The sequence below is a fragment of the Scatophagus argus genome, chromosome 7 (assembly GCF_020382885.2).
Source record: "Scatophagus argus isolate fScaArg1 chromosome 7, fScaArg1.pri, whole genome shotgun sequence".
NCBI lineage: Eukaryota > Metazoa > Chordata > Actinopteri > Scatophagidae > Scatophagus > Scatophagus argus.
The window spans coordinates 18,234,355-18,376,164 of NC_058499.1; the positions used below are offsets into that span (position 1 = coordinate 18,234,355).

The 141,810-nt window shown below is 40.6% G+C and overlaps 11 protein-coding genes and 1 non-coding gene across 20 annotated transcripts in view; 6 read left to right on the forward strand and 6 right to left on the reverse strand.

Moving 5' to 3' along the window:
* Nucleotides 1–1,630, forward strand: part of si:ch73-62b13.1 (Carbohydrate sulfotransferase 1-like) — an 8,376-nt gene extending 6,746 nt beyond the window's left edge. For all 4 annotated transcript variants that reach the window (XM_046395227.1, XM_046395225.1, XM_046395226.1 and 1 more), the window contains one exon: nucleotides 1–1,630. This exon is cut by the window's left edge and continues 267 nt beyond it. In XM_046395227.1, coding sequence (XP_046251183.1) covers nucleotides 1–860 — 860 coding nt within the window. In that variant the 3' untranslated portion in view covers nucleotides 861–1,630.
* A 22,690-nt stretch (nucleotides 1,631–24,320) lies between these two features.
* Nucleotides 24,321–26,283, forward strand: etfbkmt (electron transfer flavoprotein subunit beta lysine methyltransferase). Its single transcript, XM_046394289.1, has 3 exons — nucleotides 24,321–24,883; nucleotides 24,981–25,111; nucleotides 25,659–26,283. Exons 1-3 carry the CDS (start codon nucleotides 24,591–24,593, stop codon nucleotides 26,006–26,008), a joined length of 774 nt encoding a protein of 257 aa, XP_046250245.1. The 5' UTR covers nucleotides 24,321–24,590; the 3' UTR covers nucleotides 26,009–26,283.
* Nucleotides 26,284–26,801: 518 nt separating this feature from the next.
* On the reverse strand, nucleotides 26,802–38,893 carry si:ch211-106e7.2. The gene is made up of 4 exons (XM_046394288.1): nucleotides 38,014–38,893; nucleotides 29,378–33,393; nucleotides 27,798–27,860; nucleotides 26,802–27,691 (listed from the first exon to the last, which is right to left on the reverse strand). The coding sequence occupies exons 2-4, from the start codon at nucleotides 33,345–33,347 to the stop codon at nucleotides 27,576–27,578; spliced, it is 4,149 nt and encodes a 1,382-aa protein (XP_046250244.1). The 5' UTR covers nucleotides 33,348–33,393; nucleotides 38,014–38,893; the 3' UTR covers nucleotides 26,802–27,575.
* Nucleotides 38,894–39,813: 920 nt separating this feature from the next.
* Nucleotides 39,814–39,886, reverse strand: trnar-ucg. The gene has a single exon. It is a non-coding gene; the product is annotated as a tRNA-Arg (tRNA).
* An 8,087-nt stretch (nucleotides 39,887–47,973) lies between these two features.
* Nucleotides 47,974–55,861, reverse strand: slc41a2a (solute carrier family 41 member 2a). Its single transcript, XM_046394201.1, has 10 exons — nucleotides 55,425–55,861; nucleotides 54,948–55,055; nucleotides 52,567–52,638; nucleotides 52,315–52,459; nucleotides 51,840–51,986; nucleotides 51,505–51,652; nucleotides 50,753–50,832; nucleotides 48,984–49,115; nucleotides 48,737–48,885; nucleotides 47,974–48,659 (listed from the first exon to the last, which is right to left on the reverse strand). The coding sequence occupies exons 1-10, from the start codon at nucleotides 55,800–55,802 to the stop codon at nucleotides 48,483–48,485; spliced, it is 1,536 nt and encodes a 511-aa protein (XP_046250157.1). The 5' UTR covers nucleotides 55,803–55,861; the 3' UTR covers nucleotides 47,974–48,482.
* Nucleotides 55,862–57,222: 1,361 nt separating this feature from the next.
* On the forward strand, nucleotides 57,223–70,663 carry washc4 (WASH complex subunit 4). Its single transcript, XM_046393761.1, has 33 exons — nucleotides 57,223–57,380; nucleotides 58,098–58,237; nucleotides 58,345–58,398; nucleotides 58,479–58,544; nucleotides 59,074–59,119; nucleotides 59,222–59,289; nucleotides 59,374–59,456; nucleotides 59,682–59,724; nucleotides 59,808–59,911; nucleotides 60,075–60,195; nucleotides 60,366–60,489; nucleotides 60,587–60,714; nucleotides 60,830–60,990; nucleotides 61,087–61,213; nucleotides 61,453–61,578; nucleotides 61,664–61,771; nucleotides 62,759–62,905; nucleotides 63,002–63,081; nucleotides 63,870–63,975; nucleotides 64,277–64,393; nucleotides 64,567–64,735; nucleotides 65,039–65,193; nucleotides 65,574–65,648; nucleotides 65,735–65,839; nucleotides 65,955–66,089; nucleotides 66,403–66,511; nucleotides 66,622–66,688; nucleotides 66,931–67,017; nucleotides 67,637–67,784; nucleotides 67,967–68,063; nucleotides 68,158–68,354; nucleotides 69,192–69,288; nucleotides 69,485–70,663. The coding sequence occupies exons 1-33, from the start codon at nucleotides 57,320–57,322 to the stop codon at nucleotides 69,547–69,549; spliced, it is 3,516 nt and encodes a 1,171-aa protein (XP_046249717.1). The 5' UTR covers nucleotides 57,223–57,319; the 3' UTR covers nucleotides 69,550–70,663.
* A 279-nt stretch (nucleotides 70,664–70,942) lies between these two features.
* On the reverse strand, nucleotides 70,943–78,764 carry cnot2 (CCR4-NOT transcription complex, subunit 2). Of its 5 annotated transcripts, none has more exons than XM_046393762.1 (15): nucleotides 78,636–78,764; nucleotides 77,506–77,634; nucleotides 77,340–77,436; nucleotides 76,959–77,106; nucleotides 76,640–76,822; nucleotides 76,443–76,522; nucleotides 75,689–75,814; nucleotides 75,360–75,484; nucleotides 75,086–75,203; nucleotides 74,590–74,746; nucleotides 73,992–74,053; nucleotides 73,474–73,523; nucleotides 73,273–73,373; nucleotides 72,900–73,044; nucleotides 70,943–72,436 (listed from the first exon to the last, which is right to left on the reverse strand). In XM_046393762.1, exons 2-15 carry the CDS (start codon nucleotides 77,620–77,622, stop codon nucleotides 72,350–72,352), a joined length of 1,596 nt encoding a protein of 531 aa, XP_046249718.1. In that variant the 5' UTR covers nucleotides 77,623–77,634; nucleotides 78,636–78,764; the 3' UTR covers nucleotides 70,943–72,349. The 5 variants fall into 5 exon arrangements, with proteins under 5 accessions (XP_046249718.1, XP_046249722.1, XP_046249720.1 ...); XM_046393766.1 differs by having other exon boundaries at nucleotides 77,340–77,412; nucleotides 78,636–78,763; XM_046393764.1 differs by lacking the exon at nucleotides 78,636–78,764 and adding an exon at nucleotides 78,349–78,586.
* A 1,380-nt stretch (nucleotides 78,765–80,144) lies between these two features.
* On the forward strand, nucleotides 80,145–83,188 carry lrrc10 (leucine rich repeat containing 10). Its single transcript, XM_046393768.1, has 2 exons — nucleotides 80,145–80,416; nucleotides 80,622–83,188. Exon 2 carries the CDS (start codon nucleotides 80,657–80,659, stop codon nucleotides 81,545–81,547), a length of 891 nt encoding a protein of 296 aa, XP_046249724.1. The 5' UTR covers nucleotides 80,145–80,416; nucleotides 80,622–80,656; the 3' UTR covers nucleotides 81,548–83,188.
* Nucleotides 83,189–83,461: 273 nt separating this feature from the next.
* Nucleotides 83,462–86,158, reverse strand: bscl2 (BSCL2 lipid droplet biogenesis associated, seipin). Its single transcript, XM_046393266.1, has one exon. The coding sequence runs from the start codon at nucleotides 86,148–86,150 to the stop codon at nucleotides 84,882–84,884; it is 1,269 nt and encodes a 422-aa protein (XP_046249222.1). The 5' UTR covers nucleotides 86,151–86,158; the 3' UTR covers nucleotides 83,462–84,881.
* Nucleotides 86,159–86,554: 396 nt separating this feature from the next.
* Nucleotides 86,555–94,250, forward strand: fnbp4 (formin binding protein 4). Of its 2 annotated transcripts, XM_046393262.1 has the most exons (18): nucleotides 86,555–86,688; nucleotides 87,210–87,287; nucleotides 87,378–87,508; nucleotides 88,158–88,332; nucleotides 88,501–88,648; nucleotides 88,837–88,939; nucleotides 89,041–89,388; nucleotides 89,529–89,721; nucleotides 89,856–89,995; nucleotides 90,164–90,268; nucleotides 90,609–90,742; nucleotides 91,741–91,910; nucleotides 92,103–92,398; nucleotides 92,530–92,647; nucleotides 92,751–92,813; nucleotides 92,949–93,142; nucleotides 93,342–93,499; nucleotides 93,629–94,250. In XM_046393262.1, the coding sequence occupies exons 1-18, from the start codon at nucleotides 86,565–86,567 to the stop codon at nucleotides 93,717–93,719; spliced, it is 2,769 nt and encodes a 922-aa protein (XP_046249218.1). In that variant the 5' UTR covers nucleotides 86,555–86,564; the 3' UTR covers nucleotides 93,720–94,250. The 2 variants fall into 2 exon arrangements, with proteins under 2 accessions (XP_046249218.1, XP_046249219.1); XM_046393263.1 differs by lacking the exon at nucleotides 92,751–92,813.
* A 1,917-nt stretch (nucleotides 94,251–96,167) lies between these two features.
* Nucleotides 96,168–100,861, forward strand: LOC124061450 (protein mono-ADP-ribosyltransferase PARP12-like). The gene is made up of 11 exons (XM_046393264.1): nucleotides 96,168–96,386; nucleotides 97,020–97,155; nucleotides 97,273–97,525; nucleotides 97,611–97,757; nucleotides 97,851–98,028; nucleotides 98,180–98,354; nucleotides 98,513–98,748; nucleotides 98,856–98,943; nucleotides 99,063–99,193; nucleotides 99,635–99,786; nucleotides 100,056–100,861. The coding sequence occupies exons 1-11, from the start codon at nucleotides 96,235–96,237 to the stop codon at nucleotides 100,310–100,312; spliced, it is 1,905 nt and encodes a 634-aa protein (XP_046249220.1). The 5' UTR covers nucleotides 96,168–96,234; the 3' UTR covers nucleotides 100,313–100,861.
* Nucleotides 100,360–107,909, reverse strand: tbxas1 (thromboxane A synthase 1 (platelet)). Its single transcript, XM_046393265.1, has 14 exons — nucleotides 107,797–107,909; nucleotides 107,143–107,287; nucleotides 106,602–106,695; nucleotides 105,544–105,596; nucleotides 105,349–105,445; nucleotides 105,125–105,241; nucleotides 104,430–104,518; nucleotides 104,190–104,338; nucleotides 103,730–103,860; nucleotides 103,286–103,639; nucleotides 103,051–103,139; nucleotides 102,701–102,838; nucleotides 102,303–102,465; nucleotides 100,360–101,883 (listed from the first exon to the last, which is right to left on the reverse strand). Exons 2-14 carry the CDS (start codon nucleotides 107,241–107,243, stop codon nucleotides 101,770–101,772), a joined length of 1,689 nt encoding a protein of 562 aa, XP_046249221.1. The 5' UTR covers nucleotides 107,244–107,287; nucleotides 107,797–107,909; the 3' UTR covers nucleotides 100,360–101,769.
* Nucleotides 107,910–141,810: the final 33,901 nt, after the last annotated feature.

Below are 141,810 nucleotides of genomic sequence, written 5' to 3' on the forward strand. Positions count from 1 at the left end.
ACCTTCACTTCATGGAGAATTACATCCGTCCAGAGCCTCAGGACCATGTCACAAGCTCCTTCTTTCGACGAAGCTCCAGCCACGCTCTCTGTTCTCCTCCCGTGTGCTTGGAAGGAGGTGAAGGAGTCGCCCCTGACCCACCTGATGAAACCTGGTGTCCTAAGAAGTGTGGCGCCTTGAACCTCACCCTAGCCTCAATGTCGTGTCTGTCAAGGGGACACATAGCCATAAAGACTGTGCGGGTCCCTGAGGTGGGGGACCTGCGCACCCTGACGGAAGATCCTCGTCTGGACCTGAAGATCATCCACCTGGTGAGAGACCCCAGAGCCATCCTCACCTCACGCATGATGGCGTTTTCAGATCAGTTCCGGGCTTGGAAAATATGGAATGCGACAGGACGGCAGCCTCGATATGTGGACTTGTCGCAGATAACTAGCACCTGTAAGGACATGGCAGCCTCTGCAGGAACAGGCCTGAAAAGACCAACCTGGCTGCGGGGCCGCTACCTGCTGGTGAGGTATGAGGATCTGGCATTCAACCCGAAGGAAAAGGCCAGTGAGATCTACACGTTTGTGGGGCTGGAGATGGTCGACAGGGTGCGGATGTGGATCGCAAAGAACACCAACAGTAACGTGTCGTCTCCATCTGAGTGGAACTACAGGTACTCCACCACCAGGGATTCCAGAGTGACAGCAGAGAGCTGGAGGCTTCGTCTCAGCTTTGACATCGTGAGGACTGTGCAGAATCTGTGCAATGACACATTGGCTTTGCTGGGATACAAGCAGGTACACTCTGCAGCTGAACTCAGAAACTTGTCTCATAGTTTAGTGGAACACAGGACCTTTGAACCAGTCACATAGAAGATTTGATTAAAGGCTCAGATAAACTTACTGTTATTTATATATTTCTGCTGACTTTCCTCTCTGTCATGATGCTGATAAAATGAATGTAGTCCATCATATTTTTGAACAATGCCTAAGATAATTTAATGTCAGTTCTATTTTAAATTTTTATGGTTCTGTTAAAGATATTATAAGTGCCAAAATTCATGTGTGTGTGGTGCTGGAAAATTTACTAATCTGTGCTACTGTATGAGTCGACTGACGTTTTAGGTAAAACACAGAATCCTGATGCGACTGAGTTTTTATGACCCATTTGGTTTTGTTTAGTTTTGTTTTCATGACTTGATTTCTCATCATTTCAGTGTTTACAGATTTTAAATGGGAGAAAAACAAACTAACACAACAGTTAAACCTTAAGTCACACAAAAGTATTGTTCCTGAAGGTGAAATGCACAGGAAGCAAGGGAAGGAGAAAAAAAAAAAAGAAATTATAGGGCTTACCCTCCAAGTGTCTCTAATGCATTTTGGAAAGGGATTAAAATGTCACCAGAGCAATTTTCTGCAGCACACAGCAGCTCCTCTATGTGAAACTGTTGTGAATATAAGAATATATTAGTTTTTTTTTTTTATTAACTATAAAGACTTAAAAAACTGTAAATATTGATTAACTGTTGCAGTGCAAGTGTGCCAATGTTATGTACTGAGTGTGTTTGGACATTTTTGTCAGTGTAATACTGTTTGTATTTTTTAAACTTTTTAAAATAAATTATTCATATGTAAGTAATACATAATACGACCACATTGCTGAAAACTTCTTGCAGCTATAATTGTTTAATATGTTTTTTAGTGTTTCTTCAATCCTGAGGCAGGTAGATAAGTGCTTGAATTTTGTGCTGCAGAGCATGGTAGAAATTCATCATCTTTTATTTTGTAATCCCACTTTCAAACTGACTGACGTGTCTGTAGTTACAGATGTCTTTGACTCAAGAGAACACATGCTGCTCACACTGTGTTAAACTATAAGTTAACTTTGAACCTTAAAGAAAAATACCAGGATCATTCAGTGGTACCAGCTGCCTGCAGCTGCAGTACAGTTAGAGATTAGACAGCTGCAAGTCCCTGCCAGCTTCACCATTTGAAATGGTCTTTGTGTCTAAACAGAAGGGAAGCGTGCCATTTCCAGACACCAGCCAATTTATTTCCATGTTGGCCTGCTCTCTCGAGATAAATGCTGAAAGTAGTTTCTGAAGAATAACTCACTGCATGAATCATAGTCAAGCCACAGATTGACTGTGATTTTCTTGCCTTTGTAATGTGAGCATTGCATCTTCCCAGGTTGCAATTGTAACTCACAGGGCTTTAATGCTTATGCCGTGGATGAAAGCCTCTCCAGAGTGAAGGAAAGTATGCAGTTTGAATGGAACGGTCCTGCTGCTCTGTGAGCACTATTAAATCTGAGGTGAAATTGTCCCTTTAATAATGTATTTTTAGACACCAAGTCCTCTCCATCCTTCCTGTAGCTGCCTTATAGCTGCTGACACCAGGGATATCTCAGCACAGCCCAAAGAATTGATCTACAGATCCAACAAAGGAGAAACAGGATTTAAGATGCATGGAGAAAAGACCGGCCGTCTTTCTTTGAACTTAATCTGCACGGGTACACAAACTGGCCATAAAGCAAAGCTTTATGACACCCGTGGAGATGCTCTTCATTGGTTTTTCCACCACCACCCTGACACACAAAGCTGCAACTGGCCTGTGTCAGCCGTCAGCTAATTACCCATTTCTTTGCACTCAATACTGACAACCCCTTTCTGTCTCCTTAACTGCACTGACAAATTAAAGTCTTATAGTATAGTAACAAATGTATTATGTATTCCATATATACAAATGTACTATGTATTCCAACCAATACTTTCAGCTAACTATCTCAGCTTTTTATCCATTACATTAAGCTAACTATTTATTCATTTCTGTCATCTATTTTAAAACTTTATCCAGTTCTTTTAACTAGCTATTTCAAATGATCATCTGCTTAAGCTTTTCCACAGTTTTTGTTTATTTTAACATTTTGTTCAAGACATCAAAGGTCCAGACTGTAGGATTTAGTGGCATCTAGTGGTGAGGTTGTAGATTGCAACCAACTGGATAATCCTTGTCTCACCCTCAATTACAGTGAGAGTGAGAACCCGCTCCCATTGTAGATATAAAAGGCTTATTCTAAGATAATGAAAACACACCGATCTTTAGTTTCAGGTGATAATACTATAATGAAACTATAAAAATTTGAAAATAGTACCAAATACTTTAACTAACTCTTTACATTGCTCTGCTTTCTTGTGCAAGTTTTCACATTTTGAGCCTGCTCGCTGACTCAAAATGGAGATACAGTTTTTTATTAAATGGCAGTTTCTACTGTAGGCGGTTAGTTGTGCTAATTCAAAATCGTTCTACACACTCCCTTGAAACTACAGAAGTAGGCTACACTCTAAGAAACCCCTTTTCGGGAATCAATGACAAGTTGCACTTGCTGGACATACAGAACAAAGGTGCAGAGGTCAGACTGGATGCAGGACGCAAGTGCAAACCTAAAAACATGCTCAGGTCAAAATGCTAAAAGGTGAGGAGTAACCATTTTTAGCCTGCAAACGGTTTACGGTCATGCGGAGGGGGCATGTTGACAGGGGTCATACTCACACCTAATGGGAGGCAGGGCGGCACTTTGATTATTGAATCAGGAAACAACTTGGAAGTCGTTGTCAGAAGTTCAGCTGTTGTCGCACTTTAATGTGTTTTCCCATTTTAAGTGCAAGCTCTTCTTGTATCAGTCAGTTTGCATGTGTGTTGATAACAGAAAAAATGGAGAGATGACTCTGGAATGTTAAGATATTTTCTTCTTTTTCAGCCAGAATGATAAAATTAAAAAAAAGGGTGTTTAACTAAATATTCAGTGAAGATGGAGGCTTGCTAGCAGGATGAGGAGGAAGATCACCCTCAAGCTGAGAGGTTTAAGGTTTAAAGAAGGCAAGAAACTCCCACTGCTGCGCTCTCATCTACAGTGTGAACAGCAACAAGAAAAACTAGTTTTCCTGCAGGGATCAATAAAGAATCACATTAATATACAGTGGCAACTAACATTATGTTTATTAGACTCAAACAGGCACATAATTTTTCCTTATTATTTCCTTTTCTCCACCATAAAATAGCTGTAAAAGAACGTTTCCCACGAAGCAAACATCCTGTGCTATTAAGATTCAAGACATAAAAATATCTCTGCTTCATTGCTTAGCTTACCAACTTCAGGTCAAAGGCATCAAGGAGCACAGACACGGTATGGACCAGCTTCCAACAAAGCACCTTCTTGACCTTACGGCACCACTGTTGTGTCAGTGTGAGCCGAATGAGCTCTATCCTGTAAATCCCCCTCTGCTCTATCCCAACACCTGTCTGTAATCATCAGTCTTAACCATTCGCCGGTCGTAATGAGATGTGGGAGCGAAGGAGGTCGTGAGACGTCCTTGGAGTTGCTCCTCCAGCTGGAGGTGTCATCCAGGTTCATTATCCCACGATCGATTCTTTATGGTCTTTATCTGGGCTAGTGGCCAAAAAGTCTGCAAGTTATGAGATCTCTCTCTCTTTCTCTCTCTCTGTCTCTCTCTGTCTCTCTCTCTCTGTCTCTCTCTCTCTCTCTCTCTCTCTCTCTCTCTCTCTCTCTGTCTGTCACATATAACCACATGCTTTGATCAAAAACACTGTCATCCTGCGTGCATGTGAGCATACATAAACACCCTTAGACCTGTATGTTCAAGCAGTTTAGATATGGCAATGACAAAGGTGACTCCAAGCAGGACAGATGCAGAGAGGAATTTCTGCCCTTCTGTGAGCTCCACAAATTGCCGTCTTTATAGAAAAGCATTGATTTAAAAAAAAAAAAAGGTCAAAGCCTGCTGAGAGCAGAACACACAGCATATTGACAATCCAGTTAAATTGACTTGTGAAAAATGCTGCTGATGACCAGAGAAACATCAACAGGAAAAAGGTATTCTTATTGTGTATGTGACTTACAGCAGCACTTATGTTGCTTTTCACAGCACATAATATTTATAATTTTTTTCTGCCTCTTAAGTGCTGAGAGCTACTGTATGCTGTAATTTCCACAAGCTAAGTACATGCAGTGTATCGTATCTGAATGTTTTATGTCATTTTATTTTTTTTAATGATGAGAAAATACATAAAGTCCTCTTGACATTTAAGCTCAAGAGCTTTTTCACTATTGACACAGTCAATAGCACTGGCAAAATTAGTCAACATTTTTCTCTCTCCTTACTGGGAGCCAAAGATGCCATTTATGGAGAGGTTAAGGAGCATTTAAGAAAGAATGAAACACTTTGAGCCACAGTGTCTTTATTACTGAAGCCACACAGGCCCTGAGCAGAGATCAGCCTCTGTCACACGCATCATTCAAATACTATTATATCCCCCCATGCGCTCAGTAGAGAAACACACAAACATACACAAGCCCTTCGTATACACCCCTGCCCTTCATCGGTTTTCTCTACCTCTCTGTCTCTGCTGCTCTCTCAGCATCTGAATGTTTTTACCTTTTTTATATTTTAAAAAAGAGATTGTGTGATATCTATTGTAGTGAAAGTTGCATTTTTATGACATCTCTCTGCGGCATTTGTTTCCAGTTCGCTCACAGATTATTTATTTTGTTTTCCACTGATCTTACTGTGGGGCTTTCATTTCAAACATCAAAAGGCCGGCTGGCAGAGCTGCATCTTGGGTAAAACTCCTCAAGGTAAATGCAAGCAGGCCCCAGTCAAACTTATAGCACCGTCAGCAGTATCATGCACAGTGCAGTTTAAAAAGACACCAGTGAATCTCAACAACAAGTACTTTCACACATCAGCAAAGAAGCTTCAATAACAGCAATACAGTTAAGGCACTATATGCATGTCTCTTCGCTGTCAGCAGGATCTAAATCATTGGTTTACATCGTTACAATAATAAAATGCTCAGTTGATCTCATCCTTCGTTGCTCTGTTGGGTGGAAAACACACTCCATGAGGGCATATGGTGATTGTTTTAATGTTGTGATGGGTAATTACGCATTAGAAATTTTTCATTTTAAGAAGCATCCATATCTTCTGAAATGCTGGGGTTCTTATGAGCTTTTTATGATGCATAATGAAGCAGTCATAGGAGCTCTGGCAAGGAAAAAGCTTTATCTACAGAGAGAGATAAAGAAGGAAAGAGAGAGAGAGAGAGAATGTGAAATGACAACAAGCACAAGGAGAGTAACAACACGGTACATCTGAGATTCCTCAGTGGGTAAATAATCGAATACTCAGAGCCAGCCTGCTTGTTTACCCTAACGGAAGGGGTGTCGAAGAAATATTGAAATCCTTTGCACACCTAAAAGTGCCAATACCACAAAGAAAAATTTAATTTCAAAAAAATTACATTTCATTACAAGCAGAGAAGTTAGCTGTTTAAAATAAAGGACAATAGTGTTATCACCAAAATGTACACCAAGTTTTAAATGTAAAAATACTTTATATTTGTTATATATGATATTATTAGATAGTTAATGCTGATACATCAGTGTTTAAATAGAAAACAATATACAATATATATATATTTGTTAATTACATTTGATTTATTCACAGATTTGATTAATGTTTATGTATATTTCATCTCTGTGACTTTTAATATAGTTGCTTAAAATGTGTTTTATTTTTTCTGTTAAGGTTGGCATGCACAGTAAACGAGAATGTCACGTGCTGTTCGTTTTATTGTTTCCTGTTTAAGCTCAACATTTACTATAAAACAAAGTCATCTTCACTTTTTGAACTTTTCCTTAATCCTGTTTTTGTTTCTTGGAAAATATTGAATAATTTCATGTCTTTGGGCCTGGATCAGTTACTTAGGCCGAGAGGATGTCTCTTTGGTGGAACTGCTAACAACTCATACAATTCTGAAATATGTCAGAGGGCCTCCAGCTGACACTGCTTTGTAGTGAGGGATCACAAGCTGAAAACATTGGGAAACACTAGTTTAATCCTTGTCAATTCAAATTCATCATAAAATAACCACACCCATGAAATAAATGTAACAGGAGTAGAAATCTGTAGAGGAGCAAAAGTTTGAAGTAGCATAGAATGGAAACACTGAAGCAGAGCACAAGTATGTAAACATTATACTTTAGTGCAGTACGTGAGTAAATATACTATGTTACTTATCAGTACTGATGTGAAAGTCGCTCAGGCGTGTATTTGGATAAAAACACTTAGCCCGGGAAATAGATGATGGATTCAACAGAAAGATTGAGAGAGTGAAATTATTGCTGGTGCTTAAGCTCGGCTTTGCTTCTCCTGCTCCTCAGGGTGCTCTCAGTAGAATACAGTAGATCAGTCTATCTACTGGCGCTCAATCACACACCCTGCTGACGCCTCTCACCAGCCAGAGCTCCTCTAAAGGATTTCACCCAGAGGAGAGTCTTTCTTCTGAGAGGTTTTGAAAAACCCATACAACTCTTTTTCAACTGAACAACACTCAGATATTACAGAAGCGGGTATTGGTCTGCTGCCCCACCTCTCTCTCCCTCTCTCTCTCTTCCCTACATCCCTCCATTCTCCCCCTTCCTCCCCTGTTTGGCGTCTCTTTCTTCCTTTCATTCCCAGCTCTGCTTTCAAAAAACAGTAGGTGTGAAAATGTCTGTGTGATTTTTATTTCTATTTTACTTTCGATTCTCGCTCATGGAAGTCCTTTATACAAGGAGGTCTGAAGCACAGCATGAGACGTGGGCTGCAGTATCAGAGAGGCAGTAGGAGGAAGGTGTGATCTCAACCATGCAGGCTCATATGAGATCACACGTCATGCTTTTCAGCCTTGGTCTGTGAGTTTGGTTTTTCCAGCCCACTCATCCCAGCTTGCAGCAGCTAAAGGTTTTGGGACAAACTTGAAACACATGCAGTTTCTGCTTTTCTTGCTCTGGCTTTTCCTAACATGCTTAACATTGAACTGCTGTCCATCCTCGTTTTCAGCTACCTCCTCCCACCCACAGATCCCACGGTCTAGATAAAAGGATACCAACACTGTCAGCAGTTCCTCAATAAATTCCCAACAAGCTTTAATTTTCAGACTCATCCATAATTCACCAACAGAGGGCACCGAACAGAGCAGCATCTGGATGGATTAAAGCCCCAAGTACTGTATCTTTTCCTTTCGATTTAATTTGAATAGATTTCATATTCATTGAGATGGCATATGAGACATCCAATTTCAATATGTAGAAAAGGAAAAGAAAAAGACTAGATGGAGTAGGGACGGAAGGGAGATGGACCCTGACTACAAAAACATCATCATGGATGTCTCTGATTTTTTCTTTATTGATTTTGTATTTAGAAGAGATGCATCATCTTGTAAAACAGTTCCTCATAAAGCGATACACTTCAGTGGTGTATCTGCATAAAGTTGCAGGATTTTCAGGCAACAGCTTATAAAAACAATGGTCAGAATGGATGCATCAGAGGTTGTTATCTCCCGACTTTAGCTTCACAAATGCCATATCATACATTTTCCATAACACAGTCCAGTAAAATATTTCATTAGTTCTTACGGGCCTGTTAAATAACACAGTCTTTCAATTTCAGTTCAGCAAATTTACAATGCAGGTTTGAAGGGGGAGAAATATTTTAAGTCTCAAGGCTAACCCATGATAATGTCTGAGAAAGCTCTTCCACATCCGAGCAAAATAATACACAGATATTTTCACAGTTTTCTATAGGCTTCACCTTTCCCTTAAAAAAGGTGTTCCTTTAATTTATCTACATTTTTTTTTTAATTCTTAGAAGCTCTACAGTTGAAACTCAGAACCAACCAATCATGGTTTTTGATTAAGATTTTTTTTTATATGGCCAAAGCTTAAACAACACTATTTCATGATTTTTTTTCCCTCTGGATAATATGTCTGTCCATCCATCCACTCACCTATCATTCTCACTATCTCACTACCTTTCTATACTGTTTATCTGAAAGGGTCAGCATGCAACAGGCTTGAGCAACAACCTGGAGTCGCTGAGCTTGCTTGTTTGCATCAGTGCCTGTGTTACTCCTCCCCTGAAACCACCAATTGTCATTTTTTACATTTCTGATATTGTGAATGATGAATTATAACTAAAACAAAGAAAATAACACTTTACATTGAACTTCAAACAGGGTCAGTCTAGTTTTTTCCTCCAGCCTGACACATGACAATGGCAGAAAACTCTGGGAAAGAATGGAAACACTGAAGCATTCCTTTCAAGTGCAGGCTCTTCAGAGCGACACTATGTTGTGAACATCGATCCCTGGATCTCCTCTTCCACTCCTCAGTGTTTTTCTCCCTCTCTGTCTTTCCCTCCCTTCGTTTGTTTCAAGTCACACAGTCTCTGTCCCATCAGTACCTCAGGGCTGACATGTCTGTTGATGCTAACAAATGACGAGTGTCCCCTCTGACAGCAAGTCCATCTGTCTGTGTCAGAGTAATTGAATTTCATAAATGTAATAAAAGGGGTCTGTTATGGAGGGACCTGTAGTGTGGTCTGGTCATGGCTGCATATTATTCCACACACAACAGACACTGTCTGCAAACACACTGCAAGCACGATTACTGCAAAACACAGATAGACATTAGTTTAGTTCCTAACAAGTAATGAACTGAGAATTTGCTGCACCATTTGTCTCGAAATCTAATAAGAAAAGGAAGGTGCTAGGCAAGCTAGTTTGATTGATTTGGTAATGGAGGGACAACTGATGCTCCACTTCAGCATCACGGTTATTTGTTCTGCATTGAAAAGGGATTGTGCTTAAAAACTCCACTAGACAATTTGACGTTACTCAAGTGGATGAATATACTGCAGGCAATTTGTCACTGCTGATCAAAACAGAAATAAAACAGACGGGACCCAAAGCACTGCCACAGTGTCCCAAGTGGCGAACATGTGCAAATTCAGCGCTGACTGTATGTTCTGCTGAAACAGAAGCATCAGAAGAACCATATGCTCAATAGAAAGCATCTAATTAGCTGTTAAATGAGCCAAGCTTTGACCCGAGAAGCTCCCTCAGAAGGCTACTTAATCCCTGTTGAAACAGTTTGAGGAATTATTGATCCAAAGGTCCATCAAGATTTGCTCCATGAGGATGCTATCGACTAAAGTACCTAGAGGCTCCTTCTACTCAAACTATGAACTCAGAATGCAAAGGATAAGAAAAAAAATCCACATGTAGAAGATCACAAAAAGGATGAACTGACAGAGCCTTCAGGGCCTCTCAAAGATGCTGATCTAATTAGTGGCAATAAAGTCCTCAAAAACTCCTCTGATGATGGCGCTCTTGACAGAGATTATCTCTCTCCCAGAGTGGAGAGTACAGGCCAAGATAAGGACTCTGTTGACACCACCGCAAGCAGAATGTGAGCCACAACATTATGTCAAATTACTCCATTCAGACAAAAATTAAAAACTTGTGAGGATCCATCTGAATATTTTGCTCCATCTGCTCCATCTGAAGCTATCATGGCTTCAATTAACATCAAAAGGAACAACATTCTCTGAAACACCATTAACTTTTGAATATTTTCATTTGGAACAATATTGTAAGACAAAGATCAAAGCAAGAAATGAAAGGATAGATGACCATGTGTCTTTGGCAAGCATTCGGACGAGACACTGTGATTTCTGCCAAGCCGAAAAAACAGTCTGGATGAGGACTGAAGCAGCCATTGGCTGATTCATTCAATCTCTCATGTTCAAGTCCTGATAGATTTCATTTCCCAGACAACTGATAGTTTGTCTCATCTGCTATGCTGTGGGACATGCAGCCTGGGATGTGAGAAAAGAGCCAACATATGGCAGATTTAATTAATGTGAGCCATCTTGTCCCTGCAGTCCCCTGCAGACAGTTTAGGCCTGGTAGACCCCATCCTCCCTCCTGTGTTGTAGGGATTCACAGGCATTTTCAAACCAATTCACTCTGTTGGGTTCACCTTACTGAATTAATTAGCATGCTCTCTGCACACCTGAGCCTGGCCTTCACCTGCTCCCCCTCAAAACTTCTGGCATGGGCTTCAGTTGCAGTAAAAAAAAAAAAAAAAAACATTTGAATTTTGTTTAAAAGTTGCCTGTGTGATACATTTTCAATGATCTGTAGAAAAATTATTTCAAATTTTGATTTGTATTTTTTGAGATTCAGTCACTGACATTCAGCAGTGGTGCAAAGCTTGTTTCTCAGATTCCCCAGATCAATGAGCATCTTTCAAAAGCGCTGTTTGTACTATGCACATACTTTGTCATTTTTCCCCCTGTTCCGCCAAGGGGAGTGCTCCTTTAATGGATTTGAACACTAAACTGATGAAGGAGCACTTATTGGCTCATCGGGACAAATCTCATTTTTGAACAGGCTCTTAGAATCAGAGCGCCTCTCTGTAATGGGATAAACAAAATGACCTCGTCTCAGATGGGAGAGTGTGTGAATCCACTGTTGCCAATAGAATATAGATACTCCAAAAGAGATATCAGGAAGCGTTGGCTCCTGCGCATGGTTTTGTGAAAATTTGATTAAAATGATTGAACCTTGTGCCTGCTGGCAAACTGAATCCCTCGCTGGATGTTAACCCTTTACTTACATACATCAAAGAAATAAACTGTGCTCTGTGCGTCAAAACATTTTGTGCAATAAAGTGCATCAATTTTGAAATGCAATGTTTTTTTTTAGATGAAAAATGTAATCTTGTTTGTGAACATGAAATTAAAATAGCCAAATAATGCATGACCACGATCATAATCTGAACCAACACATCCACAGCATAAAGCTTTAACACTACTCTTTGGTGTGAACTGATCTGAATATATGAAGAACCCAAAATAGAAAAGCAATAAAATATTGAAATTTAATATCATTTTGTTCCTACCTCTGGTGCTCCAGTGTTTTATCTGTGCACTAAATCACTCTACAAAAGAGGGGAGTCGATGTAGTGAGAAGAAAAACACAAATATCATCACTCACCCTCGACAACATGACAACTATATTTAACAACACAATCTAATATGCAACATCTTTGAGTAATCAAATCTGCTCGCCCCAAGGAGATGTAAGAAAAACACCATTGATTGGAGAGACCAACACAGTGCTCCATCATTATCGACTGACCCTGGCTGTCAGGAAACAACCTGACAAGCTATTCACTCTGGAAACACAAAGAGCAAAATTCAATAATCCAGCCATCAAAAAGGTGGCAGTTGAGATCATTCATGGGTGATTTTCAAACAGATTATAATAATGCAGTTCAAATAGATAAAATTCATTCAATTGACATATTCATATTCATTTACAACCCAGCTGAAAAAAGAGGAAAAATAATAAGAATATGATAATAGTATGTATTTATTTCCTTCATCTTTTGTTCAGTATTATATTCATCCTCTGCTTTTTCAATAAGGAAATAATGAATTCGTGCACATCAGATAAACAGAATCCAGGATGGTTAGGCAAGCACTGATCATTTCCATAATTTCATAATATTTTAGAAAGATGGATATAACCATGAAAATCTCTTGTTCATTTGGCCTGAAAGATGAATACTAACTGTGCCAGTCATGCAGCACATGAAGTACTTATGATTTTGATAAACACCAAAGACCAACCATAAATTGAATTAAAGGAAGGCTCATGTTGACTGTTGAGAGTGGGGCACTAAGTTACACAGCCATGTTGTGAAATCTTATATAAAATTTTCTATTCTTTACGCATGGGTGTAGCCTGGTTCTGCTTTATGAAACTGAGAGGGCAGCATCTGTAGGAAGAAAGATCCAGAGAGCGTACAGAAACTGCATTCTTTGTGGTTTTGTCACCACAAAGAATCTCTTTCACATACATGTAGCCTGTTGATATGTTTCCCCTTCTTGCCTTAAATTGTTTTGGGCTTGTTATTTGTTTAGCCATGGACAAACAGTATGCTTAGTGTTTGTTCACAGAAATGAATAGCATGTGTGTATGCGACCGACCACCAAGGAGGCTGTGACTTTGCTGGAAGGGGAATCCTGCTGCCTCCCCAAATTAGAGCCACCCAGTTCATCCGGCTACCTGCTGGTCCAGAGAAACCTCATGTTTTTAGCAGCTTGCTACTAATCCAGTCTACTGAAGAGAGGACAGAAACACGTCGTTCTGTAGCTCGCATGACGAAGTCTGCTGCAGCAGACAATAACGGCAATGTTCTCTCTCTGTCCCCTCCTTTTGGCAAGTTCCTATAGCTTGGCTGTAAGTTCATATAAGATGCATGGTGACATACATGTTCTATCCAAGCACTTCCTGTCTGAGCAGCTGCTTACAGTCATGGAATAAATAATAAATATAATTCTAAAGATACCTGTTTTCCATTCCTCTATTGAACTGTTGCTATGTTACCACTTTATGCTGAGAAGCCCTCGTTTTCATTGATGTCAGGGTTTGATGACATGGCTAATGGGATCTCTATAATATGATCACCCAAAAGCTGGATACCATTCACAATCAGGAAGCATTAGTAACCAAACATTCTTTACATTAGAAGAGCAGAAGCTTTTTCATGAAAGATATAATACAAGAGACATGTCAGGTGTGAAATATCTGTCTGAAGGGTTAGAGGATTTGAAGTAGATGATTACATAGATGGTACACTATATGGACGAAAATATTGAGACACTCTTCTTTATTATTAAATTCAGGAGTGGTATGGGTGTGTTTTCAGGGGATGTTGAAGCATTAAGAGTTTCAGGGGAGCTCTTAATGCTTCAGCATACAAAGACATTTTGGACAATGCTATGCTTCCAACTTTGTGGCAACAGTTTGGGGAAGGCCCTTTTCTATTCCAGCATGACTGTGCCCCAGTGCACAAAGCAAAGTCCATAAAGACATGGCTGGATGAGCTTGGTGTGGAAGAACTTGACTGGCTCACGAAGGCAAGTCAAGGAGAGAGAAAAGGGAGCAAAAGAACAAGTGTGGCTCCATCAATCTCTGTCTGTCTCCGAACCTTGGGCAGATGGCTCTTTCTTCAACCAGTTTATACACAGATGGAGTGCAGAAATAACATACATGGTCAAGGTTAAAGAGGTCCATTCTCTGCAACATTTTATCAGTTACTGATGTCACTCATGGTACGTTCTTGTCTGACACCTGCTCCCTCACTTCAGGCTGGGGAGCATATATCCTTGGATCCTTCACCTTTAAAATCCCCACCAATCGTTTGTACAACAACCTTGTTGTGCACATTTTTAGTTCACATCATTATTAAATATGTGACCTACTTTTTCCCGCAGAAAGACTGAACAAATACTGTCTGTGTCCTTGGTGTTGTAAAGACATCCAGTGTGAATTATCATGGTACTTGTGGAAAGGGAATTTATTTATAATAAAATCAGTTTTTACTACTCCTGCACTGTGTAATGTGAGTTATTTATTAAGACTCATGTCAACTAAATGTGTAAGAATTACATCGATGAGAATTAAACAATGCAGCAATGTCCCAAAGTTTCGGCAAGGTTCATCTGAAGGACTGCATCCAAACTGGCACAAAATTAACATCAATAAATGACATGAGACACAGTGAGTATTGACAGACATAAACAAGAGGTAGACTGTGGTAATGTAATAATGAATGAGGTGGTAATGTTGTGTAAGGATGAATACAGCAATAATCAAACTGACGTACATACAGGAATCATGTAATGGAAGACATGAATCAGCAAGCAAACAAGCTATGAAAGTACAAATACCAGAGAGCACCGACTTACAAACACCATCAAATCACACCATTGTTGCAGATATAATTTACAAAACAAAGAGAGCTGCAATAAAGCAAATGAAGTATTGTGTGCACTGAACACAACGCACAAATGATGTTCAGTGAACAATTTAGATGAAGTGTGAAGGTGAATCCTGAGATGGGTGACGACACAAGACACACTCTTTATACGTCCAAAGAATAAGCCCTTATATACTGTGTAGTTATTTCATTAACTGTAAAGACATGCTGCTTTTGAGTTTTTCAAATGTAATTGTTCAGTGCCTTCAGCACCACCACTGAAATTCTGCTGGAGTGGCAGCAAAAATCTTCAAGGTAAATATTCCAAAAGCTTGGCCCATTTGTATTTACCACAGTGGAAGTTTGCACCTTATTTACGCTTGCCTGTATTTTTATGGTATGTATTGTTATTCTGCCTGTTATGTAACGCATGCCATGGGTGGCGCTGCACTTAGTTAGGTTGTGTGACTGAAAAAGAATAAAGAATAAAAAGACAAAATGAAACCAGATCCTAAATAATTTGACAACATCAGGGTTTAGAATTGATCATTGCTTCCATTTATCTTTGCAACCATGTCATTTTGATTCGATGAAAGTGCTGGTGGTGATTGGGTAGTGGGCTGGAGCTCAGTCAATGGAGGTATAAGACAGGTGTAAAATGCCTGTAGCTACACTTCAAGTCAGACTTTTCTACAACACGTTCTCTCCTGTTATGAAATGACATGTTTGTGTCCACTGAAATGCTAGAGGGCTTTTAATTTGAAATAGATACGGGAAGTGTTGATTTGTATGTGCAGAGTGCATTCATGGGGTGTATTGCACTACTTTTAAAAGAGAAAAATGTGTGCTTCATACCTAAGTGGCATGTACCTGCTGTACATGCCACTTAGGTATGAAGCATAATCTGTACTAACGCCTCTTTAGTGGACGTTGGTTGGAGTAGTATAGCTGCACTGTGTGTACAGATTTTAACTCTAGTACATCGCAACATATTACAAGGAAGCACCACCATGTGGTCTGACCAGTTCAGTCAGTTTGCATGAAATGAAACCAGTTTAAGCTGGTACACTAGGCTGTAGAAGCAAAACTGAAAACCTACCCAGCCCTAGTGCAGTGTGTAAGGTTCCTCTCTTTGTTGCACACAATGGTTCCATCATGCTGTATCCTGAACCTTGTTGTACTTTGGGGTGCTGTGGGGTCACAACCTGGTCAGATTATTTCTTGTATAATTACTGTACTGCATACACATGTACTGGGAAGAGGGTAATAGTACAAACTTATCACTTATAAATGACCTTGTTATGCCTTCTCAGCAATGTAAGCAATAATTGATAGAGTCTGTTATTTATTCAGAGGTAAATGTTTCAGATGTAGTACCTGGAGATTAGTATGATTGATGTCTTCCTGGATTTTGTAGACTAGTACGACTTGTTTCCTGGGGCCCCTCAGTAAATATGACTCCAGCTCCAAAGGCATATGGGAAAGAGGAAGATGGTCTTTCTCCCTCTCTTGGAGTTTTGGAAAGGTCATTGGTCAGTTTCCAGATGTATCCTTCTCTTCTATTCATGTAAACAATTAACCTATATAAACAAGGGATTGGAGATGTTTCAGCATTGTGATGAAACATCATCCCCCATGAAAGCACTCTGTGGTGACAAAATAGCGAAAATTGTAACATTATTCATTTGATCTCTCAGGTCTGGATGGAAGTTTAAAGCTTCTATCGGGTGCTAGTGCTTCTGCTTCCACATCCGCCCAGTAAAGGAGGATCTTTGTATGACAGCTTGCCGGAAGTAATAAGCGAGGAGTTCTTACTTAAGCAAAGAAAACATCATCCCCTGCCAGCCTGGAGAGCCATGGAGATAAGCGATGACAGACGATGTAGATAAGCGTACTGATAGCTGAGAGCTTAGACTTTTTGAAATACACAATGAATTCTTCCTCTGTTGCAATTAGATAGTGATGATGGTCCTTTAGCACCTCAGAGGAATTGAAAACTTAGTTTAAAACCTAAATAAAGGCCTGTGTGTACTGTGTTTAATGACATATTTAAAGGTGTCACTGGGAAGCATCATCCCCCACTGACAGTAAGAAAGCTTATTAAAATCACAAAGCAAAATGACTGGAAGAGATTTCCCTCATGACTTTCTAATTACAGTGTCAACACATCAAACTTTCACAGCAGCTCACATTTCTTGTCACGGCACAATAGATGGCTGCTCTCTCTGTAGTCTCCGCATGTCGTCTGCACGAGCCCTTGTGCTGAGAGTTTCTGCTTTCACCTTGAACTACCTGGAAATCCTCCCCACTGTGCTCCGTCTATTTTCTCTCTCAGTACAAGCAATTGTTTCAGATCAAGCGGCGCACCGCGCAGTGACCTGCTCTCCAAACGCTCTCCAGGGATGGTAAACATGGTCGCCTGCTGGTGATTCAAACTGGCTGACATGGAGAGTATTTAGAGAGATGAGTCTGCTGCTTGCATGCGCACTCCGTCTCCCCCCCCCACACCATCTTCTGTTAAGTGTTATCCACCAGGGAGTCCTGCTGCCTCCTCCTGCTTCACATCTTACAACTGCCTTTGAAACACAAGTCTTTTCAGGGGAAATGGCCTATTTTGTTCTGCTTTGTGGTGACATTTTTATGTGTGCAAGTCTCTGGGGAGTAGCAGCTTCAGTTCAGTGTATTGTGCCAAAGACTTTCAGATAGAGGTATGCTTTCATACCACAGATGAGAACTACAGACACTCCTTTTCTCCCCCTCTCTCTCTCTCTGTGTGTGTGTGTGTGTGTGTGTATGTTTCTCTCTGTAACTGTTGAAAACCCTTTCTTTCTGTCCCTGACGCTCTACACTCTGACCATGTCTCTTTAGTCTTATTTCTCTCCATTTCCCCTCCAAGCCGTGTGTCACCATGGCTGGTGTTAAATACACACACACACACACGCACACACACCCTAACCTCAACCTAACCTAAGCAAGTCTGCACGCTAATATTTAATGATTTACATTGTGAGGACTTTCATTTTGTCCCCATAAGTAAGGCAGGTAAGTAAGCAAGCTTACCTTCTGTAAAAAGTATGCCTGATGCTTTCAGTGAAAACCTGTAAAAACATTTCATCGATTTATTTGGTGGTAATCTGCAAAACCTTGGACATGAGGAGCAGCTAATTTTTATGACAGCACAGAGAAAGCTAATTGCACAGATAATGGGTTTTTATCAGTGACATTCTCCTTCCAGCTGAGCGTTTTCTGTCTTTTTTTATCAACCAGGACATGGATGAGAAGGACTGTCTCTCTTCTGAAGACTGAAGACTTCTGTATTTCTGTTTGAAAGCAGCTCCATTGTCAGCCTCTTCTTTAAGCTTATTTGATGTGATTTCCACCCTGTCCATTATAATGCTCAGTGCTGTGATCTGCCTCTCAGTTAGTCTGGTAAATGCATATGCAGCTGCTCTGACACAAACTCAAACAAGCACATCATGCAGCACACATGCAGCTACACGTGTGAGTTTGTGTGCATCGCTCATCTTGTGCTGTTCCCATGGTTCCCCTCTTTAAAAATAATCTACTGATTCACAGATATGTTGACACTTGACATGGACTTAATTTATTTCTTGGTATAGGTGCCCTGATAGAGCTCTCACAATTGAAACAAAGGGACAGAGTACAACAAGTGCAGCCATTTTTTTTTAAGTTAAATGAATCTATAGATGATGAATCTATAAAATATAGATGTTTATAGTTTAGAGCAGACTGTATGCTCATTTCACCATATGCCATGCACGGACTGTCTATCTGTCGATCTGTCTGTAGACAGGCAGATAGATTGCACCTTATGTGTCAGTTCACCCACATATGTGTTTCGTCATCTATCTTTCATAAGCGTGTTACCAAGCCATCTGCTGTTCACATGCTGACATTTCAGTCCGACAAAGCATTTCACATTTTCACAATTTCAGCAAATTACTTAAATTCACTCTGCTCTGATTCCACTCAGCAAACAGCAGAAGTCATTTCAAAGACACACAAAAAGCGAAGGAACAAACAGAGAAAAAATCAGGAAACAACAGAAGTAATTGTTTCATGTTGCCATGAATCTTTGTCTACAAAATGACTGAGAGAAAACGTTTAGAGTTCCTCTCCCCTACTTCTCTCTTATGTGACAACAGTATCACTCGTTCTTCTGTGGATCTTGTTGTGCTCACTCTTGCAAAAAGCTTTATTGCCCAGAAGCATATTAATTGGGATATTTGCATAAATGGAGAAATGAGTCGCTAGTAATACAAGAATAGCTAAGAGATATCATTGTGTGTTTATTTATTAGTTTTATTTGACAGCGAAACACATCATTCTCTTAACATATCAGTCCTGGGGCAACAGCCCGCAGATGCAAGTTCCAACTCAAGTGTGATTATTTTACTCTTCCTCCAATCACAGTAATAATTAAAAGGAGGGAGATCAATTCAGTGCAGCTCATTGTTTTGAGCTGCATTAATCAAAGAGTAAGCTCTCTAAATAAATGATGCTTGCTGAATTTGCTGGCCAGTGTTTCTGCTGGTGTCCTACTCTGCATATTTGTCAGCTGAGCCGTGTTTGGCCCGTGTTTGAGCCAAACACGCTTAGAGAGCGACTGAAGCTGCTTTTCTCAAAACAAGTGGGAAAATAGTTTGATTAAACATGACTTATTAAGTGGTTTGCAGTATATTTTATGTATTGCTGTATCTATTATTTAAGCTGCAGCCTGCTTGTTTTAAAGTCAGCAGAAACCTGGCAGGTGGTCTTGCTGAATCAAAACTGCAACATTATCATCATTATCCACGTCTGATGATGAAGACAAGATCCAGGTATTTTTTTCTGAATATCTGAGTTACGTTACATTATACTTGAAAAAAAAATATACATTCTGTAAGGCTGATTCCAAAAATTTTAAACTCCTTATTTTTAAACTGTGTACACTAAAATGTGACTAATTTAACCAAAATTCAACTCCTGGCAGTAAGCGAGTATTGAAGCAATATTCAGATTTTCATGTTTTAAGTAAAACAAGGGCACTCAATAATTTCCCAATAATGTTGCTTTTGAAATTTAGTTTAATTTTGTTGATGTTTCCTGGAAAAAATACAATATTGTGGATATTGTGGACTGTGGATAATTTGACTTAGTTGGTAATTAAATGAATAATATATTAGAAATTCAGATAATAAAACATGTTTAGACCTTTTTGGGTGTTGAAGTGAGGGACTGCTTCATGACCTTCTGACTCCAGCCCTGCTGTCAATTGCACACACATATATCTAACTGGGATTCACGTGACCTATAATTTCATTGACAATAACTGATATTGAATAAATTCACAATTACCAGGAAGTAACTAATTTGGTGCTAATCATAGGGAAATGCAAAATTAGGTCACCAGAAAATCCATCATATATACAGTGCTCATATTTACACATATGCTGGGAAGAAATATACAAAGATCATTTACTTAAAAACTATATACTGACAAGCTGAAGGCCTTGTACAGTACTTAGTAGCTTAATCAGGACAACCTAAATATTATATTACTAGAACATCAATAATGAATTAATGTCTATATTTACTTGCATTTAAATTAAGCATTTATTTTCTTCTAAATTATGAATTAATCATTAAGCAAACTCCAGTAACTGTGTGTGAGGTATGCTTTATTAAGAAATTATATCGTTGTAAAACAAACCTTTACTTTCCAACTCCAATGTCTTCCAGAATATGGAATTATTCCTTTAGGGACTGAAATTCGTCATACTGTGAGTTTACCTGTGAGGCCAGGGTCACATGTTAGAAAATATAAATTATTGTTTGTTGGTCTCCAGGGTCTGACTGATAGCTATCGTGTGCGAAGTTAGAGCTACATCAACAGTGACGGCCCTGAGCTCACATCCACATTCTTCAATATGTCATATCTATAATAAAGATCAGCCTGTCCACAGATGACTGGAAACCTAGCACTGTGATCCTGAACCCTTCAGGAAATCTGAAGCTTATTTAAATGCGTTCATGTCAGAAATGATCATGAGTGCTGTGTGAAAGTGAGAGTGCTGGCCTTACAATTACACAAACTTGGGCTTGAGGTCACATGACAAAGAATATTCTCTAGTGAAGTGAGGATGTGGAAGGATGACTATAGAATCTTTCTCAAAAAGAATACTCCAAATAAACAGACAGTAAAACGCCTGCTGGCTTTGAGGGAATGCATGCGGTCAGTGAGGTTGATTTTCATTATCATAATGATCATAATGGAGCAGAGGTCAGACAAACAAGTCTTCATTCACCGACAAGCCTGAAGGAAACAGCCATCCTTCCAACTTAGAATAAACAAATCAATTAGCCAAACACCGGAGCTTGATGATAAAGCCAACAAGAGAGCGTGTTTATTTAACCCACATTTAGAGGTCTCGCTCCTGTCTGTTTTGAAATGCAGCTGGGAGGACAAATGCCATTTGATTTTCAACAGCAGTCCAGAGTAATTTAGAACATTTTCTAGATTACTCTATTATGTTTCTATTTCACTACAGTTAAAAGGAAAATATTGCATTTTTTTTTATTTTTAAGTACTTCCTATACTATACTACATTTATCTGACAGCTATAGTTATTTTACAAATTAAGATTTCATAAACCAAAAGCTCACGAGATGTGACTTAGTTAATGGACATAATGTTAGGAGAGACTAAGATGCAGTAAGCAAAGACTGATGATCTTCCATTATCACGTCAGTAATTCATCTCTAAAGCTGCACGTCATACTTTTGTGAGAGTATCAACATGCGGAACAGAAAAAGAGAATTTTCCATTATGAAACTGAGAAGTGCCAGGATGATAAGAAGAAAAATTAATTAGATTTGTCTCTAGTCTCCAAAGATATCTGACTTTGCTCTGCTCATAACACACTCACCTACAGACACACACATACACAACACAATGGTCTGGTTTGAACAAAACACCAGGGTACATCTGTTTTCTCATATCTCGTTCTTTTAAAATAAGCTCCTGGCCAACAGGGGGAGCCAAAACATTTGTTTATTCATTTGTTTCTTCGACTGTTAAAGTGCATCAGGTTGGTCATTTCTATTCTCAAGTATAAATGATGTGGCCTCAGCATAGTCATCATATTTTTCATTTTATGTTTTATAATTTCACTGAGGCGATAACTGTCTTGGTGTATGGTCTAAGCGTGCATTGCAAGATGCAAGATAAGATGGGACGAAGAACCTGCAGTAACGTTACTTCACACACTTGGGGTGAAGCAACCTGCCATTGAAGGATCTGCCCCGTGGTGTCAGAGTCTCATGCAGGGGGTGGGAGTCATTCTCCATCAGAGAAGATAGTTTGGCTCTCACCCCTCTCTCTCTCTCTCTCTCCCACCACCAGCACTGGGTCGAGGGGTCTCCCTGGGACGAAGCTGGCCTTCCTGATGATTTCATCTAGTCTCTTCCTGTCTGCAGTAGAGATGCTGCTGCCCCAGCAGACCACACCACAGATTAGGGCTGATGCAACCGCAGAGTTGCAAAAGGTCCTCATGAGCACCCACTGCACTCCACAGGACCTGCTGAGGCCCCCCACACACAAACAAGACGATGTCAGCGAAGATCTCGTCAACATCTTCACATCATCACTATCCAATATACAACATTAGAAAGAGCCACACATATTCTCTGAATTCTTAACCACCCTTGTGTATGTCGCAGAGGGCGGTCATGTGGGATTGATCATGAGATCTTCATGCCCTTGAGTCTCTTATCTTCTTGTCTCAGCAGACTGGCACTTTAGATTGCTTTTGAAGTGTCAGATTTCAGGCCTGTGGAATGAGTAAATCATATGTGACACTATAAAAAGATGCCCCACTCACAGTCTGGATAATAGGGGACAAACATCTATATGGTCTGCTTCATCTTCATAATATGAACACATTTGTTGCACTCATGCCACACCATAGACCAGGGGCTCAAGGTTGCAATTCCCAAACGAAATCAAGTTACTACACCCAATGGCCCTGATAGGCAGCCACCATCTGTAAACACAATCCTGAGCAGCTCTGCAGCTGTGCTGCTCCTGTCCATAGGGGTCAACCTCAGGTATCTCAGTGACAAAACGAAAGCTGTCCATAAGGACTCCTCCACCCCCTCCATCAAAAGGCAATCTTTTTTACACAAGATGAGAGCATAAGATGTGTTGTAATTACAGGCTTAGGCTCCAATTCCCATTGCCATGGGATAAAAACCACATAGAGCATGACTGTGACCCTGTGAACCATCTGTTCACACACACACACACACACACACACATACAGAGAGGGAGTTGGGTCATTTTCACATTTAAAAACCTATAGCAGACTCATTATTTATGTTCACTATCAGCTATCCTAATTATCCAGGGGCCCTATAAGCTTTAATTTTATACATAATAACCTGTTTGTTTGCTATTGATGCAAATATGCTATTCACAGTTTAATAAGCACATTTTTTATTTGTGTAGCCATGTCCCATGTTGGATTAAATCTGTGTATTATCTTGGATTTCTCTTTTGTTTTTTGAATATTTGAGCAAAAAGGTTACATGAAGGCCATTAATGACAGGGTTAGCTCAAATCAAATTTAAATCAGAATTATAATTGTCTTAAATTGACTGATTGGTAACTGTTTTTTCTTTCTTTTTGATTTTCTCTGCCCATGTCCTGGTTCTTATCGAGCAGTCCAGAAAGGAGGGCAGGGGAGCCCCATTGATTTTTTTCTGCTGTCCTTACTGTTCGCTGCAGTTGCTGTTCCTGTCATACTTTGCGACTGCTCCAAACCAGCCTGTGGTGGATGTGCGCTGGACAGATTAGTGGTTGTAAATTTAATGATTATGGAGGAACTATATATACAGTTAAAGAGTGTAAAATAAAATAATTTGTGTCATATTGATATTATTACAGGCGGCATGGTGGTGCAGTGGCTAGCACTCATAGCAAGAGGGTTCCAGGTTCGAATCCCGGTCTGGGCCCTTCTATGTGGAGTTTGCATGTTCTCCCTGTGCCTGCGTGGGTTTTCTCCGGGTACTCCTGCTTCCTCCCACAATACCAAAAACATGCACATTAGGTTAATTGGCTACTCTACATTGCCCCTAGGTGTGAGTGTGAGAGTGTGTGGTTGTCTGTCTTTGTGTGTTGGCTCTGCGATTGACTGGCGACCAGTCCAGGGTGAACCCCGCCTCTCGCCCGTAGTCAGTTGGGATAGGCTCCAGCTCCCCCTGGCAGATAAGCGGTATAGAAAATGGATGGATGGGAAACAGTGAGGAGGCTGCCCCTCTTTTCATTGTAAATCTAAAGTTTACATTATATAGCTGCATTATCCATAACCTAGCAGTTGTGTATAATATATACATATATATATATATATATATATATATATATATATATATATATATATATATAAGATGTCAATCAAACCTACCTGAAAAAAGAAAAATGCCCCAATTGAACAGTCTGAGGTTATATTCAGTATTACTCTCTATATTGTAAATATATAGGACCTGTTTTTCTAGCGATTCATATCATCAACAACTAGTCACACGATCAAAATCCAACACATATTGTGTAGGAACCTTTTTGAGCGGAACGTTAATTTTCTGTACCGTCTTCAGGTGCCGAGAAAAATTTGTCCGTCACTATTTTGTGTTCGTGTGGAAAACAACTATAGAGTCGGTGGGAGCTGTTTGGAGATTTAATGAGTCTGCGATTCTCTATCTGCCAGCATTACGACGTTTAGAGGTTTTACGATATATTGAGATTAACACACGGTTGTTAACCGCAGCAAGAAGCTTTAAAAGTGGCAACATGCAACAGCTGTGGGTGCTAATTTGACTAGCAAAAACGTTAGCTGTGTAAGCAAGAGTTTTCCAGTGATCCTTTGATCATGTTGGGACTTTTAACGCCCCACAGTTCTACTCGATATGTTCAAATATTTCTCAGATCATTCAAACAAACAAGCAGACGTAGATGTCTGTCAGTCAGTTGTCAGTCTCATGAGTACATCAGGAGATTTATCTCAGAGAACACAGAGATAGGTGGAGAGCAGAGCCTGACTCCAGAGATCAAACTGAGACTTTTCACCCCAAACTGTAGATTCTGGCGAGAAAGACCAGAGCTCTGGCCTTTCGATGACCCGTACTGGGCCATATATTGGCCAGGAGGACAGGCGCTCTCGAGGTATCTAGGAGTTTAGCATCAATGCGAACAACTGGCACTGTGTTTTATGTATGTGAGTTACTGATGGTAATTCTCATCTGGTGCCGTCTGTGTGTAGGTATCTCTTGGATAACCCTGGAGTGTGTAGGAGTAAGACAGTTCTGGATCTGGGAAGCGGCTGTGGAGCCTCAGCCATCGCTGCAAAACTATGTGGTGCTGCTCACGTAGTTGCGAATGACATTGACAATGGTATGCATCTGTGTTTGTTGTTACTGTTCTATGTTGAGTCGCCCACTGCCCCGGGTTTGCTGTGTGTGTGTGCACGTCACTTGGGTGGGTTAAATGCAGAGCACAAATTTCGTTGGAGTGAGTTTCCTCCAATGACAAAATATGTCACTTTCTTTTCTTACTTTCTTCTTTGATATTGTTTTGTCCTTTCTCTTATCTTTGGCAGAGGAAGCAGAGGGGTGACTCTGAACGTAAAATATGTTAAGGGTGAACAGTTTTACTACTGACTGAGGTACATGGAGTTGAAAGCTAGGTGTTCAGTACTAACAATGGGTTCTGAGAGGACTGCTGACAAAAACCTCAGCACTCAAGGTGCTGATTCTGTTCAATAGATCAACTTCAACACTTCTGATTGCTGATCTGTGTTGTTGGTCCTGATGCGCACCATGATGTATTTTGCAGATTAAGTGTGATTCTTTCTGTCTTGTCACAGACAATGGAGTGCATTTTAAAGCAAAGTATTAAATGAGTCGTAAGTAATGAATAAGCGCCCCTGTTTGTGTTACAGTTGCAGCCGTTGCAACCCACATGAACTGTGAGCTGAACAGCCTGGAGCCACTTCTTTGTCTCAGTAACAACATGATTGGTTCACAAGTTAAGGGCTTTGACATGATCCTACTGGGTGACATGTTCTATGATGAGTCCCTCGCCACCAGTCTTCACAGCTGGTTGGACCACTGCATCAAAGCCCACAGCACCCAAGTCCTGATTGGAGACCCTGGAAGAGCCCAGTTTGAGGAACATGGCATTCGAGGACATCTGCGGCAGCTGGCTCAGTTTGAGCTGCCAGAGTTCGTCAGAGAGGAGAACTATGGTCTGACTCGCAGCAGTGTTTGGTGCTACTGTCCTGAACTCTGAGGACAGGTTTATGTTTTGGTAGGGGTCCCAAACTCTACTAAGATATCGATTACACAGGATGAGGAGAGGGTCGTTTCTCCTCCTCTCTTGGATTCTTGGAAAACTGAGGTCATTGGATGAGTTCCAGATGTGTACCCCTCTTTTGTTGTAAACAAATACCCTACATAAGCATATGACTAGAGACCTTTCAGTAGTGCGATCTTCATTTGGCCTGGATACACTCACATGCATGTATTTGATGCTATGCTTTTTTGTAATAAACCGGTATCAGCGGAGATCTCCTTCAACATCTTCACATCATCGCTATCAATTATACAACAAGGAATACAGTACACCCCTCCGAACAGTGTCTGGCAGGCTGTGGTTGCTGCTGCACAGAAAGTTGATCATCAACAGATCAAGAAACTGACAGCTTCCATAAATGGAAGGCTTATGACTGTTATTGAAAAGAAGAATGGCTATATTGGTCACTTTTTTAAAAAAATGTCAGAAATTATTATTTGTAAATTTTGAGTTGTTTATTATTCTGACTTTAACAGAAAATAAACAAGAGAGATGGGAAAATTTTCATTCATTCATTTAGTTGCATAATAATTTTGCACACTAATAGTTGCCCAATAATTGTGCACACATAGACATTCTCCTAAGAAAGCCAAAACCTCACTTTTACATCTTTAAACATTCTGGTTTGAGGTTAATTAATAATTTTTGGATTGACCGTGAGCACTGTAGTTGTTCAATAATAAGATTAATCCTCAAAAATACACCTTGCCCAATAATTGTGCACAGAGTGACAGCTGTAGAAACATTAATTTATTTACACATCAGTTTAAAAAAAAAAAAAAGAAGTGAAATTACAAATGATGCCATTTTTGTCTCACTCACAGTTTGTTTCAGATAAACAAATATAGATTTAGTTAAGCCAGCACATTTCCCATCACGCTCCCTACTGCCATAGATACACGGTGAAAATTGTGAGACAATTTAGAAAGGATTTCTGTAATTTTTGTAAGAATATGATTGAAATATATTTTAAATGTATATCAAAACAATATCAAACTTTATTTCTCATAAAAATATATGGTTCATGTGCAAATATAGCATAATCATATCTTTAATGTAGGAAAATATAAAAACATAAATATGTAGCTAAAATATAAATTCAAGGAATGTTTAACATTTTTGTAAGACATGAGGAATTGTATTTTAAGAAAATGACTTTACATCTTATACAGTGGTAACTTGTGGTAACAAATATATCCAAAACCGGCACAATTTCAATTTATATCCAGTATGTCATAGGTGAGATGTCCAGGTCAGAGCCAGAATGTAAGTCTGGACCATACATGGCTATTTACATTTTATATTTAATATATTCTGGCATATTTTGTAGCAAGGAGTATATTTATGGAGAATTTACCACAAGTACAAGAACACAAAGAGATGAAATGAAAAAATGTAAAAAACATATGAAATGAAATTTTCTCAAATGCAGTATTTCCCAGAAAGAAGACAACATCTGAGTTAAAACTGTCTTCTGTTGCAAATGAACCTTCTGCCTGTCAAGTCATTCAGCCATGGATGGCTGTGTCTTCTCCCTGTGCTTTTTCTGAAACTCCTGGAAGAGGCTGGAGGTCTTATGCAGAGGAGAATACTTCTTCTCAGACTTTGGACACCATGCACCTACGGAGGAGTACATTCATACCAATAAGAAAAAAAACTGCAGTCAAAGCCTATATAATAACAGGGAAATGAAAAGAATCGATATATGTTTAGTTGTGTTTCTCACCTATTAACTTCTTGGCAGTTTTGTCAGGGTTCTTGTCTTTTCTTTCAACAAGGGCAGACTTATCTGGAAAAACAAAGAATGCTCAGCTCAAAATAGAATAGATCAGAATAGATAATATATATATAGATATATATCTATATATATAAAAAGAAAAGCCTCTTTTACATTTTCAACCTGCAAGTTTGTCTTTCAAACATATTGTCTTAACCAGACCACATATAATAATATAATCTAAACAGCTTCCTTCTGCTCATGACTGTCAAGATTCTCAGTCACATAATTTGTAATCTCACAATATTACTAAATGGAATTTTCCATATTTGAGGGTTACCAGAAGGATGACATGGGGTCAGGCAGAGAAGGCGGCAGTAAATCTGTAAGGAGGACAGGTGGCATCTCTGCTTGAGATTTATTCTAGCTGTTTGGGGCAGCAGGAGATACTTTGGTAGGGAGTGAGCCAACATTGCTGGGGCAGCCAAGGCCATAGGAGAAGACTGCCATCCTGGCTAGACACCACAGTTTAGGTGACACATTCTGAACGACACACAGTTCCTCAACCAGCGTACTGACAGTGGTCTATGAAGTGCCAAATAATCTTAGCAAACACAGGTGAATGCATTTCCTTGTTCAAAAACTGAAAGCCAATAGTCTAATTTTGTATATGTAAACACACAGAGTATTTTGAGGCGTATAGCATCTATGACATAATCTACAGTAGGTTTATAGAATGATCACAGGTGACCAGATCTTCAGAACAGATGTTCCCGTTCTCCTTGGTAACAAGGCTCAATAAATGTTGCAGCCTAAATCATCAGGCCCTAGGGCACTTTCTTCACTGATGGGTTGACCATTTTGCATTAGAAACCCCAGAAGAAATACAATAGCAGTTCTCACAGTCTGATATGAAGTAGATTTGCTGCAGGCATCCATGACTACAAAAAAACAAGCTAGTCCAGAGAGCAACTAATCCATAAGTGAAGAGAAATCTTTACCAGGACCAGACCGCTTCTGAAGTGTTCCTTCTACACAGTTTGTAGATACAAATAAACACAATCTTCAGAGATGAACTTACATTAGGTTTTACCAACCAAATGAGCACAATAAAACCTAGCTGCCCCAGCTGGAATCATTCCCATCACTACTCGTCCTCGGCTTTTGTTATCAAAACACCATTATTTTTATCACTGTCTATACTTCTGTTCTTTTGCTCTCTGAGAATTAATTTTGTCTTGCGTCTCTCAGTGACTGATTTCTTCCTGGGAGTTAGATCTCAAGAACATTCCGCAGTTCCAGACACCATTATATTCTGAAGCGCATCAAACATAACCAAAAATAAATAAAACATCATTAAAATGAATTATAGAGTATTAAACTTTACTCATTGGTATAATTGCAAGAATAAATGAGTAAATATTTCCTGCAAGACTTTGTCACACACCTGTACTTGCAATACAAGTCCTTTACTGCATCGATTTTGACTTTTCATTTTTTAAATCCATTTCTCACAAGGTCCCTAACCTTTTAGAAGTTTAATAATAAAGTCATTGTACTTTCCCTTGAATCTCAGTATCATGACTTACTTAGAGCAGGATCATTGGTTTCTTCTCCCTCGCTGGATCCATCTTTGAAACTGAAGCTCTTAGGTAACACGCTGAACCTCAGGCTATCGTTCTTGTGGAGAGGCATGTCAGCAAGGCTTCCATTTCCAGTGTTACTCCTCTTTTGATCAGCAGTCTCCTGGAGCGTGACCAAATTCTTCTTCATCTTCCTATCCCCTTGTTTGAGTCCATCAGAGAGGGACCTTCTCCTCTTCAGATTCTGATTTTGATAGTGCCTAGCATTTAGATTCCAATTCCAGATCCTCTTTTCATCATAAACAGGCAGTTTCTTGGTAGGACCAACTATTTCAGCTGTCTTGAGACTTGACCCAGATAAAGAGGCAAAAGTATGGTTCTGTGTCTTCAGTTTACTTCCAAGTCTGCTTTTATTTGGTAGAAATTTTCTGTGATAAATAAATGGTTTCACTGAATGTTCTTGCACCGAGTTAGTTTCACAAGGCTTTGACCTCAAAGGACCGAGATTCACAGAGAGAACTTCTGGAGGCCTTGTTAATCCATCAGACACAGCTCCTGGATCTGAAATATCTATCTTTCGGTGGCCAGTCAAAGTGCACTTGTCTTGTCGTGCTGAGCCATACAGCACCAGTTTTACATCTCCAAGGTTTGAGGCTAAAGGTTTGCTCCCTGTTGCATCAATTGAAACCTCCCTACACACTGAAGGCTGTAAATCCACATCAACAGGGGGTTTGCATTTGTTTGACTTCTTATTCACTGAAATAAATCTTTTATGACAACCTGGTCTCTTTCGCTTTCTTGCAACAGTTTTATGATTACCCGTGAGGCTCAAAGCTGTTTGGAGGGCATTTGTCGCACTAGTTTCAGTTTGTTCTACCTCAATTTCCAACGATGACTTTGCCACATCCGTAGATGTCAACTGAACCTCTCCACAATTCTCTTTGACGCCTGATATCTGACTGTCAATTTTTTTGTCACTACTGACTGAAATACACAGCTGTATTATTCCTGTAGGTCCCACTCCAGGTTCTGACCGAAGTTCGGTGTCACGGCCAGAGAGATCTTCATCCTCACTGTCACTTAAGAGGGTGTTTGGCTGGCTACTATTTAAGCTTATTTGGCAAAGGCTCTTTGGTTCTTTGTCAGGATATGAGTGACATTTGTGTTCATTTTCAGTGAAGGCAGTTGTTTGAATGAGTTCATTGCATAGCTCAGACCGACACTTAATTTGACTGTTGATGTTCTCTCCACTTTTCACTTGAGTCTCTTCTTCTGTGTGGACTTGAGACATGATTACACATAAGTTATCTTCCTTGTGTGTTGCCATCTCTTCCTTATTATATGTAGCGTCAGAGGAACTTTCACATCTTGGCTCCTTATTGCACTGGCATTTAGTCGAGGAAGGTGTGTTTGACTTACAAATCATTTCTATCCACCTTGAAATGCAGCAAACCTGTTGTATGGGACAGACAGACTTGTTCTCCAGTTTTGAGTCATTCAGTGTGGCATCTAAAGCCTCAGATACTTCTCCCTTCACAGAGCTAGTCATGACTCTTTCTGGCTGACTGTCTGTACCCATACTTTGTGACATCTGTCTATGTACCTCCCAAAAGATAGCTCTGGCCTCCTCTGGAGGCAAAACTTGGATTTTAAGTGAGTGAAATGGGTCATTGGAATTGACACTGTCTATTTCATTGGCAAAGACAGCTTGCGTTGAAGTGGCTTCAGTAGCGGAGGTTGAGGTTTGTTTTTCAGCCCTTGAGTCAACCAGTTCATTCGCTGTTTGTGAAAAGACCTCATTTGACATTTCACATGCATTTTGTGCAGGAATGTTGTTTAAAGACCTGACCTGATCTGGCTGGCTGTGATTCTCACGTGTGTGAGTATGATGCTTTAAAGAGCACGATAAGCCAAATTCTTTATCAATATCATCTAGCTGTTCATTGACATTCAGCCATGAGGATTTGTAGGGCAGTTCTGAATAAACTTCGTTATCTTTGAGGACATAGTAGCTTTTGTGTTGATTCTCAAAGCTGTGCTTTACTTGTGTCAATATGACAGAGTCTTGTCTTACATGTTCCCTGCAGAATTTTCTGATATTATTAATTAAGTCTACATACCAACCTCCACCGATCTTACATGACAATTTTTTAATGTTACCATCCCAAAACATCCTTAACAGTTTACTTGAAGAATTAAACATTGACACATCTCTGCTGATCTTATTTTGAGCTTTTTCATCATCTAGTATCAGATTAGTTAGTGTGTCAATTGTCCATGCTGTGGTTGGGACTGCAGAGAGCTCAAAAACTCTGGCCCCTGGATGAGGTGGATTCTCAGTTTTTCCCTCATCACCATTTTGACTCACTGGCACATTAGAAATGACTGATTGTTGAGCAGTTGATGCTACATGCTGGTCTACTTGCATGTTCGTAGCAAGTTCAGATCCTGCGTCATCCATACATAACTGTTTTTGTAAAACATCCTTATGCCCAGCTGAATCTGATGACACAAAAATATCACCACTGAATGCTGCCGAATGGCTGATTGCAGATTTGTTGGCCAAATGACTGATCGTGTCAGAAGAGGTAAACTTGCTGGCAACATGATAGCTTTCCTGTGACAATGGCTGGACAACAGCAACAGCTCTAGTGCCCGCACGACCAGGAGATGAGTGAATGGAAGTGTCATTTGCCTTGACCGATGAGAACATTTCAAGCATTTCATGACTGTCTGCTGCAGATAATTTGGTGAAATTATCTGTGGTGAAAATGCTCTCTGGCAATTTTATCAATTGAGATGCATCACTTAACAATCCAACCAGGTGCCCTTCTGAGACCCTGTTACATGAAGGAAAAAACACTTTGGTCGCCTTTCCTCCAATATCACTTGACTGCCTCATCTTTTTACTACCATTTTCTGTTGGTATGACATGAAACACATTTGGTATAGAGCTTTGGTGTGGTGCATTCACACTGTGCTGTGTTTTTGACATAATGATTTTAGGTGAAATTAGTCCAGAATTGGGTGGTAAGGATTGAAAGGCATTTGAATTATGACTTTGAGTCACAGTCGTTGTAAAAGGTGGCATTTTTTGATTAGACTCTGTAATTCTGACTCCATTGTGGGTATACACAGGGGGACAACTATCTGAAGCAGCAGTGAACGACTCACGTAGATCATCTGCAATTTTTGCGATCATCTGGCGCCTTAGTATTTGCTCTTGTGTATCAGCAGCAGGATTTAAGGCACAGTCATTCGTTTTTGACACAAAATAGCGAATGTTTCCTTCCCTGTCGAGATGTGTTGATTCTAGATGAATTGGGTCTTGTTTAGTTTTCTGATTCACAGTGAAAACATGCAAAATCTTCTCACTTGATGATGAGTTTGCAGTAATGCTTTTGTTTCTGACATACCGAGGGACAGCGGTATCATTACTTGGTGGAGGGATCGAAGGAGAGAGGCCATGTTGAGTCCTATTTTGTCTATAATTCTGGCTATGAGAAGTTTGTCTGTTGTGTGTAGCAGCGGACACTAATTCACTACTGCAAACCACACGTTCATGTGGAACTGAGGCAACTGTATTGTATGCTGAAACTAAATTATCAGATTGTCCATTCACATTTCGGAAACAGCTTTTCAGTTTGGAATTTGGGTGGGTCACAACATTAGCATCCTGTGTCCTGAATGACTGCTTCCCATGATCTAAGCCCTGTTTCCAATCTGCTGACATGTCTCGATGAAGATATATCTTGTTCGTGTTCATCATGTTGGGTGAACACTGGGTCGATGAATTGAAGAACCCATAGCCCGGATGAAAAGCTTGCTGAGTGGCAACCTTAAGTCCACTGGTGACAAGAGGGTTTCCACTTTGCATATTTGTAAATGTGTTTTGCAGATTGCCATGTGACGTAGCAGCTTGGAAGGGTGGTCCAACCTGTTGGTAGTGTCCATTTATCCCTGCACGAGAATACATGTTTGTCCTCCGTCAAGCCTTTGAGTCAAGTGAGTGGGCAACTTTCCTGGGGGAAAAAAAAGCAAAAATATTTAAGAGTCATAAAACTTTAATTTTCTCAATGATGAAATACGCATCTTTACATCAAAACAAATCAATTTGGAGGTATTTGGGCCTCAAGTATACATACAATCCTGATTTCTTGCATACATCCCTGTCTTTTTGGTGTTGTTAGTGTTTACTTGAAAGAGCACACTTATTCATTACATTTAATTATATCTGATCACATTCCTATCCTAATTTTAGTTCCTATTTTTTAGTTATAGTCATTCATCATTTTTAAATTGTATCCTGCGTCGGCATCATTTTCTCATCTTTGGAATGCGGACAGGCATGTTCTGTTTTGAAAATTTAATATGGCACGCTCGCACACAAGACATGGAGACCAAACTGTCTTTTGAGTTTTATTTCTTTAAAGAAACCGTCACAGTCTCACAGGTCGCAGAGCAGTCAGAAAGTGGAACAAGAACGTAGTGTACAGTACATATTTACACAATGTGCCGCATCCCTTAGCCTGTGAGCACGTTCTTGCTAGTCAAATTAGCACCCACAGCTGTTGCATGTTGCCACTTTTAAAGCTTCTTTCTGCAGTTAAGAAAATATATCATAAAACCTCTAAACATAGTAACGCTGATACTACGATAGGGAGTCGCAGACTTAAATCTCCATACAGCTCCCACAAACAGCCTTCTGGTGTCTGTTGAAGCAGTCTTGTATGGCTTCCCCGAGTTGGTTGATGTGAGAAAGAAGACACATTCAGTGAGAGAGTAAGTTTCAAAACAAATTTATTCATACAAAGATCTTTGGAGAACACAGCCTACAGAAATATCTGATCGCACGCTAAGCGCTCTGTGTTCTGAAGGTTGCACACAAAGTCCCTGAGTTATCTACTGTTGTAGCTTCCCTCCAGACTATGGGTAGCGTCCCTGCTTCTGATTAGCTGCCCATGTGGTGAGTCAAACCCTAGCCGGTTGAACCCTAGGGTTTGACTCATTTCAGCTGTCAAAAAATCATATCCTGTCATCATATCTGTGCAGGCTTCTTCACTGCACCCCTTGCCCTTTTGGCACTTTTCCTTTTTTTGTGTACTGACCCCTGCATGCAAACTTTCAGAACACAGTCCACCTTTCCAATTCCTTATTTCGGTTACACAAAGGTTATATGTAGCATTAGCACAGGTAAGGTTATACAACTTCTTCTTAATAAAAGTATGAAGCTTATGATCCCACATGTCAGACTCACACACACATACATCATTCTATACTGTGACGCTCAGACATTCAACTGTAGAAAAAAAACACATTTTGATTGAAGGGGGACTTCACAGCATGGATGGAACAGCAGACATTCATACCAATGGTTTCACAATGTCCTGCTGGCACGCACTAACATTGAACAGCCTCTTCTCAGGAGTGGCAGGAGTGTCAGAAGCTCAATCAGAACACACACCATTATTTTAATATCAGATAGTTTTTATATTATTTACTTGCAAATCAAATTTAGGAAAATGTTAGATGAGTGTAGGGTTTTAAAAAATCTGTGATTCTAAGGTACATCTAAGGTGACTCTTGAGTACACACATTAGAGCAAAGTGCCCCAACCAGTTTCCTACAACTTTCCTATAACCTGGCTGTGAGAGCAGTGCGTGTGCTAAGTGGGAGTTCTCACCTATTTTTTGAGTTGCATGCATGATTCTCGGCAACAGTAGACATGAAAAATGATGTGTGGATAAGCATGTGCTAATAGCCATGAGCAATTCCAATGTTCTCTTTCTCTCTGTTACAAAACACACCCAGGTTTTTGATAGATCAGAATAGAATAGAGAATAGTCTCTGTTGTCATTGTACATGCACAACTAAATCGGAACGCAATTGTGGTATAATTTTCTGACAAGACGTGATGTGCTGAAGGGAAAACTATATGCAATGCCTTATGATAGTCGTGTGCCATACCTTGTGATAGTCATGCCGTATTAGGTTTAAGCAAGTAAAATTAAGGAAGAACATCAGCATGATGAACTTGTGAACTATTCACATACTATTCACACCGCTTCACTTTTTCCACATTTTGTTATGTTACAGTCTCATTCCAGAATGGATTAAATTAAATTTCTCCCTCAAAATTCTACACAAAATACCTCATAATATCAAAGTGAAACAAGTTTGCTTGAACTTTTTGCAAATTTATTAAAAATGAAAAACCAAAATGTAACATGTACATAAGTATTCACAACCTTTACCATGACACTCAAAATTCAGCTCAGGTGCCTACTGTTTCCATTGATCATCCCTCAGAGGTTTCTACAACTTGAGTTGAGTCCACCTGTGGTAAATTCAATTGATTGGGCATGCTTTGGAAAGGCACATGTGTGTCTACATAAGCCCTCACAGTTGACAGAGCATGTCAGAGAACAAAACAAGCCATGAAGTCGAATGAATTGTCTATAGACCTCTGAGACAGGGTTATGTCGAGACACAGATCTGGGGAAGGGTATAGAAAGATTTATGCCGTATTAAAGGTCCCTAAGAGCACAGTGGCCTCCATAATCCACAAGTGGAAGAAGTTTGGCACCACCTTGACTCTTCCTAGAGCTTTCCAAACTGAGTGGTCAGGGTAGAAGGGCCTTAGCCAGGGAGTTGAACAACAAACCCAACGGTCACTGTGACAGAGCTCCAGTGTTGCTCTGTGGAGAGAGGAGAACCTTCAAGAAGGGCAAACATTTCTGCAGCACTCCACCAATCAGGCCTGTATGGTAGAGTGGCCAGATTGAAGCCACTCCTCAGTAAAATGCATATGAAAACCTGCCTGGAGTTTGCCAAAAGGCACCTGAAGGACTCTCAGGTCAGAAGAAACAAAATTCTCTGGTCTGATGAAACAAAGATTGAACTCTTTGGCATGAATGATAAGCGTCATGTCTGGAGGAAACCAGGCACTGCTCATCACCTGGTCAATACCATCCCTACTGTGAAGCATCATACTGTAGGGATGTTTTGCAGCAGCAGGAACCGGGAGGCTAGTACCGGTAATGGTCAAGGGAAAGATGACTGCAGCAATGAACAGAGACATCATTGCTGACAACCTGCACCAGAGTGTACTGGATCTCAGACTGGGCTGACAGTTTATGTTCCAACAGGACAACGACCCTAAGCATACAGCCAACATCACAAAGGAGGCTTCAGGACAACTCTGTGAAAGTCCCCGAGTGTCCCAGACAGAGTCCAGACTTGAATCCTACCATCTCTGGAGAGATCTGAAAATGGCTCTGCACCGACACTCCCCATCCAACCTGATGGAGCTTGAGAGGTTCAGCATTGAAGAGTGGGAGAAACTGCCCAAAAATTAGTGTGCCAAACTTATAGGATCATACGCAAAAAGACTTGAGGCTGCAATTGCTCCTAAAGGGGCTTCAACAAAGTATTGATCACAGCGTGTGAATACTTATGCACATGTTATATTTTTATTTTTAATAAATTTGCAAAAAATTCAAGCAAACTTGTTTCACCTTGTCATTATGGGGAAAAAAAATTAATCCATTTTGGAACAAGACTGTAACATAACAAAATGTGAAAAAAGTGAAGTGGTGAATACTTTCCGGATGCACTGTAAACGTAAAGAGCATTTCATTGCAACCTTGCATTAAATTATTATTTTTAAAAAATACCACAAGCAAATGCCAAGAAATAATGATGTCTGGGACTAGTAATAACTTAGGCAAAATTGGAAAACAGGCTTAAGGAAAAGAAATATTGGTGTAATTTGTCTGGAGAAGATTATTAAATAAAACGAGGACACCCCAAAAATGTCCTAGGAATTGAGGAGCATTTGAAACAGAAAGGTGTAACATGACAATCAATCATATATATCAATCAATCAATTACTAGTGCTCTTTTTGCAGTTAATACAACTGCATATCACTTCTTGAATATGGAGACATTCATACACAAACATGCACTGTAGTCTTGTAGACTAATTTTGTTTTGTTCTAAAGGATATATTAATTATAACCGTTACAGTGCATCAACCTCCTCACCTGTGAGACAGATCATCATGTTTAACTTGTCTCATGTCTGTTTGTCCACAAACCAGCTTGGGGAAAGGGCGCTGTCTCATTGCATGTCTCTGCACTTCATTTGTGTGTGAACGATGAAAGCGTTCTACGAGAACTTATTGTTTTTTTGCTTATTATTAAAATGACACCATTAGAAAAAATGGTCAGCAGCAGAGCCTCTGAAGCAGATAACATTGTCGTTGTTGAAACTAAAACCTTGATTTGCATCGAGTCAAGCATCTGCTTGTATTTTTCTGCACAAACTGCGGTTGAAGAAGCTGAGTTTCCCCTGCTTATTTGTCTGCGCAAACTGCGGTTGTGCGAGTCGAGTTTCCTGGCCAAGCGAAGATTGTATTGATGTGTTTCACCGTGATGTGCTATGCATTAGCTGGTGAAAGCGTACAGCAAGAGTCAATGACGATTTTCTCAGTAACAGGCAAAACGATTTAAGTCAAGACGTAGGCTAAAACCACTACAGCACATGTCGACATATCAGTATGTAGTGGTTGTCTACACCGCTTAAATAACAAATGTACTAATCACTCAAGCTGCGAACTTTGATTATCTTTGCTAACTTACTTTTAATCGGGGTCCAGACAAAGATCAAGGTGTAGAGGCGTCTGTGGAATCTGAAGTCGGAGTGGTAAGCAAATAAAGCTCCTCTAACTCTTAGACGTCCAGTCATCCATATTGCATCCGTTTTAGCGTAGCACCAGCCGGGTAATCCTGCATAGAGTTGCTGTTAAAGCCGACCAGTCCTTCTCATTCTGAACACAGCCAAGGTTTGCCCCACCGCTATCACTGCTACTTTCTGTTTGTCCTTTCCTTTCACGGCTGTTATAAGACGGTGTTCAATGTGTGACGCCATTCACAGGGAGGAGGACCTCGCGGGCGCGAAGAAGTATTTATGAACTTCTCATGAATAAAGAAAGCTCCCCAGTTACTCGCATTCCCAGGTATTGCAAAACGATTTTTTAAATGACGTATTCGTGTTCCTCTGAGCGCAGATTAAGATCCTCCGTGAAAGATCGCGACATCATCATCTTCAGCTCTTGGACACCACACAACACGTCGGTGTTTTGTTGTTTTGTGATTCCTGAGTGTTTGCGGACAGTTTCCACCACAATGTGCAAGTATGCCACATGACCAAAAGGATTTTCTATACACCCACTATAAAATAAATTGAGATAAATTTGATTATACTTCGATTAGCCTGGAGAACGATGGATGTATTAGGTTTTGTTGAGGCCAAAATTCTATTTAACTGCCTCACCCGCATTCGTTGATGTGAGAGTAAGCAGTCGGAGAGAAAAGAGTTTCATCAGATGAACAGCTTTATTCACGATCGGCCGAGCGTGGAGATCATCACAGTGCATACAATCGATGCCACCAGGAGATCTGACTCATTGTTGACTGTCATTAACTTTATACTGTCTGTGTCCAGGGTGTAGTCCCCTGCTGATTGGTTCTTTGTCTCTTGTGTAACTGTTTTGGGGAATGGTCGTCCTCTGACTGACCCTTGTTTTTCCACTAGTCTCTTGAATTCATGTCCCGGTCAGACTGATGTGTGTGTGTGTGTATGAGTTCCTCTTTCTATATGTTTGTGAAGAGTCAGACTTCCCTGTGGCCATGACATCTGACTTTCTGTTCTCTATATAATGTGGCTTCAAGGCCCATATAAAGAATTTCCCCTCAGGGATAAATAAAGGAATCAGGGGCAGATTAAGGGTTATGTGGGCCCTTGGGCAAAACGAAATCTGTCAAGAACTATCAAGAGATAATTAGCATGACTCCTAGGAGGGCTGGAGGCCCTGGTAGCCAGAGGGCCCTCTGAAAGCACCCCCAACAAGGGCCCTTACACAAATCCTGGTGTCTTTGTCTTAAACACATATAAAAACACTGATGAGAATGTACTTCCTACCAACTCCTTCAACAGTGCTTATTGTCACTTCCTGCTATCGGTCTTCCTGCAGGAGCAAAATAAAGATCTATATTTCTTCATTTTTCCACCACATTAGCCAAATGTCAGCAGGCCCTATAACAGGGTCAGGGGCCCTGGTAGTCAAAGGATCCAAGAGAATGGAGGCCCTCTGAAATGGACAGATGAAAAGAAGAAGAAGAATCAGCTTTATTGACAGTATATATATTTTTACATACACACACTGAATTTGCAAATTGCATGCAGTGAAACACACACAGGAGCAGTGGGCAGCATCAAGTGCCCAGGGAGCACATTGGGGCCAGCTAATGGAGGGGGGGGGGCATTTTTAGCATTAATCACTCCACCACACCCATATTTTTCCTGTCTGTCCGGTGGGGGATTACATCCGATCACAAGCCGCTTCTCCAACCTCTAGGCCACGGCTGCCCTCAAAATTACGACCACGGCAGGACTCGAACCTGCAATCTTCTGATCCGAAGTCAGACGCCTTATCCATTAGGCCACGCAGCCATTGGCAAAATGTATTGTTGATAGGCATAGCAAATTGTTGTGGACCCTGGCCTCGCTGGCCGAGGCCATAATCCATCCCTGAAAGGAATTCTGATTCTGATTCTGATACAAGGCCTGTATGCTTCAGTTTATAGTTTTTTTAGTTTGTCATGTATCAGTCCAGACAAGTTTGAGGGTTCTTGAAAGTTTGTCACACTTATATCACATGTTGCCATGTATTACAGCTTTTACCATTATGTATCTTGTTCAGGGTTTTATCATATATCCTATGCAATAACCATCATACCAGACTGCAAGCTGCAGCTGGAGGAATTCCAACTTATCCGAGCGGATCGTCACAATGAACTTTCTGGCAAAACTAAAGGTGACAATGTCTGTTTTTACATTAACAGTGGCTGGTGTACCAACGTGAGTGTGATTTCCCAGCACTGTTCTCCTGCTCTGGAGTACTTAATCACACACTGTAAGCCATTTTACTCTCTGCGTGAGTTTGCTTCATTCATATTGGTCACTTTTTACATTCCGCCGAGTGAAGATGTGCACGAGGTTCAGCGTGTACTCACGGATCAGGTACTGTGTGTGGAGCAAACACATCTGGACTCCTTAGTTATTGTTCTTGGCGACTTTAATAAAGGAAATATTAGCCAAGATCTACCCAAATACAATCAGCTAATAAATGCCCGACCAGAGAGGAGAACACACTGGATCACTGTTACACCACAGTAAGTGGAGCATATCGTGCAGTGCCCCGCACCGCTCTTGGACTATCTGACCACGTCATGGTCCACCTGATTCCCACATACAGACATAGGCTGAAGCTCGCCAAACCTGTGGTGAGTACATCTAAAAAGTGGACCAGCCAGGCTGTGGAGGAGCTACTGCGATGTGTTCAGGCCTGCTACAGATACAGATACAGTATTGTGCCAACACGCACCGGGATGAGTTATAACAATGACAAACCCTGGTTCACAGCTAAACTCAGACAGCTGAGGCTAGAGAAGGAGGCTGCATTCAGAAGTGGGGATAGAGACAGCTACAAAGAGATCAAGTACAGGTTTAGCAAGGAGGTGAGAAGTGCTAAATCACTGTACTCTGAGAAACTTCAACAGCAGTTCTCAGCTAACGACTCGGCCTCTGTGTGGAAGGGCCTCAGGCAAATCACCAACTACAAGCCCAAAGCCCCCCACTCCACTGACGACCTGCAACTAGCCCACAGTCTGAATGAGTTCTATTGTCGCTTTGATGGACTATCAGCCAGCCCTGACTCCTCCACACACCCCATCAACACAGACATTCACACCCCCCACACCCCAGAAGACACCCCACCTCGGACCCCTCCTCCTCCACCACAGCTAAGATAAGATAAGATAAGAACTTTATTGATCCCGCAGGAAATTGTTGTGCCAGGGTTGCAATACAAAGAAGCATAAAAGTAGCAAGTAATCTTTCATACATAATATATAAATAACAGAGTAATATAAAAAATAACAGAGTATATACATGAGGTATAGATAGATAACAGCAGATAAGGTGCAGAATGGCAACGGATAAGGTGCGGATACAATCTTGAATCCCTCTTACAGCCCTCATCCTGACCGGTGGCAGAGGATGATCCAAAATATTTTTGAAGTGCCCCTGAAATTGCAATTGAAACTGACATCAAAAGACCGTAGACTACAATATAACTCTTATACAAAACATCCATGAATTGCAAATTTAAATAAACATGCCCTTACATGCTAAATGTCTGTCATTACACGCTTTATTAATCTATCGCTTTATTCATCCTTTTTTTTTCCAGCAAGTTGTGGTAGCTCTGCCCTCTCTTCTCTTCTTCTTAGTTTTTTCTACTGTTTTTTAGTGTGTTTTACCTGTTTTGTTTAATGTGGTTGATTGCTGTTGCAAATGTGCACACAGGGACACCACTTTTATTAGTTTTGTTTTTGCTTTTTGCTGTTTTCTGACCTTTCTGGCACTTCTCTGGGGAATCCCTTCAGCTTCAGCCATGGCTCTATTGTTTACACCAGGGATCAGCTGTTAGCTCTATGCGGCCCTGCTCTTCTCTACGCGGAAAAACTAGAGATTCCTGCAGAAATACGGAGGAGAAGGAAAGGCTGCAGAGCGGGACGAAAGATCCAGGAGAGGAAACGGAGGTACAGACCATATATACCCTCTGTTATTATGGGAAATGTCCGTTCCTTCTCCAACAAGACTGACGAGCTTACGGCACTGATCCGGCTGCAGAAGGAGTACAGGGAGTGCAGCCTTATGTGTTTCACTAAGACCTGGCTGAATGGACTGATACCGGACTCTGTGGTTTCCCTGGATGGTTTTAAACTTGTGCGTGCTGATCGGGGAGTGGAGGACTGTGGTAAGCGGAAAGGCGGGGGGCTGGCGGTGTTTGTTAATGAGAGATGGTGCAACCCGGGGCACATCTCTGTTAAGGAACAAGTCTACACTAAAGACATGGAGTTACTTGCTGTTGGCATTCGGCCTTATTACATCCCAAGGGAGTTTTCACACGTTATTGTGTTTAATGTGTACATCCCTCCCTCGGCCGATGCAGCAGCCGCCTGTGAGTTGCTCCACAGTGCAGTGACCAGGATGCAGACACAGCACCCGCAGTCCCTCCTGCTTATCAGTGGAGACTTCAATAGAGCCTCTCTATCTTCCACTCTCCCCACATTCACACAGTATGTGAAGTGCCACACCAGGGACAACAAGACGCTGGACCTTTAGTATGCTAATGTCAAAGACGCATACACCTCCGCCCCCCTCCCCCCGCTGGGACGCTCTGATCACTGTCTCGTTCATCTGCTCCCTGAATACACACCCAGGGTGAGAAGAGAGCCTGCACAGAAGAAGTCTGTGAAAGTGTGGACTGATGAGGACAGTGAGAGACTGAGAGACTGTTTCCAAACTAAAGCTTGGGAGACACTTTACAGCTCTCATGGTGATGACATCAATGGCCTGACTGACTGCATCACAGACTACATCAACTTCTGTGTGGAGAACACCTTGCCAACCCAGAGAGTGCGGTGTTTCTCCAACAACAAGCCCTGGGTGACCCTTGAGCTAAAAGCCCTGTTGAACCAGAAGAAGGCCAAACATTGGGGTGGATGACCATAAACTGGACTGGTCACATAACACTGATGCCCTGTACAAGAAGGGCCAAAGTTGCCTCCACCTTCTGAGGAGACTGAGGTCCTTTGGAGTGTGCAGACCCCTCTTAAGGAGCCTCTGCTATTCAATACGCTGTGGTCTGTTGGGAACCGGGCAGCACGGACCGGGACAGGAAGAGACTAAATAAGCTGGTCAGGAGGGCCAACTCTGTCCTGGGCTGCCCTCTGGACTCCATGCAGGAGGTGGGTGAGAGGAGGATGTTGGCCAAGCTGACATCCATCATGGACAACACCTCTCACCCTCTGCATCAGACAGTGGAGGCTCTGAGCAGCTCCTTCAGCGGCAGACTGCTACACCTTCAGTGTAGGAAGGAGCTACAGCAGGTCCTTCATTCCCACTGCTGTTAGACTGTATAATTCTACGGTCTAGTCCTCTTTCCTCCCTTAAGAGGACTTGTATATAGCTGTATATTGTACTGTTTTTAACTGTACCTTGTAAATTGTTAATTTATTTTACCTCTACATTCTTTTGGAACTGTTTTGCACACTTTTTGCTTTTTGTACTCCTCTTCTGTCCTTGTGAGCTGCCACAACAAGTGAATTTCCCCACTGCGGGGTCAATAAAGTTCATCTTATCTTATCTTTCAGGAAGGAACAAGTAGCTCCTTGGTTACTGCCTTGGCACATTTTTAGTTATGACTTAAACTATGTTTTGTCGCAAAATAGAGTTGTAGCAAATGGCAAATGTTCATCTTTGAAACTACCCACAACATGATGAAAATAAATTATGACTGAACTTGTAATAGTTTTGTTGCAAAGCACAATCTTATGGTGAAATTAGATCTGGTGTTTGTTAAGACGAATTACTTGTACCTGTTGTATAAGCATACCAAGCATCATAGCAAGAAGGCCAACAAACATATACCACCAATTAACATTAGCCCTTCATTCGTGACATGGATATTGTAATCATACAGAGAGAACATAGCATACCTTTATCTTTTGATCATTTCACCTCTTGTGCTTTTCTTTTTTTCTAAATTGGGCACTTGATGGCTTTGACCTTTTTCTGTCTATCTCTCCATTTATTCAGCACTCGACAATCAAAAAATTTCCCATCCCTCAACAGCGTGGTGAAATGTCCCCCGCTCCCCTCCCCTTTGCCTTCCTCACAAACAGCTTCAGTGCACGGCACCTTCTCAGCAAGCAGGTGTGGGGGTCGCCAGTTTGCCAATTCCTCACACAGTGATATGACAGATAATAGAGATCCATGTAGCGGCGCAGATTTTTTTTTTTCCCAAGAGCTCGTGCCGCCCCCCTCACAAGGCTCCTGGGCCAGACGGTGTGTCCCCCTCCATCCTGAGACACTGTGCGGATAAGCTGACTCCGGGACCTCAAGTGGGAGGCAACCATCAGCTCCCTCATGAAAAGGACCCAGCAAAGGATGTTCTTCCTGCGGCAGCTGAGGAAACTCAAGGTGCCCGCCAAAATGATCATTCAGTTCTACACGGCCATCATTGAGTCCATTCTCACCTCCTCCATCACCGTGTGATATGCTGGGGCCACTGACAGGGAAAAGCACAGACTGCAGCGTGCTGTGCACTCTGCTGAGAAAGTGATCGGCTGCAGCCTTCCATCTCTCCGAGACCTGTACGTCTCCAGGACTCTGAGGCGTGCAGGTCGGATCACAGCTGACCCTTCTCACCCTGGACATGGACTCTTTGAGAAACTCATTCAGGCAGGAGGTTACTGTCCATTCAGACCAGAACCTCACACCACAAGAACAGTTTCTTCTCCTCTGCTGTTGGACCGTTGAACACCAACTGATTAACATACCGCTCTGCACTTTAGTTACTTCAGTACAGTCATTGTTCTATGCTCATGTCATCATCCACCTGCTGACCATTTGCACTGTTTACTTCACTTACTTGCACTACTCCCACTCTGTACTATATCACTCTTGTACTACCTCCAGAACCATATTTATTTGGTTGCTGAGACCCCCCATCCGAAGGAGCTCAGCAGTTACAGGCCAGTGTCAGTGACGTCTCACCTGATGAAGACTCTGGAGAGACTCACCCTCGCCCACCTGCACCCACTGGTGAGCTCATCGATGGACCCGATGCAGTTTTCCTATCAGCCAGGAATTGGAGTGGAGGATGCAATTATCTACCTCCTGCACACATCACTATCTCACCTGGAGAGCGCTGGGAGCACTGTGAGGATCATGTTTTTCGACTTCTCCAGTGCCTTCAACACCATCCAGCCCACCCTACTGGGAGACAAGCTGAAGTGTGCAGGAGTAGAGCACCACCTCAGTGCCTGGACCGTGGACTACCTGACAAACAGGCCACAGTATGTGAGGACGCAGAGCGGTGAGCCTGACATGCTTCTCTGTAGTACAGGTGCACCACAGGGAACAGTTCTGGCTCCCTTTCTGTTCACTCTCTACACCTCTGATTACAGGTACAACACCCCAACCTGCCACCTACAGAAGTTCTCAGATGACTCTGCGATCGTTGGCCTCAGTTGGGCCACCTCAGTCCTGGGCTGCTCCCTGGACTCAGTGGATGAGGTGGGTGACAGGAGGAGGTGTCGTCCATGCTGGAGACCCCCTCCCACACCATGCAGGGCACTCTGACAGCACTGGGCAGCTCCTTCAGTGACAGACTGCAATAATTCTTACTCATGTAACACTACTACTAGGATCAGTACATGCATACTTAGTCTTCCTGAAACAAATCTGTACAATAATCAATCCATCCACTAATCATAACTTGAGGGACTCTAGTGTGAATAGTCTTTTTCTTTTCTGTACTGTGTACAGCTGCAGGTACTTGTTTCCTGTGTATTTATTCTTTTTGAATGCTCTTCCTTCCCTTATCCTTGCATGCTTTGCACCCTCTATATACTCTTTGCTGCTGTAAAACTGTAAATTCCCAGTTATGGGACTAATAAAGGAATATCTTATCTTATCTTATCTTATTTTACTTTATTTTATTTTGTTTTACTTTATTCTGTTTTATCTTATTTTATTTTATTCTATTATTATATGTTATGTTTTTATGTTTTATTTATGCACCAATCACTAAGGCAAATGCCTAGTAATGTGAAACCTCTTCACTTACATGGCAATAAAGACAATTCTGATTCTGATTAATTTTCTGTATTTGTATCTAACACTATGTACCTCTATACTATGCATGTTAGCACAAATACAGTGTTGTATATTGGATAGTGATGATGTGAAGATGTTGAGAGAGATCTCTGCAGACACAGTCTTACTTGTATAAGAAGTTTATTACAAGAAGCTCAGCATCAAATTAAGCACATGCACGTGAGAGGATCCCAGCCAATATGGATCACTCTACTGCATCATCTCTAACCACTTGCTTATATACATTGGTTGTCAACGTAGACAAGAGATAAAACGTCTGTCAAACTGAATTACAGACACCACAATAGCTCACTCACAATTGTTTTTTTTTAAAAAAAATGTATTAGAACACAACCTGGAAATAATGGTGTAATTAGAGATTAGCCTGATGGTAAAAATAATGTCAAGTGTGATGGAAATTTTGTATGCTTTGTAGTAACAATGACATAATGTTCACTTTTACTTCATACTTAATGTAGTTAATCTGTAGCTTTAGTTGTGTAGTGTTATAGTGACCAAGTAATGACCTGGTGAACTGACTGTTATAGCCCCGTTATAAATAACATCCTGGGTAAAGCAGAGGGCAGAAAGAGATCTTCATCTCACAGGAGATAAACCTGAACTGGGGTACTTACAGTTACTGCATCCTGTCTGTTTTTCCTTCAACCTGTGAAGGAATGTCTTTGAAGCTCCAAACAAAGAACCAGAGACACATCAGAAAGTATAAAATGGGATGAAGTCTTCAACCAGTGGGGCACAACTCTGAACTGCTTACTGCCGTGTGGTTCTGTGTGTTGCCTCCTTTCTATAGAGATTAAAACAGTTTGGTACATGCTATCTTCCGGATTTGTTGTGTTTTCCTTTGCTTAATTCACTACAGGCAGAAATGAAATTGCCGTAACACAAGTTTGAGCTTAATGTAGAAATATGACACCAATAATTTCCGGGCTCCTACATATGAAGATCTAGACACCAATAAAATTAACTATGAGAGGAAACCTTTAAGGTAAAAATTTGTCACCATTAAAATCTGAGTTCTGGGAAACTACTTAACAGTACATTATTTACCAGAGTTATTGGGGTCACCAGAGGGTGGTACTTCAGAAAAGTATAAAAGAATGAGCACAAGCGCTGTAATTTCAGTCTTGAGGACCGTTATTAAGGCTCATTTGTTGTGTTTCACTTGCTGTGATCACAATAAATTCTCTGCACCAGTTCTGCTGACTCTGCTCATCATTTCAAAACCATAGAGACTTCAACTAAATTTATAGAAATTTAGTACCAAGTGCAAGATTGGGGTTAGCTACATTAGTATGGACCCAGTCCTTTAACTCTTGGACACAACAAGATCCATCGCATCTCTTTTATTTAAAATTCTATAATAACCAAAATTACATATTAATTTTGGGATGTAAAATTCTACTGTCATTTCTAACCTGTGTACAGTGTTGATGGATAAACGTTTAGTGTGCTACAATTGTTCATTTATATACATATGACCAGCATATGGCTCATACTTGTTTAATTATAGCACATACTTGTCTAGTCACAATTATGCAACATATGGCCTGACATGAGTGGTTGGGATATGGCCTGATATGACATGTGACACAATTATGTGACATGTATCCTGTTGTATGAATTTTATTATATTACATATACTATCTATCAACCAGTAACTCTATGTATTCATGCATAATGTGTAATCAATCAAATATAGTTCATTGACATTTGTTTTGTTTTGGTTTTTTTTAATGTCTTAGAGCACAACTGTAATATCAGAAAAGCCCAATGGTAAAGTCCAAACTCAGTGTATACAATTGATACCAATACATTTAAGAAAATGTGAAAATCTAGACACCAATAGAACCAACTAAAGGATAAGTTTAGAATGGATTGTTCAGATAAAAAAAATGTCAAATCTAATTTTTTCGAAGGACATATAGAAACTCAGTGCTAAGTGCAAAATAGGAGTTAGCTTCAAAATTCTTATTCTTATTTAAATAAGAATTAAGAATTTAAATTCTTATTTAAATTCTTAAACTTTTGGACACCACAGTGTTTAGAAAGTTGATAAACCTTGGTTCTACAAACAAGAAGGGTGCTTCAATTAAAGGCACTTAACTGTATGAGCCCTAAGTTCTGCAGTTGCTAAAACGGTAAATGTTTTGCTTTTGGTTAAATAATAACAAAGGTGAAACAGAAGGACTAAGCTGAAACAGAATAAATGGCTAATATATATATACTCTTTGTTCTTGGATCTGTTATTTTACTACTGTTCTATTTGTTACTCCTCAGACTTTTTCTTGCTTCCAACCTACACACTGCCTGAGTCACCAATGCACCACAGCATGAGAAAAGCAAGAGAGAGGAGAGCAGTCCCCAGTAAGTCTCCAAGGGCTGTGAGGTACGGTATTGAATAACTGTCTGGGTCTTTACCTCTCCGCCATAGACAGTGGACCATACAGTCTGCTATGCACAGGAGGGTGAAGACCTAGGAGACAGACACGAGTAATATTGTAAAATAATGAATGAATTGTGCAGGGGGAAATTACCACACATCTGACTCACCTGAATTACGGATGCAGACAAGAAAGTGACAGTCAAGAGAGGACTGGGCAAAGTGTGGCCTCCTTTCATCAGGTGAATAGCATGTAAGAAGACAAGCTGACCAGGGATGACCAAAAGAAGCAGAACCTGAGCAGATTGGTGGTTTGCGCCTGCCATGACAAAGATAAACATCAAATTTTGTATGTTTTAGATGCAGGCACAACAATAGGCTTATTTTATTTAAATCATTTGGGACTTTGATCGTTACCTGAACCAAAGAAGGTGTGACAAGGGGTGTAGCAGCTCTGACGGTCTTCAGGAACCTCTCCAGGTGAGTAATTCAAATGTAGATTAGTAGAAATACGACTAGACTGTATGGAGACAAGGTTTCCTCCAATACCTGAATAGAAAAGAAAAAAATATGGCAGGGTAAACAGAAGAGGGGTAAGCACGGAGGCATCTGGGCTAGACTAGTGACTAACCCTCACCGGCCTGTTATTCCTACCATCGTGCTGTCCACACTGAATGCCATTAAAAATTTAAGCTATACTAAAAGAAATAGAATAATTTGACAAAAGAGGTAAACAAAAAAGAGGTATGGTACATGTGCAATTTTTAATTAAGAATTAAGAATTGCTTTATTGGCAATGTATATATTTTTACATACACACACTGAATTTGTCCTCTGCATTTAACCTATCCTTAGTTAAGGACAAATTCAGTGTGTGCACAACTAAGGATTTGTCCTCATTGAATATCAAGGTGCCATATTGCAGCTACTGGATGTAAACAGTCAGTGTAGCATGTAGCATGCCCAGTGCTGTATGACAATATGAAGTAGTCCTGCAGTGCAATGCCTTTAAAATTCTGCACTTCGACATTGAAGTTTTTCTCTGCGCCTTCCACAGCAGTGATTCTTCAGAGATGCTCAGCATTGTCTCGCTGATAATCACAAAAGTAGCAACTCTTTTTGATATTTTTCCCCTCCGTCGGTCTTGTTCAGCAAACTGGAGTCAGGATGTCAATGCACCTGAACAGGACTTTCTCTGAACACAGTGACATTTGTGTGTGTGTGTGTGTGTGTATGGGATTGGAAAGTGGAAGTGGATCTGGACAGATCAGATATAATCAGAGTACACTCCAGTTACCTATTATAACCTATATTCTAGCCAGACAAGCAACTCTTTAGAAGGGACACCTATTTATGTTCATTTTTTTATTTATTCATGTTTCACATTGCTTGGAGCATCTGGATTTTTTGGGGACCCAAGGTTGGATATCAAAGAATAAACCAATATCATTTATCTTAACCCCTGGTTATTGTGCATTTTTTAGGGGGAACTGAGGTCATTTGATGATTGACAGACATTTTTTGTTTTAACCATGAAAACAACCAACCTCTCTATGCATGTGATTAGAGATGTTTCAGTAGAGTGATCCATATTGGCCGGGATCCTCTCACATGTACGTGCTTAATTTGATGCTGAGCTTCTTGTAATAAACTTCTTATACAAGTAAGACTGTGTCTGCGGAGATCTCTTTCAACATCTTCACATCATCGCTATCCAATGTAGAAACTAGATTAACCAACAGAAATACAGATTCACTATGTTTGCTGTGTTTTCAAGTGAAACTTTTAACAGAAACAACTTTTTTATAAGGAAGTTTTGTATCAGTTTGCCCACTGACTTTTTCAAATCAGCTTAAGTATTCTGGAGATTGAAGAGGTAACAAGGTCATGTATTCCATATGTGAGTGGCAGTTCTACAGATCTCCCACAGAGTCCAGAGGTAGTGGGGAGGCCACGGAGCATATACAGGATCTCCATTAAAAATTGAGGTCCTCACACATTTATTTTGTCAATAGGAATTTACACATGTCCATTGTGAACTGATAGGATGGACATTTGTGTATCAACATATGCTAGGGAATAACAAAATACTCTGAGACATGATGTAACTTAAGGATTAATTCATGACTGTATTAATTTAAATCTTCTTTTCTTTTTTTTAGCACTTTCAAAAGAAAACAACTCACCATTTATGACAGGAGCATAAACTATGATTCCTGCCAGGTTTTGATCTGACACAGTCTTGTCCAGAATAAGTCCTCCAAAACTAAAAAAGGAACACAACCAAAAACATGATTTTAGAGGCGCTACACATTGCTGAAATGCTGGAACACATTGATGCGGGGACTCAACAAAACAATCAGGGCAATCTTTGTTCAGTGTGTTCCTTGAGAATAAGAATTTACCGAGGCACAAGTGAGCAACTGAATAAACTTCACTGAACATCACCATCAGTTCTTAATTTTGAATGTACTGATTTCAGATGCTATTATATTCTAAAATAAATAACTTTGAATATTATAAACTTGATTATTTGATAAACATTGTTAACTAAATAATTTCCCACACAGCTTTTTTTTGCTTTGCTTATACTATATAAGCTGCTGTTTGTTGAATATTTTGTATTCTCCGTCACATATTTAAATAGTTTTAATCAATTCTGAACAGCAGCGTTCTTTGCAACTGTTTGTTTGTCTTACTAGTTTCTTCATGAAAAAATGCTCCTGTACTTGTACTTACTACTTTACATTTAAAATACAACACTAATCACCATCATGACGAGGAGCAAGGACTTAGACTGTTTAATAGCAAGAAAAAATGTAAATAACAATTTTTTTACTGAATTTATAAACTTCCACTCCTAAATGTATAAAATTCAAGCAGCCTGAATACATGTTTAAGTTTCAGAAAAGGTCAGTTACAAGAGTGAGTTGAATACCTGCTGATGACCATTGCTGTAATGATTGGTTCCCACCCTGTGCGGAGCAGAATGTGACTGGCTGGATGTTTGGAAGCGATGACCATCCAAAGTGGAATTAGGCACAAAAATAATAGATCCACCAGGTACAACACATAGGAATACAAATCTGTCAAGAGAAAAGGTCAGTATTTATATGTTTATTTTCCACCAGGAATCAGTCTAAAACTACATTAACTTTCAGAGCTTCATGGATATGATAGTTTCAGGGTCGCAAGTACCATCTGTTGGCAAAAAGTGGAAATTACATGACCTCTAGTCTACCAGACCAGCTTGTAGTCTTCATCTCTCTTTACCTATGATGGAGTAGGACCACTGACTGAAGCAGGCCAGTAAGGCAAGAGTAATGAGATCCCCAAAGCTGGCTGCCAAGGGTGTGGCCACATTGTCAGGGTTGATTCCCAACTTGTTGGAGCCAATGATCACTCCCACCATAATAATACCTAGAGAGTCAAAGACAAAACAGAATTAGGCAGTTATTCTTTGGGGGGAAACTGATAAACTCAAGTTTACTTTACTTTCAAACTGAATGGACCCTCTTTATTTAGAAATAATTTCTCCTACATTTTGAGGAGAGTTGTGTTATATACTTTTGTACTCCGGCCTAACATACAGGGGTCAGCACTGTGTTACATGCTATAGCTAAACATAAAGTTGATTCCTGTGGTCATAAGTGAAGCAATTATCACATGTGTATTTGTGCGATACACCTGCCTAATCTTCTTACACTCAAGGAGAGTAGGTGACGGTGATGGCATGTTGTGTTGTTACCTTGTAGCAGTGAAGCCATGAAGGCGGTGGAAACACTGATTGAACACAGGAGCACTACATGATCAAAGGGCATCTTCCCTTCGGCCATCCAGCCCAACCCTATTGCCATCAAAGAGGCTAACAGGCTGAGCACCGTGGCTTGTAGCTGTTAAATGAGGGTGGTCTTGAGAAACATCCACAAGTCTTCGTAGATTGCAGTAAAATTATGTAGACAAACAGGCAACGTGTTTTCTCAAATGAAAATAATAATACCTGCTTGAGCGCCAGGTTCCCAATGATCAACATCCATTTTTCTCTGGCATTTTCCATTTTTCCTGCATTCACCTGTCAACATCAGATATATACATTAATTCAATTCATGACAGCTGGGCAAACTTAATTCGCTGAGGAAGATCATATGATATGATTGAAAGTCAGTAGTGGAATGTAACTAGGTACACCAAGTACATGCAACTACTTTTGAAGTTGCATGCAACGGGGGCAGCCGTGGCCTAGAGGTTGGAGAAGCGGCTTGTGATCGGAGGGTCACCGGTTCGATTTCGACAGGCAGGAAAAAATTTGGGTGTGGTGGAGTGATTAATGCAAAAAAATGCTCCCCCCCTCCATTACCTGGCTGATGTACCTTTGAGCAAGGCACTTAACCCCCTAATATGCTGCCCGGGTGCTTGATGCTGCCCACTGCTCCTGTGTGTGTTTCACTGCATGTAATTTGCTGGGTGTTGCATGTGTGTGTTCAACTAAGGATGGGTCAAATGCAGAAGATGAATTCAGTATGTGTATGTAAAAATATATATACTGTCAATAAAGCTGATTCTTCTTCTTCTTCTTTTATATTTTTAATTTTTAAAAACTAGGAGAACTTATACAAGTAACATTATTTTTGCAATGTGGTATAGTGGTAAGTGACCAACTTGCTTTGTTGTTTTTATCTCAGCCTAATGCTTCCACAGGTGCTTTGATTGATTGTTTTTTATTGTAATGTCTGGTTTGATGCAGTAGATCCTTCAATCCAAGGTAAATTTTTCCTGTGGGACTCAATAAAGTATCCTTAACCTGAAAGTAACCTTAAGTTGACAATAGTATGAGAATGAGCCGTGGGTATTGCAAAGGAATGTGAGATATTTAAGTAATGTTTAGGCTGAATATCCAGTCATTTAAGAATCAGGACTTGGTCTCATACTTTGGATGAGTGTGGTATAATTTTCTGACAAAGTGTGTGATGTGCTAAAGAATGTAGCATGCAATGCCTTGTGACAACATGAAGTAGTCATGCTGTCTAGTTTAAGAAAGTACACCTGTAGGAGAGCCAATGAAACCTCACTGTAAACACTGCATGAACTTAAAGGAGCACTTCATCGTAACCTGGCATAAAACTAACCCTTATTTTTTAAATAATATTACAAGCAAAAGCCAAGAAATAATGGTGTCTGAGATTAGCACTAAATTTGAAAAGAGGCCTAAGGAGAAGAATTAATGGTGAAAATTGTCTCTAGAGGATTATTAAAAGAAAAGTGGAAAATCCCCAAGATGACCTAAGAGTAAGGTACCAAGTGGTACAGAGGGATGGAATATGACACCTGGACAGCTCCTAGCTAACTCAGGTTGAAAAAATACTTAATGGCAAATGAGTGAAAACTGATGTAATGTTTAATGGGATGGACAATAGGCATATAGGCATATACCCAAAGGTATGAAAGCAAGAGACACCAGCCATTCTAGTCAGAGCTTTTCATTTGTACCTGGAGTGCATATCAAAATGTTCTCCTTTTTTGTCAACATTTAAGACTTTGCTGCTCAGAACTCTGTCTCCTGTTGATGATTCTACTGGACCTCAAGAACAAGGTTTTCCTGAACAATTGAATACAGCTAAAACTTAGAGTTTTTGATCTATGTGGCCTGGAGTCTCGGCTCTAAGACACCACATGAGAAAGCACGATTTTCTTTGTGTTGTTCTGATTGCTTTGATAAACCAACCCTAATTCAATAAATAATGTCTGCTGTAAGTCATCATCTGGTCTAATTAAGTCCAGTGCACAGTGTGGCTCACACGTCTTTTCAATAGTTTTGGCTCTGTGGAACACATAAATATGATTTATCAGGCTATGGCTTGTTAATGGATGGTAACTGTGATTAATATTTGATCATTATTCTCTCTCTTTTTCTAGGATTCCAGATTATCTGAACTGGTAGACTACTGTGTGCATTAATTTGTCCTTGCAGAATGCTGTACTTCAGGATGGTCTGCTGATGTAGTCTTCACAGGTCTGTGAGGAGTTTCACACAAAGACAAAAAAAACCCATGATGCAAGAGGGCAAAAATATAATTCTGAGAAAGAGATGGTAGTTACCCTGTCAGTCAATTAATTTATTATTCACTTTCACTTTATTCTATTGACCCACCTTTGTCCACTTCTTTTCTGTCATTGCATTCACACTATTGTGTTAAGTGTTGGTTAAATGTTGTTTTATACTCTATATAATGCTCTAAACACATGTCACTTGTGCTTCATGCTACCTCTGAGGTCACTTTTTGTGTCTTTCATGATATACATGTGACTGGAATAAATTGTTTCTGTGTGTGTGTGTGTGTGTGTGTGTGTGTGTGTGTGTGTGTGTGTGTGTCATGCACTCACTGCAGTCGACAGTCTAGAGGCCAGAGTCATTTCCAGGTTTCCCTTCATGCCTAATATTGCAGGAACCAGGATGAAGATCTCTGTGATTTCCTGGAACACGTCCCAGTTCTGCCGTGAAAACAGCAGAAAATATAGCCATGAACTTCAGTCAGCTCCAAAAATATACTGCGAATCATTTTTGTTTTCAAGGTGATGTGCATTTTAAGTTAATATACCAGTTTTGAAATTTAAATTAGACTCAAATGGTTTGTTTCATAATTCCCATGTTTCTCCTCTAGCTGATCTCAGTTCAGCAGAATCCTATCCTGCACCAACAAACTGCCGGTCATCCTTTATCCTAATCGACCCTTCTTTTTTTGTCTTGTCCATAACTCCCTCTCTCCTTTTCGCCCCTCTAGCCAGTAAAGACAAGAGATGATGATCATCTAAACGCTGAACAACATCTTTGTCCTCTTTGGTATTATTTTGTTTCCGCACCTGAACCACATCAAGCAGCATCCCAGCAGAGACTGTCCCAAGCCCAGCCAACAGAAATGGCACAAGGATCTGAAGCAGCATGGAGCAGACTGTCTCAGTAGGTGCACGGGAGCCACCTGCATCCCTCGCATTTGTGGATCTGCTGGACCTTGATGTACTGTAGAGTTTAGTTGGAAGCAGAAAGTCTGTCTCAGTGTACTCCTGTGGCTCATAATGGATGCTGGTGTTGACTGGTGAAATATTCCCATTAGAACTTAAATGTTGTGGACCTCCAGAGTGTTGAAATATGGATGGGTTGGTTCTGTACTCTGGGCTGGTGCCTCTGCCCACAGAGTCACTTGGAGGCAGTTGCTTGTCTTGTGACTCTGGGACAACCATGATGAAATGTTTTTTTGCAAGATGTTACTTCTGCTGCTCTGGCTCCTGAGTAACAGTGACACCTACACTCGTCACAAAACCTAGAAGGAAAATTAGCAATACAGAAAAATTACTTGAAGATAGTTTTACTTTGAAAAGCATTCCTGAGATTTACAATGAGACACAACTGAATCGTTATAACTGACAACATATAATAGCAATGAAGAACTGTTGGATGCATAACAGTACAGCGATAGAAATAAGTGTTAAAGTCAAAAGCTTAACATGTTATTCTAAACTCTTGTATTATCCAAACAAATACTGTGATATGACCTTTTTCACTTCCATGAAAAATCAGGTTGCAGTGTTGGCATGTAGAAAGCTCAGCTGTTGTGTAAGGCTGTTTCAGAGTCATCTGATGGTACAGATTGCCTGCATTATCATTCTTCATGCCTGATTCCCATCAACAACACTGAGGCTGTGTTGTCTGACTGAGACAATGCACATCATTTGAAATTCCTAAGAGATGTCCAGGTACTAAAAAGTTGAACTTATCCAGCTGCAAGCAAAGAATTGTACAAAGTGTATACATTTTTTAACACAGTCTGTAAAAATGGTTGAATGAAAATGCATCAAAAATAGTTTCAATACACTTCTTACCATATTGAAAAGGCATGAAAGAATGGTAAAGTTAGTATTTATAAACTAAAGTTAAAACTTTGGTTTGACAGTGAAGAAACTGATACTTAATACAGATTTTGTTAGGTTATTCATACTGATGATATATCAAGCAACTTCTGTGATCAGTGATTCAAGGCTAAGTGTTTAATATTATCTGTATCTAAAGGTAGGCATGGTACATCAAACAAACACTGTAAAGGATGGATTTGCACAGTTAGACACTATTCATCTTCAAGGTCATGATCAAAAGGGTTGAGGATAAAAGAAAGATTAATAATCCTATCAAATTATCAAATTAATTTGATTTGCAATGATCTATCTATCTATCTATATATAATCTATATATATACACACACGCGCGCACACACACACAAATGCCTTACCCTCAGTGTGAGAAGACAGGAGAAGAAGAGGCATCTATTCTCACTACTGCTAACTGTGACTCTTCATGGCTTCTGTCGTCTTCTGCATGCAGACTCACTCCAGTGTGACATTGTCTACCCCCTTAAACACACACACACACACACACACACACACACACACACACACACACACACGCACGAAGGCACGCACACTTACATGGAGTGTATAAAACAACAAAAAACATAACAATACAAAACCTAATCTATCTATCTATCTATCTATCTATCTATCTATCTATCTATCTATCTATCTATCTATTCACCTATCTATTTATCAATCTATTTATCTATCTATCTAGTCTGTACCGCTGACATTTCTTCTGCACTCCATTTCCCATGAGCTCTAGCGATCATTCACAAAATCATGAGACCCATCATGGGACAGTGTTGCCACACTTCTTAACAGCAGTGTTTTGGGCCATCTCTGCTGGTGGTATGGCGGTAGAAACCATGGCGCACGACTGGGAGTTTGACCGTTTTGACGACGGTTCACAAAGTAAGTACAGCGTCCAGTCCTGACCTTCAGTTAAAAAGCGACGTGCTAAAGTTAATTTACATTAGCCTTCATTGTTAGTTACCGCTGTTAGCAAGCAGCTTAACCGCAAGGTGCCGTCTATTTACTGGCATGGCATACATTGCTATTATTGAGCGTAAATAAATCTACGTCAAATGAACACTTCGAGAATTAGTGTGTTTAACGTTTACTTTGTAATAAATACTTTCAACGTTGAGCGTATCCAGGCCAACTGTACGTTATTGTGAAGGGTAGGCTACAGCAGAGTTAGCTAACGCTAATCATCGCATCAGATACACACAGCTGATCAGTTTGACAGCTTAACAATGAATGAGAAAATTTGACAGCATATTAACAACAATGTAAACCGTGAACTGTAACGGCAGCTTCCCTCCATTAAAGCTCACAACAAGGGATACTGTGTCAGTTCTCCTACAGTTAGTCTTCAGTGCTCCTTATACGAAAGGGGTTTGAATATTTATGTTGTGTTCGTTTTGGATCCTAAAATGTATATATAGGAGATAAGGAGACATAATTTGTAATTAATAAAAGTACGGCATTTAACTTCCAACATTCTAGAAAAATAATTAGTTTGGCATTGTTATCTGCTAACTAGTCATTACAGTTTCCATGAGTGTCAGTCTTGAAATTCAGCATCAGCTCCCTAAAGTGTCCTTATCCAAATCCTCTGCCCTACAGAAATACACACAGAGGTTCAACTGAAGAACTACAGCAGGTTTCTGGAGGAGTACACCTCCCAGCTGAGGGGTATCGAAGATGCTTTGGATGACTCCATCGGAGATGTGTGGGACTTCACTCTGGACCCCATTGCCTTGAGGGTAACATAGCAAAAGCTATTAGCTGTTCATCAACCTGAGACTGACATTGTTTTTACACAATTTCAACTTGTGTAATTTCCTTCCCAATACTTAATGCTCTATTTCAGCTTCTTCCATATGAGCAGTCATCCCTATTGGAGTTAATCAAAACAGACAACAAGGTAAGTAAAGACAAACAGTCTAAGTGTTTTCTTTACATTTTTCATCTTTATAATGGTCACTATTTTTTTGTTGGTTGCAGGTTCTGAACAAAGTCATCACAGTTTATGCTGCTCTCTGTAGTGAAGTGAAGAAACTCAAGTATGAGGTAAGCATGGTCAAAACAGTGGACCTTTTTCATCATATGCGCCTCCTCTTGCTTAAAAGGATCTTGTGGAGTTTTCTTGTAAACAACAGGTTGTGTTTAGATGCAGGATTACTCCAAATCACATTGTGTATGTCGCTGATATCCAACAAATGTGTTGAGTGCATTTTCTTCCTCAGAAAACATTTGCAAAACTGATTTTTTTAAGGAAAGATTTGATTACATTGTTTATGTTCATGTTCATTAGCTTTCAGTCTTCTTCTCCCCTGCCTTTGCTGGCATACTGCTGCATATCCTGGCGTGTTACTGCCACCTGTTGATCAGTGTAACAGTGTGGCAACCATTGGTACTGAAGGATTGTGAATTATTTCACTTGTCTGCATGAGATAAACAAAATAGGAATTTTTAAAAACAGGTCCATGGCACTACAAGAGGACTGAAAATCCAAAGGGAACCTTAAAGTAAACAAATGTTGATCTCTTTCTGAGAAACAAATTCTGATTCTGCACCTTGAATTTGTGCTCTTTTGCAGGCAGAAACCAAGTTCTACAATGGCTTATTGTACTATGGAGAGGGAGGTAATGTGTCAGCTACTACTATCCTTTTATTCCAGGTTTACCATCTGGCGTGCTGTGATTTGTTATTGTTAAAAATAAGAGATATATGTGCGTTTGCTACAGTGTCTGACACCAGTGTTGTTGAAGGAGAGTCGCAGATTCAGATGGGCAGATTCATCTCATTCCTTCAGGTAGACAATAAATAAGCTTATGTTATAACGTAGTTTATTGAAATCCAAAAAACACTGATAGTTTTTCTCCTTGTCCTCTCACAGGACCTGTCCTGTTTTGTATCGAGATGTTACGAAGTGGTGGTCAACATTGTTCATCAGCTGGCTGCCCTCTACAACAGCAACAAGTAAGAGCTATGAGTGAAAGCATGTAATGATGCACAGTGAATGCCCTGCTCTTGTTGAATCAGCTTCGCTAAATACCCATTTAGATTAAATTTCCAAATGATCCTTTATGCACTTCACATGCAGGCAAAACAACAACTTAGAGACTGCATTTCAGGTTTAAGTGTTACATGCATGTTTTGCACTGCTGCAATGCAAAACAAAACATTTTTCCTCTCATATCTCAGGAGCGCAACAAAAATCATTGAGTCCTCAGGTGTCCATTTCCAGGTGGGTTTTAAGATTTAATAATATTATTTATGTCTGTAACCCAAAATATTTCTTACAGTGTCTGTTTTGTGCAACGTTTGCAGATAGTGTATGAACACCTCGGGGAATTGTTGGTGGTTCTGCTCACTCTCGATGAGATTATGGAAAATCATGGCACGCTAAAAGATCACTGGAAGATGTATAAAAGGTTAACACACACATGCACACACATGATTATTACAATTAGGTAAACGTGAATGCTTATTTATTATGTGTTTTCTGCATTTATACCTAATTCCATCTCTTTAAACCATATAGTAATTTATGATGTGTTTAGGCTCTATAGTTTTCTGTAAATGTGCCTGTTGTAGGTTGTTGAAATCCGTGCACCATAACCCTGGGAAATTTTCCATTCCTGAAGAGAAGCTGAAACCTTTTGAGAAGCTCCTGCTCAAGCTTGAGGGACAGCTGCTGGATGGCATGATACTGCAGGTGACTCATTTTCTCATTTTCAGGTGTTTTAGTCAGTGTTAGTAGTTTAGTTTGTGCTAATATGTACAGAATAACGGAGATCGGTCATCTAAACTATAAGCATGGGTCATTTTGAGACGTCATGTCCTCTGTGCACCATTAACCTCATGTTGTTTACAAATGTGTCACAGGCCTGTGTGGAGCAGAGATTCGATGATCCTGGGGAAGGAGTAGCTGTTGCCAAAAACAGTGCCTTTGCTGAGGAGTTTGCCTTCAACATTCGCTCTATCTTCACTAACGTCGAATCCAAAATTGGTCAGTTCTCAGGATAGGCTGTATAGGATAGGCTTGTGACAACTTGTGTTTCCTGCAGCATTAAGGTGATGTATATCTGTTTTTGTCTTGCTTTCAGGTGAACCTTCAGAGATTGACCAGAGAGACAAATATGCTAGCGTCTGTGCTCTCTTTGTGCTTCACTTTCACATCTTCAGGAGTGTTGACAAAAAGCTCTACAAGGCACTGCTCGATGTCTGTAAAAAGGTAGCTTGGTGTTCTTGGCCCCCCTTCTTTTCTCAGTCGATGTCTTTACTTTTCCCTCAGTGTCACAATTGGAAACATCTTGCCTACATGTGTTTGTTTCTGCCCCTTCCTCTAGGTTCCAGCTGTCACGTTGACCGCAAACATAATCTGGTTTCCTGACAGCTTCCTCATCAGTAAGGTCCCAGCTGCAGCTAAATTGATGGATAAGAAGAGTCTGCAGGGCATCAGGGCGCAGAGGGACACCTTCCTGCAGCAAAAGGCTCAGACACTAACTAAGTCAGCAGAGCCAAAAATCAGATCAACTTATTTTGTGGAGAACAGATGTTTAGATTTGAGAATCTGACTGTTTTATTTTTTGTCTTCTCTCTTCAGGGATGTTCAGTCCTACTACGTTTTTGTAACTTCTTGGATGATGAAGATGGAGTCCATCTTGTCCAAGGAGCATAAAAGTGACAAACTGGCTGAAGACCTTAACAGCAGGTGTAATGTGTTTGTGCAGGTAAGGACTGACAGTTTGATGCCCTAGCAACAGTGACATAACAGAACATGAGATCAGAAAGACCCATTATTCACATTTTTCCAGTACTTCTTTCCATGACAGTCCAGGTGTAGAGAGATGATTGATGCATTGATGATCCTCATAAAACTTGTTAAACTGCCCACTTATGTAGAAAGTGGTGTGAATTTGCATAGACGATTCATGCTGTAACACTGATGGTTCGTTCTGTGTTTTCACAGGGCGTCCTGTATGCATACAGCATCAGCACCATTATCAAAACCACCATGAACATGTATATGTCGATGCAGCGGCCCATGACCAAGACCTCTGTTAAAGCTCTGTGTCGACTGGTTGAGTTGCTTAAGGTGTGTTTGAGTGTCTGCCTTGCGAGTGGTTTTTATACTTTTCACCAGTGCAGGGTCTAGTCATGTCACATGTCTCTCCCCACAGGCTGTGGAGCACACATTTCACAGGCGGTCCATGGTTGTTGCAGACTCTGTTTCTCACATTACTCAGCAGCTGCAGTCACAGGCCCTCAACGCCATCAGCACTGCCAAGGTCAGTACAGCACAGATAACACATCACACATTACTGATGTGGAGGTACACGGTGCATCCAGGCTGGTAGTAGCCATGGCTGGAGGTACTGTCTTTTCCGGCTATCCGGCCATATGTCCACCTGTCCTGTTCTTGTGAACGGGATATCCCAGGGTGCCTTGAGGGGGATTTCTTCAAATTTGGCTCAGATGTTGATGTAATCAGTTTATGGATGAACTGATATCATTTTTGTGGTGAAAGATCACCGTGACTCATTGGAAATTCTACACTTGGAATCGTACATGTAAATATAGTGACAACTCTTGAATTTCCCTAGGGATCAATAAAGTATCTATCTATCTATCTATCTATCTGTCTATCTATCTATCTTCCTAGAACTACACTTAATACCTTGTGCTGAATTCCTGACTCTTTATTAGATATATCATGAGTGTTGTGGAAAATCTTGTACTTAGGAGACGCTGATGTCTTATGATGAAGTATTTAATGACACATATATATACTAAACTTTAGATATTAGTTGTATATCAACCTTGCGTACCTCTGTCTCCAGTACAGATATCAGGGTCACACTCTGTTCCGCTTGACAAGATCACATGGGCCAAATAGACTATACACTAAGACACTTGATGCCTCAGTGAGCTATTGCCACCCAAACGGTGAAGAACCAGTACCTCTTGGTACTTCCCAGCACCAGCATACAGCTGCAAGCAGTAAATTGATAACAATGAATTGTTGACACAACTCCCTCAGTATTGGCCTTGGGATGACCTGCCCCGGAGATACCAGGAAGTAACAGAGAAACTGAGGATCCAGTGTTCATTAGTTCAGGAAGAATAATGCTTTATGGAGGAACACTTCAAGGTTGAAAAATTATTCTCCAACAGTGAGTCTGGACAGACATGTATGTAAGTTGCAACTTGAGTGTTCTAACTAGAGGTCTAACTTCATTTTATATGTATCTTTATATGTATGTATGTCTCTGAAGAAAAGGGTGATCTCAGACAAGAAGTACAGTGAGCAACGACTGGATGTGCTGTCATCACTGGTGCTGGCAGAAAATGCTCTGAATGGACCGAGCACTAAGGAGCGACGTCTGGTGGTGTCTCTGGCACTGTGTGTCGGCACTCAGCTGGTATGTCAGGAGTTAAGTCGGTGGTTGATGGAATACAGGCACTTGTGTTTCCTTTTCATTCTCAGCTTGGTATGGAAATCTCCTGTTGTCTTGTAGAAAACATTCAAAGATGAGGAGCTGCTTCCACTGCAGCTTGTGCTGAAGAAGTTGGATCTGATTAGTGAGCTGAGTGAGAGGTGGGAGTTGTTTGTTTTGTTTTGTTTTTTTTCTTTTGACCACATTGAGAAAAATTTCTAGTCAGTGCATGACACATCCATTTGCTCCATCTGCTAAGAGCTGGCAAAGTGAAAACTTCCACACGTTGAGATGCTACTTCTTGGTGTGGAGCCAGTGTGACAGACAGCTCTCAACATGTTATGTAATAGAAAGTAGACTATGGTCGGTGTGCCTTATGGTGGTAAACGTGTTTTTAACAGGGAGTTCAGACACAAAGTATGATACAAACTGTGAACAGTGTGAACAAAGGACTATGAAAAGTACAGAGGAAGACAACAGGTGGGATTTTTGGCAGAAGGGTGTAAAAAACAAAAAAACAAAGCAAAACAAAAAAATACAAAAAGTAAAATGGGTTAAGGTAAGAAGCTGATGACACGGGAGTATAAATATCAGATAAACTCAGTTGAATTCACAAGTCCTGTTCCAGTTTCCTCTGTCACGTGCTAACCTGGGACATGACAAAAGCCAGTGTTATGCAGTGATGTCTTTGGCTTGTTGTCAAAGAGTTTGCACAGAAGCTTTGAGAATAGGCTTCTCATCCTCTTCTCATCCTCCTCTTCATCACTTTGACCGTCACTGATTTCATTATGTGTTGAAACAAATATATTTACTGGCATCTGGCACTTGGTGGATGCTAATGATGGATCTTGTCACAAACCTTATTGTTACAAACCTTGTGTTATATTATTTATATTTTCTTTGACTTGCTTTAGACATACTTATGGACTGTTTTCCTTTAATTCGTCAGGGTCAAGCTGCAGTGTGACTGCAGTTTCCTTTACTGGCATCGAGCTGTGTTTCCCATCTACCTAGATGATGTATACGAGAACGCCGTGGATGCAGCACGGATACACGTAAGCCTCTGATGTCCTGTATATGTGCACACTTTCTTTGTTACATTGTCTGTTAGGATCACAAAGGGCTCCTTTTATGTTCTTACAGTCTTATTGTTGAATGAATTTTGAAAATTGGGATTTGTTGTTTTGCCAGATGCATGGAAGGCTGGAGATATTCTCTTCAGTTTACACAAACTGTTGTCTTTATAACAGTTTATAGTTTTTAATTTAAACTTTAGTTCTAATTTTTTCTGCCTCGGTTGATTGGTTGCTCCGGTGTTCTGCTGTCCTGGATGACTTTTGTGATTGGCTGGAGCAGTACATGTTCAGTGCACTGAGAGACAGCGTGCCCTCCATGTTGTACGCCAAACACATGGACTCCTGTGACCAGCTACTGGAGAGCTATGACAAGGAGATCATGGACGTGTTCAACGAGGTGAGAACCGGTGAAATAGAGCAGTCAAATGAAATGAGGGCGTTAGAAGAGGAAATATGCATTTGATTTGAATTCTTACAAATCTAAGAAATTCATAACAACATCCTTAAACTCCTTGTTTTTGTTGTGCGTTTCTGATCGTTCTCATCCTTTCTGCCGTTTAACTCAACCAGCACCTGCTGGACAAGTTGTGTAAGGAGATTGAGAAGGACCTGCGTCTCTCCGTTCACACCCACCTGAAGCTGGATGACAGGAACCCTTTCAGAGTCGGCATGAAGGACCTGGCCCACTTCTTCTCCCTGAAACCCATCCGATTCTTCAACCGCTTCATTCATATCAAAGGTGCTGAAAGATTGTCCCACACACACAGACACACACAATTATTTTCATTTCTCTGAAAACATAAAAAAAATCTTTTTTTTATCTGTTCTAGTTACAAGGATATAAAAAGTAAAATCTTTTTTTTTTTTTTTTAGTCACGTTTAATTGCGGATCCAGCACAGAACTAAATGAAACCTTATCACGTCAGAGTACAATACATGTACCGTGTGTGTTGTGTAATGCTGACACCTGCTGTTAAAATGTAAGATGGTGTTGACGAAGCATCTGACAGAATTATTTATCTTACTTTTTGTGTCGTTGCAGCGTATGTGACACACTACCTGGACAAAACGTTCTACAACCTAACCACTGTTGCTCTGCATGACTGGGCCACTTACAGTGAGATGAGAAACCTCGCGACGCAGCGCTATGGACTTACGATGACGGAGGCACACCTGCCCAGCCAGACCCTGGAGCAGGTCTGTGTGTTTGCAGCTGACATATCATGACAGAAGCAGAGTTTCTAATTAAAGAAGTGAAGTTGAGATGGTCACTGTGGGCAGTCGTGGATCAGCGGTTAGGGTGTCGGACCCGTAACCGGTGGATCGCTGGTTCGATTCCCCGTACCGGTGTCCATGGCTGAGGTACCCTTGAGCAAGGTACCTAACCCCCACTGCTCCCCGGGCGCTGCACGCGGTCGCCCACTGCCCCGGGTTTGCTGTGTGTGTGTGCACGTCACTTGGGTGGGTTAAATGCAGAGCACAAATTTCGTTGGAGTGAGTTCCCTCCAATGACAAGATATGTCACTTTCATCTTTCTTTCTTTCACTTTAACTGTATCCCCTGTGTGTTCTCATCAGGGTTTGGACGTTCTGGAGATCATGAGGAACATTCACGTTTTTGTCTCACGCTACCTTTATAACCTCAACAACCAGGTAAGACTCACAGGCTCCATACTGAACTTCACTGTCTTAAACGAAGCAGTTATCTGTGTGTTATATATATTTTTGCTTTCCAATAGATCTTCATAGAGAAGGCAAGTAATAACAAGCACTTGAACACCATCAACATTCGTCACATCGCCAACTCCATCCGGACCCACGGCACAGGCATTATGAACACCACGGTGAGATTAAAGTAGTGTGGGCTTTAGTCCATCTTCATGTGTGCTTTTTTGCTCCACTCTTGTTGTGTATGGGTGTTTGATCCTCACCTGTTGCACATGTCTCTTCTTTCATCAGGTGAATTTCACTTACCAGTTCCTGCGGAAGAAGTTTTACATCTTCAGCCAGTTTATGTATGACGAACACATAAAATCCAGACTCATCAAGGACATCCGCTTCTTCAGAGAAACGAAGGACCAGTCTGATCAGAAGGTAAGATTAAGGCTTGGTGCCTTTCTGTGTGTGTGGCTCCCTTCCTCCCTAAGCTGCTGACTAACTGACTTGAGAACCAGTTTTTAAGCTGACATTAACCTGCCAGTGGACATTTTAAGTTTTCAGTGTTAACAGACACAGACTTTCAGCAAATCCTGTCTCAGGAACAGGGGCTTTGCTAGATTTTCTGTTCTTGGAACCAGTTTAGCTGTCTAATCCAAAATAAAATACTGCATATAATATTGCCAGGCACAATAACATCAAACCATTAACAGCTCTGGTTCAGCTGTAGTTGTCCATATTTTTGTCGTAGTATCCATTTGAGCGAGCAGAGAAGTTTAACCGCGGCATCAGGAAGCTGGGCATCACCCCTGATGGACAGAGCTACCTGGACCAGTTCAGGCAGCTCATCAGCCAGATTGGTGAGAAAAAGTCCTAAATGACATAGATCTGTTTTTGACTTATCTTAGAACATCAACTGCACCAGGCGAATTTGGTAAATCAGCACCAATTTCACCCTGTTTTCTTTCAGGTAATGCCATGGGTTATGTGCGTATGATCCGTTCTGGAGGCCTCCACTGTTGCAGCAGTGCTATCAGGTTTGTTGTTTGAGACCTGGCTGTGTGTATCAGTGTTTCCCACAGACTCAAGACCAGTTGGTGGTGGCAGCAGCTGCCTTCCCATACATTAGTCAACATATGGGAAACACTGGTATATGTTTGTGCTCTTTTGCAATGTTAATGGGAAGGTCTTGGGCTGAGGAGGTCACTCCAGTTGATAAACTGGATTAATGTTATTTTATGATCTCACTAGTGGGGTTTTGTGTATGCGTCATATCCAGGTTTGTCCCTGACCTGGAGGACATAGTGAACTTTGAGGAGCTGGTGAAGGAGGAAGGACTATCGGAGGAGACACAGAGAGCTGCCAGGTAGGAAAATCCCTAAATTATAACTTGCATTTCATTATTTTTTTTATTTTTTTATTTTTTTTTGAGGATGATCTCATTTTTGTAGATAATTATAACAGTTGTTTGGCAGATGTGGGATTGGGGTCATTTTAAGTCCAGTGTCTGTTCCAGTTAGTGTTAAGCTGAAGAATTTAGAAGCTGAAGAGCTTTATATGCACAGAAATGATTGTGCTTCAGTTGTGTCTGGTTAAAAATTGTCAAAATATTTTCAGTGTACTTGTAGATGTAAGATGTAAAGACACAAAAACAGTTTCTTCCCCCAGGCTGTCTCCCTGATCTCCACCTGCCATTGTATGAACCTGTTCACACTGTTTGCACTACATGTGTGTATATATATATATATTTATATTTATATTTATATCTTGTTTTTTTTTCTTCTTGTAAATACTTTATTCTTCATTTTTTATTATTATTATTTGTTATTTTGTATTTTGTATGGTGCACAGGAGAGAGAAAAATCCAGATCAAATTCCCTGTATGTCACACGTACTTGGCAAATAAAGCTGATTCTGATTCTGATTCTAAAGGAGACATCACCTGATATTCATGCAGTGCCTGTTAAATATTGTGTCATTTCCAGTGTTTTAGATTCGGTGTTGGGGGATCTGACCAGCAACTCTGCTGAGGGGACAGAGTACTTCAAGATGCTGGTGGCGGTGTTTGCACCTGAGTTCCGCAGTGCCAAAAACATGCATCTGAGGAACTTCTACATGATCGTACCCCCGCTGGTCAGTGCTAAGACATTTACTCATTCACTTCTGTGCCTGAAAACTGCTTGACTTGCTCTTGTCTTTTTGTCTTTTTTTTTTTGTTTGTTTGTGTTTACCTGCTCTCGTTGTTTTTCTTGAGTGTTTATCGTTAGTCTGTGCAGCGCTTTCAGTAAATGATATACAGCAAATCTCTCCTTTAGACGGTGAATTTCGTGGAGCACTCCATCAGCTGCAAAGAGAAACTCAACAAGAAGAACAAAACTGGAGCTGCTTTCACAGATGATGGCTTTGCTATGGGTGAGTGCGCTTAAGTGATAAATTACACATGCGGTATGGACGACACAACATCAGTTCTCAGTTCTCTACACCTGTACTGCTCTCCTTTTCTCAGGTGTGGCTTACATTCTGAAGCTGCTGGACCAGTACCTGGAGTTTGACTCTCTGCACTGGTTCCAGGCTGTCAGAGATAAGTACAAGAAAGAGATGAGTGCTGTGGTGAAGGAGCAGAACGTCCAATCTGCCAGCCAGGATGAAAAGTTGTTGCAAACAATGAACCTCACTCAGAAGAGGCTGGATGTCTACCTTCAGGTACAGTCTCTGTTGGATGGTGAATGAAGATGTGCAGGATAAGAGGAGATCTGCCGTAAACTGCCAATGTGGCCCATATTACCAGTTCCTGCTCTCAGTGTATTCATGGGTGTCCATCAGTGTTTCCTACACACTAATAGTGTAACCAGTGGAAAATATTTGAAAGGATATCTGTTTCTATAGGCACTACTCAACACACTTGTGGTCTCTAGTTGCACACACAAAAGCTTGCTCTGTCCCACCTCTTCTAGTTTCTCTCTCCCTGCTGGTCGGTTGACTAGTCGCCAAAAAACATGTCCACATGTGGAGACTTGTTGTAAATGATGTAGACTGCCAAGTTGATTAAAACCAACTTGGCACCAAATGGCTTTTAGGTGGATTCTTGGCCCCAGCCAGCAAGCAAGTGGGTTAGGTTAATCAGGTAAGGTCACACCACAACCTGTGCATTTACAGGAGGGATGTAATACCAGAGAAGAAGAAAAAGCCATAGAGCATGTTAAAATGGGTTGCCAAGAGTGAAGGAGATGGGTGCACAGCTCCTGTAATCGAAAATTAATATGTGGTGAGCTGCCACAAATGAGTGAATGTGTAGGAAACCAGGGACAGCTATCGTATATCACGAACTCACATTGGGGCAGTCAGGCGCAAAGTCTTTTGAAATACCTCACCACCGTGAGCTGTGTCACTGGTACTGCTGATGTTGATGAGCAGCCCATATTACAGACGTGTACCTGTTCCTCTCATACTGTATCTTTGCCCCACGTCTCTCCCTCCATCTCTGAAAAACTCTGATGTATAAGAATTGTTCACTCCGCCCTCTTCATCTCCCCTCTTCAGGAGTTCGAGCTGCTTTACTTCTCGTTAAGCAGCGCCCGAATCTTCTTCAGAGCAGACAAGACTGCAGCTGAGGAGACCCAGGAGAAGAAAGACAAAGGTTAGGCTCGTGATTGATGGAGTCTTTTAATTATGCAAAACCTCTGGCACACCAGACCTGTTAAGCAGGCTTTTTGTAGATGATTTTTCATAGATTTCTAGAAAGATTGTACCCTGATTAATGAGAGGATGAGGTCGGTGTGTCTTCATCCTCTTTTAGATCTCACATGCATCTTAACTGCCATTTTCTCCACCAGATGAAGCTGCCAAAGCAGGAAGTGCTTCAGATGGCTCATCCCCCACTGAACCTGCCTCAAAGTGACCCTCACTGTGAGATCATAACTCAGAGAGTACTGTAAAATAAGGGAAGTACCCGTCAGAGCAACTGTGTAGAGATTTCTTGCAGGAGACAGCACTGAAATGTGTGTGTGTGTGTGTATAGTTCACGGAGAACAACAAAAACAACTGACAAATGAAGAGTATTGTTTTCATTACTCCAAACGTGTCGGGACAAAGCGATCGTCTTCATTAGATAAAGAATGTGTGCTGAAAGTGCTGCTGTAGGAAGTGTCTTTCTCATTTTCATTCTACTGAGACATCGATGTAACATCCCACGGCTTTGAAGTGTTTGCAGCATCAAATAAATTCAGCTTGAATTTGTAGCATTTACTTAGACAACTGCAATTTGTAACGGCCAGATGGTGTTTTTATACTTGTATATTCTGTCTGAATTGAACTGTTATTTTTCTATTGTAGAAGCCTTGGCTATATTATGTCCTCTGCTAATTAGAAACCAGTTCAGCCGACGATTAATTTGCATCTGTTTTGACTTTGCTACATCTTTGTTGGTGTCCAACATACTAATTGGTTGATTGATTGTTCATAACCTTCAAATGCAGCTCTGTTCTTAATGCCTCAATAGATTGTAGCAAAAGCAGTGAGGACTCTTGAGAATGTTGTCTGTGTATAATCTCATGTTTGTGTGCCATATTTGTTCACTGCAAATTTTTTCATCTTTGTTTTATACATTGTACGAATTAAGGTGTGCTTGTGCCTTTCTAAACTCTGTGCTGATAACTTGATTAATTTAGAATATGTTCAAACATTAAGTTTCCTGCTCCTTGAGTGTTGCACAGTTCAAATATTATTTCTTTGCAGCACTGAAGATGTATCATTATTTTTACTTCCCAGTTTTATATCTTTCAACATGTTAATGAGTTCACAATTTGGTCGAAATTACATTCCATGAATAACTTGCTTGAAAAGTTCTGTGAAGTCTTTGACGACTAATAAAAATTGCACTTTCAACAGAATTTAACGTTTGAATCAGGAGTTTGTACTGACAGTGCAAAAAAAGTCAGAAAGCGCACATTACATTCACAGTTTATGTATATGGTTGTTACAACTGTGTACTATATTAAAAATTGATTCAACAAGTGTGTTCCTTTGCAATAACAAACAGATTTTGCCTGTAAATCTGTACACAGAAATTAGGAGAGGTGTTGAATGTATAGCAAAACTATGTAACTTTGTGGAGAAGTATACCTTATTGCTGAGTCTCAATGCCAGATCCTACTTTAACAAAACACTTTAGGCTGGTGTCAGACCCAAGTCACCAAAACACAGTGCAAGTTTCTGCAGAAAGTTACATGGTGTTGCTTTAAAGACAACTCCCTGACTTAAAAAAAGAGCAATAAAACACACACACACTGTGGTTCAGGAAAGCCTTTTCTGCTTTAATACAAAGAAATGAAGCTTTTAACTTCAGAAAATACAAGATTGGTCTGGATTTTTTTTTCTCTCCTCAAATTGTCATTTTTCCGTTTCCTATGAAATGCTGCTGTTCACTGCTGTTCAAACGACTTCAATTGAAATACATCCCTTGTTCTGCTTTGGACTCAACGTGGAGGATGACCTCCATGTTTATTTATTTTTGTATTTATTTATTTATTTTTGTATGAGAATCAGGCCTTTCCTTAGATGACATTTTAATTTTGTATCATTTTGATTTAAGTGCCCGTAGTGCCATATGACACCCTGTCCAGCAGCTCCAGAAATGTCCTGTTACATCCACATATTGCATCCATGCTCACCTCATAAAAACGAGGTACAAGGCAGGGCAAAATTTTTCCAAAATAGATGTCATATATATATATACATACACACATATATATATATATATAGCAATCATATATACACATTCGTACATACGTATACTAATTTATGTGATGCAAAGAAAAAAATGTACACATTTCTACAAAATTGTAACAAAGACTGGAAAGTGTTTTGTTTGCTCTGGAGCAACATCGTGTAGCTGTTAAGCCTCTGCGAGGATTTGTCCACATTTGTGGAAACCAAAGAAATCTCCCAGATTTGTGTCCATGTTCAGCTGGCATAGAACTCACAGAGAGAGAAACAGACAGGGAGGGACAAACAAAGTAAGTATGAGACAAAAAAAAAACACATTGGTGGTGCAACTGCAGAAGTTGGAATCAATGAAAGTGGAGGAAAAAAAAAGGGGGGGGGGGCAAGATGAAAAGGGATGCATGTGGAAAAGTTGCATGAATGCCCTGACCCTTAACAAAAAATGGAAAAGGAAAAATATCAGGGAGTGTTCACATAAAAACAAAACAAAAAAAATCACAAACAAATTTTGTGTTCTTTTATTACTAAATATAGTGCAACAATAAACATTGCATTTTTCCATCCTTTCATTTGTATCTGAGGATGTTAACTTTGCTTTCCCTGGCTTTTTGCCTTGCTTAATACTCGAGGCATAACTCTTGTTTTGTCACTGTTCTGTGCCACAAGGTCAGTCCTCCGTTCTGCAAGAAAACCGGCTTCAGATTCAGAGACGTAAACATAACACACACCCTGCTTGAAACAAGACAAAAAAACCCAAAAAAACAGGAGGAACATAAAGAATAAAAACAGAACAAGTGTTGGTGTTTTGGGCAGCATGTAATTTTGGAAAGACAGGGCAGTTTTGATGGTGGCAACGACCCTGCAGTCAAATAGCCAAATCCTGGAGGAATAAAAACCAAGCTGTGTGAACCACAGCGCCTGTCTTGGATAACAGTGTTATATGCAGGAAGAGCTGTGGCCTTTGGACTGGTCGGGCCTTAGAAGGCCTGCTGGGCTGGGTTGTAGTTAAATGTTGTTGGCACATGTGGCCTCTCTTCCAGCTTGTCATACTCCAGATGAAATTCCTTAAAGATGCAAGACACACTTTTAACATGACAGCAAAAGCTCTAATCCACATCAACAAGTCAGTACAGCTTATCACAGGTGCTGTTTTGCCAGATAATGAAAGTTCAAAGGACACTGACCACTTAATGAATAGTGGACGGAGCCACCATAATGTCAATGAAGTTCAATAGATTACAAAATGTACCATAGGCCTGTTCTGCGGAAGACCTGAAAATAGCAACTGAGACCATAAACTCACTGAGAAATAGCTAACTCAAGTAACAAATCAGAAGTACGGTCGTTTTGTCATAAGCTTATACACAATCTGACTTCTTCTAGTAACCATAACGTCACCCCCTGCTGGCCACTACAAGGAATACCGATTTAAGACACTTTGCAGTGACTTGACTTGGCAGATCATGAAGCTTTGTCCACATATTTTACCGTCTATGGCAAAGAGGCAGCAGAAAGACAAATGCTTACCTTGGCTACTTTTCTCCAGTTAAGACAATCAAAAAAGTAGTAGGTTCCTCTCTCGTAGGCGTTGGTTTTCAGCGTAGGTTCCATGCCAGGTGCCCTTGTTATCCAAACCCGCTCCTCTTTGTGGTACCTCCAGTCCCGGTTAAAGCTTGAAAGTGAAATTACAAACATTGGGTACATAGCAATGGGAAGAAATCCAGCAACTGACCCATGACCTTCACGAAATTTTAACCCCACAACCTCAAAAACCACATGAATCTGTCAAAAATGTCCAGAGAGAGGAATATTATTAAACATACTGCACATTAAACTATTCACAGTTTTCAAATTAAGAGTGAATGGAATAATATTTTATTTCCGCTGCAGAAATACTCACAGCTCCACTGCTGCCAGAAGCTGAAGCAGGTCTCCACCATTCATGTAATACAGGTAGAACAACAGGTCTTCACCATATCGAGCCAGTTTGATTGCAGCCAACTGAAGACACGACAGCAAAGAACAAAGAATAATTAGTTTTGTACCCAAATGTACTGCTTGCAAGCTCTTATTGTGGCACTGTTCTGAAGTTCATAATTACCTTGTCCCGTATGTGGATGTTGGTTAAGTATTCAGACGGAACATGAAAGTCTGAAAAGGCAAGCATGTAATCTTAATGGAATATTAAGAGTTGTTCTCAATTCACTGTCATACCAATGGAGAGATGTGAAAATTCAAGTTCTTTAACACCTGGGATGCAGGATATTGAATTTTTTATCTCCTCTTTGGTCTATTTCTACCCTCAAATAAAGCAGCGGTAATGTGCAACATGAGCACTACTGCTAAAGCTCTAAAACACTAGATTTCAGAAGATCATATAGCCCATTATATAGAATATGTGTAATTATTGTACAAAGTGTGCAGAAAGACGAGGGGGCTTTAGCCGCCCTTCTCCCCGCATGTACCTCCTGTCTGTCATCATAAAACTGTCTTCAGGCCAGTTTAGACTTCAAAACTTGAAAGCTAATCAAGTAATGATACCAAATGACTACTAAAAAAGGTAATTAAAAGAGGATTGAAAAGCAGTACTCCCCCACATACTTCATATTAACGTCTTACCAATGTCTTGAGGTCGACAGGGTGATGAGGCCCACGGAGAGGCGAACTTGGGGTACAAGTTTCTGTCAGGAAAGTAAGATGCAATAAGTGCCTGCCATGACGAACATCAAAAAAAGAACATTTTCTGGACACATTTAAAGTAAAACAGAAACTATGCACTCTAGTTAAAAACAATTCAATCCAACAATATCAATATCCTCTGTAAAAAAAAAGCCTGCCAGTAAAAAGGAGGATTTAGTGGTCCCGGTACAGACCAAAGGAAGAATTTGTCTAAGATTTATTAGGTGAAAAAGAAAGCTGGACAAATATCAGTGTAACCATGGTAGCCAGCAGTGCCCCTAATCTAACCATAAAGCAACAATTTTATGTGCATCCTCCAAATATCTTAAAAACCATTCATCTGATCTGTGTTGAATGTGAGGTAGAATATGTACATTTTGAACAGCCACTGGGCTGTTATGTATAATAAGTCATTTAACATTTAAATGAGCTACAGGCTACTTCTTTATTAATGCCATTTTCACTGCATGTTTTACCAGCCATATACCTACTGGTTAATGAAAAAGCAACTTTATTTATGACAGAAAGGCTGTCTTACTCTGGTGAGTTTAAGTTGAGTCCCAGTGTCGTGAGGTCACTTCCTAGCGCCAGATGGACCATCCCTGGATCAGTCTCTGCAGCCCGGATGAACGTCAGCAAGCCAATCATACCAAATTGGTCTGTCACCATTCCTGAGGGAATGTTCGTCACCCGACCTGCAGCAGCAGCAGGACAACTCAGAGTTCAAGGAATGGCTGAAACTGGACTTCTGATCCACAGTTAATATTTACAGTCAATACATTACCTCCATATTTCTAAACCACACTCTGCGGACACATTGTGATGTTAGTGATGGCCACAGACAGACTAATGGAAAGATGATGATTGTCTGCATCATACTCTATATATTCTTTCTGTTTCCTCATTGAAGCCTATCCAGTAATTATTTAACACCAAATACAGGGTAGAGAACCCAACTGCCTCACCCAAGTCTTGCGATTAAGAAGGGATGTCTCAGTGGAATTGGAGCGATACGATTGGCTGAGAGGTCTCACCATCGGGCAACACCTGGATCCCTTTCTTCTGGTTGTTGTTCTGTGCTGAGGCTGTCTTGTCTCCAGGGAACTTGGGCCCATCCGCACTTGATGTGCTCTTGTTTGTAGAATTCAAGTTCTGTAAACAAAGGAAAAAAAGGGTTTTAAGTACAGAATAATAAAACATGTTAATTTATCATAAATAATTCTCTTTGATGTGTAACCTTGACGCACACACAAAAAAACAGACCTACTGCCAGATGGTACTGCAGAGCCATCAGTGGCTCGCACTTACAGTTTTGCTGTCATCGTTGTTCAGCGTGGGGTCCTTATAGTTTGGGCCAGGCAGTGCAGGGAAGTCCTCGTTATGGATGGAGAAATCCTGTGTCTGTTCAGTTGATGGCTTCGTCACCATGCCAACTTGATGATGATGATGAACAAAGTGAAGTAGAGATTACTATTCCCCATAGTGCAATAAGGAATAAACCACAACAAAAGCATATCATAAGCCAGTCATGTTTCTATGGACTTAATGGTGCATTAAAACAGGCCATTCAAAAAGCTCATATTCTTTTCCTCTCCTGTGTAAAAATGAGAAACTTTGTCTCCAACCTAATAGCCTACCGTAAGGAGCCCGTCCAGCCAGTGGGTTGAGCACTGGTGTTGGGTTTCCAGTCCCTTCTCTCCGATTCCTGTCTGCTAACGCAGGGAAGTCTGACAGATCCAGTCCCGTTACATTTTCACTGCCATCTGTAGGAATAGAAAGGTTAGGAACTTGTAATGTGTAATGTCACTTTCAATGCATAACTGTGCAATAATTTAGCAATGATTAATTTGACAATCTAATTTTATTACACTGTAAATGAATGATAAAGTAGCCCTCCGCTAAATAGTAACAGTTGAGTGAGCCAATTCTACTCAACCCCTGTTTCAGCAGTCATATTTAAACTGATATAATGGTGTTACTACTACCTACAGTTTTTCCGGAAATTATTTCTACTTACACGGATTATCATCAAAAAAAGTTGAAAGTAATCTTCCTGCTTCAAGAAGACACTGGTCACGGCATTTACAGTGAAAGCTCAGAATATGCTTTCATTAACAGTAAGTGAACATACGAAAAATGAGAAAATTTACTTAAAAAACCATTTTTTAAAAATTAATGTAAATAACAAATGTATAAACCATTGTGGATCATGGCATATTTCTAAAACAAAATTTTCACCATGGCTTTTGTATAAAATTTTTTTGGAAAGAAGATTGTCACCCATTTCCTTAATATTCAATATAAACACAAACAAATTTCAGGAGAGCATGTTTAAATAAAACCCCAAATCAATGATCCCTTGGTACAACCTCCCAGGTCAAGCACACTAACCTGTGCCATTGAAGATGTTGCTTGATAATGAGTTGTTCATCCCAAATGCCTGATTGCGATTCATACCAAACCCTGACATGCTGCAGATGAAAGAAAACCAAAAACATATCAGTAGCTGTAGAGGACACAAAGAAGCAGATCTGTACAAAGATACATCACATGAGTGAACACGTGCGACTTTCACAGAATTCATTTACCTGTTTATGGTGAAAGGTTGGCGTGCTGGTTGCTGTTTGGGCATACAGATGATACTGGGCGAGCTGCGGTTGGGGCTGCCCAACCCCGAGCTGCTCATACTATTGGTCCTGCCACTCATTCCAATGCCTTGACCGACCTGAGAGTGATTCAGCATGTTCCTTGAGTTCATCGGCAATGTCCCCCTGTTATAGTGGATAAAATTTTTTGCTCATGTCGTTAATTGGCATTGCTATTTCCAGGTTTTATTTACTAATATTAACCACACAGGTGTGCAAACAAACTGGGTCTTCATAAAAAAGTGAACACCTTCATACAAACCTGCTTGGTGATGGCGGGGTGTGGAGGGACATGGTGGGGACCCCCGTTGTGGGGGTGATATGACTTGGTAGCTGCGTGCCTTGTGTTAGATTTCGATTTAACTGAGGTGTATTGTTCCCCATATTCCTTACCGAGAAGCCAAGTGCACCTGCAGAGAGAAACAGGAAGAAAAACAGAAAAAAACACAAATGCTGTCAGGCAACTCAGAGGATGTCCCAAACTCAAACTTTTCGAAATATTTTATTGGCAATAAATCCCCATAAAAACCCGCTAAGTGCAACTGCATCAATGCTCACACTATTTACAAGCAAAATTTCTTTTCACTTCAACTACGCTGCATGAGAAAACTGCTACATGGTTGACTGTCGGGAAAAAACTTACTTTGTGGACCATACAAACTTGCACCAAGCTGCGACAGCTGACCTGATGATGATGGTGAGGGAGAGGACAGCATCTGAAGAAAAACATTTGAGAACAACTAGAAAACATCTCCTCTGATGTTAACTTTAAAATGACAGAAGTGTGCAGAGATGGGGAACAAACTCACATCCTTATCCGACCGATGTGGGAACATCGACGGTTGGTTGTAGTACATGCTTTCATCAGTAAAGTCGTTATCGACTACCTCGACGAACTCTACAAATTTCTTTCTAGCACCAAACATGCCTTTCGTCACCTGGAGAGAGAGCAGAGCAGCGCGGCTGTTAAAGATGTGAAAGAGTTAAGGGCAAAGAACTGGAAAGAAGAATACAATTTCATAGTGACATTCACATTTGTAATCAGAATACACTGATTGCTCTTTGAAACCTAATGCTGTAAATTATCTAATTTTAACAACCCAAGTTTGACCTTAAGTGACTGACAGCATTGCATTGTTTTTGGTCTGCACCTGCTTGCTCCAGCACATCACTGACACTACATATACAATATTTAATCAACTTTATATACACTCGACAATATTTCTTGAGAGTGCACTTTTAAATTAAATAGATATATCATTTACTTGTAATTTACTTTGAAATATGTGGCGTCTTGGGTTGTTAAAATAAAGTTTTGAACAGTGTGTGTGTAGTTTGTGATGATATAAACGCAAATGGGATGAAGATTCTTACACTACTGTAACAAAATCATCTAATTACCTTATCTACAACATGTATGGAAGCAACTGTAAAACGTCTCTCTTCTACGAGTACCAGTGTGACTTGAGTCCTCAACAGATACCCAAATTGACACTGAAAACAGCAGTAACGCTAACGTGCTAATTTAGCCAACACTGGTGTAGCTAACGTTAGCAGGCAAAGCGCTTGAAGTCAATCTGTGTTAGCTTAGCGAGCTTAGCGTCAGTTTGCAAGCGAACTACCCCAACAAGGAGCTATGTACCACGACATACCAAATCCTTTCAACTCCAAAACATTCTTACTTGGCTACCAAGCAGCAGTCACTGACACTAAGGCCCTGTATGCCTGCGTATAACCACAGTCAGCTGTCCGCTTTCTCGGCTCAGTGTACAGGCAGCAGTAGCAGCCAAACCAGCAGCGACAATCTGCTACAGCTTAAGGCTTATGACTCGCTGCGTATCGAAACGGAGAAAAACAGCGAGTTAAATAGCTCATGCCGAAAGCGTAAATATGCACCGAGCCGATTTGATATGGTGAAAAATACGTTAATTATCCTCACCGCATCAATTCCGCCTCTCTACGTTAGATCCAAAATGGCTGTGTGTATTCTGAATCGAAAAAGACGAATAGCCTTTACCCTCTGACCTTACAACCTGCTGACCACTTCCGTACACAACACTGTAACTGAACGTGTATTCGTTAGTCCCACAGGGTGCTGAACAGTGGCCACAACACAAAACAAAACCCTAACAAAATGTATGAACATAAATATGATATAAATTATTGACTATAAGCAGGGGCATCGTTGTCAGGCCTCTGCCTCCTCCTTCCCTTATGTGATCATAAGTTGTCTTCCATTATGAAAAGAGTGTGCTGTCTGTAGCTGCTATCACTACAGAGGTTGCCTCTTTCAGTAATAATATCAATATTCCAATAATACAGGTACTTATATGTTTCTTTTGCACTTTGCCTGGGGCCACAGACAAGTGTAATGATACTAAAGCAGGAATAAATATTACAGGAAAGTTAATTGTGGATTCACAGGAGCACAGATTATTTGTGCCTTTGTCTATTTTGTATATTTATAAAGAAGTATATTTTTAAAGAAATATTAATACTTTCTAGACCATTTTCCCAACAGATTTATTATTATTATTATTATTTTTACTTTGACAGGTATAATACATTAATTATTACATTACATTATGTGCCCCAGTAATCACCTGATAGGCCGATGAAGTACACCTGTGCTTTCTCCTCTATGACCCATCAAATGCGAGACATGAACAGGGCCTATTGCAGCAGTCACAGGGTTCTTTCTGTGGGCTCAGCCAGGGCTGTACTGTGGCCTGTTTGAGGCCCCAGCAGTACATGGATAAGGAGAAGGCCAAGTGCTAAAAACAGTCTGTCAGTGAGTGAAAACAGACAAGGGATAAATCTTCTGATAAGGAAAATGAAATTCCTTGTCAGTTTTATCTGGCTGGAAAATAGCCCTAATGAAGGAATGCAAGATAGCATGGGTAAATCACACCTTGGGCATAGGGGTGACAGACCACCTCTTACAGTTTGAGAGTAGGACACCCCAGCGAGGAATAAAATGATATTCAGCTTTTAAAACGATATGTCTACATGGAAAACTACAACATGAGCATCTGGATTTGAAGGATTTTGGTTATAGCACTGAAGTCTCAACTCCATAATGACCACGCAGTTGAGGTCAAACCAATTCAAATGTGACACTGACAAGACACAGATCTACAGAGCCATACACCCTCCACTAAACTTTAGTACCCCTTCCTGGGATTTAGCTTACCTTACCCGCTAAAACATTTCAAAACAGCGAATGATTTAGTACAGTCTAAGTCAGTGCAAAAGACACATAAACTCCCACTTTTGGTCTAAGTGTGAACACTGAATTCTTGATATTATTGCACAGTAGAGGCCCTCTTGTCTGGCTCAGTGGCACAGACCCAGAACTATGTCCGTGCCGAATAAAACAGAATGTAGATGACCTTTGATGCTCTTTCATCATAAAGCACTTCTTATGCTTATCCACGGCACCCTGCCCCTTCCTGTCTCTCTCTCTCCCACCTCTGTCATCTCGGAGAAGAAGGGGAGAAAGTCATTAGGCATAAATGGGGAGGAGAGAGCAGCTAGTGGTTGCTATCGCCATGAAATTCAGGGCAAAGCTCAGAGCCAGTGAGAGATAGTGAGAGGACTGCACTGGGGAATATCTGCTGAGAGAATACAATACCTTTTCAGCTCATTAAGTTGGATAAACAAAGGGCTCAGTGTAAGAGATGATGAGAATCATGGGCAGCAGCAGGGAAACATTGGAAAGTAGGTATTCTTTAATTCTTATGATTATCATCATAATGTCTTTTCTTGGTGACCACTGGTGATGCATATTTTCATTGTAAATAACTTACCAGGGTGGCTTTTATTACACGAAACAATGTGATTCAGCATCATAATAATGTAATTGCTGCTATGTGCAGATGCAATACAGTGTTACAACCTTGTTTTGTTTTCGTATATTATTAAGATCAGTAACTCCAGAGGGGCGGTGGCAGAGCATTAATGGGATGCCATTCAATGTACTTGAAGACAACAACAACAGCCTCAGTGACAGAGACATTAAACGAGATGGGTAATACCATGAGAGGCATCATTGCCTTCATTCCCTCAGAGCGCTGCCAGCGTTTCTTAGTGGGCGACCTGAAGGAGATGCCACTTGATCGGACCTTGGACCTGAGCAACCGGCAGTTGCGTCGGCTGCCTGTTGCAGCCTGTGTCTTCAATGAACTAGTGAAACTCTACTTGAGTGACAACAACCTCAGCAGTTTACCAGCTGAACTACAGGGCCTGAAGAAGTTGCAGCTCCTAGCCCTCGACTTTAACTGCTTTGAAGAACTCCCTGCAGTCGTCTGTAGATTGCCCCAGCTCAGCATCCTTTACCTGGGTAACAACAGGCTTTACCACCTCCCAAAGGAACTGAGAGAGCTCAAGGAACTCAGTACTCTGTGGCTGGAGACTAATTGCTTCACTGTCTTCCCTAAGGTTGTTTGTGAGCTCTCTAATCTCAAGACCCTGCACCTAGGGTATAACCAGATACAGAGTTTACCCAGAGAGCTTAGTATGCTAGAAGAGCTAAGAAGTATCTGGCTTGCAGGGAACCAGCTGGCAGAGTTCCCACAAGTACTGCTGGAAATGCACTTATTAGCCGTCATCGATGTGGATCGGAACAAAATACGCCGCTTCCCTGGCCTGTCCCACATGCAGGGGTTGAAACTTGTTATCTATGACCACAACCCATGCGTTAATGCTCCGGCAGTAGGCGAGGGAGTCAGAAGAGTCGGGCGCTGGGCGGACAGCTCAGATGATGAACAGGAAGATGAAGGGTCAAAAGCAGCGAGTGAGACTACAGCAGAGGTCACAGAAACACACCCAGAGGAGGAGCAAAACATTTAGGTTCAAGGAACAAAGTGACCTTCAGCTGTGATGAGATGTGGACGTACAGGATGAGTGGAACACTTAAGCTTGAGGTGGTGTGTTGTGCATCAGGCTGAGGGTTGGTCCATATATAGTAAAGATCTTATGAGCTTTAGTGTAAGACACAAAGTAGTCCAAAAACATGACCTGCTTTAAAAGTGGAAATTTGAATCCTGACACAAAGAAAAGTTTCAATATGCTTGGTTACTTACACTGAATAAAATGTTTTTGTCATATTTGAATTTGTAATTTTTTTTTTAAATAAGATAAGTTGCATCAGCAGTGACAATGCAAACTATTAATTTCCACAGATGTCAGATTTTCTGTTCGTCAAAACTATTTTATTTTCATTAAGACATATATAGAATTTTACAGGTAGTATCTGTGGAATCAAAATAATATGGACAGCATGTATTGCTACTCTATACGTATTAGTAATGTGTATGCAGGACAGCAATACGTTCATACTTTTATTGGTCATCTAATAATCTGTTCGTAACCCTGGTGTCAGTGGAAACAAAATATAACCATTCAATCAACAGAAGGCTCTAGTTGGCAGCATCTAGGTTGTGTGAATTTCAGCTATTGAGAAAAAGAAACAGATATAGAACATTGCATAAATTCTTGTTCAAGTAAAGTCTGAAATAATATCTGTACCTGCTGAGGCTGAATACAGTGGGGTTTTTAATACCAGTGATGGATGATTTAAGTCAATTAGTGCACTCTTTATCCAGACCAATGCATAATTCATCTGATAGATTGGGCCTGTGGCTTTGAATAAAGACTGCTAATGGGCCTTAATATCATCACCATAAGGTTCTCATCTAAAACAGATTGTAAGTGCATCTTTCCAATTCCTCAGTGTACCAGGAAAATGTTCCATAAACAAGATTACATGTCATCAGTGTTTCATTTTGCACATACTGATTTTTTTTTAAATGTACAAAAATCGATTATAACAGACTGCATACCAACTCATTTACTGGAAATTTGATTATTTCAAACCATGAGAACACAATAAGCTACTTTATTTACAGCTACAACAAATACTTTGCTTGTTTCTGTAAGTCCAAAAGATTCTATGAACATATAAAGGCTTCTTTCTATTTTATCATTCAATTACTGTACAGCGTATGTCAAAGGTGAACTTCTCGATTCTGTTACACTGTCTGCCAGCATGCCAAATTTAAGCTGTGACAACATATGATGTTCCATTTAGTTTAGCTTTAGGTCTCATGAATTAATCAGATCTACCTTTATTAAGTGTGTGATCACAACCTGACTACAATACGGACATAAAACATCCTAACCATCTTAACTTACAAATAGATTTCTAGCTAAGTGTGTTGATGCAAAGCACATCTATTGTAGGCAATTTCAATAATGAGTTTCTTTCCTGAGCTTCTTGACTGTTTGCCAACCATGGGACTGCATTTCGTGATTCAGTTTTCAATTCAAGTGTCACTCATGGTATTGGAATAAGCTGGATCAAAGGGCTTTGTACTTGCAAAACTGTACTGTAGTTAATATCACCCTTCATTAATTGTCATAAATCTTTGTCAAAAAATTGGTTGTAATGATTTTTTAAAAGACTTTATCAGAATAATATTGAATGGTACACCATATTCTGGTATGTAAAAACAGTAATGACCTAATCTTAAATATAAGTGTGCTGTTTAGAGAAATAAATATTTAATCTTGCAGTAATAGATAAGGTAAACAGTTATTTATCAACATAAATTATATTATATTAATTTATTATTATATTAGTTATATTTGTATGTAAATGTAATAAATGTTGCAAATCTAGTATTTCTGACAAATTTAAAAATATATATTTTTTTGCAATAGTTTGTGATTGTACATATTACAAATTTACCAGAGAGACCACAATGAAAGAAAAGTGCACTACTGTACCTTTATTTAAGTTGTTCAACGCATAAATAACACCTACTCTTATAACTACACAAGCTTTTACAATGAATATTCCAAATTACAGAATAAAAGAAGACAGAACATGAACGCAGTATGAGTTTAACAATATCTTTGGTGCAAAACCCTACATCACCGCAACCTCCACAAACCCTCTCATAAACTTGCTTAAACCATAAGCTGAAGTGTGGTTCAGTACATAGAGCCATACACGAGCACCACCTTCACTTTATTAGCTCTAACAACAAGCACCAATTTCAAAACAGTAACTTCACTTATTCTTCTTATATTTTATGTTGCTTGACATTAAATACAAACTTAATACAATACTTAAAAAGACCCATACACATATAATATCTTGGCGCTTTGTTGTGAGGAAAACTTAATAAATACCATTTTTACAGCACCAACCTGCAGAGTACAATCTGTACTGTAACAGACAGTGAATACAAAGATATGCTGGAATGAATGTCAGCTTTGTAAAAGCATTGAAGCTTGAACTAAATATGTCACAGCAGTGAGATCACATTATACCAAAACAGAGTGTCTCTATTTGCAAAATGAAAAAGCAACAAATGCCTTATGTCCCTCTGACTGGACCATTGACTCATTTTTTTCTGGCAAATTATTATAAACAGAGACACTTTTATAGACACATTTTCCAAATCTAATTGCTCTAAATCTAAGAATCTAAGACCCTCTGAGATAAAAGCATCACAAGACTTATTTGTGTGTATCCTCCAAAAGGGTTTGAAACACTTCAGGATATTCCTTCTTCGAAAAAACCCAACTTAAAATTCAGTTTCAAGGAAGGGGTGGCCACATTCCAAAACAGAATCAACTCGACTAATGTTTGAACTGCTCATCTGACTTCTTCTGATTTATTATAGGATGTGTGCATCAGCTTTCAAGCTGGCCATTACATGAGAAAAGGCCACCTTAGACAGGAGCAGTAAAACATAGGAACACCCAACTGATTTTAAAAGGGTGTTAAACTGTTGATGGTAATGCAAAATTGCTATGGGCCAGAGCTGGAATATAGTATCACCTGCTATTGGCACAAACATAAGACTGTAGTTACGCTGTTGTCTTTAGGGCAGGCTTCCCACTCAGCAGACAATAAGCAGAATTAAATGATCAGAGGTCTAAGTTGCAATGAGGTAACCTGTTCTCAAACAAGACAATAAGCTGTAGTTAGTAAGCTAAAACAACACGGGTTTTACATTTTCATGCATCTGTATTTAGGCCAACTTAAACAGTGGGTTTGATTGAGTTGATCAATACATGTCAAATCACATTCAATATATAATAAAGAGTGATGGGACTTTGTGCAGCTTATCTGCATATACTATAGGTACTTCAGTGTGTGCAGTGGCATGTTTCACAGGCTCATCCACGGTCCGGGTCTCTGTCGAAGTGCTGTCTCACCCTTCTGAGGCAACTGCCATCCACTGATCACATCTGAGCTATTCGTTTCCTCTGGGTTTACAGCTTCATGAGACTCTTCATCCTTTATATCTGGCACATCTGCCCCAGAGCCATCAGGGATTATCGAGGGCTTCTTTAACGACGGCTCAGACACTGTGTCGTCTCCCTGATCAGATGCCTCATTCATAGATCCAATCACTTTAGGAGCGTCAAGTTCCTTCTGTGAGTTTTCCTTCTCCATGCGCTTCCGAGCCTCCTCTCTCCTCTGTTGGATGCGGGCGTTGTCTCCCATCATAACCCTGACTCTTACTTGGTCTGGTGGCCAAAGCCCGCCCCATATGAACTGCAGGTAGCTGAAGAGCACAATGACACTGAGGAAGGCAAAGTTGGTGGCCACGCCAATCACTGCAGAAGTCAGAGGGAAGTTGTACAGAACATATCTTATACCGGTGAAGTATGCATGGATACGGAGCTGAGATGAGTAGATCTGCACTCGTGTGGACTGGATCTCAATGACGGCGCCGATTGTGGGCTGATAAGCATTAGTCTTGTAGTCTGAGAAGAGCTCAACTTCTATGAGCTGCTTCTGCTCAGCCATGCCAGTCAGAAGGAAAGGAGAGAATACTACAGTACTCAGGGTCTGCAGAAGGCTGGAGCGGTAGTGCAGCATTGTAGATCGTCCCACTGATGAGACAGTCTTCCCACCTTTGGTATAAGAAAACATCTTGACCATGAACATACCAAGCTGTTCATTCACTGGAGACTCTGGCATCTCTAACTCCAGAGATATTCGATAAGGCTGACCGTAAGCCATCACCTGGTCCCTCTCATTCTTCATGAAAGAGATGTTGGCCGTGGGGAATGAGCAAAGCGCTGACTCTGAGGCATCACAATCGGACTTATAGTAGAAGTGCACGGGGGTGGAGAAGCTCACAGTGGGCATGTAGGAGTAATAGAAGCTTCCATAGAGAAAGATGGACACCCACAATAGCAGGACCAGGACACATAACAGAATGGCAGCCTGAAATAAAGTTCGCCGGGCTTTGAGGAGCGTCACAGCTGCTACATCGTGTAGCCAGTGCAGAACCGGTCCCATCGTAGCCCCCATTGTGTCTGATCCGGAACACGCTGATCTTCTTCTGGTCCTGATTTGAGCAGCTGTTCCTCCTTCGAGCCCCGTTGAATGCTGCCACTGTAGTGGGTCCTCCTTGTGATCAGACATCAGTGGGTGGCTCCTACTCAGATCTGTGTAATTGCTTATGTTCGCCCTCCCATGTCCAGTCTGTTCAACAAACTAACGTTACACCCTCACTCACCTAGGCTCCAAGTTTTAACTTGTTAATTAAGCTAGCTAGTTACTGCTAATTTGGTCTACGAACTAGGTACGCAACACGGCAAGAGGAAAATACTAATTGCTTCTAGCTAGAGGTTAAATGCGGGTTTTATACTGACTTGGCCGCAGGATCTAAGCTGTTTAGCAAGTTGACTAGCATTCCACTGCTGCTGCTACACAGAAAACATGACCTCATAAACCGGAAGTTGAAACCTTCTTTTGTGCTAGCACGAACCAGCGAAGCAGATTTGCAACAACGACGCAAGTGAGGGGAGCAGGCGGCCCTTAGACTGTCATACAGCAATGGGGAAGAAAAGTCGAATCACCGGAGGAGCGGTCGGTCGGAGGACGATCCTACAGCTTTCACCCCCTGGGCTCCGTGGTGGGAATGGCGGGGAGAGGGATGAAGCACCCTCTGGATCTGATGGTATATTTTTAACATGTTAGCCACGAGTTAGCTAAATGCTAAATACCTGGGTTGTGAAGAATTGGCTCGTCTAAAAAATGGATTCCCTGAACTAAATTTAGCTGCCGGATCGGTTAACACCTGGTACAAAGATACAGTGTAACCAACAAACAGCTAAATGATCGCTAACTGTCACCGCCCATGAAAGGAGACCCTTATTAACCGATCGATCAGAAGCTATCGGCTTACGTGCTAACCTAGCCGTTAGCAAGCTAGTGATTCTTGTGAGTCTGGCAGAAAAGGCTTTCGACAAATGACTTGCCTAGTTAATGCTAACTAGAGGTAATACGCCTACATAACACAAACACTGTTACATTTGGTTTGCTTTTTCTACGTGTATTAAGGTCTGTGACCTTATGGGTGTCGCGTTAATTGTTAGCCTGTGTGGGAATACCCGTGGCTTATGCTACAGCTAGCTTGCTGTAGCAATTGTTGCAGCTCAGAATTAATCTCCTGGCTGACCTTGATTGTTTTTTTTGTAGATGAACAGGAGAGTGATGGTCACAGAATCGTGAGAGAAGTGCGCGCAAACATGAAGGCTCCCGCAGTGAAGGCCACAGGTACAATAACTCTGTGTGTGTGTATATATATGTATGTAGCTGCTTGTGTTTGAAACAAGAAAAGACTGCAATTTTTGTCTTCTTCTTTAGAGGGGTTGTCCTTGCTTGGAGCCTATGAGGACAGTGATGATGAGGAAGCCGGGGACTCTCAGCGTTCAACTGCAAATTCTCAACTCAATCAGTCAACTGACATTGACAGTACATTGGCCAATTTCATGGCTGTGAGTATAACTTGCTGTGTATCTTAATTCTCTGGTTTGGTCACTGGACTCAGAACAAATGTTTACATTGTGGTTGTGTTTTCTTTTAAAATGTCAACTTTCAAGACAGACAGCTTGATAATTAAAAGTTAACCTATACCCATTAGAGGCACCATAACATTTATGTATGTATAATTTCCAACAACTAACACAGTGGAGGCGCCCAACGAATGAAACGGCTGATATTTATCTGTCAGACTCCGACCTATACAGAAATGGATGTTCTTGGTTTGGTTCTGTGATTTAAAGTTCATAGGACCTTAAGGATCATAAGTGCACCCAGTTCAGTCCAAAAAAAGAAATGTTACAAGGTTTCAAGATGAGAAATTGGATAGCAGTATTTAGCTGTGAACTGAATAGAGAGATTTTCACTAGACCTGTGGGCCTATTCCACTGTAGAGTGATACAGTAGACTTTAGGCTTTGGTTTCCTGATTTGTAATTAATTTTTTAGGATTCAAATTCCTAATAATTCTTAGGGTTCTAACTTGGATCTATTTTTATGATTAAATCACATTAATTATGCAAAGTAAACAGTGTGGCTCATTCTTAGGACTGAACATATGTTTTTGTTAAATTATAAATGAATCTCACCGTTTTCTCCACCACAGGAAATTGATGCAATCACCACTCAGCCAAGTTCAGATGATACAGCATCTCATTTGTCAGTCTCAGCGACTGACCCTCCCAGACCTGAGGTCAATACTCAGCAGCTACCTGCCAGTGAAGGACAGAATCGAGAAAGCACTGAGTTTGAGTACAATACTCAGTACTCACTAGCTGGAGGTAACAGTCTTTACTGTATAAAGATCAGGTGTGCATGTCCTCCTGATTAATTAATATTTTAACAAAGAAATTTCAAATTAATTGTAGTTGTTTTCACAATATAAGCTTGCTTACTTATGTGTGTGTAAATTGCTCCACATTGATGAAACCATTATGGTTTTTTTGCAGTGGGTGTAGAGATGGGAGATTGGCAGGAGGTATGGGATGAGAACTCTGGCTGTTACTATTACTGGAACACTCTGACCAACGAGGTGTCCTGGGAGCTGCCACACTATCTGGCTGATCAGGTGCAAAGCCTGGGGCAGTATGCCAACAGGTAGGGTGAATCTGACAACATTGTCAAAACTTTACAGAATATATTACAACAATAACATCTTTATCTTCAAGTCAGAAAATAAAAACAAAATGAAATAAAAATAAATCTACTTGCACGACCTGAAACACTTGTATTCACTTTTTTGGTTATGTCTCAGTACAGAAGTTCAACTATGTTTTTCTTTGCAGCTCTAGTGTCAATGGCAATGGCACAGTGCATGCAGGTTATCACAGTGAGGAAAGCGCTGCATCCGCTGTTGCCCCGACACTAGTGAAAGAGACCAAAGTGAAGGCAAGTTTCATTTAAGTTCAAAATGAACGTGAATCAGTGTTATTCTGTGGAGCTGAAGGGTCATTATTTTGAGTTTTAATGTATCACCTTTTGTATTAAAGGAGGTCATTGAGAGTGTTGTAGGCCTTACAAGTGAAGAGGAGGAGCACCGTGGAGTGGCTGCATCTCTGCTTGGTCCTCTGATCCCTTCTGAAGTGAAAGAAGCTGAAGAAAAATGGAGAAAAAGACTGCTTAAAGGTCCAGACGAGCCTGAGAACAGTTTGGATTCTGATGGAGAAGGTGTTCGTCCTGCAGGCTCCCCCTGTACGCCTCCACAGGACCCAGACCCAGTCTCAGTCCCCAATGTTCAGAAAGAGCTTTGCATCAAGAAGCAGTCCAGAGAGAACTCAGATGCTGAGGAGGCAGAGGAGGACACAATGGAACTAGAACTGACACTGGAGAGAAAAAAGGTGGGATTTTTTTGTGTGTGTGTGTCCTTTTGTTACCGACAGGAATTACCTTCAAGTTGTTTGTAGCACTGGTATTTCACAATTTGCTGCAAATGTTATTGTCAGTGTGACCAAGCTCTAACCTGTTGTCTGGTTCTTAGGCTGAGCTACGGGCGCTGGAAGAAGGTGATGGAAGTGCAGGGGGCTCCAGTCCTTGTTCTGAGACAAGCCAAGAGGCCTCCGGGTCTCGTGTTCTTCTGCTGAAGAAAAGCCGATGGAAGACTGCTTTCCCCTGTGCTGCCAGCCCTGACTCAAACAGCAGAAGCTCAGACCTACAGGACAACACAGACACAGGTGGGTCCAAATAATGACATGCATGGTATTAGAATGTTACTAGCATGACAAGAGTGGACGAAAGGACATTAAAAATCCCTCCACTTAAGCAAAAAAAATCCTGTATACTTAAATGCCTCTTTTGTGTCCTATAGCACCTTCTCAAGTACCAGAGAGCATTGCAGAAGAAGAAGACAAAGAAACAGACGGTAATGAGGAGAAAGCTGTTTCAAAACCTATGGTTAAAGAAGAGTCGGAAACTCCCGAGCTCAAAGTGGAGACTCCTGAGCTTAAGGTAACAACAACATTGCATTGCATTGCTGCCGTTTGACTGTTCTCAATCTGGTGTAAATAGTACACTGTATATTTTATCTAGCTGGCACCATTGCTACTACTGTATTACCAATCATAACAACTGTGACAGTGTCTATTAAGACATGTTTTTCATGATGAAAACCTATAGTTTCAGATTGGACAACTGGCTAACACATTAACCAGCAAGATGGAGTTCCTGGGGATAAACAAAAAGGCAATCTCAAACTTTCAGTTGCTTCTGCTACAAACTGAGGTGAGAAGGGTTCAAGTTCACCATCCTTCCCAAGCAACATTATCCCAGTTTCCAGTTGTAGCAATCCCAGTTGGACTTATGAAATATTTAACGCTTAATTTTGTTTCATATCATTTTGCACACAGTCATGTGGTAGTACTTAATATTTAAAATTCTCATAATAATCCATCAGAATGTGTCATTCTGGAAACTTACTGTAGTTACTCTTCCATGTGGCTCATCTATCTTATAGCTCTTCTCTCTTTGTTATCTGTCTTTATCCCTTTTCCTCTACTTTCTGGACTTGTATTTCACACATATCTCCTCCCTCCCCCTTTTTCTTGTCCTTTTTCCTCCCCAGACTCGGATTGCTGACTGGAGGGAGGGCGCCCTGAATGGGGTCTATCTTCGCCGCCGGCTGCAGGAAGCTGCCGAACACATAAAATATTACGAACTTAACGCCACCCCTAAAGGCTGGTCCTGCCACTGGGACAGGTACGCGCTCCTTACCTTTCACATCTCTAAACTCCCTCGTCCCCCAAAAATCTTACCATGTGACTACAACTCCCTCGGTGCTGAGGTTGCAGACTTTGTAACATGACTTGGGGAGAAGCTTAACCAGTCCCAGAGGATCAAAAAAATTACCAGAAACAGACTCTTCAGGTATCTGTGATACAATCCTGGCACTCTGCCTTGCACGTACTGGTAAGGGAGCATCCACTGGGCCAGCCTGCTTCCTGTAAAATATACCTGCCACCTTGTCCTATAATACAGACTCTTAGGCCCTTTGTTGTGAGGGCATTTTTTAGACTGCTTATGGGTCCAGTCAGTGGAAAAATTGGAAGTGGGTGGGGGCGGTGTGGTAGGAAGGTTGGTTTCGTGGGAGAGCTTTGCACTTTACAGGACCACAACTCCCAGAATGCAGTGCAGACAGAATGATGCCCTGGATGCGAGGAGTGTCAAGCATCAAATAAAAGGTGAAGATGGAGCAATGACGGGAATCCAGCAGGTCAGACCTACTCTATTTCATATGTCTTTCTGTTTTTTTTATTTTCTTTTTTCTGATGTAAAATGAGTTGACTGTGTGCTTGTTACTTTCTGACATGTGATTATGATGATGATGATGATGATGATGATGCTTCCTCCCTGGCGTCTTCCTGTGTCTGGGAGGGAATGGTTGTCTAAAACGGAACAAATGTGACAACCATGGTGTGAGCTGCTGAATGCTACTTTCAGGACCTAGAGATGATTTGTTTTGCTTTTTTTGTTTTTGAGAGCAAGGTGGGTTCCCTATCCACATCCATAACCACACTCTAATTGGGCCCTTCTGTTGGATGGCTAAAGTCGCTGTCCATACCAACAATCCTGCCCCCTACTGTGGCCATTATGTCCACTCCTTTGCCCCAATGTCCCAGGGTATCATGCCACTCAGCCAGTTGCTAGGCTGGTCGTTGAGACTTGTTGTCTTCTATCTCTGTTGTCCTACTTTTTAGAGAGCACAGGCGGTATTTCTATGTGAACGACCGGACCGGTGTCTCCCAGTGGGATTTCCCAACAGAGGAGGACAAATGCGAGGACCTGAAGGGCAGCCAGGGTACCCTGACACAGACATCCATCCAGGGGGATACCAAAACATCATCTACATCTACTGATGGGGTCACAGGTCAGTCTACTGCTGCTACATCTGCTTTTTAGCTCAGCCTGTTAAGTGTCTTGTTTAATGACTTTAGGCTATGAACGTTTTTTTTTAATATTCACTCATGCATGAGTAATGATCAGTTAATATTGTGTTACTGTGCGTACTGTCTGAAAAAAATGCTATCCTCACTAACGGCCTGTGTTATATGTTTTACAGGAACTTCCTCTGCTGCCCCACCAGCCCCTGCTCAGCCCAGTGCATCGTCCCTCTGGTCTCCATCTCAACCTCCTCTTCCTGACAGTCCACCTCCACCTTCCAACTACCCCCCACCTCCACCTCTCCCACCAGGCTCACCACCTCCACCTCCTCCCCCTCCTGACAGTGATGGAGAGATCATGGAGGTGGAGATGGAGATGGATGATGATAATAATGACGGGGAGCCTCCAGCACCTGGAACTGAGGAAGATGCCGGTGTGAGGCCTCCTTTACCTCCAGGCGCTGCTAGCATGAAGGTAGGAGTAATCAGGTGTCTTGGTTTATTTTTAATTATTGCACTGATGTTGTACCTGATAAGGCTATATGTGTAAATTCAAAGTAAAACAGGACAGCAGCTGTTAACTTGTATTTGTCTTCACTCACACAGATTGTGGAGTCGTCTGGCCCCTTGGGGAAGGGTCAGAAACGTAAAGCCAGTCAGCTGAATAAAGCTATTACTATTGGCAGCAGTCCCATTCTCTACACCCAGCCTGCTGTCAGTGCAGGTAAAACTGTGTCATTACTCAGCATCTGCAGTTACTGCATGTATTAATCATATTAGGAACAAAAATGGCAATTTGTCTGAACAGAATTATTACACATCCTCAGAAAGAAGACCAGAGCCCAGTCTGTGTTCACTTAGAGCAAGTGCTCCCAAGACAAAGCTTGGAAGTATATTTTACTGATTAAAGCCTCAGAAGTGTGTCACTTCTCTAAGGCAGTGTTCTAGTTAGGGTAAACAAATGACTGCAAATTACTGAGTAACATTCCAGTGTTCTCTCAATAAAGGTTTCTTTTTGTCTGCAGCCCCTTTAATGTCAGCAACTGCCTACTGGGGCGTATCAGCTGTCAGTGCCCCTTTGGTCCCATGTGAACCTCCTCCCCCACCTGTCCCAGCCCTACCCCCTCAACCACCACTGCCACCATCCCAGCCACCCTATGAACATCCTGGAGCCAAAGCTGTGGCCACAGACAAGAATAAGAAAGCAAAAAAGGATAAGGTAGAGTTAATATTTTACGTCATTTATCAAAGAATGGAATTATGGCATTAGATTAGAATATCAATAATATTCATTATCAGCTGTTTTTCATTGTAAAGCTTCTGGATTGGTTTTCTTAACTTTTTGTAGTCCAGTGATTAAATCCCAAAACACAATAGAAGGAGCAGTGTGATTTTGTCCTCCTTTGTCTCCCCTGTAGTCAAAGAAGAGTAAGATCAAAATGCCTTCATTGGTGAAAAAGTGGCAGAGCATCCAGAAGGAGCTGGATGAGGAAGAGAAGAGCAGCTCCAGTGACGAGGACCGAGATCAGCTTAACAAGAAGAGTATCGAGGAGTGGAAGCAACAGCAGCTTATGACGTATGTTTATGTTTGAGTAGGCAAAAAAAAAAAAAAAAAATAGTTAGGATGATGACATAAGGTTGTAGTTTCATTAATCTTGGTAATCCTTTACAACTTATTAACCTTATTAACTTTTCAATTCTACAGGGGAAAAGCGTCAAAGAACGCCAACTTTGAAGCACTTCCTGAAAACTGGCGGGAGCGACTAAAGAAACGAAAGACCATGAATAACACATAATATCCAGCCAGGATCGTTTTTTTTTGTTGTTGTTGTTTTTTTTTTTTAAATCCCCTCCAAACATCACCATAAGGTCATCCTTCCTCAGCTTTGTTCAGGTTTTGTTGAATGATCTATGGACTTAATTTACCATTTTCCTGGTTCTTGATTGAGACATTTAGAGGCCCTTACATGGCAGGCCATTCACCAGAGGGGTTTGAGTGTCGTCTTGTTTTTGTTGTCGTAAATGTGCCAAATGTCTGGAATTTATCAGATATACTTCATCACCATTTTGTATAGACCCCAAGCAGATGACCACCACTGTTTGTTTGGAAGGATTATCTATTTTATTGAACATTTTTAGAGCTGTGTACATACAGTGAATAATGGGATAAGCCAAGTTTTTGGAAGGGGAGGGAATCTAACTGAACTTGTATATTTTGTATAAAGTTATTAAACGTTTTTTTTTTTTTTCCAGAGCCATTTGTTAAGTTGTTTTTCTATGCTGTGTATTTTTATTATTCATTAAAAACAAATGTTTTGAATAGACAACTCACTTGTATTTATGTTTATCTTGTTCCATAATGTTCAGTGCCATCCCCACATTTTCACAAGTCCATGAGTAGATGGTTTATTGATTTTAATTTTTTTTCTTCACCTACATTCTGCAAAGACCTGCTCTCTCTTCCTGAGTAGCTCAGGGTTAGCAGTCAGAGGCTGAAAATTGGCGGGTCCATGGGATTTTGTGAAATATTTGCAATTACACTTCACAGTAAGGTACACAGAATTTAAATAACAGAATATTGAGGAACTGGAGAATCATTGAGGAATGTTTATTAATACTTTTGATTATACTGACAACTTTCTTCACTAGTAGTTCCTGATAAACTCTGAACCAGCTGGTGAACATTTGAAAAGCTATTCAATATTCATTCATTATTAACTACTTAAACACGACCTCCTGTTTCTGTGCACCAATCATAATGTTACATAATGCTGAGTAGTTACTAAGTAGTCCCTCATTACTTTATCTTATAGTTACTCGCTTGTGTGTGTGTAATGAAGTACTGATTCTGTATCAGTAACCACTCAAGTAAAGTTGTACATCATACTGAGTGGTTACTGATACAGAATCAGTAATTCGTTACACATCCATTAGTCTCTTTGTGGTGGTGACTATGGGGGCCTTCTGATACATCACACTATGTGTAGTTTATAATGAGCCAAACAAGTGGCTGAACAACAAGAAGCTTATATTGGAACATTACCAGAGGGTTTAATGTTACTATTACTGATTTAGTAGTACAATATCGAGTAAACACTGGTGATTTAGTGGCAGCTGTGGGAGATGACTCCAACATTCACATCCACATCCATATTATATTTCTTTTAATTTCCATCTATTTAAACCAGTCAACACCTTAAACAAAAACTTTCAAAGACAAGGACAAAGACCACCACCACTAACAACAACAACAAATAATACATCTTGATAAACATTTTACATACATGAGCTGGGATTCAAGACAATGATCAAATATACGTCAAATGTAAAGCTTTAAACCAGATCATCTCAAACTAACTTTATCAGACTTCTAGCTTCGAATAGTCTTAAAATCCTTCTGGAAGTCTCCAAGAGTATTTTTTCACTGTTTAAAGAAATGACAGCTTCCTACAAATTATACTCAACTATTTCCAGGTATATTGTAGAACACACCACCCCAGTGTTATTTTTCAACATACTGAAATGTCAGCAGATAAGGCAAGGTAACAACCGGTACGCAACTTCATAATCTACCCTTGTCTTTGAATGTCCACATGCACATCTGTAGAAAACAAGAAGAAAAACAAAATTAATAACTAAAGGCTACTACAAGCAAAATGAATTGATTCAGCCACATAAAATATGAGCCACTCTGACAAAGACAGGCTTCAAGTAAGCTGATGGGAGGAGGCAACCTAATATAGTTGGTGTCTAGAGCATCCATGTGATGTAATAAAACATGGTGCCTTTTGGTTACTAACAGATTTGCAGTTGGTGTAAATGACAATACTGCTATTGTGTCTACATGACCACTTTTTTAGGTACATGTGCACATTCTAACGCAATCAAATGCAATAAAATACAACAGCAACATAAATTCTGCTTACACTGAGCTCATAATGTTCAGGTTTTGTTGAAGCTGTCATAAATCTGTAATGCAGTTTCACTCACCATGACCTCAACAAACAAACAGTGGAGGTAAGACTTTGAGGAACTGAACATTAAGCTTCATTAAGGCAGAACGGATTGCGTTAGATAGTGGTCCACACTATTCAAACACTCTTCAGTCTCATGTAAGTCATGCATACCCACACTCACAACTCAATGTTTGAGTTACTGTAGAAATAAAGGCCCAAACTTGTTGGTAAAAATATTTAGGGGCCGGCCCACTGTTCTGTCTGTGACGTACAATCCTCTAGTTTCAGTTTTAATTTCTCTGTGCACAGATCTGCTCAACGGTGTAGATTAGGCTCCGGTTAAACGCATTTCAGGATGGCCACAGTCAATCATAATGCACTCAGCCCGGATAGTCTAATAGTGGCTAAAACCAGTCTGCGGCTCTGTCAGAAAAAACCCAGAGAGTGTCCACAGTGCGATGGGTTACACCTGTGCAAGTATTTCGTATGCGGGGACTGTACGTTCGGGTGAGTAGACTGTCATTGTGTTAACTCACATTTGGAGGGTTTGCAATTTGTTTTTATGTTAACTAGTGGTGAGCGGTTTGTTATAGCAAGTCAAAACTTGAGCACTCTTGAGCACCTGGAGGCAAGACGTTTCACTCTTTAAAGCCCCACACCCTCCACTTTCCACTTTTCATTTCCTGAATAGACCTTTTCTATTCTATTCTTTTCTAGCCTTTTTTGGGGGGCGTGTATGACAGGTTGGCACACATTTCATACATTCCGCCAGTGTTTGATGATCCATCTAGCAGGACAACTCACACTTAAAACATCTTGCCGGTACACTGAGTTTGGCGAACACAGGTAGTTGACAGCAAAACTCCACACAACATGAGCCTGAGCAGAGGCCTAATCAAGATAAAATGAAACATCTGTGTGGGACTGCAGGGTGTTGAAGTAAAAGCAGTTTGTGAGTCCTGTGCTCAGTGACAGAGGTGATTGTTGATTGTGATTGTTGAACAACAAAATGCATTCTGTGGGTCCTTAATTTACCAGAAATGCCAGCAGTAGACCAAATGTATACTTTTAAGCTATGTCAGTGGTAAATTCACTAAAACCACAGCCCTTCACTGAGATTACACTTTATTTATTCTTCAGACACAAGTGTAAAAATCCCCATAGTGTGGCTTCTACACACAATGCAGAGCTTTTGAGGAGACATGGTCTTCAAGATTTGACAGAGAAGCAGTTGTTCCAGCTCTTACTGCAGAATGATCCTTACCTGCTTCCTGAGGTAGGTTGTACTAGCAACAGAAACTATTGCTATTGGGTAGGAAATGATATAAATTTCTGAATGATCCATCATACATTTTTGTTGGAATCACACGTTAACCTCTGTACACATCTCTAGATTTGTCCACATTATAACAAGGGCGATGGCTGCAAGTTCACGACCTCCTGCAACAAACTTCACGTCTGCCAGCATTACCTCCAGGGCGACTGTAAGTTTGGCTCTTCCTGCAAGAGAACCCACCATTTCAATGCCCATGGAATGAAGATCTTCCGAGGATTCAGTCAGGAGAATATTGAAAATCTTCATGAGATCTACAGAAATAAATTCATCATTGTGGAACAGCAGGAGAGAGGAGCCACTGCTGGTCCTGGTAAAGAATTAAAGACTCTTATAGAAAACTTTTGAACTGCACAGTGTATCAGTGTATTTTATATAGAAATACATGTCTGCTGCAGTGCTGCCAGAGGCGAGAATCCCCTCTCAGCAGTCTTCCCACAGCAGACCTGCATGCCTCACGAGTTCTTCTCCATCGAAAGCCATGAGTGATGCTGACAGGAATGAAATCTGCCTCTTCTTTATTCGCAGACACTGCAGCTTCAAAGGTAACACTGAGAGCAGTCATATCTACAGAAACCTCTCAACACGTGTGTGCAAAGAGAATCTAATGAGTGCCTTTGTACCTTTTTTTTCCCTAGAGAAGTGTGCCCGTGTCCATTGGCACCTGCCTTACAGATGGCAGGTGTTAGACAGCGATGGTGTGACCTGGAAGGACCTGCCTAACATGGAGGACATTGAAAAGGCCTACTGTGATCCAGAACATGACAAAGACTGCATGGCAACAATAGGGACTCCCGGATTTCTGTCTATTCAAAGGTTCATGAATGGAGAAATAGACCACAGAGAAGCACAGACAACTGTCTTTGTAGAGTGATATAGATTTTTAAGCATTTGTTCACATTAGGTGTTTAAAAGTGTTTAAAAATGTCTAGGAAAATGTTGTTTTACTGATGCTGCTTGCTTCCAGCTCTTCACCCTCCCTTGTGCAGTCAGTTGACTTCATGGCGATGACATTTAGAGGTTCTCCAGTTAGTCGCCTGTCCACTGCCTCGTCTGTCTCGAAGCCCCCCCACTTCATTCTTACAACAGAGTGGCTTTGGTACTGGAAGGATGACAGTGGGAAATGGCTGGAGTTTGGAAAGGTCAGTCAAACATGTATGAGTGTGTTTGATCCTTCATAGTCCCTGTTTGAAAGAACAAGTACACAGTGATTTACTACGTCCTCATCTTCTTTCTTTACTAATCACTTTTTCCATTGCTGGCACACTTTGAATTGCTGTCTGCGGTTTTTCCTCCACAGAGCGATGGTGACACACCAGCCTCTATTACATCTCAAACTCTGGAGAACGTCTACCTGGCAGACAGAGATACAGAGATTCCTTTTGGTGCTGGCAAACAGCAGTATATTCTCTACTTCAAAGGTGCACCAGGAACCCAACAGATGTATCAGCAGAACGTAAAGTACAAAACCAAGAGAGAGGTCAGAAGGAGGCCTCGCTTTGTGTCTGCTCATGACGTGGAGGTGAAGCTGAAGAGGTATTTTCATTTCTGATATAGATATTTTGCATTGTCTTTGCAGCACTGCTGTTTTGAATCCGGTGACTTTGTTAATCAGTCAGTTTTTGTGTTTGTGTCCTCTGTAGTGCATCACCTCACAACTCCAGCTCCTCCACCGATGAAAGTTTCCCATCCTACTGGGACAAAAAGGCCCTACCAGATGTTGGATACAAGGTATTTTTGTAGCTTGAGTTATTGTCACTAATATTCCTGTTTTTGTTACCGATTTTGTTCGTCCATATCCAACCATTCGTTAATGACCTGTTCATCTACACCGTTCTCTTATGTTTCAGCTCATTACTCTCTCCAAATCTGCAAAGGAGTTTGAAAGGATTGAGATGTTGTTTAAGCACACCATGACCAAGAGTAGTATTAACAGCATCCAGAGGATCCAGAATCCCTCTCTGTGGACAGTCTTTCAGTGGTAAATCACAAAACATTTTGGCTTAAAGCAGCAGTAATCATTTTTTTTACAGTAACAATGTGAAAGTAATGTGAAATTGGCTTCTCTTCTTGTGGCGATGAACCTATAGAGAATTTTCAGCTAAATCTGCAGCTCCTCTCAGTTTTAGGGAGCTTTATAGCGAGTTTCAGCTCATTGCTTACCTGTCATGCCCACAGCTTTACTGTTGTGGTTCACTCACAGCTGTCATAGCCTTGTTTGCAGCCACAGCAGGAAGTTGTTTGCTCTAAAGCTGTGAAACAGCAGACAGATACAATTTAATGAAGCTTTTAGCAGCCAAGATTTTTTCCTCAGGAGCTGGTAGAGATAAAAAAAAATATAAGCTTATAGAAGCAGCAACTGATTAATGTGAATACTTAGTTGTACATCATCATACATATGTTTTCTGCATTGTGTGGTCAGGCAGAAAGGGCAGATGAAGAAGAGGAATGGAGGGAGTGCTGTGAATGAGCAGTACTTGTTCCACGGGACAGATGAGTCCCTGGTTGAGGCCATCTGTGACCAGAACTTTGACTGGAGGGTATGTGGCGTCCACGGCACAGCCTATGGCAAAGGTAGAGTGGATCAGTTTAAGTAGTAGTTTAAATAGCTGTTCATGTTAAATCCTGATCATACAGCATATATGATATAATGCATAAATGTCTTTTCCTCAAATTTCCTGCACTGTGTTATGTTTTGGTGAGGGAGCAGTAAACTTTGGATTCCCTGGTTTATCAGACAAAAGGCAGCATGCTTCACCGTGGCAGTATGAAAGAACCTATCACAAACTTGGACTTGACAGTCTTTTGGGCTGTGCTATAACTAACACATTTCTATATTTTAGGAAGCTACTTTGCCAGAGATGCATCCTACTCAGACAGATATTCCAGAAACAAAATAAGCCTGAAGAAGACCATGTTTGTTGCTCTGGTCCTGGTGGGGGAGTACACCAGGGGAAGCAGGAGCTACGTCCGTCCCCCGGCAAAAGAAGACGGCAAAACCTTCTACGACAGTTGCGTTGACCACAAGAGCAACCCTGGCATCTATGTTGTCTTTGAAAAACAACAGATTTATCCAGAGTATCTTATCAACTACTCATAAGTCACAATTCTGTCGTTTCTATATTTGAGGATGTTTTTACTTTGGAATCTAGTGGCTTTGTGGGGTTTCACAGTGATAGAGAATGCAGTCAGTTCCTTTACTTCAGTGAGATATTGAATATAGGGCTTTTTATTGTATTTTTACAGCATGGATTTTTCACTTATGCTTCAGTAAGGGTATATATTAAATTGCTGGATTATTAAATGGTTATGAAACATTTTAAAGAAGCAAATCTTTGAGGTGGTGGTAGTGTGAACTTATACACTTTTGGGCAGTTTGAGTTGATACGTTACAATATTATCCTCTGAAGTGTAGTGGATTATAGGTATGAAGTAGAAAAAATGGGAAAACTTTTTCTGTGTAGTCATTACCTGTATACCAACAGAAAACAATGCTTTTTTTTGGCCAGTAATCTGTCAAAGAATGTCTGTCAAAGGTCATTCATTAAAGTTCAAATGAAGGGGTACTGTGGGCAACAAATCATCTTGTTCAGTTTTGGAATGAAATTCACTGATTGTTATGTAATAAACACAAACTGTCATTAAAGTAGTCACTGTAATTATATGACAACAGATCAAACCAACAGGAGAAATCTCATCACCAAATGTAAAGGTTTAATTACATACAAGTGGCATATATATGTTGTTTCATAGAAACATTTGAATTATTTATTCACAAATATTTTATAGATTCAAAATCCAAATTATCTGTGAGCTGTAATTCTCCAGTGTGAGAATTATAAAGTGAGCAGCAGAAAAGGGAGCGGCTCAGTTAAACAGCAGGAATGTGCAAACATTCAAGTTCAGCTGACAGAATTGATCATGAGCATTGTGGCATTTAACATTTCAGGCTGAACTTGTTCTATCAGCTACCCTCATCATTATTGTTCTGTACAACTGCTTTCTGTTAACTGAAATGACAGCAGTAACGCGTGAAGACCATAAAAAAATCAAATAAAATCAATTAAAATATCAAATTAATTTGATTTGTAAATAATAACTAAGAATCAGTGCAAGGAAGAAGAAAGAAAGGTAGTATTGAAACTAACACCATTATTCAGATGCAAAAAGGCTTTCCCTAAATCACATTGTGTAACACAGCAATATTGTAGCCTGTTCAAAAGCACACATAACAAAGTTTAAGTATTGCTGCATACTGGGGCAAGAAGCTGACAGTTCTGTCCGTGAGAGTCCTACACATTTCTACTCCTTTGTTTGCTCGTCTCTCTTTCTTCTTTTTTTTTTTTCAGTCCACTTTCCAGTTCATTCCCCAAGACGACCAGTACTGCGATCGAGGTATTCTGTGTCCTGTAACGTATTCAGATTACCTATGGAAATATTTTCATTTAAAGGAACAAATTGTGAAGCCTACTCACACACTCCACACTGTGTGTCAGGATGCTTTGCAACTCTTCAGAGAATTTTTTCCTACTATGCAAGAAGATGAACAGTAACTTTCTAATTGTCTGGTGAAGAATTCGCTTGACCTTGTCCCAAGTCTCTCCTTTGGATTTTCACAAATATGCCATTCTTGGGTCCTAGAGTGCTCGACGACTTCAACTCAAGAGGAACCTGCACAAAGAAAAGAAATGCCCATGTAAAAAGGGAACATCTTCCTCCATACATGTTTGTATTTTCAAATGTAAGATTACATTCATAACAGCCAACAGATACATACTGAAGTTGACATTTGAAATTACATTATCATTATTATTATTTTTATTCTTATTATCACTGTTACTATTATTATTATCATCATTATTTCAATTATGCATGATGGGATATTAACAGCTGTATAACTGTTTTCACAAGAGGACTGATTCTGACTGACAGATATTTTTCCATTTCAAATGCACATGCGTGTGTGTAAATGTGTTTTCTGTGTGTATGATACCCTTCTTTGACTTGAAATGTTATGAACAAACAGTTTTTTTTTTTATTATATTGTTACTGTTATTGTTATTTTATTGTTTTAAAGGTGTCCAGCCCACCTTGGTCTCAGAGCAGGCCACGATGTTGAACGTGCGGAACAGACGCACAAGAGCCATCTTGATTTCCAGTTGGGCGAGCCTCATTCCCACGCAGTTTCGAGGACCAGCCCCAAACGGCAGGTATACAAATGGATGTCGACTGGCCTTGGCCTCTGGTGTGAACCTGGAGATCCAACCACAAGTTTTATTTTTGAATGAATTAAAAGCAGAGGAGAGTTCGACTCAGTATTAAAATAGAGGATTTTATTTAGCTTCAGTGCAGTTTAATGCAAGGATTTTACTACCATTGCTACTACGGTGTTTGCATGTATGTGATAGACATATGCCATCATATATACTACATACACAAGGAGCAGACACTGTAGTTTTTCTTAATTACTATCACAACAGCCTCCTACCGCCCAGGGATGAACCTCTCAGGCTCTGGCCAGTGCTCTGGGTCGTAGTGGAGGAAGCCTGCTGGGATCTCCAGCGTCGCTCCTTTAGGGAGGAACTGGCCGTTCACCATGCAGTCGTGGTCGATGTCTCTCGCAAACCTTGGTGGGGCAAAATGCCACCTTTTATACGTCTGAACTCATTTTCCCTTTCCTGTTTGTACCATCTTTGTGATTCCTCTATGATTTTGGTGATTATAAAAATAAGCAAAACTCTACTTCATACATGTGGAAAAATAAGTGGACTTATTTTTGACTAAATCTAGTAAAAGTTGATTTTTGACTTTTATCATCATTTAATGTTCCTAATTTACCTGAATCCAGGAGGGTAAAGGCGCAGTGTTTCACTTATAACCATGTCTAAATACTTCAGTTCCTGGACATTTGTGTAATCTGGTGACTCCTACAACAGAAGAGAAAACACCAAATCAGTTATGAATATTTTTGAAGTTTTCACAACACCACAAAAACAAGAGAGAAAGAAAGAAAAAGTCTGTGAGAACTCAATCTGTCTTGAGATAAATCAACAACTGTTCAACAGACACTCACATGTCTGGTGAAGAACTCATCCACCTCTTCCTGTACTTTGCACTGACACTCCGGGTGGATGGCCAGGAGGTAGCAGGTGAAAGCCAACGTGTTGCTGCTGGTCTCGTAGCCTGCCAGCAGAAAGACAAAAGCCTGACCCACAATCTCATCCTCAGTCATCATCTTCTTCTGTGGACGCCTGGTGGGTGGTTCCTGCGGGTGAAGACGGTCCTCCTGACCGGAGGCCGATGGTTGTGTCTGCTTGCTCGTTTGATCGAGCTCATCAGCAGTGTTCGCTGTGTCAAACTGTTCCAAAGACACACACTCTTTGCTGGTTCGTGCATCTAACATCAGCTGAAGGAAATCTCGACGCCTCTAAACGTTAAAAATAAAAGATTTACTGACAAAAACGCCTTCCCCAAGACTGTACTGTATTTAACATTATTAAGTGTCCATTAGAGTCACCTGTTCAGGAGGCTGCTCCTCTCTCTGCTTGATGATCTTCTGAATGCTGTTGATGAAGAAATGACTCATCTGATCTCGTCTTTTATTGGGGAGGAGTCCCGCCAGAGGAGCCGCCACGGATGGAAAAGCAACTGGACACACAAATCAAATGTACTGGGGTGACTCTACTTGAAATGCCAACTTTACACACTTATACAGAACTGTACAATCATAAATGCTTTGTTTTACTGTCTGCTTAATAAAATTTATCATCCACTTAAGAGTTACCGGGGAAGTCAAGACACTGAGAAATATTCTGCATTTCAATCTACACCACAACAGAGTACAGCAAAGCCTCCACTTTTAGGTCTACGCTGTATTAATACTTTACACTTTTTCCCTAATTGCATTCCTGTATACACATTCTTTATACAAATATATCAATTGTACATGAACAACAATACAAAAAGATTGGACTGACGGAAAAATAGCATGATGGGCCTGAAGAAAGAAAAGGAGAAGAACATCTGTGCGTGGTGGACAAACGGGTCATCTGGGTTGTTCTGAGAATCCACCTGAGTTGCAAAAGCCACACTGGCAATAACATCCATGGTGAAGCAGCCAAAACACCTGCAAGAACATGCACACACACAGAAATATGAGGCAGGACAGAAAAAGACAACACAACTCTAATAGACTCTATTCATTGCTGTGTGATTACTTGTGGATGTCAAAGGCCTCCGCTGACTCAGTGTAAACATTCAGGTTGTTCATCAGGGCATCAGTGGCTGTGTTGATGAGTGGGACCATCTACAGGAAAATATAAGAGACCTTGACACTCTTCAGAGCTGCTAAGACTTTCTGGAAAAATACTGTTTACCACAAAATCTAGGAAAATGTTCCACAAACAAAAAACACACATACCAGGCAGTAAAAAAAAAATGCTTTATGGATCAAAGTACACAAACTCAGTGGATGTACAGTAACTGCTTTTAAATAAAAGATGAAACATGTGGTGCAGTATGTGGAGCAGATGTGCAGTAAAAGTTGTAAGGATGAATACTTTATCACAGTTTATTAAAAGTCTATTAAAATATGTCTCTGAAAAAAATTGGGTGAGAAATGCACAAAGACGTCACAGAATCTTGGTTCCTATTTGTTTTGCACTGTTACAGTTTGATCTGAGATTGTGTCTTGATGTGTGAGTGAAGGGGCAGCCCTCCTCTCAGTCTGATTTCTGTCCTCTTTGGGTCTGTCGAAGCAGGCATACAAAAATGCTGAAGTCCAATCTGAAGTTCGACAACAGCCCTAAAGTCATTAGTGACCTTGTCCAATTTCAAAATTTTCAGACCGCAAAAAATTCTTTGTAATAAATGAGGGCAGTTTTAATCGGTGCCCAATAAATTCATATCTCACCTCCTTCATCTTGGCAGCACTGAACGCTGGGGTCAGGATGCTCCGCACTCTCTTCCAGCGTTCATTCCTCAACATGAGCAGACAGTCAGTTGTAGGCTTGGTGGCAAAGCGAAGAGTCTGTGCAGTGAGGACAAGCACAAACATCAGTTATAATTACATCAAAGTTTACGTTAAAATCATGAATAAGCACGTGTACTTGTGCCTGCTCTGGTTAATGTCCTCACCATTCTGTTTGGGAAGCTGTTGAAGTCCCTGACCATCACTTGTCTCAGCATGTCAGGATCCGCTACCACCACCACTGGTCTGCGACCCACATAGTACCTGAAATATACAAAGAACAGTCTCAGGTAAATCAAACAACCTATGTTCAGACCCTCATTTTATCAAATGCTGAAGCAGAAAGTGTTCCTTCTACTTACCCACAAACTCTGCCATGTGTCTTAATAAGATCACTGAGGGGGTTGAAAAAACCCTAAAATGAAAGTTAAAGAACATCAGAAAAGACAAAAAATTACAACTCAAAACTTCAGAAAGGAAACAGAGAAGCTCTTCTTAGGAATCATATTAACTCCACGTGGGAGACAGACTGTCTTCGTGTAAATTCGAGAAAGCAGAAAAATATCAGCCTGTATATATATATAAGAAGGCCAGGAAAGAAATGAATCAGGCTTGTTTGAGATGAACTGCACCTCGCCTGGTCAGCAGAGGAGAGCAGGCAGCAGCACTGGGCAGAGACAAAGCTGAGGCCCAGTTGGACAGTTTAACGCAGCTTTCAATCTCGACAGAAGTACTCACATCCTGTTAGATTTTGACTTATTAGAATGTTATATCAGTCCCATATATCAGATGGAGCACAGTCTCAAGTTATTTTAAATATCACAGTGTAGCCTATTCATCTACTGTACAGATGAATAGACTTCTCTATGTAAGTAAACTGAAAACATTCTTCTCTATGTAAGTAAACTGAAAACATTTGTCAAAATGAAATCAGCTCAATGTTAATACAGGCCTGTCCGTAATACTAAGATATACTGTATGCACATTATAATATCAGTTAAAGTAAATTAAGTATATTAATTAAAGTATTTATTCTTTCTGCTACTACTCACAACTAAACATCACCATCAGCCACACAACATGTCTTCTCTTAACAGATTAAACCTTCAAAATCAGACAAATTAAATTCTCTCAAATTCAACAAAACGAAAAGTTTCAGTAAATCCTCATACTATTGAGTCAACTTCTAAATGATTACACTGTCATTACAGAAAACCAAAGGCAAAACAAAAACACAATCATATATTTGTCTCTTTACATCAAATATTGCTACTTTGAAGTGTTCTTCAATGTAGAACTGTGGGAGTGCAGTAATATGCTGGAGGGAAGATTTTTCTCACATCAGCTCTGATAGAAATGAAAGGCAAAGAAGGACAAGGTTTGATGGATGGAAGGATGGAAAGGAGGATGGAAATCTCACCTGGCGAAACATGAATACGTTGCCAAAGAAAGGCACTGGTTTTGGATGTTTGATGCCGCATCGAGAGAGGACAGAAAAAGGGTAAACTGAATACCTAGAAGACAAGAGTTGTGTTGATGAGTGACGTATGAAAAGAAAAAAGCAAATCCAGTGAAGAATATAGATCAGTGTTTTCCCAAATATTCAGCTCAGTGATTAATTAGTACATTATTACATTCCAATCTTTTAACCTGTCAGCTTGTCTGTCTTGACTGATGTGTGCATGTGTTAGTTGGTTTATTTTCAATGGAGCACACAAAACGGCACAATTGATCGAGTTTGTCAGTTTGTTCCCTGAATGGTTAGGGGTATTTTAAGCTGTTCCTTCAAGAGATTCTCTGTAACATGCTATCAGAAACCTTTAAGTGCAGATCTGCAAATGTCAGATTAATGAAGAGTGTACTGAATATCTGAAAGTGTGTTTTTATGTTATTAGTGGATTGCAAACTAAACAGCAGCTGCAAGCATCACATACAGGCGGGGATTTAAAGCATGTACTGACCAGTAGAGAAGAGCAAGAAAAATGAGGAAGAGGCTGAGCGTCACAGACAAGCCACTGGCCTTCATGTGGAATACATTTAGGAAGTCAACTACAGCCTCCATAATGTAAAACCTCCTGTCAGTTCTCCACTATTAGATCAAGACTCCTGGGGGTGGGGAGAAGAGAAAAGAAAAAAAACTGCTGGATATGTGTTTGAGACACCTTGGTCACTGGTACAAATATTCTGACTGCAAAATTGTAAAAGCCTAAAAACACTGTATCTTAATTGTAATAGTAGCTGTTTGTTTTAGCAGCTTTGTCCGAAGCCTTTCAAATGTTCACCTTTCCCCTCCATTTTAAACACAGGGGTCAGCTCTGTCCGCTCCACTGACATGCATAAATACTGCATTTCCTGTTTACACACCACAGTTTAATGGAACATTTAACTGCTTTACGCGAGGCACAAACCTTAAACAGCTAACCAAATAGCCCATCTTTATTTAAGTAGAAACAGAGCGTTTAAAACTCCGTCATATCATTTGTGATGCTAGGCTACAAGCCAAAAATCATAGCGGTTAGTTTACGCATTAAGCTCTCTGTTTCCGTTATTAAATCTGGAAAAACTTGGCACTACAGCATGTAAATATTAGTGAAAACAAACGTATGTACACTCACTTTACATGCTCCTCCTTGTCAACAGTAATATTACGTTTTCTTCGCCCTGTTAATAGGTGGCAATCCAATAAAAAGCCGAGGATTATCCTGCCACCTACTGTACGGGAGTCTCGTTACACTTGCCAACCCAAGGACACATTGAACCACTCTCAGCTCTGAACTTGCTTCTGGTCCCTGAACATTATTGGCTGACAAATCATTGGAAAAATAAACTGAAAATACAATGGAGCCTGAATTTTGGGAAGGGGATGCATCAAAGGTATCATGCTTAAATCCATCATTTTAATTTGTTGAACAGCAGTTCAGAGTTACAGATACAGTTTTGGTGTGGTGTTCCCTCCTCACTGGTCACACAACAGTAAAACCTAGCTTCATTACTGACGCAACAAACCGAGAAAAATGAGGAATATGTGAAACTGAGGGATTATGAAGATGAAAGCAGAAGGTTTAGCCCTGTTTGAAACTAATAACTGAGTTTTGCAGCATATTGTTGCTTATTTGATGGGATACTACATCAGATAGTATAAAATAAAGCTAACAATCCAAAGAAAAGACCTACATGTCAGTCTATGGACCGTTCCTGCAGTGCAAAAGCCCTAAATGTGACCCCTACTAAGAGAAATAGTTGTACTGCAGGCTGCATCTTGCAGTTCCTCAAATTGCCTGTAGAGCGCATTCACACACCATCTTATCTATGTACTGACAATCAGCCTCAGAGACAAAACCGTGTTTACACAGAGCCTTTTATTCCACTGAAGATAAGAGCTAAATCTGAATTTAAAAATGCCCACATGTACACAGGTCAATTAAACTTGCAAATTGCAACAGCTAACATCTCTGAAACAGTTTAAGAACATTAATTGAAACCTTTCACCACTTTTAAAACACATTACACTTTATGCATTTTCTGACAGATTTCAACACATAGCAGAGACCACATTTTGGACGTGCAGCAGTTCTTCTGTCTTCTCTGACATATCCTGATGTATCCTGATGCACATTCACTGTTCCCATGACTTTGACTTCTGGTGTGACAGATCATCAGGGCAGCTGGACTTTTTGAATTTAAATGACAGTGTCCTAATTATGCAGACTCAATGACTGATCCAAATCCTTTGAGGTGTCAAACAAAGCTGACTATATAGGTTTTGTGTGTGCATGTGATGTGATCAATCAATCAGAGTCCATCTGTGTAAGGAGGCATACCACCATGTACAGGATGTGCAAAGATTTGTGTGTTGAACTGTGCAAATCAGCGCTTTAGCTGACAAACTAATCTGTTGTTTCCAAAGCTTCCAATAGTCACACACGCTTCTGATGTATCTGAATCAGTACTGTTTGGCCTCAGTGAAGAACGACCCTCATAGTGGAGAGAGAAAAGGTCAAAGAGGTCGACAAAGATTAAAAATTAAAAAAGTTAGAGAATACCAGAGGAGGTTATCTAGATTCAGAGAAGTTCATTCTCCCAAAGTAGAGATGCACAATATTTCTGGTCTGATAAACATGTGACATCCTTTGCACAGTATGCAGCCAGGCAGGAATAACAATGGGAGCTGGAGCAGCACTAAGCTATTAATAGAGAGACTAGCTGAGGAAGAAATAAGGAGTTGGGTTTAGCCTCCTCTGAGGTCCACCAGAGGGCACTGGGAGCCTGAAATGAAACATGATGAACACCCTCCCCCTCCCTTCCAGTGTACCACCACTCAGACTGCCTAAAGCCACTGGATGTCAAACTTTGACGTATGGCTGAATGCAGTCTGAAAGCAACGTTGCTGGGATGATGCTCAGTTAGTGGTACAAATAGGTACAGAGGAAGGTGTGTGTCACTATTTCTTTTTCAGGAAGTGTTGATTTGCATCTCTTTCTGACCCCCAGCTACTTTTTTCAAGACTCGCTGAAAATGTGGGCATTTTCAGAGATCTTCTGACTCATTTAAACCGTTCAGTCTTTGCAGACTCCACCTGCCACAGTCTGTAGGACAACCTTTAAAAGGGCAAAACACCTGCAGGGGGACATCCATCAGAACCTGCTGTTATATCACCCTGTTCATTTATTGGCAACTAAAACAACTAAAACTCAAAGAGAAATCGATTTTTTTTTTTGTCATTAAGATGCCATGCACGTCAAAGTTGCCTCTAAACACAACATCCAAATATTTTAAGTCAAAACATTTCATGTATCTGAACAAAACATTAGAGAAAATATTTATTAACACTAACAGTGAATTCTATGTCACAGCTCATATGAAACATGATGGATGAATTTATAATTCATAACGAAAAGCTATTTGTGTGGTTCTAACATGCTCACACTGCTGTGCATGCTGTTCATGACTCAAGACAACAAATAGTCCATCTAAACTGTATTTTAAGGTGGGATCTCCCAAAAGAAAGCCCAAAAAGGAACTCTTAATAGTTTTGAATTTAAGCTCTTAAGGGAAAAATACCTTTTTGACTTCGACTTTGCTGCGCTGTCTTACACAAAAGTCACTTTTTTCTTGCCTGGACTAAATACTAAGTTTAAGACAAACGTACACCCCCAAAAGGAGAGGAAATTTTTAGGGCATGAGAGAAAAGAAGCTCTCAGCTTTGGCAGGTTACTCCGTGAGGGCAGACCTTGGCAGAATAGCAGCCTGAACGCTGGCAGAACAGTCTCTCTGATGTGTCATGTCTGATGCTTAATGAGTCCAGGTAAAATGTTTGCTGTGAGACAGGAGCAAGGGAGCTAATGAAATCCCTACCACCCTGCCTTCGGAAGCAATTACCTCAAAATAAACATTAAGCAGCAGACGATGTGTCAAATCACGTCTATTAGCTCAAACCACAAATGCAACGTTGCTTTAAAAATTCACAGAAATTTCTTGAACGTTTCTGTATTCCATGGGGCCTTCCCAAAAACTTCAAGGTAAAGAACAACACTGCCTGGTCAGAGGATTCAGCAGCTTCTGTGTGCTTATATTAGCCTCTTCTCTGTTAAATGAAGAATGAAGATGTTAAAAATAGCAGTGCAGTGGAATCTCTTACCGATGATCTGCCTCCTGAGGAGCCAAAGTGTCCTTATTTCTATTTTATTTTCAATACGTTCATTAACAGGCCTCATCTGATGGAGACAAAGACAACCAATTACTGCGCAAATACTGTAAGGTCAAGTGTGGTGGCCCTTCCTTTCATGCCTGATTTGTCTTTGTGTTCTGGCCTCCATGTTCCTTTGTGGTGCCTCCCATTCCGGTCGGTGTGTGCATGGCCTTCCAGTAGTCTCACCGCGGCTTATTTACATTAAATTACTTCCTATTTGAATGAGAGACGAGCCTAGACGTAGGCATGCACTGGGCACGCACACACAGTGCAGCGTAAAGCAGAGCAGCATCTCATGAAATCACCGGTCTCTTTAGCTTGCTCTCCCTCTCATGCATGCATGTTGAGAGCTTCGGGAAGTTGCTGAAATGCAAATATATTGACTGCTGCTTTCCATTATGTTTTGTGGTCAAAAACCACATACAGGTTGCAGAGAGAAAAAGCCTTTCAAAGAAAATATTGGGTCAATGTAGGATCATACACAATAAGAAGGGACTGTGAAAACTAGCCTGAATAGGGCTAATAAAGGGACAGTCAAAAAGTCTTGTCAAAATGTTTTTTTAGTATAAATGACATAGTATAAAATTAGTATAAATTGACTGTGTATAATGTGAGAGTTATTACTTGCAGTGACAAACCCTCAGAGAATTATCATCCAACTCAGCAGGTCTCCTCAGCTCTATGAAGCAGTTTAGTGTTTTTAAGCCATAGTTTTGTTTTTGAGTTCTATGCCTTTCATGTTTTGGTTCACTTTCATGGGTCATATTCACCTCATTTCCAGCAAAAAAGCTCTAAAAACTTGCTTCACCTGCCCAGCACCAAACAGCAAATAGAGTTAGTGACTTGTAGGAGAACACAGTGAAGCATTTAGCAACTAAAGAGTCTAATATTTCCCTCAGGAATTGGCAGAGACCAAAATCAGAGCTAAAGGGAGAATGAATACTAAGCTTACACTCACCATGGTGCCAGAAATGCAACTCATAAATTAGTGCTATTTTTTTCCCTGAATTTGCTGAATTTGTAACAAGAGTCAAAAGAAATGCTGCTTGTCTGGCAGTGAGTCTTGTGACAGACATTGAATGTAACAACCAACAGCCAAACAAACAGACTGCAAACAAGCAAACTGATTTCCACGTGCACCACATCCTGCCCGCATTCAGCACGACAAGATAAGACTTCACCTCAGCAGTCGATCATAAGACTGTCTTTGTCCTTCTTTATATGTCCATTTACAAGTGTTAATTCTTACCAGTTTTGACTTGGCTTGGTTTATTGGATTTTTGCCTGCTCCTTGACTGTACGACCGTGCGTGACAACCAGTTTCTTCTTTGCCTATTTGAACTTCACCTCTGTGTTAGAGGTGAAATGTTAAAAGCAATGTGTCAACAGCTTGTTACTGCTGACCCCAAATGGCCAGAAAAATCTGTTAGTGTGTTATTGTGGGTTTAATTTCAGAGTAAAAGGTCCTGAGGTGTTGAAGAAGCGAAGGAATCTTCATTTAACTGGTGCTCAAATGCTGAAAATGGATAAATGGAAACACACAAGCGTTCCCTCTCTGCTTTACTAGAGGTAATTATTCCAGTGGCCAAATTGCTAATTAGTTTAAGTAATTGCTAAAGGTGTTTATGTGTGTGTTGTGAGTTGGAGATGATTGTACTATTGTCTGGCAAGAGACCAGAGAGAGACAAGAGCACTGAAAAAAGGAGCCGGTCACTGTGAGTTGATTGTTCAGGTTCACCAGTTGGCCACCCTTAAGACATCAAAGCAATGCAAAGCAATTAAGATAATGATTTGAATGACAAAAACACAAAGCTACCTGTCTAGCACACAGTACAAATAACACCACATTTGCCAATCAGGCCTTATGCCAAATAGAGGCAGAGGGAAGATGAGAGTTCCTCTGGGAAAAGAAATGAATTTCAATTTTATTTATTTATTTATTTATTTTTTTGGAAAAAAAGGACAGACAAGGTTCCAGGTGAAACTCAATTATGCAAACACTTATTCATAAACAGTCACTGCCACACATGCACGCCCACACTCGCCCTCATAAAGGCAAAATTGTGAAGAGCTGTTGGAGGTGTACACACTGGATGTAAGGAGAGAATTTTCACAATCTATTAACATATCAGAGCTGAGTCTTAAATGATGTGGACTGAAAAAGAAGAGAAAAGGAGAGAAGAGCAGAAGGGGAAGATGCCGAACTAAATTCACACTGACCGAAGAACACACACATTTCACACACACTTCTGTGCATGCACACCACACTAACAGACTCAATTGCGAGAGATTGCGCCGATGAGTTTTGATGTGCTGATTTTCTCCCTGTTTATTATTCAATAATGCCTGGGATTTCAGGCTGAACACAGGTCACCATCCTGTATCAGAAAATTACCATTTCAATTACAGTGTTAGCGGAGGCAGCTGATGGCTGCGGTATACATCCATCAGCTGCCTTTGTACTCAACCCCACATTCACATAGAGTAAGCCCAGGATCATGGGAAGCAATGGGGGCTGAAATGGCATGGGTAATGAATAATTATTACCTGAAAGCAAAAAAGGGAGTCCGTTCTGTTCTGTTTAAGATACAGACAATAATTGTACTATAAGGGCCAGAACTCATAAATATATTTAAACAAAAAAATACCTGACAGCACTGCGGTTTGAATAAATGCATGCATCATATACTGCATGGTGGTGATGGTATACTGATAGCATGGGTGATATTTATAGTCAACCTTGTAGGAGAGCTCTGGGACGCATTATTTTCATTACCTCAGCAGAAACAAATGTAAAGTAGTTGATGTTAAATGAAAGCCAGATCTATTAACAGCTATCTGAAACTCCTGCTGTGAGTTACATGAAAGAGTGAAGGAACCACAAAGCCGCAGGGTTTCCCTGCCAGATCAGCGGGGAGTCTTGTAGTGATCAGTAGACATGCAGGTAGCTGGACAGTAATTATACAACTAAACAAGACTGGTTTATAACATACATGGACAAAAAAATACTGTAGAGCCACAAATCTATTACACAGACAGGAAATGGGAAATACATCTGAGAAGACACTGTACACTGCCAGCCCAGCTCATAAACAACAGACAAAGTTAAAAACTAGCAGGTGAACATAGTGGAGCAGTTAACAGCTAAAGAGCCAGGTGTTTCCCTCAGGAGGAACTGGTAGAGAAAAGAAACAGAGGTAAGAGGAGAGTGGATATTGGACTTGGATTTGTCTCCATTCGGTTCCAAATGAATGCCAGTGGTGCTTTGTTTCAGCTCAGTGTGTAAATAAGCAGCTGTTAGCCACCTGTTGGCCATATGAGCTTTGAACAGTGACATACGTGTGTCACTGCTTCTTGTGCAATCAGTGCAGACTTAACGTGTTGACTGAGATCGTATTCAGGGAGTTCAGGATGCTGTTGATATCCTACAGAATCTCAGTCAGTCTCTTCTGTAGCCTGCCTCTTCAGATGGTATACAGTGAGGAAATAGTGTCCATAAGATGCATTTGGACTGCCATACTTTAGCAGAAGTGCACAGACAACAGCCACTGGGAGAGACTGCCAAGACTTTTGCCGTATGCTGCTTGGACCGTAAGATGATGTCTGCAAACATGTTTTGTACGTCTGTCTTCCAACTGCTCACCACATAGGGAAAAAAACTGTTGCTTGTGATGATGCTTTTCTGGTCTTGTGAGATTAATTGGCTCCCCTCATTACTAGATCAGTTCCATCTCCCAAATTGGAAGCACCACAGAGATGGCGCTAGAGTCTTCCATGAAAAAAAAAAGCAGTCTATATTCGACACCTACATGAGATAGAAATTAGTTTATTGAGAGATGTCACAAGAATACTGCAGCTCATCAAGGTGGTTGAGCCCCCCACACACAAACAAACACTCTGCATACAATTGCACATCTTTTGGCTTCGACGTTTATGTGGGACCCCTTCTGTTTTACTTCAGAGACGGTCTGACCTTCAGAGCTGGCAGTGTGCACTGCCTCCGTCACATGTCACTACTCTGTAGTCGTTTTGGCATTTGTAATGCTCACACTGTGCCCACTAAACAATATATTCTTCTTTGCCTCTACCTCCCCAGCAAGTACTTCAATCTCATAATTTCTCTTATGAGTTTTTTTTCTCTCAATTTGTCATTGTTCTTTGCATGTAGACAGAGCACATTAATATTAATTAGGGTTGCTTCAGTGACTATTTATAGGAAACTCTGAGTATTAAAGGGGTACACATTGTGTTAGAAATCAGAATATTTTTGGGTGTTTGCACTTGCAGTGTTTCATCCGTGAACAACCTTTTGACGTGAATTCTGCAGTTTTGCAAATGAGGCCCCTGTCCTGTGCTGTGGCAGTTTTTTATCATGGATGAACTGCAGGTTTAGCTTATCAGCGAAATCTTATGTCGACCAAAAAATATGTTTATTTGTCTTACAGCTCACACTTGCTGAGATTCAAATAAATAAACATAATAGCAGGGGTCAATGTTGTTACCTCCATTATGGAAGAGCAAATCGAATCATCTGCTTTGATAAAGTGATGCAAATTTATACAGCTGATGTTATCATTTTGTTTTTGTAAATCTTTGAATACCAGGACAGCCAACATGTCAGATCAAAGGCAAAACTGAGATGAGTCGGTTTTATTTAACTTTCCTCAAACTCTCCCTCTCTGAGAGGATCACAGAGGACCTCTCGGGGTAATCTCTGCTGTGTTTGGGAAGGAAGAGCATCTACATTTACTCCGAACAGCTGGATTTGAGAGAGAGAGAGAGAGAGAGAGGGAGAGAGAGAGAGAGAGAGAGAGAGAGAGAGGAGCGCTGTCTTCGCTGTACTCTCTTCAATCCAGCCGGAATGCAAATCAGGTCTACTTCCCCATCAGGTGATATAAATATAAATCAAAGATAACTTTAAATGACATATCATGAATCCAAATAAAAGCACCTGTTTTGCTGTGTTGAAGCCTGCAAAATGTAAATGTGTTTCAGAAACGACAACAACATACGTCTAAATGTCACTTCTTTAAATCTCTGCAATAAGGGAATATTTTATCATGGGCTCATTTTTACTTTATGTATTCCTCGGTTCCTGAGTGCACTGATATGACAGCAACACACCTGAACTATCCACAAGGCTTTATGGAAGCAGTTCTTTTATACAAGCTGAGAGATAGCTGTGGTGAGGAGAACAGATAGCTTTATTATAGAGGGTGACAGCTCACTGTCACTGTCATCAGGGCCATGGAGAAGGCTAACACAAGAACTTCAGCACAATTAAGCATGCATGGGGAAATTATTACCCTAACTGAGACATCTTTTATATTGTATTCAATAAGTGTGTGTATTTGTGGTTCAACCTCTCGTGGGTTCACTGCAGAAAAGATGGCTTATCTAACAATGTGTGCTGCGTGACCGCTGACTACCTCGAAATTATGCTTAGGACCATTCAAGAATGGGAATATTAATGAGCTTGTGGGTGTGGAGAATGAAGCACTGTTACATCTTCATCTATGCTGTCCATTATCTGTCTGGAAACCACAAAATCCAAAACATATTCACAGGACAGCAAAAAAAACCGAGGTAAATTTTGCCATGGAGAGGAATTATATCAAAATATCAAAATAATCAAAATAATAACATTCCAGGACAAAAAGTCACCATACAATATTAATCAAAAAGGATGAAGCTACAGCGATTGTAGGCTTTTTGTGTTTATTCAGTCACTGAGCCAGGGGTGATAGTCACACTGCTCTGTTGAGATAAGATCTGTCTCGGTTGATGCTGCTTGTGTGAATAATGCATTAGAGATGATGACCCCTCCCTGACCAAGAGATGGACAGAAATAACACTGACGTCAGCCCCAAGCCTCTTGGTACCACACGGCACAAAGAGAGGATATGGAGGGGATATTAAGCCTGCAGTGCTTCTCAGGGATCAGCTACACCTCTCAATCCGACTGTCTCTCCATCGGGGAGGGTGGGGGTGGGGGGGGGGGGTGAATCTGTGTCAGACTCTCCCTCTCTCTTGTCTTTTCATGGTGACGTGACAGGCATCTCTGAACACCAGGGAGCAGAGAGGAGAGGCCACTCACTGGGATGAAATGGGACTGCGGAAAGATATTTTTTGCCACGTCCACATGTGCACGCATGCACACACACACAAGTACATTTCAATTTATCTGTACTTTTGCAGACACAGACCTGCCGTCCGTCAATGTGATGTGTACAATTGAAGCCAAAATTTATTTGAGAAATCAAACCTTTATTAACAGATTATTCATACAGATTATCATTTTTCTGCTTCTTCAGTTCTCCTTCTTTATGTCATGCTTTCCCTTTCTCTGTCTTTTCCATCAGTGTAAGGTGGTTGTATTCTGGGTCATGGGGTGTCAGTGCTGGAGGCCTACAAGTAGAGGCTCACTGCACTGCTGTTATTCAGCCTTGTGTCCAAATTATCACAAGAGTGTAAGCTTCTCAGGATTATCTGCAGGAAACCCCCCGGGGAGTTCTCTGTTCCTCTCCTCCCTACACCAACCTCTGCACTCCTTCATGTACAGCATAGTAAGACTACAGTCACATTTCAAAGTCACTTAGCTAATCATATATCAAAAGACAATACGGTCTTATTAACCAGCTGGTCAGCCAACAAATCAGTCATCTGGTGAGTAGCCAGCCTCCCAACCAGTCAGCCAGCTGGCTCTTATCCTGTGCAAACACGGAGACAACAAATCAAATATTTATTCATGAATTATCCAATGGTAGGAGAAAATTCCCATTGTAGAAGGATTATTAGTAAACTTATCTACAGTCTGGCCACAGTCAAAATGCTTACCAAAACACTTTGATTTTCAGAACTTCTCAGTTTTTTTCTGAAAGATTAGCTCATTGTGGGTGCAAACACAAAACAAAACATGGAGACATGTAGATTTCACTATATCTTTTCATCACGGCCAATCGTCCCAACTGAATTCTCAAAGAAGCATCTGTGGAAGCTCAGAGCGTAGTTACAGGTCAGAGTTTGGAGACTGGTGAAGAGCTTAACATCCTGGCATATTCAATGAAGGCTTATTGAATTTCATTAAGGAAAAAAAGTTTCATATTTGTGTTCAACAGATATCAGTAAGAGTCCCCAATCTCTCCTCTAGTGTGTCAAGATATGAATACAGGGAGAATTCATAATTTAAACAGAGCAGGTGAGATGTAGCTGTGTGAATGTGCAGTCATCTCATAGTCATAAATATGCTCTCTCTCTCTCTCTCTCTACATTTATTCTTTCATTTCCCTTGCCAAGTTTCCCTTAACGAAAGAGGCTTTTCCTATTTCTTTGTTAATGAGAGTATTCATATTTTACGCATCGTCTTCTAGGCTGCTAATTCAGCATAATTAAATCCTGCATGTCTGCAGATTTGAGGCAGTGGGCTCAGATTACATTTATTTGAGGCAGTCTGATCTGAATTGCCTCGTTGATGTAAATCTATATGATGTTAATCAGTGGTGCAGTATGTAGCTATCATAGAGTGTAGCATCACTGACCTGGGTGTTCAGGCTTTCTGTAAAACGTGTTCACTAATCCAGGGGTCTGCGTTGATCTTAATCTTCCTCACTTTCTCTTTGCTCTCTCGCTCTCAGACGTGCAACAGTACTGAGCTACTCTATCTATCCAATAAAATGTAGAACAGTGGGTGGCAAACACTGATGCAAGTCACTTTAAGAGGCTAACCTCAAACCTTGGTTATTATCCACAGGTGTGAAGTAACTAATGAAATCACATTAATTTCTAATGGATATCATCCCTTTTCAGTTGACTTAAGACCCCCATAAAAGCTGCTGCTGACGCCAGATGTTATAAATGTTGCTCTTAAAGAGACAAAGTATAGACTACTAGCCTCATTTCCTCACCTAATAAATATTCCTTTTAGACAAATCTACTCAGTTCTCTGAAATCTCTTGAGAGAAAAAGGAAGAAATAAATACATATTTATTTTTTCCCACATCAGGGAGTAGGGATGCATATGAAATTGAAGTGCATAACGAAATTGATCTTGATCTGTATTTCTATCAGGGATGAATCAGTTAAAGCAGAATTGAAAAAGAGAGACAGACACAGAGAGAGTTCACTCAGAAAGCACTCTTTGTGGAGACTCCCTCCCCTGTGCGACGGGAAAATGAAGCATTAGAGTGTGTGCTGGCATGGCAGAGGAGAGATGAAAGAGCGTCTGACTCCAGTCACCGAGATCTCCTCCTCCTGTGTTTGATCCTGTCTTCCGGTCGGCTGGCTGCCTGAGAACAGCGCAGAGAGCCAAGATCATAGTCAGGGCATTAGCACAGAGGAGAGGACAGAGAGGCTTTTATAAGCCACACAAACATGTTCCCAAAGGCCCACATGCACGCAGAAACACACACAATAACTCAAATGTATAAAGAAAATGGTGGTAAGAAAATAGTGGTACATTTGTTCGACCCAAACCAGGAACCATGCAAAAAAACATCAGATGTTTCATTCAGAGCTTAGGGACCGTGTCCAGAATGACCCCTTATTTACTATAAGCTCTGTACTGTCCATTGTAATTGTAGAGTGAAAACATACTGTCCCCACAAATTCCATGAAAAAAAGGATATTGAGTAAACCATTTGTCTGTTGTATAGGGAGTGAAAGAGTGTGGGAGAAAGCAATTTCAGTCACAGTGTGCTCACTGTTGTCCATAAGCTAAACCATGTTAGTCACTTAAGCCTCTTGTGTAACAAGTCATCAGAAAGTAAAGCTCAACCCATCAGCTATACTTAGGAAGCATTATGATGTCCCTGTAAAATCTGAAATCTCGCTTTACTGCTAGTTACAGAGCAAAACAATTTAGTGTTAATTGCATAAGGAGTAGTGAGTGAGTGATTTTGGACACAGCAGCTGTCCATTAGCTGCAGTTCAGCCAAGCTCATGTAGCATCAGTAGGTAACCAGAGTTCAAAGAAAAATTCTTGTTTATTCTTGTTTCTCCTGTTTGGAGTAATGATGTGGATGATTTGGATCAGCATTATCTAACTTCAAATAAATGCTAATTGGTGATGGCGTTGCAAGTTGCTGACGTGGGCTAAAACACATGACTGGACACCATTAAAGCCAGTGTTATTTTAGAGGCACTTTTGTTATTTATATTTGGACAAACTCTCTTGTTGTCCCAATATCAACCAATAAATCGAATGCTCTGAAAAAAGAAAAACAAAAAAAAACATTTAACAGAGTTGTTTATTTATATATTTATGAGCCTATAAAAGAGAATGAACTTGCCGCTCATACATAACTCCCGGCTGGAGCTCCGGGGCTGTCAGTGTAGTCAGACATTGATGTGTCTGTGGTCTCTCAGGAGTGGCTTTGGAGGGAGGCCTGAAGGGAAGGGGTGGGATTTTTTCGGTTGGATATACTTTCAAAATCTACTTACTCTTGCTGGTTTCTTTAATCTCACCAATTCCAGCTTTAAAGGTCCAGCGGGTAGGACCTCCCCTAGAGTGGAGGGGAGAATGAAAAAAAAAAAGAAAAAAAGAAAAGTTTGATTTGTCTGTTCTGGGCTTCCGTAGAAGCATGGTTCTATAATGTGGGAAATGGTGTATAGGAAAGGCTCATGGAAACACGATATTTCAGGTGATTATGTACTGATGAACACGTAATTATGATTTTATATTCCAACTGGAATTTGGATGAACTGTTCTTGAGTGTAACTCTGGCACACTTTGATTATAAACCACATTAGGTTTCTCATTCATAGAGCATAAGCTGTGAACAATTTCTCGATAAACATTATGATACTTCAAGTAGCAAATTTTATCTTTAATGAGGATTTAGCTGGTCATCTGGACATCAAATTAAATGTTAACAAGAAACTGACTCAAAATGAGAATCAACTGCACTACCAAGAAATATTCCAGGCAGGATGCATTCACACAAACACACACATACAAACCCACACGTCCATGGTCAGCAGGGTGATGAGGGCAAGGGAGCGCAGCAGAGAGGAGGTCATTATGGTGCAGCTGCAGTGGTAATGTACTTTATTTATGACAGGCGCTGGAACATTAAAAGCTATCTGCACTGAGAAGCTTATCGGCAGAGACGCCTGGACTAATGACACATGGACAACAACCACAAAACTGTCACGGGCAATTATAAAGAAAAGAATGAGAGCATAATGAGGAATTGAATTTTCTATTCCAGGTGAATCTGGCTACTTATCCATGCTTACAGCTAATTTTAGTTTCACAGCAGAAACATCCACAATTCAGTATTTGACAATAAATGTTTGAGTGGTCAAATAAGTAGTGGAAGTGTCTGTGACCCCACCTGCCACAACACAACACCAAGTGGTTACTCATGGTGTAAAAATGTGACTGGTGTTTTTTCAAAGGCTTCAGCTAAAATCAAAGGTGCATTACAGATGGGAATACCTTACTCTTCTATAAAAAAATGTTGGTTCAGTATGTGAATAACAGAAGTCAGGTTCATTTAAATTTAAGTATAGTTTGTGTTTGCACTAGCTTCTTCATACTCCATAAGAGACATTTTTCACATGTTTCTGCATGTTCTATTCTCAGCTGTTGGATGGTACAAAAACAGGAATGATGCATGATGCCCTGCTCAGAATGCTGCTAAACCAGGATGCATTTGAGTGTTGTGTGTTGGCTTGCATTTCTTTTCAACTTTAAGAATTTCATAAATTATCTTCTTCTTTTCACAGTAACATGGACTGAGGTGAGGGAAATCACAAATGAACACAATTTAATCAATGCACATGTTTTGGTTTTTATAATAGTCTTAAGAATCTACTCTTGGTTTTCAAATCACTCAGTGGATTAATAATGGCTGAATCAATATCTGATGATGCCCCCATTCCTGTTACACTGGCCCATAATAAGACCTACTGAGAGGCAGGTTTAACTTTGGAGGATTAAGGGCATCACAACTTGTGTATACTTTCAAATAAAACCATGAAATGTTAACTCTTCACTAATATAGTCAATCAAATCAGAATTACTCTATAATATAGTTTACCTGAATGGTTCTTTATAAAAAGATTGGTTTGATTGGATTCAATCTGATTCAGTTTAGAACCAAAAGAGGACATGACAGAAAATGTTTTGAGCAGGTAAGAATCGGCTCCTGTACTGTCTGAGGTGAGCACAGAATACACGCACAGCAGAAAACTAAAAGCAGCTAAATCAATTAAAATCCCATTAAAGTCAGCACCATTATTGAGGTCATTACCAAGGGGGAGAGACGCCTGATGATGATGGTGGATCAAACAAGATGTAATTAATTCATTTATTCATTAACGCTCAGCTCTCACGAAGCATGGTTAGTGCAATGTAATGAAAAAGGAAAGAGAGAGTCAGAAACCGAGTGCAGCCTCTCTGCAGAAACATCAAAAACTGACATGAGACAGAAAATATGAATTTGAAACGTGAGCGCAACATCAAAGCCAACTTACTGCCAATGTAGGGTATTGGCTGCTTTTCAAAGGACACTAATACTAATAACACATGGACATTTTCCGGTGCCTCAAAGGACGGCTGCTTTCAGCTGGGATACGCACAGACGTGAGATGTCAGAATGGCTGGAGAGACGAGTTGTAAAAATAAGAGTGTGAGGTGAGACATAGGAAAAGAGGCAAGAAGAGGGGGAGCTTCACAGTCCATTTCTCCGCTTCATCTCCGACTGGTGGAGCTGTGATTAGTGAGCAGCAGACACTGATCCCGTCTCAAATGGCTTGGGGACCAGAGGCCAAGGAAATGACAGAAACATGCTGTGTTGCTTCCTCAGCCTGGAGATGTGGGGTTGGTGGAGGGGTCATGTTTGATAAGTGGAGTGTTGGAGAGCATGTATGGATAAATGAAGGCGAAAACACACACATTTACAATTTGCCCTCACCTCCTCTTGCTGCCTACACTCTCTAACAACCAACAAATGTCGAACTGAATGAAAGATATTTCCATTGGTGGGCGAGATAGGATACTGTGTTTAGTTAATGAGGATGCAGTCATGTCCTCAACTTTCATTGCTGAGATCTGAAACAGTACCTTTACTCGACATCAAGTACGAATTGACTCAAAGTGAAGCGGAGATGTAGAGGTTTGGGTGCAGCTGGGTGCAGAGTCGGTGCCAGGTCATGGGCTAAGGCCGACAGAAAAGGGGGGGTTAGATGAAGACGAACAGGCGAACTGATTGGACGTGACAGGAGCAGTGTCCTCCTCCACTGCAGCACAGAATGTCCCAGATGAAAATCTATTTGGCATGACGCTGACATCAGACCTTCACCAGAGGACGCCACTGGTCAGTGAAACGTTGGTGGACCATAGTGCACACACACATGCACGTTGCGTGTACATTTACACACAGATTACTAATTATGATATTTGGAAGATAGTTCTGCTTTTTCGCATTTTATTTTATTCAGCCTGCAGCCATGCTTATGCTAAAGTTCACCCAAGAACCAATGTCCAGAGTCATATACAGGAGATCTCCTCTGTTCATATGCTGCTGTCATTTTTGTCACCACAGTTACTTTTTGTCAATATCTGTTTCCTGAATAAAGCTCATTTGGTGTCAAAACCATCACTGTTTAAAGAGATCAAATTTAAGGCAACAGTTGACTCTCTTATTTGCTGATTTGCCAGTGTCATTATCTGGCTTCTATGCTGCTTAGATCATTATTCAGCTCTTCAGTGGAGTTGTTGTGCATTTCTTGTCAGTATTTAAACATAATTATAAAGTGGTGGATGGTGGTGGTTGTTGGGGAGGGATGTTAAGGTTACATGTTAATAAATCACAAGTGGATGAATATGATCATAAATTTCCATAAATTAGCTCAAAGCTGACAAGCAACATCACCCAAAGAATCCAAAACAGAAAAATAAAACCATTTTCCCCAACCCTGATTGCCATGTTGGAGCCGTGTCAGGCATTTAGTATTCCCTCATGGCTTCAGTCTTCTTGTATGGCAAAGTCCTTCTGATTCTGCTGCTGTTTGCCCCACTTCCACTTGCTGTCTTCCCAGTCTAACCAGCTGCTTTTCTGTTTCCAGTTGGAATCCCTCATCTGTTTTTCCCAGCTCTGTTCAGTCATTGAGATCTTACTTTCATGGGCTGCCGATCACTTTGGTCACTCTGGGTTTTGAAGTCATCTTGAGTTTGATGTGAATGACCCAGAGGAAATTCAAAAACTCATTAAGAGACACTTGATTTGCTCCTTTGAGTCTTTCCCTTTTTCTGTTGCATGTGTTTTTCAAATGGATTGTGAAAGACCAAAAGCTCGAATTCTCTCTGACACCTTTCTTCACTGATACTCCCTATCAAACAACACAGTTCATCAGATCAGACTAGCAGGTCACAGAATAAGCTGACAGTTCAAATGCTTTTCCAGCTTTACCCATTCATCCTCATCAGTGCTCCTTGGTTAGCCTAACACGGATTATGAATTTGGTCAGAGTTAGTTTCAGTTTCAGTCTGTGCATATTTGGATGCTGAGTTTGATCTTTGTGACAGAAATTTAAATTACGACTTGGATTATGGAATACAATGTTATTGAACCTTTAAATGTTATGTGGGCTGTAACTGAAACAAGGGGATAAACTGAAAACATATCCAGAGCTGTGAGACAAATACTCAATATTATGCATAATGTCTGTAGTTCAAATCACACTTTGGTAGGTCAACATAAAATACTATATACTCTTATACAATTGAGGTTACACATGTATAGGTAAAGTTACATGAAGTTTGAAGTTGTTTAATAGAAGAATATAGTTTGTATTCAGACTTTCCTCTCAGGATGTGTGTGTGTGTATATATATATATATATATATATATATATATATATATATACATATTTTTTGTTTTGTTTCGTTTGGGGGTGTTTTCTGTGTTTTTAGATGAGATTCATTCATCTTATGGTAGAGCTCGTTAGGGGAAGTGTTGTTGCTGGGAGACTTGGTTCAGGGCAAAAAGTACTGCCTTCAGCAAGACTTGTGTGCACAATCATTGTTAAAGTCAACTAGCAAACAAAAATGGTGAGTGTGAAAGCTAGACCTATACCTAAAAGGGAAAACAAAAGGAAAAAGAAAAATAGAAGAAAATGTAGGCAAACACTGGCTATTTTTCAAGATGGGCCTGTCACTTTCCAGGCCCATGCCTATTTTCCTTTTGGACAGGTAAAGGATAAATCAGTTTAGTAAGTATTATGCAGTCTGGTGTCAGTACACTCACTATGTTCAGTTTTGAAGGATTCATTTTTTTTTTTTTTTTGTAGTAGTAGTAGTTTTCTATTCATAAATGAAAATCTACATATTTCAAGGGTAGAGTATCTGGTATGACATATCAGAGCTCTTGACCTCAGTACCTGTTGCTCATGCAATCATTTTCAATCTTCTCCAAATAAATAGAGCATAAATACACCATTTTATTAAATTTAACATACTTTTAATTTTTTTCTGTGCTTGCTCTGTGCTTGCTGTTGCTGCATTCAATCACAGCCTTACCCAACCAGGTCCAACCTTTAATATCCTATTGTGAGACCTTGTGTTATCCCATCCTCTGTTCTGTTCTCGGTCTTATCCCACTCTCATCCTACTCTCGAGTTTGGTTTCTCTAGCATTTCAAATGAGCCCTTGCAATGCTTAATCTCTCTGCTGAGGAATATTCAAGTTAATTGAGGATTAACACTGCTGCTATGACTGTTGTGCAAAGAGTTTAGCTTCAAGAAGTGAGACACATGGTCCTCTTCTTTTATTCCACCAGCAAGTAACAAGCAAGTCAGTGGTGAGTACATACTATATCATCATGTCTACTGTATGACTGCTCTTTAAAGGGACAATTCACCCCAAAATCAAAAAAAAAACAAAAAACAAACAAACAAAAAAACAAGAGACTCAGCAATGACTCTGTCCAGAAATCATGACCCCATTGCTGAAAATAATCCACAGGTCTCATGGTTTCATGGCGGAACTATTTTTTTTTTCCGTATCACTACGCAAGTGGAAGCATGCATCTATTCATGGATAACATGAACTACCACATCATGAGCACAAGCTTCTCATTCATGGAACCACTCACACCAAGGTCTGAGGATCATCCTGAGTAACCGGGTCATGATTTTTGTAAAATGTTGAGCTTTTCAACTTAGTTATTTATTTATTTGAATTTTGCTCACCACAACCAAAGTCCCATCTAATCTCCAGAACTCAGCAACTCACCGTCCTACAAAACAGTCTAGATTCATCAACAGGGTGAACTGTCCCTTCAAATACAAATATTTATCTATTCTTACAGAAGTTACTCTTCATCTTCCAACTACTGCTTATTGGCCTTCCCCTAACAGTGAGCTGTTCTCTCTTCTGGTCATGTCTGTTTGTAATCACTTTCTAACTTGATATGCATGATTAACTCACCAATCACTTGTGTCTTGAGGGATAAAATAAGCAAATATTAGTACCCTGTTTAAGGATATGCCAACTTTCCTCTAATAGCTGCCCTGATAGCCATTTGTTAACTGGCCTGCATTTAGCAGCACACACTTAGACTGCAGCAGACCCTCATTTACCATGTCTGTGAGGAAGGCTTTTATCTCTAAGACCAAAGGGGGGTCATCTTAATTTATCCATCTGCTCTGCGTTAGTAATGACTGGGGAGTTGAGCGTGCATTTTTTTTTCTTTTTACTAAAAAAGGTTTTAATGTAGGCTTCCAGCTAAGCTACTCCTCTTTGAACTTTACAGTGTTACCATTTTTTTGTGTTACACATTGTGTGATGTCCTAAACAGATAACTGTAGTCCTTCATTTAGATTGACCAGAGAGTCACACTTCAAGCATGGCACAGAATATTTACATAGAACCAAGTGGTTGGACTTGAAAATCTGATATGTGTATCAGTGAAAACCTCAAAGACCAGATTATCTACGTACACAGAGCTGCACACAGTCCTTACAACTGGCGACTCCATGACACAGCAAGCAGGCACGAAGCAGGAAACAGAAACTGCACTGGGCAACAAGATAACATGTATGAGAGTGATGATGTTTGGTGGTGTAGGGTCCATTTAAGATGCTTTGTATAACCACGCCAGATCATTAGTACTCCCATGTTAAAATCTGGCCCAGTGTTTTGTGTATATATCCACGAGAGAGAGAGGGACCTAGGCGCAGTCACATGACTGTGTGCCAATCTCATTAATCTCTTGGACAAGACTGTAAGATGATCCTGCTTACAGTAAAGCTGGTGACACTCACCACTGACCACTAATATCAGCCCCAGAATAGCATGCTTGTTCAATGAAGAAATACAATATCCCTAGCGCCAACCAAAATCAGTAAATAGTGATTAACTCTTGTTGAATTGACCAGTTTTAATGTTGTGCAAAGCTCCCAGCTTGCCTTGTTTCCTTTACAAGCTATTTTTGCGTGGCATGAATCACAGGTACAGTTCTCAACCAAATCCTTCCTCCCCAGGAGCTAACACACACACACACACACAGAGCTATGTTCTGCATGTAGAAAATAGAAGAGCCTTTGGTTGACATGCTGTAACAGTAACAAAGAAAGTGTATACTTTGTCCACGAACTACTTGTGTATGATTAACGACTGACATGAGAGGAGGAAGCAGCGGAGCAGAAAGCAAAACATTGGGTCAGTGTGGATGATGGAGTGGCAATGGGAGGAAAAAGCAAGAAACGCATGTGAGGAGGAGGTGAAGGAGCTATATGAGTGGTATGTGGTGGAGGAGGAGGAGTAAGAGAGGGACTGATATAGATGCACCAGAAAGAGGAGCATATGAGCTGGATGATAAAAATGAGTGTCACTGCTGTTACGGCTTGGACGTCTGAACCTCCTGTTCTGTCTCTCTCACACACATACACACACACACACACACACACACACACACATTCTCTATGCTCAGGTCGAGCCTAAAGGTGGCTAAGGTTGCTATGGTGACATCCCACCAGGAACAGTAATTACAATTAACATCCCATCTAAATGACCACCTCTCTCTCTGCTCTCCCCCTGCATCTCTTGGGTAATTATAGCCTTCAGCTCAGCTCACCCAAGCACTGTGGTTGGCCTCTTTTTATTTTACAGCTAAACAATCCTGTCTGGAAACAATAGAGGCAAAAAAAAATTATTTTCTTCAAGGCTAAAAGGCTGTTTGCTGTTTCATTACATTAATGCACCAGTATTATCATGAGCATTAAAATCAATATGCACTGCACATTTGTGCAGTGAACCGATCATGAATAGCTTCCCTATTCATGCCAGCAGAGGAAGAACGCTGGAAGAACGATGGCACGGTGTGTACATGTTACAGTCTATTGAAATTAGCTCCTGCTGCATGAATATTAAAGATGAAAGATGTTGCACCTGGAAAATGAAAGAGCAGGTCGAGGGCTGAGGTATGTTTGTGGTGTCGTCGCCACTTTCTACACTTTCACAGAAAGGCAATGAAAAAAAAGTAGTGAAGAGGGAAGACTGTGAGTGCTACAAAAGCATTGAAAGCACAGAAGTAGACCCTCGGCGGTATGTTCTGTGCTGAAAAGGAGCCTCATCAAATGGCACTTTGTCATGGTGTCACAATACATGCAGCAGTCAAGGAGACAGAGAGACTGATACAGCTAGGAGAGAGGTTGAAACATAGCAGAGTACCAAAAGAAACTGTTCCTCTTTAGTTCACATGTGCTGGAATTTATGACACATTATCTAAACGACAAATGAAGAAGCAAGAAAGCGTCATTTCACAACCTGTAAACTGTGCAGCTCTGGTCCACTGACTGACTCACAGAGCCCCATCGGGAATATGTTTGCAAGATTGCTCCACTTGTTTGAAAAGCAGCAAGAATGCAGATTCAGACCCAGAGACTTCTTCAGCCAGTGGCACACCTAAAATTCAGAACTGAGAGACAAGAAGTACTACATCAAGTAGGATGCAATCAGACCATTAGGAGTGAAGAGAAGCAACTACCATAGATGTAAATGAACATAAAAGATGAGCATATTATGAGCATGTGAGCGTGGACCTGCATATTAGAATCACGTTATTAAAATAAATACTGGATGAATATATGAATATTTATGGGTGTTGGAGCTGAGGCAGATGAAAGAAAAGAATACAGAGGATTTAGGGTGACCGTCCTGAGAGTGATGGAAATAAGACAAAGAGAAAGCAGGTAAAAATGAAAGGCTTGAGTGACAGCAAGGATGCAAGCAGAAAGAACAGATGTAGAAAAAGACAAAGGTGAAGGTTAAGCATGAAGAAAAGAGAGCACTGCTGGCTGAGGAAGCCAGAAGTCATTCTCAGCTCTTTCATCCTGGAGGATGGGATAAAGCTGCTCTGGATCACTCCTCCTCTCCCTAATTGTGTCCACATTACATGAGGGAATCAGATGCTAAATAAATAGAAAAACAGCCATCCTGTCTACACCTACACACACCCATCACACCTCTGCTGCCCCTTCCATCACCCCCATCCTCCATCCACAATTCTCTGGGTCATTATTTCATTCCACGACCCCAGCGGCCCAGATGGTCAAATCACCTTGACAATAGATGGAGGAGTCAGAGCTCCAGTCCTTTTGTGTTATTCCTGTCCAGTCCAGTGAGTCTGATCATGACTAAATCCTCAATCCCTGCATCCCTGAGCCTCGGAGACAGAAAGACAACAGGAGAGCAGATCTCTGGAGGAATACAAACTAAAGTGCTGCCCGACCGGCTGGTGTTATTGTGGAGAGAGTTGACTTCAGTATGGATTCATAAAATATTGCAAAACGGGTGCGTTTACATGCACACTGATGTCCTGGTTATGATTGATTTTTATATAAACTCTATAGCAGTGATTTGTGCCTCAAGTCCAGCAGAACGCTGTGGTCAGGTGCACTGTGAAGCTGTCATTCAACATATCAACAGTCCTGGTCTTTATGAGCTAAATGAGCTTTCATGCTAGTCACCACTCATTTGTATGCTATTGTGGCAATCCAATCAGCATGTGTGCATCACAGTTTGTCCTATTCTAATTTAAATGGTCTGTGTTATTATTCATGGGTTGACCATTGACTGCTGAAGTCAGAAAGAATTTGTTTGACTTAAAATGTTAGGTTCACACTCTTGCTAACTGTCTGACTCCACAGTAGGGTCTGTTATAACATCTCTTAAAAACACACATTAAATACACAGGAGAGCCCATCAACAGTACAATTTCAAATAGAGCTTTGTCAGATACATTCTCTGGTAACGCAACTTGAATTTGACAGCTGACAGCAGAAGTAAAGCATGGACAAGGCGCATTTTATTTCTACACTGCAGTGAATTCACTCACTTGACTTTACTAAATCAAAGTTATTCAGTCCAAAGTTCCTATGTACTCAACAGCCAATGGGGAATTCAGTACTTTTAGTAATTCCACAGACTCTTTTATGGGTCTCTTAATGCAGCTATCTGATTCAGACACAGAGAGGACAAGCTGCAACATAATATACTGCAAACAACCGCATACAACCCATACCTGAAGCTTTACTGATGAGTAAATCTATACATACATGTTGAAAGAAAGTTTTCTACACCATTGAAGAAAATTCATCCCTGCTGCTGGAGCTTTTCATTAAAGGAAAGTCATATAGAAAATTAAAGCAGATGCCTCCCACAATACGAGCTAAAAGTACGAGTTCAAACTGATTCATTTCAGGTAAAATGTCAAAACAGGTCTGCGTCATGCTTTTGTGTGTGTGTTTGAGAGAGAGAGAGAGAGAGAGGCAGAGTGTGTGTGTGTGTGTGTGTGTGTGTGTGTGTGTGTGTGTGTGTGTGTGTGTGTGTGTGTGTGTGTGTGTGTGTGTGTGTGTGTGTGTGTGTGTGTGTGTGTGTGTGTGTTGAAAACAGAGTGCAGGAGCCAAACAGTGTTTCCAAAGTGCATTGATTTTTCCTCCAGCCAGCTTCATCCCCCTTTGACATTTCACAGACACTGTACAGCTCGGAGCCAATATACAGGATGATGAAAGCCAGAGTGGCCTTGTGACCTCTGAACCCTGTCTGATGTGTGTCTCAGACATTAGCTGTGACTGCAGCATCCAGGGATGTTGCTAGATGCTGATTTATCCAGAGTTCTGTTCTGCTCTGCCTGAATCTCCTCTATTTTGTGTTTTCAACTCTGCTTATTTGTTCCTGTCCAGCTACTGTGTAATTTACTCCACGCTTGTGTTGCATATAGACAATTCGAGTCTTTTCAGTTTTATTCTAGTCTTTCTGTTTCTTTCTGACTCTCTGTATTCTGCTCTGCTCTACTCCAAATCCCCTTTTCATCCATCCTACCCTCCTCCACCCTGCACCACTACCCTGCTTTGCTCCTTCACAGTCCTTTTCCTGCCCTCTTCCCTCCATACACTGCTCCCCTGTATTAGGTTCAGCTGCGGGATCTGAGGATGAGGACACCAAAGCCCCAAAGACTGTTCTGAAATCACAGAGCGTGAACTTGTACAGAAAACACACATCATCCTTTCCCAATACAGGGTCACACACACACACATGCACACACACACACACACAGATACACAAGGCCAACCCTCTCTGGCTTTGAAAGAAAAAGTTGGAGAGGGTGTCGTTTAGGATTGTGTGAGACAATAATGTCGCGATTCTTGTTTGTTTCTGGGCTTTTGAATACAATTAATTTCAGAGAAATCTTTTGAATCAGATGGCTCCATGTAGTTTAGGTCCTGTTTAATTAGATATCTACTCAGAAACTGAAGGGGTGAAACTCAGCGGGTTTTATGGTGAGAACATGTCAATGAAACAGTTCATTTTTAGTTTTTAGCTTAGAATGTTTTCTATTTGTACTTTTAGCCATGCTAGCAGCGTGGCTGTTTGTTGGGGGGTTTACTTTTTTACTTTGGCCCAGACTAGAACATCTCAAGTACTATTGAATGGTTTGCCATGACATTTTGCACAGACACAGAAAGACAGTACTACTGACTTTGGTGATCCACTGACTTTTAAATAGTGCCATTAAGTTGATGTCTCCAAAACATTAGGTACTGACACAGAATTTGGTACATTCATGTTCCTCTGAAGTTTGAATTGATCCCTCAACTTTTCAATTAATGCTAACACCAAGTAAAAAAAAAAAATTGTAATTGTCCATTTACAGCAGTCATTCCCATTCACTTAACCACTAGCCACTGTAGACTCATTTATTCAAGGAAACTGTTTGTCAAAAGCTTTTGTTACCTAATGGGGACCTTCCCCAGCATAAACAATGACCTTGCAGGGACCAGTAGCCCTAATGGGACCCAAAGACAGGTCCTAATGAACATCATTCTTGAAATCCTGGTAGAGTTTGGGTTGTTCATAATTAAGGGAAGTCAAACCAATGTCCGAACAGGATAACTATGTAAGCTTATGTTTAACACATGGAGACTATGAGAGGACACAGTATATGTGTTTGTATACATTTAATGTGACAGGAAAACCACTGAACTGCTTGACCAGTATGTGAGCAAGTCACAAATCACTGTTGAAATAGTGAAATAAGTGGAGTCAGAGGACTTTATAGAGGACATTATAAACCCACACTTTGACCTGTGCATTAGCCTACCTGATTCTATTTCTGTTACTCTTGACTATTTTGTAACTAAGAAACTGTTTCTGGGCAGAGTGACATGTTTCTGGAACAGCATTTTGACCATCAACAATGTGTAAACATTTCAGTGACAGACAAGAATCCAAGGCAGTGGTTTTATGGTAGCGCATCCATAAATAATTTATTATAATTATTATTTTTAACTTCAGTAACATAATATTTGAATGACTAACCAGTAGCTGAGTGAGGCCAATTCATTCATGAGGTGATGGGGGGAACTGCAGCATCAAAAGGCGTAGGCATAATGTCTGACTTAACTACACACCTGTGAATTAGTCAGTCAGCCAACACATGTGTGGCTTCAGTGCTCTGTGTGAACTCATTTAGTACAGTCAGTCTGGTAATGACACACCCTCAGCTTGAACATGAGGAATCGTGGTCAAAATAACACACAGAGTCTCCAGAGTTTTCATTTTCACTATTGGGGACATTACGCAGACTTGCATTCTTTTCCTGGAGGATTAAACACCATCTAACCATAACAGTAAACATTACTTGCCTAATCTTAAACCTTACCTTAACCCCAACTTCATCCGAACCTTAAAGCAAGTCTTCGCCCTAATATTTACTGATTTACGTTGTGTTGACTTGCATTTTATCCCCATAAGTAAGGCAGGTCCTTGCACTGTGACTGTGTAAACACATTTTTGTTCCCACAACTACAGGAATACATGTACACACACACACACACACACACACACACACACAAAATGAGCCCTTAATACTGAAAATCCTCTGTATTGTAATTATGCACCATGAAACAGTATATAATGCAAAAAAAAAACATCTAAAAAAAACATCTAATTTGGTAATAAAGTATAAAATACAGTTAAAATTAATATTATAGCGTTTTAATATGGAGCCTTGAGTGTGTTAACTAAAAATGGAGGTTAAAAGTTGACATGAGACTTTACTCTCATGAGTCTTTTAAATGAGAATCAATTTCACATGGAAAATTGAGTTGAGAGTAAGGAAAAAAAATGTGTATGCACTTTAAACCATTTATTGCTGAAGTGATAATTGGAAATAAAATCTAGGCTAACAATTAAATGAGCATGATAGTGTTAAAAAGCTTAATTTTCATGGAATAGATGTGAAGATAGTCACTGACTGCTGCAGAGATTTTAGAGACTTTTGAGGGACTGCTTCGAAAAGGATGCATCGAAGAATCCTTCACAGGCTAAGCTGATCTTCAGCTGTCCAAGCCTGGTTTGAATTCACACTTTCAGAAGAGCAGCAAGGCTGTCAGTACTAATTTAGACAACCATGCTCATCCACAGGCCCCCTGCAGACGCTGCCCTATAACTGCTGGTGGGCCATGCACACACACACACACACACAAATTATGTATCAAAAGCTCTACTACTGCAGAGAACTGACAGTTCTCAGAGCATCATGTTCATGTTACAGTTACTGGTTATTCTTTCAACTCCTATGGGCACAAAGTTGCCTCCAGTTTAGTGTGTAAATGTGAGTCAACAGCTTTTGAACAGTAAAGCTGTAATGAGGGAAAAGAATGAGGCTTTTATTTGATGCCACATGAGGTTATTAACATTGTATGTCTCTGTTATAAGAACTACATTGAGCCTTCTTTTTGCTAATGCTTTAATAGCTAATGGTGATTGGAAGGAGAAACCTCAAGGAAAGAGTTTGTTTAATCTCAGACTGACTGGATTTTCTCATTCTGTACTTTCCTGCATGAGGAGTTGAAATAGTTGCAACTGTTAGCACCAAGTGGCAGTGTTTAAATCGTTGCAAATTTTACCTCAGCACTTATAAATTATAAATCCCTCAGAGGAATATAAACTTTTTTGAAAGAGGTGTTAAAAAAAAAAAAATCAGTGAATGCTTCATGCTTTGACAGCTGATACTGTACACAGCAGAAGTTCAATAAAGATGCCATGAGCTTCTGTCTGCGTGAAAAGAAAAGGAAATACACGCTGAAGTGGTGGATTATGCTCACTGAAAGCTGTAGTAATTTCTTTTGGCATATATCCCTGAATTCTGACTTAGTTCGTCCGGTCTTGGCATCCCATCCAGCCATGGCAAACCCAATTTGCTGCGCTTATTCCTCTCAACCTTGCTTCCTTTCTTGTTTTCTTTCTTCAGCCTCGGCAGAGTGTGGAAGGAGGGAAGTGAGCAGGCCTGTTCGCTTTGATGTGTTCTTAAGAAAGCAATCTGCCTTTCATAAGCAGCCTGTCTTTTCTATCCATGCTGATCAGGCGAGGCATCGGAGAGTGGGGCACTTTGATACTGGTGTCCCCACAGGGAGGCTGTCATGGAGGGGCGCTGCTCATGATATACTCTGATACCTGACTATTCTGAGACCAAACATAAGACTGTGCGTGCAAGCAGTATAATCTCATCTTATTAGTTAGGTTAGGTGAGATGATCACCCACCATGATTTGGAGCTAAAGTCCAACAGTTTCTTCTACTCAGAATGTTTATTAAATGTATCAAATGCTTACAATATATTGTTTCTTGTTGTGTATGTATTAATCTCAGTGCATACTGTAACAGAAATTAAATCAACGCAATGTTTGGCAGAATGTAGACTGATAATGCACAGAGATGTCATTTACTTATGCACACTCACTCTACCATGTGACAGAGTTGAAAAAAACCCTGAAATACTGTTGATGAGCAACGGCAGCATCAACGACAAGACCCTGCAAAAAAAAAAAAAAAAAAGATCAAACAGAAAGATGACAATACGGTGGGCGAGTTAAAATTGTTTTTAAAGATCACTTCCTGTAAGAAAAGCCTATTGTCTTAATGTGAAATACACAGTATGAAATGGGGTCACAGCTGTCTTGATCAGCATTACATGCCTTTTGAAATTCCAGGCTTTTTTACTTGTCTTTGAGCTGCATATAACAGGCAGCTGGCAGAAAAATAATAGAAGCAGCACTTAAACTCAATCATGATCCCTGACCAAACCTGAAAATCACAAAAGGGAGAGAAACAAATAAAGGGGAGTACATGTGTGAGTGTTTGTGTATTTGTTCTATGCACATTTATGCACAGTACACATTTATGTCTGTGTGTGTGGTTTGTGGTAATATGATTCATTGTAAATTTGTTTGGGAGCAAATTATCAATAGATACGTTAAGAGCCTTAAAGTGGGTCCTGCTACATCACTTGATCTCAGATGCAAGGTTTTAATGTTTCAGCTGATACTTGCATGCTGCATATTCCTAAACTGGTTTGTCTTCATTCAAACTGTCACACAGCAATCCTGAATCTGCATAATATTCCAGTATATGAATAGTGTAGGAATAGTATGCAAGTAAGGGCCCAGCAGCTCAACTTGGCAAGAGTGTGAGTGCGTGTGTGTGTTTCACTTGAACTTTATCAGTGTAGAAATGTGAGAATAGCATGTTTCCATAAATACATGTTTTTCATTTGTCCCTCTAACTGCATCAGATGAAAGTGTCATTTAAATTTATTTCTTTTGGACTCATTCATTAAATGGCAAATCAGTTTTATTGCTCAGGTCACACGTCTCTAATTAATCCATTAATTAACTTAGATAATTATTATGTTGTTTGATGGGAAAAGATACAGATCAGCTGCACACTTTCAAACTGGATACACAATTAACAACAAAATGAGTTTTAAAAAGGCCAATTAATGTTACCATGTGCAGCACACAAAGGTGTGTTGGTGATGGCAGAAGTGTGTGAAATGTTGGCTGTGTAACAGTAAAGCTGCCAGGGAAATGATGCCCTAATGAAATTCACAGCAGAGAGACAACCACGCAGCCAGCCAACTAGCTAGCAAGATAGTCAGTCAGCCAACCACCGACAAATCAGCAGTTTATCATTCAGCTTCCCAGTCAGTCAGTCAGTGAAAAAGTAGCAAAACAAGCATTCTGCTTGCCTGCCAGACATCCCCGCAGACAGGCATGTAGTCAGTAAGTCTGCTGAATGATCAACCACCAGAAACCCAGTCCGTCATCATGCTAGCGGCCCGTCAACAACTCAAGGTCGGACAGGCAGTCGGCCTGAAGGAGCCGGCAGGTCCAACTTTAATAATCCCACTTGCTCTCATCACAGATCACGGTGAGCTCACAGCAGAATATATCAGTCCTGACCTCGGCACTGCTGCTGTGTGAGGTGTGTGCATGTGTGTGTGTGCAGGCACATGATCTCTAATCACTGAACAGCAAGCAGCATGGCAGAGACACACACATCCCATATATGCAGGTAACAGAGGGAGAAAAGACTAAATTTTTACTACACTCCCAGCCAAGTGTGTTGCTTTTGCTCATAGAAATGAATCATAAATAGATAGACAGATAGATAGCCTTTGCTGTCATTTTACAAAAAAAATATACAGCAAGATTATGTGTGCTATATTTGACCAAGTGTCAGACACTCAGTCTATAAAAACAAACAAAAAACAGACTAAATGTAAAGACATCAGAGACATCAAGAAATAATTTAAAATATGAATAAATAATTAATAATAATAACAGAAATGTCAAGGTTTTCAATTTTAAGTTACACTGATGATGGATGTTAAATAACTGACTAGAGTCCTCTTGACCATCACCTTCATTTTCACCCTAATTAGGAAAGGCTTAATTGTGAAGTGATTAATTCCACCGCAGGCCACTAGAGGTCAGTGGCTAGTCGAGTTCATGCCAGTAGTGAATTAGACTGCTGCGCTTCAGTATGGAAAGCTTTGTCTGAGGAGGCACTGACCTTCTCAAAGATAACAACAGCTCACCAAAGAACTGATGTGGCTGCAAACACTCAATTTCTGGTGGGATCTGAGGCAGTCTTGATTACAGGTTGATATTTGATTTTATTAGTAGTTATATTAATAACCCACAAAATTACTTTGCTATGCACACCTAAGCCAAAAGAATGTCTTCGAGTTCACCTTTTTAACTTTTTTAAACTTTTTTTTTTTTTTTTTTGCAACAAACACATAAGATTCTCTCAATCAGGCCTCAGGTCTCAGCAGAACCACAGCTCTATTGAAGTGTTCATGGGAGCAAAACCAGCACATGCCCATCACAGGGAGGAGAGACAAGAGAGGAGCTCCTTGGACTCCACTGGCCCCATCTGAATAGACTCCTCTGGCTCACAAAGGAGGGCTTGTCTGCTAAGGTGCTTAGAAAGCGCTCAGGTCGTTGATATGCAAGGCGACGGGGCAGCCCTGCAGCTCGCCTGCTTTAGAGTTAATTAAGCTGCAGACCCAGTTGGCAGGATGCCCCCCCACCACCACCTCCCCGCCATGTGCTCTCTCTCTCTCTCTCTCTCTCTCTCTCTCTCTCTGCATTGCTGAGCTCTGACATCGGCATTCCAACAGACCGAACCCCTCCAACTATCTCACCTACAATTCATAAGGGATGTTCACCTGCAAGTCACACACAGCCTCTCGTGTTGTGGCACTACATCATTTAAAATAATTCATTCTAAGAATCATCGTCATCTACTAATTCCCCCTCTACTCCTGGCAGTCCTCTTCTCCATGTCTTGGTCTCTTGTGGTTTGCACCCACCACCCAAATCCCACCCAAATCCCCTCATTCTGTAACACTACATCAGCCACAAGGAATGTCTCCTTGTCCCCTTGTCCCTCTTTATTGTTCAGTCCCTTCCTTGTCTGTATTGCCAGTGAGCATCTTGGAAATCTATCGCCTCTCTCTTCATTTCTTCTCCTTTCTGTCTTTGCCGCTGTCACGCAAGAAGTAGCTCCTGCCTGCCACAGCTGTCACACACACGTACACACACATGCAGCTCTCTCCATGCTGCTTAATGTTTCATCCGCATACTGTAGCTGTGAAGGCAAAGAGGGCAGGCTGAATCAAACAGAGGACAGACTCCCCAGTGGCCTGCCATGGCTCTAATTGTGGATTCATCACAGACAGAGCAGATCAATATGGCACTCTTGACTCCACACAACGCAGAATGATCTGAAGTTTGTCCTGTTGGAATTTCTTTTACCGAGGGGGATTAGACACTTCCATTTATGTTTGAGGATGGCGAGACCTTGCTCTGAGCCATGTTTAGGGTGAGAGAAAATGGGTGAGTTACGGGAGAATCCACTCCCCCCCCCCCTTATTTGTTGTTGGCTCTTTACCTGCTAATGACCCTCTTCTGCCTTTGTGGTCACAGGCGTGCACACATACCTGCACACAAGCACACACACGGATGCTGCCGTGTCCTCCATTTTAATGTGACCTTGGTGCTCCTGGAAAGAGCTGGCTATGAACTGGCGAAGTCCACACCATTAAACCTGTGGGGGCTTACAGTAACCCTCAGCTCTTCATGGCTCCTCTCTGGAAGAGGAACTCGGTAATAGTAGCTCTCTGGCTAATGTACTGCTGAGTATTCAGGGAGCAGTGGGGGTGGTAGTGGGCTAGAGGCTGGGTGAACCCTCACTACAACAAAAAATGTCCATCTTAACAAATCATTTAGCTCCGTAATGATCCTGAACATGAGATTATTCTGCTAAATGGAGTGACATCCCATAAATTCTATCTATATTTCTTGATGCACATTTGCTTAAGATAACATGAAACAGTATCTTGCTGTGGTATGAAGGTGATGTCGCTTGATTTGCATTGGAAACAAGTTCAGTCAAATGAGTGTTTTGTTTTCCCCTGAACATAAAGAACTACTGGAAGGCAGTGTGAGCTGATGGATATTTACATCCCTTGTTCCTCACACAAAAATCCCTCCTTCTTTAAACAACATTTGAACTGTATTTTTCAAGGAATTGGTAAAATTCAATCATCTTCTGTAAAGGCCAGATGGATGGGTTACATTTTTTCCTCAAAGTGATAGACTTAGAAATTGTGGAGGAGCAGCAATAACACCTTTTCAGTCTGTCACAGCCACAGCATTCACTGCCATCACACAGCAAGCGGGATCCACTGCTGAGTTTTGCCAAACCCACTGCCAACACGACTCCTCCATTCATCGCCTTTTCTTCAGTTTGTTCTGGACTCCAGGTCACAGCCTCTTATTCAGAGTGTGGGAGCATGTTGCTGAGACAAAGGCGAACAGCTTTGGGTACAGATGCAGGTTGCAATATTGATGAAACCTGGAAATATAGAATTCATTTAGATTGTGTTTGTATGAAAATCCAACAACAAGCAAAGCATCAGGAGGACAAAAAGTTATCGTTCATCAAATAGGGAGAGCAACATCTGCTGTTCCCAAGCTTATTGAAATAAATGTTGAAAAATCCTTTTAAATGAGAATAAATTTATTTCAAATCTATTTATCCTAAAATATTTAAATATATTGTTTCATTGTATATTTTTATATTTTGTGAGAGTGAATTTTACTTTGTATGAAAAGATCATATTGGCATTCATCCTAATTCTAATAGACAGAAAATGTGAAGATGTATAAAGATTAAAGCTGCAGTTGAGCGCTTTCAAACACTTTTATATTATATTATTATATATTGATAGAGGGCTGGAGATTATCCTAAGTTATGTCTTAAGTTAAATAACAAACAACTGTGAAGTCTGCATACAAGTTTGCACTGATATGGTGTGGATATCTGATAAGTGTACACCTTGTGAAGTCTCAAGTTACTATCATTTACTTAGCCGCAAAGGCATTGAAAAATGACTGTATTGCCAGCAAAGGTAATAAATGTGTGTGATTTACTTTTTCTCAAACATATAAATGTGCGTTCTGAGGTAATGTGACATCTTTACAAAAATACAAATGATTGAAGAACCTGCAGAAAAATAAACATTCATCTCTTGATGAAAGCAGATTAATCTTGTGTGTGTTGCTTTATTTCTAATAAACATGTGGCTATGAAGTGAATCAAGTGAATTGAAACAAACCTCAGTGCACAGGCTAAATTTCTCACTTAAGAAATATCACTAGGAGACTAAACTACCCCTATAAAAATAACCACTTGTTGTTTTGTCTCAAAAATCTCGAGATGAAACCTGCTTATAAATGAACCTTGAATACTAAAAGAGGGATACAAAATGTTTTTTCAGTCTTTATGGCCCTCACAGTTCATTTTGTAAACTGCTGCAAATAAAAAGCCAGAGACAGATAAAACATACATAATATGTGTGTTTGTATAAAACATCTCTTATATCTCAAAGTGATGCATACTGAGCTCCTGATCTGAGAGAATTCGTGAAATCAGACAAGATGCTCATGTTATGAACATGACAGATAGTGAAAAAGTCAGCACGATGTATCACTCTTTAATGTGTGCTGTTAATAATCATTTTATATTCTAGAAATATTTAATCACCATTTTCTATTTTTTTCTGTACATTTCCAATTGAAACTGAAAATGGCCACAGATGAAGAGAGACCGAGGCACAGACAGGTGAAGGGTAAATCATGATGTCATGACCAAGCAGTCAGGCTAAAATGTCTGCAACTGTGAAAAAAATATCTATGCATAGAGTGTAAATCTATTTATCTCTCTATGTGATTGCATTCTTCCTCGTTGATAGCAGCCTGAATATTATTCATCCGATAGAGGCACGCTTCCATATCCAAGCTGATAATCCCTTCAGTAAAAAATGCAGCTCTGAAAAATCTCCGTTTCTTAGTCACCGTGGAGGACTTGAGGATGAGATGAAATAAAACGTTATTAATTCTGCGATATTAAACACGCCCACTCTCTTCTTCCGCTTTTTATATATTCATCATAAAACTAATGCAATTATCAATACTGTAATCTATTTGGCGGTCACATGGTGCAAAAAAGTCATTACTTGTGAGCCTTTTTTAATGAACAAATCTAATGAAGTGCAGTAATATGTTAGAAGCAAGATTTCTCTCACCTTAGGGGGGTGATATGCATGTTTGTGTGTGTGTGTGTGTGTGCGCGCATGTGTGTGTGTGTGTGTGTGTGTGTGGGTTTGACTTAAGGACTTAAGTAGTTTTGACATGGAAAAACTACCAGAAACACAGCTAGAGGAAAATCTTGGATGGTGATGTGCTGCAGATGTTAGAGATTATATCAAACCTTACTCGGTCTAATCCTACCTGCCGAAAAACGGACATGTTGCCAAAGAAAGTCAATGATGGCTTGGGATTTGGACAAGACAAAGACTGGATACTTAGAAGAAAGAGTGCAGAGGTGTCCTGATGAGTGATGCATCAGAGCAAATAAAGGGAAATATTCCAAGCAACATAACCGCATCTAATCCTAGATCAGCTCCCATAAACATATAACATCACAACACTTGATGGATTTATTTCCTCATGGGAATGTAACCTCTCCAACCTCCCCCACCCCAGGACTCCTAAAACCCCCTCCATGTTTTATTCATA

Coding starts and splice junctions, on each gene's coding strand:
- cnot2 (XM_046393762.1), bottom strand. CDS start 77,622: ATGTTTGGTGCTAGAAAGAAATTTGTAGAGTTCGTCGAGGTAGTCGAT. Junction 77,437..77,505: donor CACATCGGTCGGATAAGGAT/GTGAGTTTGTTC, acceptor GATGTTTTCTAG/TTGTTCTCAAATGTTTTTCT. Junction 73,045..73,272: donor CTTCTGGCAGCAGTGGAGCT/GTGAGTATTTCT, acceptor TTCACTTTCAAG/CTTTAACCGGGACTGGAGGT.
- si:ch211-106e7.2 (XM_046394288.1), bottom strand. CDS start 33,347: ATGTATTCTCGTGCAGGGATAAATGGACACTACCAACAGGTTGGACCA. Junction 27,861..29,377: donor AACCAATGATCCTGCTCTAA/GTAAGTCATGAT, acceptor TTGTTTTTCCAG/ATAAGTCTGCCCTTGTTGAA. Junction 27,692..27,797: donor AACTGCCAAGAAGTTAATAG/GTGAGAAACACA, acceptor ACTCCTCCGTAG/GTGCATGGTGTCCAAAGTCT.
- slc41a2a (XM_046394201.1), bottom strand. CDS start 55,802: ATGGTTGTCCCAGAGTCACAAGACAAGCAACTGCCTCCAAGTGACTCT. Junction 50,833..51,504: donor ACAGCAATGGTCATCAGCAG/GTATTCAACTCA, acceptor TTCCTTTTTTAG/TTTTGGAGGACTTATTCTGG. Junction 49,116..50,752: donor TTATGCTCCTGTCATAAATG/GTGAGTTGTTTT, acceptor TTTTCTATTCAG/GTATTGGAGGAAACCTTGTC.
- tbxas1 (XM_046393265.1), bottom strand. CDS start 107,243: ATGGAGGCTGTAGTTGACTTCCTAAATGTATTCCACATGAAGGCCAGT. Junction 106,696..107,142: donor TTTCTTGCTCTTCTCTACTG/GTCAGTACATGC, acceptor CTTGTCTTCTAG/GTATTCAGTTTACCCTTTTT. Junction 102,839..103,050: donor CTTTACCCTCCTGGATTCAG/GTAAATTAGGAA, acceptor TGCCCCACCAAG/GTTTGCGAGAGACATCGACC.
- lrrc10 (XM_046393768.1), top strand. CDS start 80,657: ATGGGATGCCATTCAATGTACTTGAAGACAACAACAACAGCCTCAGTG.
- bscl2 (XM_046393266.1), bottom strand. CDS start 86,150: ATGTCTGATCACAAGGAGGACCCACTACAGTGGCAGCATTCAACGGGG.
- washc4 (XM_046393761.1), top strand. CDS start 57,320: ATGGCGGTAGAAACCATGGCGCACGACTGGGAGTTTGACCGTTTTGAC. Junction 57,381..58,097: donor TTTTGACGACGGTTCACAAA/GTAAGTACAGCG, acceptor TCTGCCCTACAG/AAATACACACAGAGGTTCAA. Junction 60,490..60,586: donor TAACGTCGAATCCAAAATTG/GTCAGTTCTCAG, acceptor TCTTGCTTTCAG/GTGAACCTTCAGAGATTGAC.
- etfbkmt (XM_046394289.1), top strand. CDS start 24,591: ATGTTGGGACTTTTAACGCCCCACAGTTCTACTCGATATGTTCAAATA. Junction 24,884..24,980: donor GGAGGACAGGCGCTCTCGAG/GTATCTAGGAGT, acceptor GTCTGTGTGTAG/GTATCTCTTGGATAACCCTG. Junction 25,112..25,658: donor TGCGAATGACATTGACAATG/GTATGCATCTGT, acceptor TTTGTGTTACAG/TTGCAGCCGTTGCAACCCAC.
- LOC124061450 (XM_046393264.1), top strand. CDS start 96,235: ATGGCCACAGTCAATCATAATGCACTCAGCCCGGATAGTCTAATAGTG. Junction 96,387..97,019: donor TGCGGGGACTGTACGTTCGG/GTGAGTAGACTG, acceptor TTTATTCTTCAG/ACACAAGTGTAAAAATCCCC. Junction 99,194..99,634: donor CTGTGGACAGTCTTTCAGTG/GTAAATCACAAA, acceptor TTGTGTGGTCAG/GCAGAAAGGGCAGATGAAGA.
- fnbp4 (XM_046393262.1), top strand. CDS start 86,565: ATGGGGAAGAAAAGTCGAATCACCGGAGGAGCGGTCGGTCGGAGGACG. Junction 89,722..89,855: donor ACAGGACAACACAGACACAG/GTGGGTCCAAAT, acceptor TGTGTCCTATAG/CACCTTCTCAAGTACCAGAG. Junction 90,743..91,740: donor TGGTCCTGCCACTGGGACAG/GTACGCGCTCCT, acceptor CCTACTTTTTAG/AGAGCACAGGCGGTATTTCT.